This window comes from Nelumbo lutea, chromosome 2 (assembly GCF_056320005.1).
Source record: "Nelumbo lutea isolate HS-2025 chromosome 2, American lotus-T2T, whole genome shotgun sequence".
Classification (NCBI taxonomy): domain Eukaryota; kingdom Viridiplantae; phylum Streptophyta; class Magnoliopsida; order Proteales; family Nelumbonaceae; genus Nelumbo; species Nelumbo lutea.
Genome location: NC_142685.1, coordinates 60,714,431 through 60,841,889, shown reverse-complemented (window position 1 = coordinate 60,841,889; position 127,459 = coordinate 60,714,431). Strand labels below are relative to the sequence as shown.

General features: G+C 38.5%; 5 protein-coding genes and 2 non-coding genes across 23 annotated transcripts; 4 read left to right on the top strand and 3 right to left on the bottom strand.

Moving 5' to 3' along the window:
- Positions 1–56,400: 56,400 nt before the first annotated feature.
- On the top strand, positions 56,401–56,473 carry TRNAA-UGC (transfer RNA alanine (anticodon UGC)). Its single transcript has one exon. It is a non-coding gene; the product is annotated as a tRNA-Ala (tRNA).
- Positions 56,474–57,061: 588 nt separating this feature from the next.
- On the top strand, positions 57,062–58,358 carry LOC148871062 (uncharacterized protein At4g22758). The gene is made up of 2 exons (XM_088973572.1): positions 57,062–57,689; positions 57,936–58,358. The coding sequence occupies exons 1-2, from the start codon at positions 57,296–57,298 to the stop codon at positions 58,121–58,123; spliced, it is 582 nt and encodes a 193-aa protein (XP_088829698.1). The 5' UTR covers positions 57,062–57,295; the 3' UTR covers positions 58,124–58,358.
- Positions 58,359–78,136: 19,778 nt separating this feature from the next.
- On the top strand, positions 78,137–83,199 carry LOC148871061 (histone deacetylase HDT1-like). Of its 2 annotated transcripts, none has more exons than XM_088973571.1 (10): positions 78,137–78,416; positions 79,494–79,564; positions 79,704–79,918; positions 80,024–80,046; positions 80,127–80,177; positions 80,262–80,467; positions 81,717–81,803; positions 81,891–81,981; positions 82,699–82,834; positions 82,941–83,199. In XM_088973571.1, exons 1-10 carry the CDS (start codon positions 78,404–78,406, stop codon positions 83,002–83,004), a joined length of 957 nt encoding a protein of 318 aa, XP_088829697.1. In that variant the 5' UTR covers positions 78,137–78,403; the 3' UTR covers positions 83,005–83,199. The 2 variants fall into 2 exon arrangements, with proteins under 2 accessions (XP_088829697.1, XP_088829696.1); XM_088973570.1 differs by having other exon boundaries at positions 81,888–81,981.
- An 8,416-nt stretch (positions 83,200–91,615) lies between these two features.
- LOC148871060 (splicing factor U2af small subunit B-like) lies at positions 91,616–95,001 on the bottom strand. Of its 3 annotated transcripts, XR_016108133.1 has the most exons (7): positions 94,437–94,875; positions 93,913–93,999; positions 93,750–93,831; positions 93,457–93,583; positions 92,900–93,353; positions 92,739–92,773; positions 91,616–91,993 (listed from the first exon to the last, which is right to left on the bottom strand). XR_016108133.1 is itself a non-coding variant. In XM_088973569.1 (6 exons), exons 1-5 carry the CDS (start codon positions 94,671–94,673, stop codon positions 92,918–92,920), a joined length of 969 nt encoding a protein of 322 aa, XP_088829695.1. In that variant the 5' UTR covers positions 94,674–95,001; the 3' UTR covers positions 91,616–91,993; positions 92,900–92,917. The 3 variants fall into 3 exon arrangements, 2 of the variants coding, with proteins under 2 accessions (XP_088829695.1, XP_088829694.1); XM_088973569.1 differs by lacking the exon at positions 92,739–92,773 and having other exon boundaries at positions 94,437–95,001; XM_088973568.1 differs by having other exon boundaries at positions 91,616–92,773; positions 94,437–94,933.
- Positions 94,990–95,072, top strand: TRNAL-UAA (transfer RNA leucine (anticodon UAA)). Its single transcript has one exon. It is a non-coding gene; the product is annotated as a tRNA-Leu (tRNA).
- Positions 95,073–99,518: 4,446 nt separating this feature from the next.
- LOC148871058 (putative histone chaperone ASF1A) lies at positions 99,519–109,702 on the bottom strand. 14 transcript variants are annotated; one of them, XM_088973565.1, is made up of 9 exons: positions 109,563–109,637; positions 109,313–109,382; positions 104,476–104,578; positions 104,217–104,307; positions 103,973–104,089; positions 103,740–103,869; positions 103,570–103,649; positions 100,073–100,188; positions 99,519–99,990 (listed from the first exon to the last, which is right to left on the bottom strand). In XM_088973565.1, the coding sequence occupies exons 7-9, from the start codon at positions 103,583–103,585 to the stop codon at positions 99,742–99,744; spliced, it is 381 nt and encodes a 126-aa protein (XP_088829691.1). In that variant the 5' UTR covers positions 103,586–103,649; positions 103,740–103,869; positions 103,973–104,089; positions 104,217–104,307; positions 104,476–104,578; positions 109,313–109,382; positions 109,563–109,637; the 3' UTR covers positions 99,519–99,741. The 14 variants fall into 14 exon arrangements, with proteins under 14 accessions (XP_088829691.1, XP_088829685.1, XP_088829686.1 ...); XM_088973559.1 differs by lacking the exon at positions 103,570–103,649 and having other exon boundaries at positions 109,563–109,634; XM_088973560.1 differs by lacking the exons at positions 103,570–103,649; positions 109,313–109,382 and having other exon boundaries at positions 109,563–109,702.
- A 3,637-nt stretch (positions 109,703–113,339) lies between these two features.
- On the bottom strand, positions 113,340–119,461 carry LOC148871057 (enolase 1-like). The gene is made up of 15 exons (XM_088973553.1): positions 119,037–119,461; positions 118,363–118,426; positions 117,577–117,641; positions 117,276–117,323; positions 116,747–116,833; positions 116,577–116,657; positions 115,814–115,915; positions 115,644–115,724; positions 114,961–115,035; positions 114,783–114,845; positions 114,601–114,681; positions 114,321–114,515; positions 114,130–114,180; positions 113,924–114,012; positions 113,340–113,824 (listed from the first exon to the last, which is right to left on the bottom strand). Exons 1-15 carry the CDS (start codon positions 119,100–119,102, stop codon positions 113,635–113,637), a joined length of 1,338 nt encoding a protein of 445 aa, XP_088829679.1. The 5' UTR covers positions 119,103–119,461; the 3' UTR covers positions 113,340–113,634.
- Between the last annotated feature and the right edge of the window lie 7,998 nt (positions 119,462–127,459).

Here is a 127,459-nt window from a genome sequence, read left to right as displayed (position 1 = left end):
CTTTGAATGCAGGTCCCCTAGCAGCCAAGATGCCAAGCTAAGGTCCCCCTTAGTTGGAGAAAGAGTGACATTCTTGTAATTTGAAAGAAATAGAGAGAGAGAGAGAGAGAGAGAGGTTTGATAGGAGAGATAGTAGCATTTTTGTAATTTGAAAGAAAAAAAGTAAGAGAGAGAGTGGCATTCTTGTAATTCCCATGAAAAAATATTATTAGATTCCATTTCTCTCATTCTGAGGCCTTCTCAAGTACACATTTTAGCTTTATAGAGAGAGAGAGAGAAAGAGAGAGAGAGAGAGATTTAAATATGTACATTTTCGTACTTTTATCTCCCACGGTAATATCAATTTAACTAAGGCCAAGTTTGGAAGAGTATTTATTTTGGGTCGGATCAAGGGATCACACCAATAAGCAATTACTGGCATTTGGGAAATAAATTATAAATAAGTTACTATTTTCAAATCCGGATCGGACCGAATGGTCAGATCGGAAAAACTGAGAACCAGTCACCTAACCGGTTCCATTTTCCTCCAAAACCGCTTTTTCCCCCAAAATCGTTGATTTTGGTCAGCAAACTACTGAACCAGACGATTAATCATTCGAATAGTTTTGACTGTTTTCCAATTTTTTTATTTTTTCTATTAGAATGGGCCAGCTGTTCGAACCAATAACTGGACCCCTGACTAGTTCAATCACCGGTTCGTTTTTAAAAACCATGAAATAAGTGTTTATTTTGAGAATAAGTGGTTATTTGAGAAGTCCAAAATTAGGATTATTTTTAAGTTCTTATTCAATCGGGTTAGTTTATGATTCGGGAAATACATGATATGGGAAAAACTTGTAGCCAATTAACAGATATTATAAAAAAAGTGACTAATCGGGTGGTATTCATCAAATTCACAAGGTGCTTTGATTCATCAAATCTCTTTGAGTATCATGTCTTTTCCATATCATAGATTTTCCTTATTAAATAATCACTTATTTTGGGCTTGCCATGTAACTTTAAAAATATTTATGTATTTGAAATAAGACTCTAGATCTCCTACCCACAATAACTCTCTTCACGCCAACCCACAACACACTACTCCTGTGTATTGAAAATATCTTCCTGTGCATAATACTATATAGGTGGATGAGATATTCTCCATGTGTTGCTACGATGATATGTAGGTAGACATGAGCAGGAAATCCAAATTCTTGAAATAAGTGCTTTTTGACCAAATACTTATGAGCGCTTAATAGAATAAGCACTTCAATTTTGGCCTTAGTTGGACACTTGGACTTGAATGTACCATTGTTTTCAAAATCGGACTGAACCGGATGGTCAAACCTGAAAAAATGGGACCAGTTCTGTTTTCCTCCAAAACCGCTTTTTCCCCCAAAACCGTTGATTTTGGTCAGCAAACCGTTGAACCGACCGGTTAACTATTCGAACCATTCAAACGGTTTTGACCGTTTTCCAATTTTTTATTTTTTTATTTTTTTGTTAGAACAGGCCAGCCGTTCGAGTCGAATGGTTGGACCGTTCAAACCGGTAATCGGACCCCTGACTGGTTCGGTCACTGGTTTGTTTTTAAAAACCATGGAATGTACATTTATGGAAGTTCAGGTTAAAGTGACACATTTGAAAGTTAAGGTGCTAAAATGAGACTATCCCAAAATACAAGTAGGGATGTCAATGGATTGGGTTAAATGGTAAACTCAACTTGACCCAACCCTATAGGGTAGGGATGTCAATGGATTGGGTTAAATGGTAAACTCAGCTTGACCCAACCCTATAGGGTTGGGTTAGGGTCAGACATATCCAGCTTTAGGGTCGGGATAGGGTTTTGACTATTTAGCCCAGGTCATGTTCAGGTTTTTGTTGACCCACCCATCCGATCATGATACACTGTATATATACAAAGTATTTTTGTAACTTTTGACTTCTAATTGTATAGCCTTGAAGTTTTAAGATTTATTTTTCATGTTAATTTTGGTTTTTTTAGGAAAAATTACACTTTAAAATCTATAAAAGCAATTTCATAACTTAAATTAATGGGGTTTAAGTCTTCAAAATGTGTTAAGAAAATAATGTTGAAATGCTACAAGTCGGGTCATGGTGGTATTGAGTTATACCCTATAAGGTGGGGTCGTGTTTAGAAATTATGCATTCTTTAGCCATGCCAGGTCGGGTTTGGGTTGGGCCACAAGGCAAACCCATGCTAAATCTGACCTGTTGACATCCCTAAATACAAGGTATCTTTCAGCAATTTGCCCTCTTATAAGTAATGCATATTTGCATAAAATTAATATATAAGTAAGTTTTATTTAAATATATTAGTGAAAATTGGAAAATTATTGGACTAGAATTTTGAAATATTCAACTAGAGGTGAAGGTAGATATAAGTAGAGGTGTAAAGTGGGTCGTGCCGCCCTCCCCGGTGGAAATTTTGGGGGTCAGTCCGGCACGGCCCAAGATGCAAGCCCAGGTGGGCCCGTGCCATGTTGTGTCGTGCTTTGAACCTAGGCCGGGCCGGGCTGCAAGTCATGCTGTGGGCTTGGGTTGTGTCGGGCTGAGCCATAGGGTGGGCCTTGGGCCTGGGCTGAACCGAGATAGACTCATTGAATGGATTATTGTCATATCCGGGATTCAGGATCACTGGATCACGATTCATGAATCAGGACAGGAAACGAATAATAAATTAATAACAAATTTATGATTACCCAATAACCCAAAGAATAAATAAATAAAAGTATAAAACAATTCAAATAGGAATTTAAAATTTTTATTTCATTTAAATTTGAATGAATAATGATACAAATTACAAAGCATACAATTATACAAATATTGAAATTTTGAAATATACAATGGTTTGATACTTCATAAACTTCATACTTGGATGAATGAAATATGAAAATGGAAAATTTTAATAAAATATAAAAATTCAATATAGAATTATAGACTATATAGTTACAAACTAAAAATACAAAATTACATCAATAGCAAATAAATTAAATAAAATTAAAACAAAACTTATAATAATTTGACAAAAATAAAAAATTATGGGTTATTTGTTAAAACTTACAATTTAAACAAAATTTACATATAAATTATGATGAAAGCATTCAAACACACTTTCATCATTTGCTTCAGGTGAAAAACCAAATATCCAGTGCATGTAGTACTGTAATAGTCTCTAATATCATGCTCTCTTTTGTCTTGTAATTGTAAAGTTGTAATTTATATTATGCATCGTGATTCATAACTGCATCTAGCCAACCCTGGTAGGCTGGTACAGTGGTAGTGCCACAGTACCATAGTTTGTAAACACCATAGGGGTTAGTAGATCACCGATCATGTGCCATGGCAGGATTGGCAGCGAGAAATGTTCTCCGAGTCTCTGACTTCTCTCAATATTTTTAAAATTTATTTTCCATTAATATTATTTCAAAAATTCATTTAAGCCGCGGGTTATTTCTTCTTCCTTCTCATGTGTGAGAAAATGTCTAGTCAAATGGCCAGTACCACCCTTGCTACAATAACTAACGTCTTTTCTACATTTTTGGCAAACTACTCTTTTCCCCTTCCCCTTAACATCCTCTATTTTAAATATTCTCTAAATCGGGCTACTAAACTTGAGGTTTTGGGAAGATCTGGCCATTTTTTTTAAATCCTAAAAAAATAAAATTAATTTAACTGGACTTACCCCAGAATCCTGGATTACTGGTTTAGAATCCCATATTCCGAACTTGATTTCAATGGTTAAAGCCTTTCAACATGACAACGTTCAGGGCTCCAAGCCTCCCAAATTGCTAACTTGGAGAATCAGACAATCAACCAATCACACTATGAGGCTATCAGAGTTCACTCAAATTGCAGAGAATGCATGAGAGACTGAAAGAGACTAAGAGAGGAAATACTAAAGAGATTAAGAGAATAAGTAACAACTTAATAGGAGAATTGTTGAATGTTGATTCACTGATTGTTGAATTGGTGTGATGAGAATGGTGGAGGATAGCTGGATAGTGCTAATGGGCTATTTATAGGAATTGAACATAATTCAATTGCCCAAAATACCCAAAAAAACTATCTATTATTTAGTTGTTAAGAGGGGTATTTTAGTCATTATAAAGTTACTTATAACTTTACCCAAAATGCCCCCCTAAATTAGTTGTTTTATAGTTGTTGGGGGCATTTATGTCATTATTTCAATGCCATAAGCAAAATACACAAATACCCCCCTAATATGGTTGTTTATAACACCCTCCCAAAAAAAAAGCTGAAACTAGCTATTGGGCCCCTTTGGGGGGGAGGGGCCCAACCACCCAACGACTATATTCTCGAGCGAACCAGCATGACCCGTTATAGGCCTGGTGGGCCATGCCTCATGCCGGCCCATGGGCCTCAAACCCCTGGCCCAGCACGGCATAGAGGTCCATGCCGGGCCTGGCACGGCCCGTTAGCCTTCGTGTGCTGCCATGCTAGGCCGCAGGCGGCCCGGGCCAATTTACACCTCTAGGTACGAGCATTATGCAGTAAAAGTGTAAAAAAATATCAAAAGCCATTGTTATTTCATTTCATTAATAATATATGATGTTTTGATTATTTATAATTTAATTTATTAATAGTAATTTTTTTTTGTAAGTGAAGAGAAAACTATATTAAGGCTGAGTTTGGAAGCAATACAAATGCAAATATGTAGAGTGCAAAACCTCATATTTTGTATTCTTTTGTATGTATTTACGTTGTACATATTTGCATTTGTACTCTTTCCAAATTGAGCCTATGAAGGAAAAGAAATAGATACAAAAGGGTACAACCAACTCACTCAGAAGCCCCACCAAACTACCCTACTCTTGAAAACCTTAGGCTCAGTTTGGAAGGAATACAAATACAAATATATGTAGTGCAAATACATACAAAATAATAGAAAGTACAAGGTTTTGCACTCTACATATTTGCATTTGTACCACATCTAAACTCAGCTTTAGCCTTACTTGCAACAGTATGAGCACATATGGTTTGGGACCTATTTTTATAAATAAAATCTACTTTAAGTTTGGGCCAGATTTACTATTTTGCAATGTTTTAAAAAACAATCCGGAACTGTTATGGCCACTGGTTTTTGGGTCTACAGTTCGATCATTCGATCCAAACAAAGGGCCTATTCAGACAAAATAAATTAAAAATAAAATAATTAAAATTTAAAACGGCCAAAAACTATTGAATGGGTCAAACAGTTTGACCGTCCGGGTTAATGGGTTGTTGACCGATTCAATGGTTTTTGTCCAGGGACTGGATTTGGGGTAAAATGGAACCGGTTACCTGGATGGTTCTCAAGCCAAACAGTTCGATTGTTCGGGTCAACGGTGGTTCGAAGACCATGCTTTTTTGCTTATCCAAGCCAAAAAGTGTCAGTTAACACCATGAAGAAACCCGTTACGTAGTGGTCTAGATCAAGTAGGCACATACTGTGAACACATTGATTAAGTACTTAGAATTTTTTTTTTTTGGCTTCAACCTATCCATGAAAAAGATTAACATGCTTACAATGTTGTGCCTACTAAGTCGAGACTCGTTGCATCCATCCATCCATAAGAGTATGAGAGTCTGAGATTATGGTAATTAACTTCCAATTTTGAGATTTAGGCTCAGATTGAGATTTATTCAATTAAAAACTATTTTATTTATATTAAAAGACCTTAAAGCCTAAAAAAATAATGAAAGATCTCACTATTACTTGAAAAATAGAAGAATAATAAAGAAAAAATATATTTTTATTATATAATATTATCAAGTGGAGCTCAAGCCGAGGCTGAGCTTTTTTAAGAAAGCTCAAGCCCGGCCCAAAAAAAGGTTGGGCCCGGTGTTATAGGCCTGAGCCCACAGTGCTGAAATCCAGTCCAAGCCCAACTTAAATCGGGTTGGGCCGCGTTGGCCTGTCAGACTACCCGGCCCATGAACAGGTCTAATTGCTAACATCCACTCCCGTGTTTCAAGTTTTGAGTTTGAGATAATAAGGGAATGACTTCATTGTGTCTATTTTAAATGTTGTGTGGGAGATGGTTTCTCTCCAAGTCAAAGACACACAATGCCTTGGTGTGTGGGGATTTATGCAACATAGTTTATTTCATTCACCTAATTCAAATCTTTACCTACCAAAATATATATTAGAAATAATGTATAGCTCATAAGTTATAGTGTGACTAAAAATTAGTCTAGTGCATTACAAACTTGTAGGGAGAGAAAAGGCCAGTTTAGTCCATGGAAACCCCTAATTTTGAGAAAACAAGATTAGGTTGAACATGCTTTCAATGCTAATTGTCATTGAGGTGTAAATTGGGTTCTTGCCGCCCATGGCTCAGCATGGCCCGGCTCGATGGTGCACAGGTCATACCGTGGCCCAACACGATTGTATGGGCCGTGCTGGGCTTGAAGTTTCAAGTGAACGGGCTGGGTCAGCACAACCTGCATTGTCGTGTCATGCCACCCATGGCCTGTGGGTTGGCATGACCCATATATATAATATTATATAAAATATAATTATATAATAATATATAGTATATAATATATTAATCAAATAAACAAAATTTTCAATTTTATTATACTATTTTATTTAATTATTGTATATATAAGCAATTGTATACATCAAAATTCATATACAAATAAAATTTTAAGCTTTTTTTTTAATTTTTAAATAAATAACTTTGGCTTGGTCCACGGCCCTACCTAGCCCAAGGCTTGGCCCATGGACCAGCCTGGCCCAAGCTCGTGCAGGCTCAGGCCATGGGCCATGCTGGGCTGATTCCCCAAAATATCCTAGGGAAGGGAGGCACGACCCAACCCGCACTTTGCCCAAGCCACATATTTTTATCCTCTAGCCCAATGTGAATAGTTTTATTTTCTAAAACAAAAACAACCTCTAACACTAATGAACTAATCCAAATATGAAGTGTTAGTTTTTCTGTTAGACTATTAGTTTGGGGAGGGGGTGATGATTGAAATAGGCAAGGACTACATCTTTGATCTTTCTTAAAAATTTGAAGATATAATGAAGGGATTTGAGTGAAACACTCTCTAATAGGCTAGCTCCACAAAATGTGTTTTTTAGGCCAAGTCTATAGGTTGTCTAATAAACTTGGCACTACAGATAGTGATGAGGGATAATTTGGCCCGACTAGTGACATGATGACACGTGGAGCGACCCATCAACTTGGTGACATCTCAGCTAGGGGTGGATTCGAGCCGAGCTAAATAGCTAGCTATTCAAGCTCGGCTTGCCAAGGTAGTACAAGGCCCAAGCTTGGTTCGAGCTAGAACCTTGAGCTCGAGCTTGACTTGAGAAAAATGTTTTATAAAAATAAAAAAATTATATATAAAAAATATTTTTTATTTGATATTTAAAAATTTAAGAATTATAATAATTAGTTATTATTATATATAAAAAAATAAAAGTATTATATCTTTTTTTTTTTTATTATTATTACATCATCATCATCATTATTATTATTATTATTTTTTTTGTGTGTGTAGGTATGTATATATGTATGTAAAGCCTTGAGAGCTGAGATTTATTAGGCTCGAGCTTGACTCAAAGGTTGGTTGAGATCAAGCCGAGCTCGAGTAGCTCGTGAAGAGCTCAGCTCATGGCCACCCCTAATATCAGCATCCTCAGACACCTCAACAGTCCAAGTCACCTTGAGCACCTCGGGTCACTTAGCTAGCATTGGGGTCTGAGTAGCTTGCCAACACATCGACTTGCTGAGGTGCCATGTAGCCTCCTTCTAGAAGCAAGCCAGTTGTCTCCGATCTCCTCGGGATCACGTCGCGAGCCAATGGATCTTATCTCTATCTTGTACGAATCATTTAGGCCTGGATAAGCCTTATCAGCTTATGCGGAGTCCATCTTCTGGTGCGGAACGGACTTCGGATTAGACGGGTCGATAATCTCAGACACGTTTCATGAGGCCTACGACAACTCGCCTATATAAAGGCATCAACCCTAGCCTCGCAAGGTACGTGAGATTTAGCTCTTGCAATTTGTTATTCTAAACTATCAGCTCTCTCACAAATCTCCCATTCTAACTTAAGCATTGAAGTGCCCACACCAGGTAAAGTACCCTGGGACCTCTGATCTCTTTCTTGTAGTTCGACTCGACCACGTAACAGTCCGACGTTTGAACTACCTTCCAACAGGGAGCAACCAAATCGTGCTACATCAAATGGTGTCTATAGACTAGCATAGGCTAGTTCTTTATTAAAAAGATGAAGGCGTATAGTTTTCTAACTTCAAACTAATACAAAAAGTATGTGAAGTGGGGTCCAATCGCCCAAATATGTCAATCTATTTGTTAAACCATGGTCAGTTTGGTTTGATTTCGATTTGTTACCAATTATAGAGTGAAAGGTTAGCTCTATTTGCCTGATTTTTCTTATTTTCGTTTTATGATTGAAATGGCTTTAATAGGATGTAGATTGAGAAATCATGCTTTTGTTTTCAAATAAACAAGGGAAATTGTCTAAAACTCACCATGAGTTTTTAGAATTTCTCTTAAACTCACCAAAACTTTTCAAAACATCTAAAACTCACCATGTCAGTAAGTTTTTATTTTCCAAAACTCACCTTCCGTTAGTATACTTTTCAAGGTTCAAAGTATCAGAAACGCTATGCATATCAGAAAGGAAAATTTAAGTGATGTATCGGGATACACCTTGGATATGCATGGATGCGGACGAAAAATTAAGATATGCATGGAAACATATGGAAATTCTATAAATACTCTAATAAATAATAAATAAACATATGGGCTATTTATGCATAAAAATAGCACGTTTTAGTGGGTTTTATGAAAAAACATATTATAATCAATAAACAGAAAGTCGGGAACAGAAACATACTATCTAATTATGGACATAATAGATCAAGTAATTATTTTGCATGTTTTATTCTAATTTTCTAAAAACTAAAAAATTATTTATTTTTATTCAAATAATTATTTTGCATGTTTTATTATAAAAACTAAATTAAAATTAAGAAAAGTAAATATGTAACAAAAATTGAATGGATTTATGAACATAATAGATGAAATAATTATTTTGCATATTTTATTCTAAAAGTAAACTAAAATAAGAAAAATAAATAAATATCAATGATTCAATGTTTTAAAACACAGTGGTGTTCCACTAACTAGAGGCGTGAAGCATAATTCAAAACGCAAGAGGCGTAAGCTTCCTTAAGAGGAGGAAGAGGGGATTTCATTTTTTTTCTTTATCTTTAATAAAAATATTTTATATTAAAAAAATGCATAGCATTTGTTAAAAGGAGGTCTTGTCGAAAATGTAAAAAAAATTTACATTGGCTGAAAATGTAAAAAAAAAATTGAAAAAACATATTCATTTTCACTCTTTTTTACACAACTTTGAAAAACTTATTGAATCTTGGCATTGTGCAAATTTATAAACGTTTTTGGCAAATTTTTACAAGATTTGAGTCTTTAGAAAGATTAAAAGGCTTTTTGGAGGGTTTGGGAAATAAAGAGGGCTTCTGAAATGGGTTTAGAAGCCCTCTTTCGAAATCACTTCTATTTGTGTTTTAACAACAGTAAAATCATTGTGTATCGACCGATACACTACCATATCGGTTGCATATCGGCCGATACACAACCGAAACTCACTGATACAACACCGACACGGTGTCGATATGCCTTTGGCACAACGAAAAAGATTGGTATGATTGATTTTGAACCGTTCCCCATGCCGAGAGCCTTAAGATACGGTACGTATCAGCCGATACATGATGAAATTTTGAACCTTGGTACTGTTATTGTTTCTTAACAGAGGTGTCCACGTCATAAATAACAATTTTTATAACCAAATCACCCTTGAATGGCGAGTTAGAGGAAAAGTGTTTTGTTATAATTTCTAATGTTTTGTTATAATTTCTGTTTTTTTTTTTACATTTTTCTATTTTCTACCATCTATAAAATTTCCTGTATTTTTTGTTATTTATTTGCAATTTCTGTGTTTTTGTATAATTTTTTGTGTTTTTTCTACAATTTTTATTTTATGATTTTGTTTTTCAATTTCTATAGTTTCTATAATTTGAAAAAAATTTTTATTTTGTGTGCAATTTCTATTATTTTTATAAATTATAATTTTTTAATTTTTATATATTTTATATTTGAAAATATTTTATAAACTTTTTCCTTTTTTTTCATGTTTGAATATTAAAATATATGCATATACTTTATATTTTTCTATGAAGGTCAAAATGGCAATATATTAACAGTCGTTAGTCTCTTTAAACAATGATGGAGGTGTTATAAGTTTAGGAGAAATACTGAAAACCCATGGTGATTTTTTGACAATTTCCCAATAAACAATGATGGAGGTGCTTCATTTTATTTTTTGTATTTTTATAGAATTACAACGCGCAAAATCTCAATAAAAAATCAAGTGTTAATTTTATTTTGATACCATCATAGATAATTTTAAGTTCTCTCCTTGTTTGCTCTGTAATTTTCGTGACCTTTTCAATTGTTCCAATTTGAAAGATCCCAAACCTTTAGAGTCAACCCTAGTATTTGATGCTTTGATTCCCATATTGAGAATGCAATTCTAGTTTCATATATAAAATGCTACTCTCGTTTCTTATCTAAATTAACAAGAAATAGCTTTGATCTGTGACTGTAGAACGCCAATATTTGTCGTCATGAGGGATAGAAGCTTAGGCAACCTTATAATTATTAGCAATGTTTTTAAAATCGGATTAGACCAGACGGTCAGACTAGAAAACTGAGAATTTGTCATCTAATTCGTTCCGTTTTACCCTAAAACCGTTATTTAGCCAAAAACCGTTGTTTTGGTTGGTGAATCACTGACCCGACTGGTCAAACTATTCAACCTGAGAATGATTTTTGGTTGCTTTTTGGGTTTCTTAAATTTTTTATTTTTTATTTTTGTTAGAGCGATCCATCCATTCGGACTCGATAGTTGGACCGTTCAACCCAGAAACGGAACCCATAACGATTCCCTATCCGGTCCGGTTTTAAAAACATTGATCTGGAGTTGCCAAGGATAATGCAAATCCTTCTCATGGGTATGACCACTACAATGTCTTGAAAACTTTCCTAAATAGAAACTGCCAGAAAATATAGAAAGTATAAAACCTGGTAATGAAAGGATAGAGAAGGTTCTTTAGATGAGATTACTTTGTTTCAACGAGATCTAACTATCTATCTATCTATCTCTCTCTCTCTCTCTCTCTCTCTCTCTATATATATATATATATATATATATATTAAATCTGGTCCTGTCATGTCAACATAAGCTTTTCTCATGTTTAGCCAAGTGGCACCATTTTCCCCCACTTTCTCCTAAATTGTCTCTAATTCCTATTTTTCTTCTAAATTATCTCTAACTCCTATTTATCTCTTCAATTCTCTCTAATTTAGTAGAGAGATTCTCTCCTAAACTATCTCTAATTCCTATTTATCCTCTCCCCCACGTTTTATCTATATCTATCTAAAGAAAGTTTCAATTAAAAAAATTAAGAACTATTTAAATGTTATAATGAAATTATATACTAAATTTAAAATATTTATTCAAAACACGAAAAAATAATATATTTAATAATATTCATATTATTAATAATTCAACATTTTTACAAAATTCATCTTGAAATTATGTAGTAACAATATAAATTATAATTTTATGAATTATTCAAAATAAAAATTTAACATTAAAAAACAAAAAAACTATTTAAATATTTCAATAACTAAAAATATTAAATAAAACATTAAAAATAACTAAATAATATAACAAAATATTTAATATTACATAATAACATTAAAATAAATAAAATTCAAATAATGATTTTTTTTAAAATATTTTACATATTATTTAAATATTTATATAAAAAAAATTTTAACATAAAAAATTTTAAATAGTTAAAATAACGAAATTATGTAATAAATTTAAAAAAATCTTAAAAGTAGAAAAATAATTATAATAGAATTCATGATATCCATATTAATAATAATTTAATATTTTGAAAAATTAATAACGAAATATGTAATAGTAGTACAATTATAATTTTATGGATTATTAGATTCAGTAAATAATTAATATTTTAAGAATTTGAATAACAATATCATTTCAATAACTAAATAATATTGTAAATAACTAATTTAACTTATATCAATTAATAATTATAGAAAATAACTATCAAAAACTTATATTTATTAGTAATAATTTTACAATAATAGTTTACATTCATTATATATTTATATATACTATAATTATTATTTATTTTTTTTTCAATAATTATTTATTGTTTTTTTTATAAATATGCTTTGAATAGTTACTTGTAAATCTATTTTATTTTTTTTATTTAATAGAAATTTATCAATAATTATTGGAGATTAAACAACTATTATTTAACTTTTGAATTTTAATTTATCATATTTATTGTATTTTTGTTATAATTTTTTTTGTAATTATATATTTTTTATAATTTATAGATTAATACTTGACGAAGAAAGATTTGGCCCGACCTCTTCATTATGTGACATGTGGCAGAAACGACAGCTCGGCAGAAGGGGCCAAGCCTAGGCGGGGACAAGGGGACACACCGCCGAACTGACCCACCTTGTAACAGCTCAGGATAGACTTCGTCGAACTGACCTTGTAACAGCTCGGGATAGACTTCGCCGAACTGACCCTTGTAACAGCTTGGGACACTTCACCGAACTAACCCACCTTGTAACAGCTCGGGACACTTCGTCGAACTGACCCACCTTGTAACAGCTCAGGACACTTCGCCGAACTGACCCACCTTGTAACAGCTCGGGACACTTCGCCGAACTGACCCCCTTGTAACAGCTCGGGACACTTCGCCGAACTGACCCACCTTGTAACAGCTCGGGACACTTCACCGAACTGACCCACCTTTTAACAGTCCGGGATACCTCCGAGCCCAAGACCGCCTCGCTCAGCACTTCGCATCATCTTCTAGGCGCCAAAGCCAAACAAGTCGTACCATGCCTGACACCAGGGAAGTCCGTGCCCGAGGACGCCACGCCTGACTGACTTGGGATATGACGTTTGGCAGCAACACTCTAAACGGCCACCTGCCACCGCCACTGACGCCGCCATCTCCAGTTAGACGGTTAGGCAGTGACGGTTCTGTCTCAACAGAAGGGACGACGACCGAGTTGACAAGCACAAGGGTAATCATACCCGATCTGACAAGGGCCTCGGGACGAGTACACGAAGTGACTATAAGAGCCCCATGCCCCCCGACAACGGAGGTATGCAAACTTTGCGCTATCTGGTATTACCTTGCTTTTGAAGGATTCTAACTTGAGCTTCGGAACCTCTACACCGGGTTCCTCCCGGAGCTTTTCCATCTCTTTCGTTTTAGGTCCCCTGCTACCCCGAATTCAGAAGCAAGGCAGCGGACAGCTAAGACCAGCCTCCCTCCAAACTTCGATACCCCCTTTCTTCTTCAAAAAACCCAACACTCATGGCCTCCTCCAGCAACACCGGACGCGGCACGGAGACAAACGCCACTGGGGAGCAACTTCAGGTCCCCGTAGTGTGCGTTGGACAATTCACCATCCCCCTTTCGGCGGATGGGATCCCCATCCTGAACACGCACAAGCAGTGGCACCCGTAAACCCTCATACCACAAACGTCCCCTTTCCCCTCCCCATTGATACAACTTTCACTGAACCAACTGCCGTCCCCCTGGCAGCTAGCCAAGACCGATTGGAGGACCTGATGCAGTGCATGCGGGCAATGCAAGCCCAAATGCAACAGTTCCAGCAACACCAGCTTCACCAGCACCAAGTGCTGCACAACATCTCCCAGTATCACTATCAACAGCAGTTTCCCCAACTGCCACTGAACCAACCACTACTTCCACCTTGCCACCCCGCTCCGAGGCCGGTCAAGGCCTCCCCGCAGGATGGGCGCCCCCGCCAGGCGAAGGCCTCCCGGCCCCAAAACCACCCCAACAGCCAGGCCTCGTCCCCAGGACGAAGAGAGAAAAATTTCGTCCCCGCCTCGCAACCTGCGGGTGGGTCGGGAACCTCGCCCGCGAGGTCGGCACCCCGGTGCTCCAAGCCCGAGCTCCCGCTCACCGAAAATCGATTCAGCGCCCTGGCGGCGGACTACCAGCATTCCGGGCCCATCGAGCTCGGAAATACGGAGGCCAGCAGCGCCAGTACAAGGCCCACTCAACAACGAAGGCACCGGCGAAGTCGCCGAACCGCCACCCATCTCTTGTCAGAGCTCAGAGGCAAAGAAGAGACGAGCTCGAACGAGGTAGGAGCTGCCTCGATTCTCTCGGTTCCTTCCCCCCTCGCATCAGAACTCCTGGCGGTCCCCTTACCCAGAAATTTCAAGCTCCCACCTCTGGACAAGTACGACGGGTCCTTCGACCCCAACAACCACGTTGACGCTTTCCAGTCCCAAATGCACCTCACCAGGGCCAGCGAATCGTGCATGTGCGTGGCCTTCACCACCACTCTCAGGGGGGTAGCCCGCACTTGGTACAGGAACCTGGCCCCCGGGTCGATAAAGTGCTGGGCCCAGTTCGTGCAAGTCTTCACCACACACTTCGTCACCAGCCGACGGTGCCCCAGAACAGAGGAAAGCATCTTCGGAGTGGTCCAAAGAGAAGGAGAATCTATTCGGGGCTACATCAAGCGGTTCAACGAGGCATGCTTGCAAGTACCGCGGTTGGACCCCGCAGTGCAGCTCGCGGCGGCCAAAAGAGGGGTGACACACAAAGAATTCAAATGGCACATGGTGGCCAACCAGCCCGCGACCGTGGCCGAATTCCTCAAACTCGCGGATAAGTTCATGAGGACAGAGGAAGAGATCAACCAATGAACCGAAGGCGGGAACGAGAAAAGAAAGAGAGAAGGCGAGCCCTCCAACCCGGTGAGTAGAAAAAACCCGACCCGGGAGCCGAATCCGAACCAGTCCTTCCGGGCCCCCCTAGCAGTTCGGACAGACTACACGCCATTGAACACGAGGCGGACAGAGATCTTAATGACGATCAAAGACGCTCCGTACGTTAATTGGCCACCTCGCTTGAAGGGAAATCCGAACGATAGAAACAAGAGTTTGTATTGTAGTTTCCATAGAGACCATGGCCATAGCACTGAACAGTGTAATAACCTCTGGGACGAGATAGAGGGACTCATCCGTCGCGGATACTTGAGAAATTTCGTACAGCACAACAATAACAATAAAGTAGGTCGGCAAGGGGAGCAAGAAAAGGATGCACCCGAGTCTAGCGACAGACCTGCCGAACCGTTGCAGAAGCAGCCTCCGGAAGAGAGACCAGTTCGGGGAACCATCCATGTAATAGTGGGAGGATCGGTGGTAGCGGGGTGTACCTCGGCAGCAGCCCGAACTTCAGTTCGCGAAGCGGCCCTCGAAGAAAGGAACCCCCCAAAGAGGCCAAAGACCGAAGAGCCAATCTTTTTCACGGAGGACGACGCGCGAGGAGTCCACTACCCCCATGATGACGCGCTTGTCATTAAGCTAAGGATCAGCGATTTCGAGGTCAGCTGCGTACTCGTAGATTCGGGCAGCTCAGCGGACATCCTCTTCAAATCGGCATTTGACCAGCTACAGTTAAAGAGGAGCGAGCTGAAGCCCGCGAACACTCCCCTGGTAGGTTTCAGCGGAGAGGAAGTTAGGCCCCTCGGGAAAATAACTGTCCCTGTGGAAGTCGGCACATAGCCTTGTGCGGTCAGACTCAACCATGATTTCCTGGTAGTCGCGACCCCCTCCCCATGCAATGCCATAATAGGGCGGCCGATCACGCATGTCCTACGGGCGGCGGTCTCCACCTACTATTTGGCCATGAAGTTCCCAACGGACTTCGGTATAGGGGTAGCGCGGGGCGACCTGCTCGAGTCCCACAAATGCTACGTTGCCGCCCTAAAGGGAAAAACCAAGGCGGCCGATGACCTCGAGCTGGAGCAGCCGGCGGAGCAAGGTGAAGAGCGAGCTTCGCCCACGGAGGAAACAGTCGCAATCTAGACTTCAGCTACGGACCCAGCTCGCACACTAAGCATCAGAGCTTCCATCGAAGACCCCCTACGAGCTGAACTGGTAAATTTTTTACTTCAAAATTTAGATATTTTTGCCTAGTCCGCGGCTGACATGCCTGGCATTAGCCCCGGACTGATAACTCATAAACTTAATACTGACCCTGTAGTCAGACCCGTTAGACAGAAGAAATGCAACTTAGCCCCAGAACGCTAGAGAGCGGTCGACGAGGAGGTTGAGAAGCTCCACTACCCGAGCTGGGTGGCCAACCCGGTGTTGGTAAAAAAGGCAAGCGGCAAGTGGCGCATGTGCGTCGACTATACCGACCTGAACCGAGCTGCCCGAAAGATTGCTTCCCCCTCCCCAGAATTGACCACCTAGTGCACGTGACCTCGGGAAACGAGTTGTTAAGCTTCCTGGATGCCTACTCGGGCTACAACCAAGTTAGGATGGACCCATCCGATGAGGAAAAAGCCAGCTTCATAACCGAGTTCGGCCTGTATTGCTACAAAGTCATGCCCTTCAGACTAAAAAACGCCGGGGAAACTTTCCAAAGACTTGTAAATAAGCTATTTCGGCCCCTGATTGGTACGAAGATAGAATGCTATGTAGACGACATGGTCGTCATGACTCAGTTTTCACAAGAATTAATACAAGACTTGGATTCTGTTTTCCAAATCCTGCGTCACTTTAGCATGAAGTTGAATCCCAACAAGTGTGTCTTCGGCGTCACCTCGGGCAAGTTCCTAGGCTACATTGTCAATCGGCGCGGTATTGAGGCCAACCTGGACAAAATAAAAGCCATTATAGATATGACACCACCTCGGAAAGTAAAAGAGGTTCAGAGGCTAAATGGCCGCATAGCCGCTCTAAGCCGCTTCTTATCTAAGTCAGCAGACCGCTGCCTACCCTTCTTCAAGGCAGTCAAAGGCAAAGGGTTCGAATGGACCCAGGACTGCCAGTTCGCGTTCGACGAACTAAAAGGTTACCTCGCTACTATACCAACCTTAGCCCGGCCCGAGGTGGGCGAGGTCTTACAACTGTACCTCTTGGCGAGCGACGAGGCGGTCAGTTCGGTACTAACAAAGGAAACAGACTGGGTCCAATGACCCATATATTATGTCAGTAAAATTTTGCAGGGAGCAGAGGCAAGGTACCCGGAGATAGAAAAACTAGCATACGCCCTACTAATAGCAGCTTGGAAACTCCGCCCGTACTTCCAGGCTCACACCGTCATCGTCCTAACTGACAAACATCTTCGACAAGTTTTACTCAAACCCGAAGTCTCCGGTCGGTTGACGAAATGAGCCATCGAACTCAGCGAGTACGACCTCCAATACAAACCGAGAACCGCTATCAAGGCCCATGCTTTGGCAGATTTTATCACCGAGTGCACTTTCAGCCACGAAGCTCCACAGGTCAAGCTCGAGGTCCCCATTTGCGGCGAACCCGGAGCTCCTGAGCTCATAGAGTTCGAACCCCGTGAAGTAGCACCCAGTGTGGCCTCTCTCCTGATCAGGCGAAGAGCGAATTGGGATGAGGAGCCCTGGATCCTTCACGTGGATGGTTCCTCGAACCGGCAAGGCAGCGGAGCTGGAATAGTCTTGTGCAGCCCGAGCGGCACAAAAGTAGAGTACGCGCTACGCTTTGAGTTCGCGGCATCCAACAATGATGCAGAGTACGAAGCGCTAATCGCCGGGCTGGACCTAGCGCGAAAGGTTAAGGCAAAACACTTGGTCATCTGCAGCGATTCTCAGCTCGTGGTAAACCAAGTTACCGGCGAATATGAAGCACGCGATCTCTCCATGATCGCATATTTGGCCAAAGTAAAAGAAGCCCTGCTCAACTTCCGGTCACACATCATCAAGCAAATCCCGAGGTCCAAAAACACTGAGGCCGATGCCCTGCCCCGGTTAGCCAGCACGAGTCACAACAATATGAGAACTGTGTACATAGAGGACTTACCTCGGCCTAGTATTCTCGGGGGGACAGAGGAGGTCGCTCCCATCTTAGAAGTAGAGCCGAGCTGGAGTGATCCACTCGCGAGCTTCCTGATAGACGGAACCCTCCCTGTAGAACGCAATGCCGCCAAGAGGGTGCAGCGCCAGGCGCCAAATACGTCATAATAGACGAACGGTTATACCGACGGTCGTACACACTTCCCTATTTGCGGTGCCTGCGACCTACCGAAGCCGAGTTTGTACTCCGCGACACTCATGAAGGCCTGCGCGGCGGACACTTGGGGGGCAGAGCACTCGCCCAAAAGGCAGTTCGACAAGGATACTACTGGCCAACGATGAAGACAGAAGCTGTCGAGCTCGTCAGAAAATGCGACAAGTGTCAGAAGCACGCTAACATCCACCATCAACCTGCCTCCGACCTCAAATACCTCGCCAGCCCGTGGCCCTTTGCACAATGGGGCATCGACTGCCTTGGACCATTCCCACCAGCAACAGGCAGAAGAAAATTCTTAGTTGTTGCGGTAGATTATTTTACTAAGTGGATAGAAGCCGAACCTCTGGCAATTGTTACGGCCCGAAACATACAAAACTTCTTTTGGAAGAACATAGTATGTCGGTTCGGATTACCTCGGGTTCTAATTTCCGACAATGGCAAACAGTTCGAGGATATCAAGTTCCAAGAGTGGTGCCAGGACATGGGGATTCGGAAAAATTTCACGTCAATCGCGCACCCACAGGCAAACGGTCAGACAGAAGTAATGAACAGAGCCATCCTGCGCGGACTGAAAGCACGTCTGGATCGAGCTAAGGGATTGTGGGCCGAAGAGCTACCAAGTGTCTTATGGGCTCACCGAACGACCGAAAAAGTAGCCACGGGAGAAACCCCCTTCAACCTCACCTACGACACTGAAGCGGTGATCCCGGCGGAAATCGAAATACCAACGTTGCGATTAGAAACATACGACGATCGGACGAACGGAGACGAGTTACGCACCAACCTCGATCTACTGGACGAGGTAAGGGACCTCGCGCACATCCGAACAGCGGCATACCAGCAGCAGGTAGCTCGCTACTACAATAGTACAGTAAAGCGACAAAGCTTCCGAGTCGACGACCTGGTCCTCCGGAAGATTATGGTGCCCGAACCCGGCGTCGGCAAGCTTGGACCTAATTGGGAAGGGCCCTATAAAGTAAAAACAGCGCTCGGGGGTGCATACGAACTCGAAACCTTGGAAGGCAAACGAGTACCTCGAACGTGGAACATCGTGAACTTGAGGCGATACTACCTATAAACCACCTAGCGAAAATCAGTTTGCGGCATAAAAGGCCACGGAAATTTAAAAACTCGGCAAAGAAACAGCTTGGGGAAGATGAGCAAGGGGAAAAAGACTCCATTGCAAGAAACAGTACACTGGAAAAAAAAATTACATGCCGGAGCCACTTCTTCGCCATCGGAAGGCACTTCAACAACACCCGAAGGCCCTGCCTCTCCTTCAGAGTCCGGCTCGCCATCGGCAGCATTGGCCATCTCCTGAGTTATGCGCGATGTGGTTATGGCACTTACATCGAGGTCGGGGTATGTATTCCGGATCATCCACCGGCTCAACTTGAACCCCCTCCTGTAAGAGTCCACCATCAGATCGTCAAAACGCGGGGAGGCAATGTAGTCTTTAACTGCCTTCTTTTTGGCGTCTTCAATGCCTTGGGAAAAAATCTGTGTTCTCTCCCTAATGTCCTCCTGAAGATACTCGACTTGATGCTGCAAATCCAACTTCAAGTCCGCCATGTGCTTGACAACTACCCCCATGGCCTCGGCGTCATGCTGAGACCTCGCCTGTCTGGCCATCGCGACGCGAGCAGCCTTTTCAGCAGCATAAGCAGCCGCCTCAGCAGCCCGGGTATTTGTCTTTGCAGCACGGAAGGCTTCTTCAGCAGCTCGCGCCTGTCGCGAGCTCCTCTTCACTTGGGCCGCCAAGGCATGAATCGAAGAATTCACCTACCAAAAGAAACAAGTGAGCAAAAAGACAACAGAAGCAACGGAATTAAATAAGACAGAATCTTACTTACCACCATGGCATGTGTTACGGCGCGACAAGCGACCTGATTCAAGGGAAGATCGGTCCACGCCGTGACCTCCTCGGGGAAAGTAGCGTCCCTACTCTTCTGAAGAGCGTAGTTCGGCATCAACACGCTCCTAAACTCCCCTTGAGCTCCCGAGCCTGTGGGCCCAGCCCGCGTATGAGCAGACCCAGAGTGAGGAGCACTTGAGTACGCAGGAGCGCCCGTATGAGTGGTTTCAGCAAACGGCGACCCGGCAGTCTCGTGCACTGGTGGAGTCACTTCGGGCTCCCTGGGCAGATCCTCTATCGTATGGTCTGGCGCTTGGGGCTCCTCATCCAGGGGTAGCTCGTTACGAGTTCGCTTGGCGACCCACTTCCTCCTCTTCATACCTTGGAACAAACGCCCGCCGCGAGTTCTCTCCGCATCCATCACACCTACAGAAATGAGTTCGACATAACAAAAAAAAAAAGCCGCATAGCCAGAAACCTACCCGAACTCAAGCCGGCTGCAAAAAGCTTAGCCTCCGTTAAGTAGTGGTGGCACTTTAAGCCTTGCCGTGCCCACTGTCGGAGACCCTTCACCGTCTCTTTATCAAGAGTTACGCCCAAGTCGGGAGCGGCCTCACCCCACCCGGTCTGAAAGGGCCATTCTTGTGCACTTCGCACGCAGAAGTAGTCCCGCTTCCACGCCGGGACCTTGTTAGGAAGATCGTGCAGAAGCTTAAAAACCTGGCGAGGAGTAAGGTAATACGCCCGTCTCCCCCCAAGAAGAGGGCCTGCCTGTCTCTTGAGCATCAAGATAGAGGAGAATATCTCTAAGTCCAAGGGGAAGTTCTGCTCGCAAAAAAGGGATATTGTCCCCACCAGGTTCCGAATAGAGTTCGGATGAAGCTGGCCAATGGTGACACCGAAGTGGTTTATGACTTCGACGAGAAGGGGATGGAAAGGAAGTCGCAACCCTGCAGCGAGCTGCTCTCGAAAAATCACGATCTCATCGGGACCATGTTACCAAGGAAAGCTACCCGAAGGAATGAAATATGTGTACCCCCCAGGAAGATTGTAGGACAGAAGTATGGATTGAAGCCCCTCAGGCGTCATGGTCGAAGGACCAAACCTGTCTAGCATCCGACCTCGGCGGGAGGTAGACGCCAAACTGCCCGAAGCAACTCGGCCCACTGGTTCATTGTCTTCAAGCTCCACCTCAGGATCACTGAGGCAGTCTGGGGACACGGCTCGGTTGGTGGAACCTATGTCGGCCCTACTCGAAGAATCGTCTGAGCTATCAAAGCTAGACATTGGGGGAAAGATAGATTCAAGAAAGTACTCACTAGAAAGTTTGAAGAACAAGCCAAAGAACCGTGAAGACTATAGCCAGCCTTGACGCGAGCTGGAAAAGATTTGGACGTGAGCTGAAAGGTTGGACGCGAATTCAGTAGACAAACCGCAGAAGTGAAAAACCAACCGGGGTCCCCCACTATTTATAGCTACAGTAACCAAGAATCGACCGTGGAGATTGAAGACGATCCGACGGCCCACGTTCTTACCGACCGCACAACCCTTAAAGTCGAGACGTGATTGGTGCACGTCTTTCCGAAAAAAGTGAAACGTCAGCACGTCCTTTTTGAAACCGACGTCGCTTTGACACGTGTCTTTTCGAAGCTGACGCGTCGCACGTCTCCCTGACAGTCGACGGCGCACGTATAGCAGTGGCGTGCCTTTTTGAAATGACCCGCTGTCACGTCCCAGCGGCGCGAGTTGGTTTGAAATTTAAAACGCGCGGTCACAACCACCAGCGTTCTTGAGTAAGCACGTTCCCAGCCTCCTCGGAAACCGAAAGAACCCTAGCAAAAGCGTCTCGTACAGTAAAGGTTTGAAGGACAGGACAAGTCCAGCAGCTACCTTGCGAAAACTCCCCGCACCATGGCAAGACCCTCGGCGTAAGGAGTGGGGGGCAAGTGATGAAGGAAGATTTGGCCCGACCTCTTCATTATGTGACACGTGGTAGAAACGACAGCTCGACAGAAGGGGCCAAGTCTAGGCGGGGACAAGGGGACACACCGCCGAACTGACCCACCTTGTAACAGCTCGGGATAGACTTCGCCGAACTGACCTTGTAACAGCTCGGGATAGACTTCGCCGAACTGACCCTTGTAACAGCTCGGGACACTTCGTCGAACTGACCTTGTAACAGCTCGGGACACTTCGTCGAACTGACCCACCTTGTAACAGCTCGGGACACTTCGTCGAACTGACCCACCTTGTAACAGCTCGGGACACTTCGCCGAACTGACCCACCTTGTAACAGCTCGGGACACTTCGCCGAACTGACCCACCTTTTAACAGTCCGGGATACCTCCGAGCCCAAGACCGCCTCGCTCAGCACTTCGCATCATTTTCTAGGCGCCAAAGCCAAACAAGTCGTACCATGCCTGACACCAGGGAAGTCCGTGCCCGAGGACGCCACGCCTAACTGACTTGGGATCTGACGTTTGGCAGCAGCACTTTAAACGGCCACCTGCCACTGCCACTGACGCTGCCATCTCCAGTTAGACGGTTAGGCAGTGACGGTTCTGTCTCAACAGAAGGGACGACGACCGAGTTGACAAGCGCAAGGGTAATCATACCCGATCTGACAAGGGCCTCGGGACGAGTACACGAAGTGACTATAAGAGCCCTCTGCCCCCCGACAACGGAGGTATGCAAACTTTGCGCTATCTGGTATTACCTTGCTTTTGAAGGATTCTAACTTGAGCTTTGGAGCCTCTACACCGGGTTCCCCCCGGAGCTTTCCCATCTCTTTCATTTCAGGTCCCCTGCTACCCCGAATTCAGAAGCAAGGCAGCGGACTGCTAAGACCAGCCGGATCGCGCTCCATCAATACTTATTAGAGATTAAACTATTATTTGAGATTACACTATTTGTTGACTAATTTAGTATGTTTTTAGTATTTATTATATTTTTGTAATTATTGTATTTTTATTATATATCTATTATATTTTCATTATAAACTTATTTTCAATGATTGTGTACATTTGCTATAAATTTTCAATAATTATTGGAGATTAAACTATTATTGTTTATTAAATATTAGACTATAAATTTAGTTGAAATTAGGAGTGCTCAATGATTGGTTCAGATCAATTGCAGGTTGTTTTTGCCAACCAAATTGATCTGGTCAAATCTGTAGTTTGTCACTCGAAACCAATTAACCATTACTAAAAAGCCACCAACTCGGGTTGTATTGATTTGGGCCTATTTTCGGTTTAGTTAGTTTGTTAAAAAGATTTAAACTTAAAAGTTAGCTTTAAATTTAATAAATTACAATGATATTATTAAAAATTAAATCTATGATATAAAATATTTTAGACTAAGAAATATGGAAAATTTCCTACTTTCCAATATTAAGAAATTAATTTTAAAATATAAAATATTAATATATATTTATTAAACCAAAGATGATCTAAAATACTAGAAAATCGACCAACTCTGATTTAGTTTGGTCATATTGTTTATTAAAACATTAAAATATAAAACAATTATATACTCTTTTGTATTTCTATTTTTTAATTTTAGCTTAACAAAGCCCCTGCATCACACAGGTCCCCGTCACCATGTAGCTCCTTGCTCCATTATCCCCACCCTACATTCTCTTGAACCTGCCCAATACTGGGGACAGGGCAGTGAAATTCAATGATTCTCCATCCTTGATGAAGAGTGGGGTGCCTTGACCCTGAACTCGCCCAACATTGGAGATGGGGCGAGGATGGGGTAGAGTGTCTTGACTATGGGGTAGGGAAAGAGATGCGATGCCCTGCCCTGAACCCACCCCGTTGTCATTCCTATATAATTGTTAATTATTAGTGGAATTAATAAAAATGTTAGCATTTATAATTATTTTTATTTAGTTAAAGTTAATCAAAATTTCATTTAAAATAATAAAAAGAATAAAAATTATTAAAATTGCTAAAAATTATTAATAAAACTAAATTTATTAAAAATATTTGTTAATATTAAATTAATAATAATTATTTTTATAAATCAACACTAAGAGAAAAATAAAATTATTAAATCTTTCAGATTTTCCCGTGCATTGCATGGGTCCCTGCTAGTGAGAGACTTATAATCCAACCATTTAAAAATTTCAATAAGCTTAATTTTCTTCACTGCCAGATTTAAGCAAAGGGCTGGATCCCTTCTTGTAGAATGTTCAGATTTTTTGATTCTTCAAATTCAATCTTTTCAATAAAAAGTTTTTTTTTTTCATTTTTTTTCTAAAACATTGGCTACTTCTAAAAGGTTTATTGCCTTTTTCTCTACTTTTAGATGAAAGGGTAATTGATCATACTGATAATTTGGTAGTAATGTGTTTTCTAGCATTTCTACCATACATCAAAAAAAAATCTTTTGCATAAAGTGGCTGCTCTTGGACTTGAATCACATTGTCATGCCTATCAAGCTGATATTTCCCAATTTACCAAGCAATGGCCTTTGAATTTGCTGCATCACTTGCCATTTTAAAATCTAACTCAACTTCTTGTTGGTAATCCTAGACGATGATAATGATAATAATATTATATCCATCTTTCTTAAAGTATTCATATAATTTTTGTTGTTTTTATATATATTTTTTTGCTTTTTATTATTAATTGGGTGCAAATTGAACCTCATATTGAGTTGCAAAGTTTCGGGTATTAATAACAGGCCTACATGCTTAGCTGGACTCTTTTTTTCTGTAATGTAGTGTATCTCTTTTTGTTTGTTTATCGTAAAAAAAATATAAGATTTAAAGAGAGGGAATTGAATGAGGGGAGAAGTAGTACTTCAAATTACATTTTAAACCTTATAATTAAATAGGGGCTAAATTAAAAAAATGGGTATTTTAGTTAAAAAAGTTCCCAAAATAATTATAATATGTCACACTTTTTGGTATTTCTATGTGTAAAAAATGGGTATTTTATTCATATTTTTAAAATCAGTGTGAATATAAAATTATAGATGTGTAACATGTTTTTTTTTGGTATTTCTATGTGTAAAAATAATTATAATATGTCACACTTGTTATTTTTTTTAATATGATAAATATATGTTTATTTATTGTTTCATTTTTGTGTTTTTTTTTTTTTGTAAAATTTATGTATTTTTATCGATCTAGCTGTATGATTTTATCGATAGCCCATGTGTCTCTTAGAAGCCATCTGATAATAACTGAACCTAGTGGTTTATTGCTTTGTTAATAAGTTTAAGTATGAGAGTGCTTAAAAATAAACACTTATTTTGAGCCACTACTATACCAGAAGCATTTATTTGCATTTGGGAAATAAGATTGAAATAAATGCTTATTCTCAAAATAAGTACTTGTGTGAGAAGCTCAAATTTTGAGCTTATTTTTAAGTGTTTATTTCCTTTTTGGCTATCTTGGCCTGCCATGTCATTTTGAAAAAACCTATACTGTCCCTGTTTAAAATAAGTATTTTTTTACAAAACACTCAAGCGCTTATTATAATAAACACTTATTTTTAAGCATTTATTTTTCAAATAAGCATTCTCAAACTTTGCCTAAATCCGAGTTCAGCTATGGCCATTAAAGAGCTCATAACCTCGTTAAGCACAACATCTTTTGGCTTTCTAAGGTGGGCTCCACATAGGCATTATAGCCATAGCTTTGGTATCTCGTGGTATAGATAAAAATTATTGATCCTTCTTTTTTTTGACAATTTTATTGGTTGCCCTAACAATTTATAGGAGATTATAAATAATTTTTATACGTTTTAAATTATTTTCATTGCAGGAAATAACTATAAATAGGTATACTAGTGGTTTTTAATTAGTTTCACAATAATTTATACCAAAATTGTTTTTTTCTTAATTATTTTTAGGAAAAAATTAAAAATTAAAAAATCATTTATTTTATATATTCTAACTAAAGGATTACATATTAGGGAAGAACTACGATCTAACAACAATTTAACGTCTTGTAGTGAACTTTTATTAGATTGGAAGCTTAAACATTGTTTGGTGTATTAATAAAATTATTATATGATATGCATATATTCTATACCATTGATATTGTCAATTGTAATGTATTTTTAATATAAATTATAAAAGTTTGCATTTATTATAATTTATCCATAATTATTTCAACTTTAGGTTTATTATTATTGATGTATTTGTAGGATTTGTAAGAGTTTTCCCAAGTATCCAAATATATTCATTTCTTTTCACTATATCCATACCTATTTAAAGCATATTACAATATCGGCATTCAAACTTACCAATATGATACAATATTGATACTTTAAACCTTGTTATAAAGTATGTTTCATAAAAATTTGGATATCCCAAATTGATACTTCAAACTTACCAATATGATACAATATCCTACATATGGATAGCTCATAAGGCGTATTTGGTGAAAGATCGAGAGAACTCAGTCTAGGGTGGCAATTTTTACTCTACCTGGCAGTTACCGTCCTTACCTGCCTCATTGGGGTGTTTTTTCTTATTTTTTTTTTCAAAAATAGATTTTGGGGTGGGTAAGGGTTTTGGTATTTTACAATCCATACTGATCCTTTTCAACCCACATATTGTTGGAAGGCATGAGCAATATGCATTAGGTGTTGAGTTTAATTATATTTTGAATTTTATGTGAAAGATAATTGATGATTTATATATTGTTTTACATCTTTTAGTCAAATAATTAGAAAAATTGATGTTTTTTTATGTTATTTTACTTGTTATTACTTTAAATATATCGAAAAAATAATTGGAAATTAGAGGCGAGCTCTATACCCAATCTACCCACTCTTAAAGTTTTGAAAATTCAACCTGCTAGAAGTTTGGGTTTAATTAGGGAGATGGTAGGATATAGAATTTACAAAATCCTCTCCGAACCCATTCTATTGCCATCCCTAATTCAGTCTGGAATTTTATTGGGGTGGGCTTCAAGATGAATTAACTAGGGCCCAAAATTGAATAGGGTTAGGTTTGACAGAACCTGGCCTGTCATCAATGTCATATATGCATGGGCCTTGCGGCTTGGCTCTGTTCCCCAGTAATCACTTTCTGAATTAGTGCTGCTGTGCTGGTTAGAGAAGCACTTTCTGGGCGTTTGGTGAGGCACTTTTCAACTACCATCTTCTTTATAAAACCCTGCTTTCTGGAAACCCAAAAGCTATAAGCCTATGCGAAATGAGCTTCTACTGTCTTTGCTTTTGCTTTTCTTTCCTTGTTTTGGACCCAATAGGCTTGTTCATGGCTTTTCTACCAAATGCATTTTTTTTTTATGCTTTTAGCTTCCCAGACACAATAAACTGCAGAAGTGATTTTTAGAAGCCCACCCAAACGCTACCTTGATAGTTAAGCATGAAATACAGTAAATAAGTAATTGTTCTGTCATTTTCCAGACCTAGATGTAGGGTAGAAAATATATTTGACTTGTTCATCAAGAAATTAAGGTCACCATGAGCCCGGCCCCAACCCATAGAACTTTTATAAGGTTTTAAAAATCGATTTGGAATTGAAATCATTCTGACCATTGGTTTTTAGGTTGATGATTCGACCATTTGGTTTGAATAGATAGTCCGTTTCAATTTAAAATTTTAAAATATTAAAAAGAAAATAAAATAAAAAATAACTAAAACCGTTAAATAAATCAAATGAATTGACAGTTTAACCGTCTAAATCAACAGGCTACTGACCAAATCAATAGTTTTGACGTAAGGATAGGAAGAAATGGAACTGGTTGCTTCGAACCGTCCAACAGTCTAGATGGGCTCAACTAATTGGAGTGGATCATAAACCACTTTGTTTAATGAGCTCAATTAAGCGGTGTCCATCGTTTAGTGTAATAAATAATAAGTTAATAACCCTCTAAAACTGGCTAGGATGGAACGTCAAACATGTGTAAGAGACTAAAGTCTCTCTCCCTCTGGAACAACAAAGATATTCTTATTCAGTAGTTCCATATTTTACTTCAGTTTTATACTTTGAATGTGAATAATAAATGAAAGAAATATTGCGACAGTACTCTCAGTTTTATTTGTATCAGGATGGAAAAAGAAAAGCAGAACGGAAAAGCATTCCTGAAATGCCGTTATCTATTTTTTTAGGTGTGTTTAATTTGGGCCGGGATTAGGGAGATTTTCAATCCGGTCAATTGGGAACCTTAAAATGGAATCTTGGTGCAATTGAAGGGTAAACAGAGGTATTTTGGGCTGATACTTCACAGGTGGGCATTTGGGGGTGTCTGGGATCTGATGATGAGGTCTGATCAGTCTTAGAGAGTCAACATCGTAGGAATTTGGATCAATAGAATGTTTCAAAACGAAATCTTGGTTTGATAGAAGGGTGAGTGGAAGAGTTTGGGGATGAAATTTTATGAACAGGTGTTATGATGTGTTGTGAGTTTAATGATGTGGTTTGGTCGGTTCGAATGTGTTAAGATGAAGGGGATCTGGGTTCCGAGTGCTTAGGCTAATGAGAGGCGTAGGAATGGAATCTTTGCTTGATGAATGGGTGGACCGAGGAATTTTGAGTTAAAATTTTGTAGGATCGGATTTCTGAATGTCTTGGTTGAATCGATAAGATTTGATTGGTTCAAATGTGTTTAGATCGAAGGAATTTAAAGTACAGGTAGTCTGACCAATAAAAAGCCTTAAATTAGAATCTTTTCCATAGAAGGGGCAGAATGGGATTTTTAGGTCTGAAATTCGGTGAATGGTGGATCATAAGGCTAAGAAAGCTTTTGGTAAGGTTTGGGGGCCTTTGAAGAAGTGTTATGATGTAGATCTCTGATTTTGGGAGTAACGAGTGATGAAAAGGCTCAATTCAGAATCTTTTTTATGAGAAGGGTAAAATGGGGATTTTATGCCTAAAATTCAGTGGGTGGGTGATCGGGGGATTGATGGAGGTTTTGATGGATTTGGAGGTGTTGAACGATTTATGATAATGGATGTCTTGAATTTATGGCGTATCGGGCGACGATGATAGTTTATTTAGAATCTTTTTAAATGAAGGATGGTCATTTTGAGATTTGAAAATTGATGGATGATCAAACGAGAGGGGTGATGGAAGTTTTGATCATGTTTAGGGTATTTGGATTGTGGGTTTTAATTATAGTATATGGTTCGTTAAAATGAAATCTTTGATGAATGGATGATGAAATCACAGAATTTAAGGTTGAGGTTTGGATTGTGGGTTTTAGTTGTAGTGTCTAGTTCGTGAAAATGGAATGTTTGATCGGTGGATGGTGAAATCAAGGAAGGTCGTTCTGAAACTCATCAAATCGTGGATTCAATACCAAATCTCCAGCCCCATAATCCAAATAAAAACAGCCTTAAAAGAAGAGATGCATACTCAAAAAATATCAAGATTTAAAATGCCAATACCTACAATACAAAAACAAATGTGTATCATGTATTTCGAACAATGTATCATGTGTATGATGTGTTCCCAATGCACACTAAGATGTGTATGTGAAGAGTGCATTCGGTAGCGCACAAACGTGAACTCATTCAGAACCCTCAAACCCTAATACCCTATGTATTTCGAGTATTAGTGACCTTGGATGCCGATATAATATGTATGATACAATGCAATACAATACTTTAAACCTTGAATTTTCATGTTGGCTAAACTCATGTATATAAACTACATTCTGATCTCTAAAGTGTTTGGTAAGTTTTTTATGTGGGGGCTTTTGAGTTTTGGCCTTCCTTATAACGTGGGCTCCACTCAAACAGCCTATAAGAAATGTTTGATGAAAAGCATGAAAATCTAAGAGATGTTTGATAATATGGTTAGTTTTGTTTGTAAAAGTAAAATCAATTTTTATATTAATAAATACATTATAATTTTCCTGATGTGGTAGTTGTTTTTTCAAAAACAAAACAAATTATATTGTCAAACACCCTCAAAATTAGTTGTATTTCAGCCTAAAATATGGTTTTCCCATGAAGCTTCTTTGGGTTTCTCCAAAACAGTTCAACAAAAACAAAATCAACAAAAACTTGAGCCCTCTCAAAGGGGCCCTTAATTACTTACCTACCTCTAAAATAGTGTGGCTTTGAAGTTTGGACATTCACTTGTTCATATTGACTGCAATTGTGGTCATCACATCAAGTCCGAATCTGCTCTTCACACCAACCTCACAATGCGCTTTAGTTACACATACAGAAGTGTAAATGGATCGAATTTGACAAACAATATCCGGATTTGAATTCGACTAAAAAATCTGATATCCAAATTCTATTTGATATCTGATGGATATTAAAAATTAATATTCAAATTCGAATTTGATTAAATATTCAAATATTCGATTCGATTTTAATTTGATCAGTTAATTATTTTAGGTAATTAATAAATATAAAATAAATATTTTATTTATATAAAATATATAAATATATAATGTTTTATATAATTTAATTCTTATATATATATAAAGTTATATAAAACATTTAAAAATTTTATATATTTTATATAAGAATTAAATAATCAATCGAATTTAAATATTTATTGAACCGAATTAAGTCCTATCTGAATTTGAATTCTATTAGCTATTTGATATGAATAGGATACCCGAATTCGATCGATTAAATATTTAAATTATCCAAATTTAATTCAATCTTGAATTTAAAATCAAATTTTTGAGTACCATTGATACCCCTACGCACATGGAGAACATCCCCCATACTTTGAATTGTTATTTATGGAAAAATTTCCATTACATCACTCCATCATAACCCATGAAACATGGGCATGTCAGCAATAAAAATTAAAAGCAATTTGAGTCATGTCTTCCATTTATTTTCATCACTGGCCTCTTATTTCCTACTCACTAACTGTTCCCAAATCCTTACTCACAAGACACTATGCGACATCTCTGTCAAGGGAGATAATCCCGCGCGCCTGTAGAGTCCTGTGGATATGGGTGTGAGAATAATTTTTGGGAAGGAGATCCCAACCCGTTTCATTGGGGTGTAAGGCAGTTTTGTTGCAGATCCTATCTTCACTTAAAATTAATTGTGTCAGGTTTGGACCAGATACAAGACCATTTTGATCAGCCTCATGGGTTGAATAGCCCAACCATCCAGTTTGACCATTCCACTTGTTCAAATCAATAAAAAATAAATAAAAACAGTAATTAGTTACAGATCATCTATTTTATCCAAGTACTAAGTACTCGATTTATGAGGACTTCAGCTTTGGTTGTGTTGTTGTTTCACTAAGGTGTCGTATGATAAGTCTTTGTTGAAGGATTCCGTGGAAGCTTTAATAGTGAAAAGACAGTGGGTTTTTACATAAAAATTTTGTCAGTCCATAGATATACCGGAAAGCTTCAATTGGAGTTTCCCAAATTTAGCCCAAAACAGGTTTTTTGCATCATTTTGAAATGTAATATTTCAATAGCTAGATCTTCTCCTAACCAATAGGTTGTTAAGCTGTTAAACAATTGACAGTCTGCGCAGAAAGACATGCCAAACGGGATTTAAGTTACATTGAAAAAGTTACTAAAATCAGCTTTACTGGAAAATCATTTTTTTGGTTGAATGAAAACATATTTGAACATTTCAGATTTTTCATCAAAGAAGGTGGGACTTGGCTGCTTGGCTTGGCGCAACGGTTGGTTGCACGGGTAAAAATGCATAGTCCCCCCACCCCCCCACCCAAGGTTCTAAATATCGATACGTCATCTTAGTACATTTTTTTAGAATTTTATTTATTTTTTTGAAACCGGTTCAGAGGGGTCGGTTTAAGGCCCGACTATCCTCTGAACCGGTGGCTGACCCAATATAACCCCTAGAGGGGCGTATTAATAAGCCATCAACACGATACATATTGACTAATATGGACCGATACATATTGATACTTTAAACCTTGCTCACACCCTATATTGGCAAGATCCTTGTACATTGGGCTGCTTTTTTTTTTTTTTTTTAGATTTTTCATCAAATATACCTTCTAAACTATATTTGTGGGACCCACCTCATAAAGCCAAAAGAAGCCACTTCATGAAAACCCTCCCAAACGGGCACTAGGTCATAAAAGTTATTAACATGCGCACTTGAGATGGGATTGACCAAGTCAACAAACTAAACACTGTAGCGTAAAAGTGATAACATTCCTATATATACCACCAGTTGATAGATATAAATCATGAATCCAAGTTCTTTACCAAAAAAAATTAGAAATTAGAGATCGTTGGTTATAGATATAAATCATTGAATCATTTAATTTGATTTTTAATTGAAAAAACTGAATGCTCACCTTAAGCAGGAAAAATGTTTGATACGCTTCACATCGCAAATGCACAAAAGCGGTAGGCAGGATTTTTTGTATTTACAAAAGAATAGAGCTTTGTTCATTTGACTCTATTTGGAAAGAGTACAAATACAAATATCACATATTTACAGTACAAATATATATAAAATAATACAAAATACAAAAGTTTTGCACTCTATGTAAGAGTACAAATACAAATATCACATATTTCGTATATATACAGCTTCTAAGCAGAGCTTGGGAAGAGTAAAAATAGTAAAATACAAATGTATATAGTGCAAAACCTTGCATTTTGTAATATTTTATATTGTTAAACCTTGTATTTACAATGTACATCTTTGCACTATTACTCTTTCCAAATTGAGTTACAGGCTTTGTTTCTTTGTGGTTCAAATCTGAATCAGATACAAGGTTTGCACCTTGTTTAGTTTATGCATCCATTTGTTTGTAACTATGATTTGCATTTCTTAACTGATGCAAAATTTGCGCCACTTTTACTTTCTTCTTACCTTAATTTTTCTCCTAAAAAGTGGAGGCCACATCATCTTGCTTCTTACTATGCTCCCAAACAAATAATCTTTCTCCTACCTCTATTCTCTTCCATATGAAATGGGACCACCCCATTTTACTTCCCATAAACAAATAAGATAATATCATCTGAAATAGAATTAAATCGGAATTTAAGTTCTACCTATTTCTATTTGCACTTCCATTAGTGCAAACGAAATTCACACTTCTTAAGGGGGCCATGACAAGCATAGTGAACTGTGCTATTTCCTTTTATATAGACAATAAATTAATAATATATATGAGACTGTTTGGCACATCGTTTTGGGAAGATCTTCTGGTAGTTTTGATAATTAAAAGACGCATTAAGTTTTTGAATGAAGATCTGAATAGCATGAAGCACATTTGGTAGATGCATGTCTTTCCGTGTAAGAATAAAACGCGAAAGACACGAAAAACTTCATTTGGGATTTTTTAAAATCAGCGCAAAATAGGCTTTTTGTATCTTTTTGATGTCCCAGCTTTTGATGACTAAATCTTACACACACCAAACAGAAATAGACCAAAAATTAATCTACCCAACTTATAAATAGTCAAAAACCACACAGAAAGACATGCTAAACATGCCCTTAGATTAGGGATCTTTGTACGAGTTCACCACTATAACCTCTCCCAATATTTAATTAGGCCCATGTACAGTTCAATAGTAGATGGTCGTTGCAGATTAAAACGCAAGCCCAGCTGGCAGGCCTAAACTCCAAAGCATCAATCCGATTGAATGATCCCAGCAGCAGCCCCTAAAAAGATAAGATAGGTTGTCCTTGGTGGAACCAAACCGTGGGATGGCGCATCCCAACTCATTCACCACCCATGCACATAAATCATCAATTCCTTGATATTGTGGTTGTAAGCAATGGTGACGTTCCTGTAACAATAATTTTTGTGAGTACCCAGTTATCTTTATCTCTGGTAGTAGGGTGGGATTCATCTACTCAATTAGAGACATTGCTTTAGGTGTAGGGCCCCCACAGCTGCATTTGTACCTTATCAGTAAAGTAATGAAGTTCACAAATCTACCACCCCTCGTGGCTGAGAGCGAAGGGTTTGGTTTTTTCTTTCATCATTTCATGTGGGTGCCATTCAAGATGCTGACTTAAATGTTTTATTATCCTGTGAGATGTCTAAGTTTCTTTGTGGTTACATTGGTGAGGTGGGGTGGGGACTTGGGTCCATCAATGGCGAAATTAAGACACACACAAGAATAATGAAGAAGTTCATATTTGGACAGAAGTCTCAATCCCCAAGTGAACTCTTTCTGTTGCATAAGCTGGATTCAGTTCATCTGTTCATGGTTTTAATTTTGAGAGTCAGACTGGTCTTTGCCTTTTGGATGGTATTGATTGAATTTGTGGTTTTTGGAGGGTTAGGTGGGGAGTGAACCATCTAGTTCAGTGAGGCATGGATTTACTACCTTCTTTATCTACAAATTTAAAAGTTTATGTCCATTACTCAAAATCCTGTGGTTCAGTAAAATTTGTCACATATTAGGGTTTGTTTTTGACAAAGATTGCTTATTGGGTGAACTGGACTCAGATGATATCCAAGATCCATTATGATCATTTAGCAGTTTACTCTTTTTTTTTTTTTTAAATCTTTTTCTTTAGGCTGTGCTTGGTTTGATAAGAGATAAGAAAGAAAGAGAAAGGAAATTTTCTTAACAAACCCACATCTCATCTTTCTTTGTGTATTCTTCCTGTGAATGATAAACCAGGCAACTTTTGCCATGTGGCCTACATGGCTAAAACTATCCATGGGCCACTTTTGTCAGGTATCTCATCAATTACATATAAAGTTCTGACATCCTAATGAAATTTGAATTAATTATTATATCAAAGGAGAAAGTTTGGGTTTGTTGTACACAAATAACTGGCTAGTTTCCATTATTTCTTGTTTGGAGAATAGAGACCCACCATCAGAAATATCTCATTATTTCCGGTACTCTGTAAATAGGGCTGCAAATGTGTCCGATTTTGGGAATTCAAATTCAATCCCATCTTTATCCAAATTTTTTCTGTTTATAGTTGGAGCATATATGATTCCACCCCTATCTAATTCATTATAATTTAATTTGATTCAATTTAATGTTTTGTTTTTACTAAATTGTCATAGGTTATAAGGCTGTGTTTGGTTGCAATCCAAATTTGAATCAGATAAAAATTTTGCACCCGGTTTAGTTTTTATGTCTGTTTGTTTATGATTATGACTTGCATTCCTACCTAATGCAAAAATTTGATCTTTTTGTATGATTTGTACTCGCTAGCAGGATAAATTTTGAATATGGAAAACTGGTGCAAAATTTGTATCACAATATTCCACCTTCCTCCTTCATCAATTCTCTCATATGAAGTGTGACGTTATCTTGCTTCCTACCTCACTCTAAAACAAAGAACCCTCTTCCTACCTCTATTCTCTTGTATATAATTCGGGACCATACCGTTTTATTTACTTCTTATATATTTTTCATTTCACAAATAAACAAGACAAGCTCAAATATGAAACAAAAGTAAATCAGATTATACACTCGACCTATTTGCACTCTCATGCATTTACACCAGCGCAAATGGTGTAAATCCGATGAATATGCTCTGATTTGAGTTCAATTATAAATTAATCAGATTTGAATCTACCTATATTTGCAGCATTATCTGAAAATATAATGTGGCAAATTCTAGAGTTCAGAGATTGGTCTATCCATGTTATAGGCTTTAAACCAAAATATTCCCTTTTGTATAAATAAAAAGAAAACATAAACCAAATGTTTCTTTCTAGGATTAATTATTATCAATATTGAGTCGACATTGACCCTCCCATAAATCGATTGCTGAGCATCAATCCAAAAAGAAAACCCTAGATTCACCCTTAACATATATAATTGTAGGGAAGCCTTGACCAATTCTTGGAGCTAGTTTTCTCCAATTCAAATTGTTTGGGCAATCTCTTCTGACCCTCAAAAGCAGCCTAGAATTTGAGCGAGGAGACATCATCTATCAAGACCAGTTCACATACTAATAATCCAAAAACAAGCCATGACTGCACTGCAAAATGGAGAGAGAGAGAGAGAGAGAGGGAGATTCAGTCTCATCTGGCATTATTCAATAATGAATAATGGAGATGGAGCCAAGACATGAGACACCCTTTCAATTTTGTGGAAGAAGACTCCATCTTGCCTAATCTTTCAAGCATGCCATGGTCATGCTCGACTTAAACCACAAATTTGGCCTTGGAGGCCTTTCAGTGAGACAGTGATAGATAATACAACAACAAATTTGCCGCAAGTGACCATTTTACACTGTATTTGAGTCCATTCAAGTTTTCACAAAAGTCTAATCTAATTGTGTCCAAATTGAACAAATCAGGATTTGCTCCTAATATAACGCACTTCACAGAACAATCCACCATGTATTGAGAACATCCCTCCATGTTACACAAATACAAAAAATATTTCCCATATGTGGCTAGAACAACATATTGTGAGATTAGTGTGAGGAGCGATCTATGAACAGCAGATCCGACTCCAAGTTGCACCCCTACCAATTAAATGCTTTTACTGTGCACGCTGACATTAGAATTTAGAGATGGCGTGTACTGTTCTCCCAACTCCCTACTCCACAGGGGGGGAATATCATAATCTTTAATAAAAAACATAAAAATGCATAGATTATACCAATTAATGTGCCTTAAACGAAAGAAATTCTGAGAAGAGAAGCAACCAATCAAGGTTTCCAATCGGTGTGTTGCATGAGTCAACTATAGACTGCAAAAAAGAAAGAAAACCGTATCTCCTTATGGATTGAATCTTCAAATGGTAATAAGATAGTCATTCTAGAATATCATCTATTATTGATAAAATTAGAAAAACTTTTGATATTTTATATGAATTTGTTTAGCAAAACGTCTTAAAATCAACTTCCATTAGATTTGGATATATGGTGTGGAGTAGTCCACATTCAACTCTAAGCTCTCAGTGGTTAATAACCGGCTTAACTGGTGTTTGATTTTTTTTTGGTTCAGCTCATAACCTTTGGGTAAAATGCATGCATTATTTGTCCACGGCGATGGACATATCGCATTGAATAGAACAAAATGACAAAATATGATTAATGTACCCAACCCCAACCTTTATTTTAGGCACATTTATAAACGAGTCTATACGAGTTAGAAGCAAAGTGCGTTAAGCAATCTAGGAAGAGTGAAATACATGAATCCTCAGAGCTCGGATCTCTTGCCCACAAGAATCCTATCCATGTTTATTACAGTTACACATGAAGAATATTTCATCCTCTAAGAAATGTTTTCAATTCACAGGGGGTGGTGTATTATGGGTAGGCATGGGCAGAGTTCTCATGGGCAGGAGGTTTGGAGTTGAATCCTCATGGGACCTAAATCTTAAGCCTAGCACCAATGCGTTCACTTTTGGTGCCCGTTTGGGAGGGTTTTCAGGATGCATCTTCTAGCGCTCTGAGTTGGGCCCTACATGAAAATATCAAAAGTTATATATTTGGTAAAAATCCAAAAAGCCCATGTGGCTTTCTAAATTCCCAAACCACCACTCAAATATGGAATTATTCTGAAGAGAACACAGGTGCTGAACAACGGCAACTCAATTAGCACAATGCACCCCAAATGAGAAATTCTCCCAAATGCAATTAGGATCTATTCCTCACAAAGCGCTCCTACACCAACCTTACAATCACATTCCACCATGTATTAAGAATATTTTCTATTAATAATAAGGGAAAATCTATGATGCAGAAAAGATATGATATGGAAAGAATTTTGACCAATCAAAATCCACCCATGAATTTTAATAAATAACACTATATTTCCTACTACGCTTATGATTCTAATTTATTAGTCGGTTGTTTTTCAGTCCATCTCATAATCATCCCCTAATAATAATATATAAATATGGAAAATATTACCGACTGATATATGCTGTGGGTGTGAGGAGGAGATTCCTACTCTCCCAAATGGGCTCTTCATAAAAGGTGACTTTTTTAGAGAAATCGTCATTTACACTACTTCATAAGTTTTTATTATTTTATTTTATTTTCCAAAACTCACTTATCAATTTATCATGCAATAATTTATTATCTCAAATTGCCAATTGTGTAAATAAATAAATAGATAAATAAACTGTGAGATAGGGAAATATGAAATTTTGGCTTTTTTTTTTAATTTTTATGGGAAATGTGCTGATGTGCTCTAATGACTCAACGAGAAAAGTTGATGTCACCAGATTAATCATCATCTAGGTGATGTGCGCTGAAAAATGAGCAGATGGCTACTTGATGGATGCCCATTGCCCTATCTGATGAGACTGTGAAGGTAGCAACATCTCTTCCACAAGTCTGATGAAATGAAATGACATGATCACTGAAATTTCAAATTCCTTAAATATCTAACAACGGGCGGACCCAACACTACGGGTCCACAAGCAATAGATCAGACTCACGTGGAACATGGACATAATTTATAAATACCTGGGGCCTTCCTTACAAATTCTTGGCTCATCTCTTGACCCTGGGCCATGGCCAATAACATCAAATCAGCGGTCTAGCACACGTGGTGAGCTTTTTTTTCTGGGACTGCTGTGGAGCTATAAGCCACCAGCGGAAGTTGAAACCCTAAGTGTCTGTTTGCTTTATAATTAGAATTGGAATCACAATCCCATAAAATTAGAATTGGAATTGTCTAATCCCATAGTCTATTTAATTCAAATAAGAATTAGAATAGGAATTTGAATCAACTAGAATGAAATTTCGTTTTAGAGAGAGAGAAAGAAATGAACATTCCCTCAAATGGATTCCGACTTGGTCCATATTTCTGCAAATCTAATGAATCTTTAAGATTGTCAAGTCTGCATTATTAATTTTCTTTTTATTTTATTTATTGGCTGAAAAAATGGTAAAATTAAAAGTTAAGAATGTTTGGTAGAAGCCCAAAAGCATCGACCCTTTTCTTATGTTCTAAGCAGTAAGCAGGATGGGGATCCATCATTAATGGGCCACATTACATAGAGAATTCCAAAAATCAGAGAGGTATGGGTTTTTGTTGTAGCTGGCTGTTGGAATCAATATTTCTCATGGGTCCAAAGCTGCGGCCTTTATGAATCTGAAGTTCCCATTGGCTGTAGGCCAGCTCTAGTTTCTTTGGCTAGACTATTAATTTATTAGGTGGGACCGGGTCAATAATTCAGCTTAAAAAGTTTGGTTATTGGATCAAGGTTTAAAGTATCGATATAATAAACTTTATATTAACTATATTGTATTGTATTTTTGGGTATTTGATATACTTATTTATAAGTGTTTATAAAAATGAAAAATCTATAGATTGAAAGTGTTGATACACAAAGATGTATTGATACTTTAAACCATATATATGTATTTTTAGAAACCCAATTTTTAATTGAATAACACAGAAAAATTGTAAAAAATAAAAGTGGATGATTTAAAATATCAATACACCCTTGTAGATAGCAAAGTTGTACCGATACTTTGAAGTTTGAACCATGACTTCAGACGTTTTCCAGCTAAATTGTGATCAGTGAACATTGCAACAGTTAATATACACCAGTGGGACCAAGGTTCAATGTTTGATGGACTATAATTGAAGTGGGCCTAGGAAGTAATTGTATGGCCCACTTACAGAAACTTCCCCCGTTGAACCTTGCCCTTGCCTCTCCCCTCCATGAAATGGGTTTTTCCTGATCTTAAACAGGGAGAGGGCAGGAATAGAGAAAACTTTTTTGCCTCGAATTGGAGACAGGGTGGGAATGGATTCGCATATAATTCCTCAAACCCACCCCTAACCCAATGGTAAATTACTAAGATACCTCAGGTTTATTATTAACTTTTAAAATGTCTAAGTTTTTTTTAATTTTCCAAAACCAAGGATTCCATAGTCCTATTTTTAAAATATTCCAAATTCTATAATATCATTTATAAAATACCCCCTAATTTTGATGTATTCTTAGGTGATTGTCTTGATGCAAAGAAATTTCGGGGGTTCCATGTCTCTGGTAGGGAATGGCTGCCTTGCCCTAACCCTACCCCACCAATAGGGATGGGGTAGGGACGAGGTAGGGGATTTTGTATACAGGGTAGGGACAGGAAGTGGTGCCCTGCCGTGAACCCATTCCATTGCCATTCCTATTCATGTGAGGAACAGTTTGTTTTGGCCATATCATATATCCTTGTAGTTGATACTTGATAGAAATCATTTACATGACAGTTTAACCACTTTAAAAATCAAGTGGCCTTTTGGGTTGTATTTATCTTGTGGACCGGTCCATCCATGGGATGAAAGTGGTGTTTGGTTTATTGTGGATGAAACTAATCCACAATATATCATGGATCAGTCCATCCAAATCCTAATTTCTCATACACTAATTTTTCTCATGGATGGTATGAATATTTGATTTAATGCGTTTCAAACCTTTTTCACCCTATATCATATTTTAGGGTTTGACTATGATATGTGAAAAATGTCGGATCAATCAACTGGAACCATAAATGTGGTAGCCAATAAAGTCTTATTTATCAAAATTCAAGGGTGGATTTTGATTGGTCAAAACTCTTTCAATACCATGTCTTTTCTGCATCATAGATTTTCCCCATATTTTAATGTTGCAAGAGCTTATGCTTTTCTTCCACCACTCTATTCCTTTACAAGGGAAGAATACGCCCAAAATCAGAGATGAAACAATATTACTTGGAGATGATAACTAGTATATATATTTTTTGTTATGGCTTTACATTTCATTAGAATTAAATATTTTTCTTATGATTTTAAATTTAAATTTTTATGATTTATCAAATTTTCATATTTTTAGTAACTTTTATTCTTTTTATTAAATTTTAATAATTTTTATTATTCTAAGATAATATTATGCTGATTTTTTAAATGCTATAATATTTTTTAACTTTTAATTTTTAATGATTTTTATTATTAGATATATTCATATTTCTGTATCTTTATCCTCCAAAAATTGTCATATATATATATATATATCTGTTTATTAAATATAGATATTTTAATTTAATTATTGTTATTTAATATTATTTTTTATTTATAAAATATGATAATTTTTTATTCTTAATTGACTATAAAAATGATCTTATAAGTTGTATGTGAGATGTATGGAATCAACACACAAAATATAGATGAATCCATAGCACATTTGACAGAAAACCCTTTGGGTGTGAATTGTTTCAGTCCATACAGTTTATCCATAGTATAGAATGTTTACGAATAAGACAAATCGACACCACTCAATTTCTTATCCATGTTCAAGGTTCAAAATATAGATACGCCATTATGTATTGGATACACAGAGGCGTATCGGTACTAAAACCTATGTATGTATCATTTTTCTTTTCAAAACATGATTTTTGGGCATGTTTTAAATGTTTTTTAACAAAACAAAGGGGAGTTCCAAAACACCTGTATCAGGTGTATCGTATCGAAATTTTGAATCTTGTCCATGTTATAAAACACATCATAATATTAGACACTGTATTTGTTGATTGAAAAGAATAAATTAAAGGATAAATTATGAGAAAAACAAACACCAAATTTCGTCTTTTTTTAGTGCTACACATATTACACATCAGGCTGTGTTTGGAAACGATGCAAATGGAGTGTAAATCATGGTTCAAGGTAAATTTGCACTCCAATTCACTTTGGACTGTGTTTAGCAACATTACATTTTTGCATTGACAAGTGACAGATCAATGCATATTTACATTGATAATAAGATATAAAAGTATATCAATAAAAAAGAAATAAAATTGCATTCAAGTAGGTTTTGGATAAAAAAAAAAGCTTGTACTTTATTGGAATTTGTGTTTGTTCCATTACAACTAAAAGTCTCTTTGATAAAAGACAACACAAAATTAACCCAACTTTATAATTTATATGAACCGTTTTACACTGTATCAGATGGGTGTAAATCGGGTGTATCAAATTTTAAGATTATACACTGTATCAGTCCTGGGGTATTCTGTCCATGCCCATCCAAATTTTGATAGAACCCTAATCCGAGTTCATGCAAGTTGCACCCCCTAGGTCATGGACAAAATTACAAATGATCTCATCTCTCGCATCCGTAATACAAAATTACAAATCCAGTTGACATTGGTTCGTACAATGGTAAAATATTAGGCTGAGAAGCTCAGAATATGGGGTATGAGTGTGAAAGCGGCCATTTTCCACTCTACCCCGCCACCAGCTCGGAATATTCAGTGTATTCTTTCTTTAGACCGTGTTTGGTTGCAATGCAAACAAATTTGTATTCATGCAAAATCATGACAATGCAAATGATTTGAGTGTAAATTATGACTTATTTTTATTTCAAATTTTAATTTATTTTATTTGATTTCAATTTAAATAAAGTAAATTAAGACATGAAGCAGAATAAAATAAAATTAAAAAAAAAGTTGAATAAGAATTTGTATGTTTTACATTTACACTCTCATGCATTTGTATTAATGCAAATAAATTCGCACTGGAGCCAAAATTGATGAGGGTAGATTTGGCCCTCCACGGAAATTGACACGTGACACCTCGTGACAAATAGGAAAACACCCAGCCAACAAACTTACGAAGTTGGTGACCCACTCGGGCACCAGTCTGGCTGGCCTGGCGCGACCTGCGCGCGGCCTGACGCGCGGCACACGCGACCTGCGCGGCGCGCGCGCGGCCTGCGAGAACTACGCACGACCTGCGCGAGCTGCGTGCGGCATGCGGCCTGCACGATCTGGCCGACCTGGACCAGCCTAGCGCATGATCCGGCCAAGCCGCCCATAAGGCGCCCACCGACAAACCTGGCTAGACACTGACCCGCCGACTGACACAGGCGCCAGCTTGGCGACCTAGTCTAGACACTGACCCGCCGACTGACACAGGCGCCGACCTGACGACCTGGCCTAGACACTGACCCGCCGATTGGTGCAGGCGCCCCTCTGACAACCCGGCCCAAGCGCCAGCCTGATGACCTCGAGGATTCACCACCGTACCCCGGTTCTGACATGATGTGACGAGTCTTACCGTTTGGAGGCTTTTCACCCACCTAACTCACGAGGACTCCGGTATATAAAGACCTCACCCCCCAAAGAGGAGGGGAATGAAAAAAGGGAAGTAACCCCTGCTCTCTAGCTCTCTCATATTATCTTCAAGGTTCTCTACAATAAGAGTGCTAACTTAAGCGTCGAAGAGCCCCCACCGAGAAAATAACCCCAGGACCTTTGATTCAGTTCTCGCAGGTCCTTCAGCTCCCGCCGCCTACAAAGAGGAGGAAAAGATGAAGTTCTCGCAGGTCCCTCAGCTCCTGCAGCCTACAAAGGAAAGAAGGCCACCTCATGCTGAGGGCAGTCGGATTGCGCCGCACCAGGGAGTTCAAGCATTCTCTAAGTCATTAGCCGCCTAGTAGGCAGTTCACCACCAGGCAGTTCGCCACCAGGCAGCTTGCCACCAGGCAACTCGCCACCAGGTAGCTCGCCACCAGGCAGTTCACCACCAGGCAGTTTGCCACCGGGCAGTTCGCCACTAGGCAGTTCACCCCTGGGCAGTTCACCACCGAGCAGTTCGCCAGTAGACAGTTCACTACCAAGTAGCTCTTCACTGAGGCACACCACCACCAGGTCAAATAACAAGGTACTTAACCAAAAAATTTTTACATCACAAAACATTGGTACGTGGCCGAAAACGGTTACATCAATTGGCGCCGTCTGTGGGAATCACGCTACAAAAAGCTAAGTTCTTGATGATGCGCGATCCGGCCAGTCTTATCTGTCAACGACCTTGCTTCTAAACTGAATAGCAGGGAACCTGAAACGGAGGAGATGAGGAAGCTCCGGGGGGAACCCGGTGTAACGGCTCCGAAGCTTAAGTTAGAATCCTTCAAAAGCAAGATAAAACCAGATAGCGCAAAGTTTGCATACCTTGTTTGTTGGGGGTAGGGGGCTCTTATAATCACTTCGCGCACTCGCTCCGAGGCCCTTGTCAGGTCAGGTATGATTACCTTTGCGCTTGTCAATTCGGCCGTTGTCTTTTCTGCTGGGACAGAACCGTCACTGCCTAACCGTCTCTCTAAATGGAGATGGCGGTGTCAGTGGCGGTGGCAGGTGGCCGTTTAGGGTGCGGACGCCAAGCGTCAGATCCCAAGTCAGTCAGGTGCGGCGCCCTCGGGCACAGACTTCCTCAGTGTCAGGCATGGTACGACTTGTTTGGTTTTGGTGCCCAGAAGGTGATGCAGAGTGGTGAGCGAAGCGAAGTCTTGAGTTCGGAGGTATCTATAGGGCAGGTCAGTTTGGCGAGGTGTATCCCGAACTGTTACAAGGCAGGCCAGTTCAGCGAGGTATACCTCGAGCTGTTACAAGGTTGGCCAGTTTGGCGAGGTATACCCCGAGCTGTTACTAGGTTGGCCAGTTCGGCGAGGTATACCCCGAGCTGTTACAAGGTTGGCCAGTTCGCGATGTATACCCCGAGCTGTTACAAGGTTGGCCAGTTCGGTGAGGTATATACCGAACTGAAGGTAAGGCCAGTTCGGATAACTTTCTGGTTTTGGGCCAAGGGTGAGTTCGGACCCCCAGTAGGGAGTTCGGTCCGCTGGTGTCCCCTTGGTGTTCATGCCTTAGGCTTGCTTTTTTGTCGAGCTGTAGTTTTTGCCACGTGTCGCATAACTGTGAGCTCGGGCCAAATCTTCCTTCATCAATTTCCCCCCACTCCTCGCGCCAAGGGTCTTGCCCTGGTGCGGGGAGTTTAGCGAGGTGGTAGGTGGATTTGTCCCGTCCTTCGAATCTTCACTGTGTGAGTTGCTTTTGCCAGGGTTCTTCGGTTTCCGAGAAGACGAGAAACGTGCCTACTAATAAATATTGATAGTTGTGACCGCGCGTTTTGAGTTTCAAAAATTCGCGCCACTGGGACGTGACAGCGGGTCATTCAAACTTGAAAAAAGCGTGCCACTGTAGTACGTGCGCGCGCGGCTGTCACGGAGATGTGCGGCACAGTCGGCGCGACATCGGTTTCAAGAAGACGTGCGCTGACGTTTCTCTCTTTTCGGAAAGGCGTGTGCCAATCACGTCTCAACCTCATAGGATGTGCGGTCAGCGCAAATGTGGGTCGTCATATCGTCTTTGATCTGCACGGTCGGTTCTTGGTTACTGTAGCTATAAATAGTGGGGGACCCCAGTCGATTTGAAACTTGTGGTGTGCCTACTGAGCTCGCGTCCAACTTTTCAGCTCGCGTCCAAGTTTTTTCAGCTCGCGTCTAGGCTGGTTACATAGCCTCCAAGGTTTTTTTTGCTTGTTCCCATCTCTAGAGCCTTCAAAACTTTCTTCCGGTGAGTACCTTCTTGAATCCACTTCTTTTCCTCAATGTCTAGCTTTGATAGCTCAGACGACTCTTCAAGTAGGACTGACGCAGGTTCTACAAACTGAGCCATATCCCCCGACTACCTCAGTGATCCTGAGGTGGAACTCGAGGACTATGAACCAATAGGCCGAGCCGCTTCGGGCAGTTTGGCGTCTACCTCTCGCCGAGGTCGGATGCTAGACAGGTTTGGTCCCTCGACCATGACGCCTGCGGGGCTTCAATCTATACTTATGTCTTACAATCTTCCTGGGGTTATACATATTTTATTCCTTCGGGTAGTTTTCCTTGGGAACACGGTCCTGATGAGATCGTGATTTTTGAGAGCAGCTCGCTGCGGGGTTGCGACTTCTTTACCTCGATCCAGATGTGCTTTTAGTACGCACAGGATGGCTCTGTTCATTACTTCCGTCTGACCATTTGCCTGCGGGTGTGCGACTGATGTGAAGTTTTGCCGAATCCCCATGTTCTGGCACCACTCTTGGAACTTGATATCGTCGAACTGCTTGCCATTGTCGGAAATTAGTACCCAAGGTAACCCGAAGCGACATACTATGTTCTTCCAAAAGAAGGTCTGTATGTTTCGGGCCGTAACAGTTGCCAGAGGTTCGGCTTCTATCCACTTCGTAAAGTAATCTATTGCGACGACTAGGAATTTTCTTCCACTTGTTGCTGGTGGGAATGGCCCCAGGAGGTCAATGCCCCATTGTGCAAAGGGCCACGGGCTGGCGAGGCATTTGAGGTCGGAGGCAGGTTGATGGTGGATATTGGCGTGCTTCTAACACTTGTCGCATTTTCTGATGAGCTCGACAGCTTCTGCCTTTATCGTTGGCCAGTAGTATCCTTGTCAAAGTGCTTTCTGGGCGAGTGCTCTGCACCCCAAGTGTTCGCCGCATAGGCCTTCTTGAGTGTCGTGGAGTACGAACTCGGCTTCGACAGGTCGCAGACAACGCAAGTAGGGGAGCGTGTAGGACCATCGGTATAACCGTTCGTCTATTATGACGTATTTGGCTGCCTAGCGCTGCACCCTCTTGGCCGCATTGCGTTCTACAGGGAGGGTTCCGTCTATCAAGAAGCTCACGAGTGGGTCGATCCAGCTCGGCTCTGCTTCCAGGACGGGAGCGACCTCCTCTGTCCCCCCGAGAATACTATGCCGAGGTAAGTCCTCGATGTACACAGTTCTCATGTTGTTGTGACTTGTGCTGGCTAACCGGGACAGCGCATCGGCCTCAGTGTTCTCTGACCTCGGGATTTGCTTGATGAAGTGTGACTGGAAGTTGAGCAGGGCCTCTTTTACTTTCGCCAAATATGCGATCATGGAGAGCTCGCGTGCTTCATACTCGCCCTTAACTTGGTTGATCACGAGCTGGGAATCGCTACAAATGACCAAGTGCTTTGCCTTTACCTTTCACGCTAGGTCCAGCCCAGCTATCAGTGCTTCGTACTCTGCCTCGTTGTTGGATGCCGCAAACTCAAAGCGTAGTGTGTATTCTAATTTTGTGCCGCTCGGGCCACATAAGACTATTCCAGCTCCGCTGCCTTGCCGGTTTGAGGAACCATCCACGTGAAGGATCCAGGGCTCCTCATCCCAGTTCGCGTTTCACCTGACCAGGAGAGATGCCACACTGGCTGCTATTTCACGGGGTTCAGACTCTATTGGCTCGGGAGCTCCGGGTTCGCCCGAACTGGGGACCTCGGGCTCGACTTGTAGGGCTTCGTGGCTGAAAGTGCACTCGGTGATAAAATTTGCCAAAGCTTGGGCCTTAATAGCAGTTCTTGGCTTGTACTGGAGGTCGTACTCGTTGAGTTCGATGGCCCATTTCGTCAGTCGACCGGAAACCTCGGGTTTGAGTAAAACTTGTCTCAGAGGTTTGTCAGTCAGGACGATGACGGTGTGAGCCTGGAAGTATGGGCAGAGTTTCCGAGCTGCTGTCACCAGTGCATATACTAGCTTTTCTATCTGCGGGTACCTTGTCTCTGCTCCCTGCAAAATTTTACTAACATAATAGATGGGTCGCTAGACCCGGTCTGTTTCTTTTTATAGTACCGAACTGACCACCTCGTCGCTTGCCGAGAGGTACAGTTCTAAGACCTCGCCCTCCTCGGGCTGAGCTAAGGTCGACACACTAGCAAGGTAACCTTTTAGCTCATCAAACGTGAGCTGGCAGTCCTGGGTCCACTCGAACCCTTTGCCTTTGATTGTTTTGAAGAAAGGTAGGCAGCGGTCTGCTGATTTGGACATGAAGCGGCTTAGAGCGGCTATGCGATCGTTTAGCCTCTGAATTTCTTTTACTTTATGAGGAGGTCTCATGTCTAGAATGGCTTTTATCTTGTCCGGGTTGGCCTCAATACCGCACCGATTGACAATGTACCCTAGGAATTTGCCCGAGGTGATGCCGAAGACACATTTGTTGGGGTTCAATTTCATGCTAAACTGGCGCAGGATTTGGAAGACAGAATCTAAGTCTTGTATTAATTCTTGCGAAAACTGAGTCTTGACGACCATGTCGTTACATAGCACTCTATCTTCGTGTCAGGGGCCAAAACAGCCTATTTACAAGTCTTTGGAAAGTCGCCCCGACATTTTTTAATCCGAAGGGCATGACCTTGTAGCAATATAGGCCGAACACGGTGATGAAGCTGGTTTTTTCCTCATCGGATGGGTCCATCCGGATTTGGTTGTAGCCCGAGTAGGCGTCTAGGAAGCTTAGCAACTCATGTCCCGAGGTCGTGTCCACTAGGCGGTCAATTCTGGGGAGGGGGAAGCAATCTTTCGGGCACGCTCGGTTCAGGTCGGTGTAGTCGACGCACATGCGCCACTTGCCGTTTGCCTTTTTTACCAACACCGGGTTGGCCACCCAGCTCGGGTAATGGACTTCCCTTACGAAGTTTGCTGCGAGGAGCTTCTCGACCTCCTCGTCGACCGCCCTCCAGCGTTCTGGGGCTAAGTTGCGTTTCTTCTGTCTAACGGGTCTAACTACAGGGTCAGTATTAAGTTTGTGAGTTATCAGGCCAGGGCTAATGCCGGGCATGTCAGCCGCGGACCAGGCAAAAATATCTAAATTTTGAAGTAAAAACTCACCAGCTCGGTTCGTAGGGGTTCATCGACGGAAGCTCCGATCTGAAGTGTGCGAGTTGGGTCCGTAGCCGAAGTCAGGATTGCGACCGTTTCCTCTGTGGGCAAAGCTCGTTCCTCACCCTGCTCCGCAGGTCGCTCTAGTTCGAGGTCGTCGGCCGCGCTACCCCCACACCGAAGTTCGTAGGGAACTTCATGGCCAAATAGTAGGTGGAGACCACCGCTCGTAGGATATGCGTGATCGGCCGCCCTACTATGGCATTGTATGGGGAGGGTGTCGCGACCACCAGGAAATCATGGTTGAGTCTGACCGCACAAGGCCATGTGCCGACTTCCATATGTACTGTTATTTTTCTGAGTGGTCTGACTTCCTCTCCGCTGAAACCCACCAGGGGAGTGTTCGCGGGCTTCAGCTCGCTCCTCTGTAACTGTAGCTGGTCGAACGCTGATTTGAAGAGGATGTCTGCTGAGCTGCCCGAATCTACGAGTACCCGTTTGACCTTGAAGTCGCTGATCCTTAGTTTAATGACAAGCACGTCATCATGGGGGTAGCGGACCCCTCGCGCGTTGTCCTCCGTGAAGAAGATTGGTTCTTCGGTCTTTGGTCTCTTTGGGGGGTTCCATTCCTCGAGGGCCGCTTCACGAACTGAAGTCCAGGCAGCTGCCGAGGTACACCCTGCTACCACCGAGCCTCCCACAATTACATGGATGGTTCCCCGAACTGGCCTCTCTTCCGGAGGTTGTCGTTGCAACGGTTTGGCAGGTCTGCTACTAGACTCGGGGGCATCCTTTTCGTGCTCCCCTTGCCAACCTGCCTTATTGTTATTATTGTTGTGCTGTACAAAGTTTCTCAAGTATCCGCGACGGATGAGCCCCTCTATCTCGTCCCGGAGATTATTTCTCTCGTTCGGATTTCCCTTTAGGCGAGGTGGCCACTTCACGTATGGGGCGTCCTTAATCGTCATTAAGATCTCAGTCCGCCTTGTGTTTAACGGCGTGTAATCTGTCCGAACTGCTAGGGGAGCTCGGAACGACTGGTTCGGCTTCGGCTCCCAGGCTGGGTTTTTCCTGTCGATTGGGTTGGAGAGCTCGCCTTCCCTCTTTCTTTTCTCATTCCCGCCTTCGGTTCGTTGGTTGATTTCTTCCTCTGTCCTCATGAACTTGTTTGTGAGCTTGAGGAATTCGACCACGGTTGCAGGCTGGTTAGCCACCATGTGCCATTTGAATTCTTTGTGCGTTACCCCTCTTTTGGCCGCTGCGAGCTGCACTGCGGGGTCCAACCGCAGAATCTGCAAGCATGCTTCGTTGAATCGGTTGATGTAGCCCCAGATGGATTCTCCTTCCCTTTGGACTACTCCGAAGATGCTTTCCTCTGTTCTGGGGCACCATTGGCTGGTGACAAAGTGTGCAGTGAAGACCTGCATGAACTGAGCCCAGCACTTTATCGACTCAGGGGCCAGGTTCCTGTACCAAGTGTGGGCTACCCCCTTGAGGGTGGTGGTGAAGGCCATGCACATGCACGATTCGCTGGCCTTGGTGAGGTGCATTTGGGACTGGAAAGCGTCAACGTGGTTGTTGGGGTCGAAGGTCCCGTCGTACTTGTCCAGAGGTGGGAGCTTGAAATTTCTGGGTAAGGGGACCGCTAGGAGTTCTGATGCGAGGGGGGAAGGAACCGAGAGAATCGGGGCAGCTCCTACCTCGTCCGAGCTCGTCTCTTCTTTGCCATTGAGCTCTGACAAGACATGGGTGGCGGTTCGGCGACTTCGCCGGTGCCTTCGTTGTTGAGTGGGCCTTGTACTGGCGCTGCTGGCCTCCGTATTGCTGAGCTCGATGGGCCCAAAATGCTGGTAGTCTGCCGCCAGGGCACCGAATCGGTTTTCCGTGAGCGGGAACTTGGGCTTGGAGCGCCGAGGTGCCGATCTCGCGGGCGAGGTTCCCGACTCGCCTGCGAGCTGCGAGGCGGGGATGATTTTTTTCTCTCTTCGGCCTAGGGACGAGGCCTGGCTGTTAGGTGAGTTCTGGGGCCGGGAGGCCTTTCCCTAGTGGGGGCGTCCATCCTGCGGGGAGGCCTTGACCGGCCTCGGAGCGGGGTGGCGAGGTGGAAGTAGTGGTTGGTTCAGTGGTAGTTGGGGGAACTGCTGTTGATAGTGATACTGGGAGATGCTGTGCAGCACTTGGTGTTGGTGAAGCTGGTGCTGCTGGAACTGTTGCATTTGGGCTTGCATTGCCCGCACTGCATCAGGTCATCCAACTGGTTTTGGCTGGTTGCCAGGGGGACGACAGTCGGTTCAGTAAATGTTGTCTCAATAGGGGGAGGAAAGGGGATGCTTGTGGCAGGAAGGTTTACGGGCGCCATTACTTGTGGCGCGTTCAAGCTGGGGATCCCATCCATCGAAAGGGGGATGGTGAACTGTCCAATGCACACCACGGGGACTGGAAGTTGTTCCCCGGTGGTGTATGTCTCCGTGCCACGTCTGGCGTTGCTGGAGGAGGCCATGAGTGTTGGGTTTTTTGAAGAAAAGGGGTTATGGAAGTTTGGAGGGAGGCTTTTTGAAGCTTTCCCACAGACGGCGCCAATTGATGATGCACGATCCGGCCGGTCTAAACTGTCAACGACCTTGCTTTTGAACTGAATAGCAGGGAAACTGAAACGAAGGAGATGAGGAAGCTCCGGGGGAACCCGGTGTAACGGCTCCGAATCTTAAGTTAGAATCCTTCAAAAGCAAGATAAAACCAGATAGCGCAAAGTTTGCATACCTTGTTTGTTGGGGGCAGGGGGCTCTTATAATCACTTCACGCACTCGCTCCGAGGCCCTTGTCAGGTCGGGTATGATTACCCATGCGCTTGTCAATTCGGCCGTCGTCCTTTCTGTTGGGACAGAACCGTCACTGCCTAACTGTCTCTCTAACTGGAGATGGCGGTGTCAGTGGCGGTGGCAGGTGGCCGTTTAGGGTGCAGCCGCCAAGTGTCAGATCCTAAGTCAGTCAGGTGTGGCGCCCTCGGGCACGGACTTCCTCAGTGTCAGGCATGGTACGACTTGTTTGGTTTTGGTGCCCAGAAGGTGATGCAGAGTGGTGAGCGAGGCAAAGTCTTGAGTTCGGAGGTATCTATAGGGCAGGTCAGTTCGGCGAGGTGTATCCCGAACTGTTACAAGGCAGGCCAGCTCGGCGAGGTATACCCCGAGCTGTTACAAGGTTGGCCAGTTCAGCGAGGTATATCCCGAACTGAAGGTAGGCCAGTTCGGATTACATTATGGTTTTGGGCCAATGGTGAGTTCGGACCCCCAATAGGGAGTTCGGTCCGCTGGTGTCCCCTTGGTGTTCACGCCTTAGGCTTGCTTTTTTGCCGAGCTGTTGTTTTTGCCACGTGTCGCATAACTGTGAGGTCGGGCCAAATCTTCTTTCATCAGTTCTCATCCTACAAAAGCTAAGTTCTCATCTTGCCAAAACTAAGTCCTCACTTTTTAGAAATTGAAGCTATCGCTTTATAGTTTACATTTTTAATGAACTCAGAGACTATGCAGGGAGCTAACGGACTAAGTAGCTCTACCAATCTTACTTTCAATTCAGATAATGCCACATCAGTCCTCTCTGCAAGGTCCCCCCTACAAAGATGAGCTCTTCGTGGCTTTCGCGGGAGTTGGCGGCCAACTAACTACATAGGCGCCCTTACTAGTCGAGCCTTCCATGGCTCCCGTGTGAGCTGGCAACCTAAAGTTAGTAGTGTTGCCCCCGAAGGTCGAGCCCCTAGTAGCTTCTTGTAGGAGTAGGTGACTGGCATTACAAAGCTGATGCAGGTCAAGCCTACGGGCCACATTACTACTTAAGACCCGGTCGCCTCTTCGGCACGGGCAAAAGTCAAAGAAGAGTAGACTACGATTGCTCCCAAAGCCTACGGGTCACACTAGTAATTGGATCAGCACTTACTAGCTCATCGACTTATGGGCCAAAAGAAATCTACTCCCTTCGCTGAGTTAGTATCAGCTCGGGAGTGGGGGGCTATTGATGAGGGCAGATTTGGCCCTCCAGTGAAATTGTGACACGTTGTGACGGTCTGACACAGAACTACCCCCGTGACAACGTGGCACCTCATGACAACTAGGAAAACACCCAGTCAACAAACTTACGAAGTTGGTGACCCACCCAGGCACCAGTCTGGCCGGCTTGGCATGACATGTGTGCGGCACACGCGACCTGCGCGGCGCGCACGGTCTGCGTGAACTGTGCAGCGCACGCGGCCTACGCGAACTGCGCACGACCTGCGCGAGATGCGTGTGGTGTGCGGCCTGCGCGACCTGGCTGACCTGGACCAGCCTAGCGCATGATTCGGCCAAGCCGCCCATAAGGCGCCCACGGACAAACCTGGCTAGACACTGACTCGCCGACTGACACAGGCGCCAGCTTGACGACCTGGTCTAGACTCTGACCCGCCGACTGACACAGGCGCTGACCTGACGACCTAGCCTAGACACTGACCCGCCGACTGACGCAGGCGCCCCTCTTACAACCCGGCCCAGGTGCCGACCTGGCCGCCTGACACAAGCGCCAGCCTGACGACCTCGAGGAGTTCACCACCGTACCCCGGTTCTGACAGGATGCGACGAGTCTTACCGTTTGGAGGCTTTTCACCCACCTAACCCACGAGGACTCCGGTATATAAAGACCTCACCCCCCAAAGGGGAGGGGAATGAAAAAAGGGAAGTAACCCCTGCTCTCTAGCTCTCTCATATTATCTTTAAGGCTCTCTACAATAAGAGTGCTAACTTAAGCCTCGGAGAGCCCCCATCGGGAAAATACCCCTGGGACCTCTGATTCAGTTCTCGCAGGTCCTTCAGCTCCCGCCGCCTACAAAGAGGTGGAAATGATGAAGTTCTCGCAGGTCCCTCAGCTCTTGCAGCCTATAAAGGAAAGAAGACCACCTCATGCTGAGGGCAGTCGGATTGCGCCGCACCAGGGAGCTCCAACATTCTCTAAGTCATCGGCCGCCTAGTAGGCAGTTCATCACCAGGCGATTCGCCACCAGGCAGTTCGCCACCAGGGAGCTCACCACCAGGCATTTCGCCACCAGGCAGTTCACCACCAGACAGTTCACCACCGGGCAGTTCGCCACTAGGTAGTTCTCCACCGAGCAGTTCTCCACCGAGCAGTTCGCCAGTCGGCAGTTCACTACCAAGTAGCTCATCACTAAGGCATGCCACCACCAGGTCAAATAACGAAATACTTAGCCAAAAAGTTTTTACATCACAAAACATTGGTACGTGGCCGAAAACGATTACATCAAAAATCATTCCCGATCTGCTGGAAACATCTTTCATGCCTTGTAAATAGGATGTGGCCAGCATATTGTTAGTAGATCAAGCACGCATTTGAAACAAGAATGATGATTTTCATGTGAGACCAGATCACTTGACAACAAAACATGTTTCAACACCCTCCCAACATAATTTGGCACCACACATTTCATACATAGTGGATAACAGTCTCATAGTGAGATGTGCGGTATTAAATCACGATAGGAGGGTGTCGGAACATCTTTTTGTTATCCCAACTCTTTTCACGATAGCAAAGTTGTTTTGCTTTTGCAATTTTTTTTTTCTTTTCTTGGCTATCTAAATTTATATAAGGCCATTAGATTTTTAAAACATCTCAACCAATGGGTAGTGTAACTTGCATGATCTGTTCCGCATTTTTTTTTTTTGGCATAGGGGAGGAATATTTGACTCCCATCCGTGGAATATATGCATCTAAGAAGATACATTTTGCCTGTTATTTTAATGTTTAGTGTTTAGGATTTAGGGTTTAGACATGAAAATCAAGAAGTGGTGCATGGTAGCAATCAAGAAGAGTCCATTGGGGAAATTCGGTTTAGTCCCTATGGAACCGTATTCACACCATGCTCACAGCCACTTGCAACTGTGCATTAGGAATAACTCCCTATATCTATACTATTTATAAAAGAGTGAATTCCCCCTTTTTTTCTGAAATTTTCATTGGACGTTTTCTACCCTTATTGTCTAAGCACACAATGGGCATAAAAAGAGCATATATGACCTTTACTCTCATTTCAGAAACTGTCCACTCATAATTGTTCAAAAACTACAAACTTATAAGTTATAACTGTTTAGAAACTGCCCATGAATTATAAATAGTTTTGTTTCAGAGATACTCCATGTGTAAATGCATGTACAAGTTTACTAGTATGAATAAAAATATACAAATATGGAGATATTTCCGATGTATGGATGCAAAAGGCCGTGAGGACTAAATCCATACTCCCATTGTGGGGGTTCAAAATGTTTTTCTTGAGGGCTCCTTTATTTTAACTTACGAATGTAAGTGAGTTTACCCAAACAAATATTTTCTAGACAAAAGCAGGAGGGAGAGATAGTTATCCATGCATGGGCAAACAATTTACCCACCCTTCACGAGGGCATCAATTAAGTAACTGATACTCATTAAAAATATGGTGGGACCTATTATAATGTGGCATACGATCATAGGATCATGGTCAATTACCCAATTAACCAACTTATTCTCCACAAAATAATGACAAACAAATGGGGCCTTTTTTTAAATATGGGGCCATACAATGGAAAATAATTCTCTCCATGAGTCTCTATTGAGTGGAGACAAAATAATACACAATGGGCTAGGTTGGAACCTATTACGAATATACACAACACTGTTCTATATGCACAAGGTGTGAGTCCCATGTGGACACGATATACATGAAACACTAATGTGTTCATTAATGATAGATTTCCCAGCCCATTGTCAATGATTTTGTATCCAGATCATCCAGTTCCATCCCAACCTTTGATGACAACAGATTTGATCCCAATTTACCCATTCTTAATTCCCCAACTACTGTGAGATTGGTGTGAGTCACACTTTGAGGAGTAAATCCGAATCAATATTGTTGTGTTAATTTTACCTTGTTGCCGACTGATGAAGTGTATGGTCATTTCCGCGTGTTTTACAAAATCTAACAAGGTTTTTAAAACCAAACTAGATAGGGAATCGTTCTGGGTCTGATTTTGGGTTGAGCGATCCGACCATCTGATCGGAATAGACAGTCTACTCTGATAGAAAAATAAAAAAAGAAAATTTAAAAACCCAAAAATGGTCAAAACTATTCTCGGGTCGAATGGTTTGATGGTTTGATCGTCTGAGTCAATGATTTGTTGACCAAATCAATGGTTTTTTGCCAAAAAAATGATTCTGGGGTTAAACGGAACTGATGAAGTGACCAATTTCCTATTTTTCTGGTCCGACCATCCAATCTAATTCGATTTTGAAACATTAAAATTTGATCTTTTCTATTTGAAATAAAATATAGGAAGTGAAATACTTATACCCTAAAAATCTAATTGAAGCCAGAAATCTAAAAATACAAGCTTAAACAAAGCTTTCGTACCTTTTTAGCTTTTTGCACATAAAATTTTTCGTTTAATAGTTCTGTAGATACTTACCAGTTACCAAAGGGTATAAAATTTAAAAATAATACCCAAAAGCTGATTAATCCTTTAACCATCTATACTACCGGAAGATCTTCCGAAATGTGCCATAAAGTCACCTAAATTCTCCTCCCGTCAAATGAATTCTGCTTATTTGTTTTCTCTCTCTCTTTTTTCTTTGAATTCAACTTTATATAACGTCCACTCGAAAATGATAAGAAGACATTGCTTATAAGCAGCCATAACTCCTTGGCCTGGCCCCACCACAACATGGGTCCAAGAGTTTGCCGATGCCAAGGATAGAACTCTGACCATTTGATCTTTGCATTATTGCTGGATCTCTCTTCCAATTATAGAGTTCATTTTTGTCTGGTTACTGTCAAGTTTGGCTCATAAAACTTCTTGCGTGGCCACTGTTGATTGGGAAGCTTTTATCGCCCCAAAATTTGACACGTGGCATATTATAAAAGCTCCAATGAGTCTAATCAGACAATTCAACTTCGACCAGTTTCTTTGGTGTATTTCGGACAATTTGACAATAAAGATTTATATCAAATCCAAAGCAAATATTATAACTGGGGATGTAGCTCAAATGGTAGAGCGCTCGCTTTGCATGCGAGAGGTACAGGGTTCGATCCCCTGCATCTCCATAATTAAATTATAAACGGTTTTCTTTTTGTCTAAACCAAAACGAGAAGAAACAAATCCCATTGGGCCATTCTCTGACGCCAGATCGGAATCTATTGAATTACTAAACGTGCTTAGATCTAACTCACTGCCAACGTCACCCACCAGCGTACTTTAGCTAGAACTCCAAAGAAAATCTAACCCAACAAGGCAACAAATGACTGAAGTGAGCGATTGCGATTACCGGCAACAACCGGTAGACGCTTTTGACGGTTGACTGAAATTCGACGCATAGGGAGTACTAATTGCAACCGAGTAGGAGAGAGCCCTCCTGATCGGAAGTTTGAGAGAGGGAGACCACCGTCCAAGCGACCGAATCCTGAATCCCAACCCGGGCCCCTTCACGCGCGGCTGCCGGCTACTGCACATCTCCGTCTGAGGCAGGCATTTTCTAGGACCGTATTATTCCGCTTTACCGGCAATATCCGGTCACCACGCAGGAAGCTCCGAAAAAATGTTCCATCCCACTCACTTTCCACCCACGTCCGCCCTTATCTTCCATCACCCTTCGCCTCCTCCATAAATTCATCGCCATCACCACCGCTGTTTCCACGCTCCGCTCCTCCTCCCCACCATTCTTCTCTTCACCTCTCTCCCACGGATTCATAGCTCCATCGTTCTGGTTATGTTAGCTGCTGCCAACGCCGGGGAACCCCAGAGCCTAAGCTCTTCCCCTGCTCTCGGCTTTCCTCGCTTGAGGTTCTTCCGTTATCGGAGATTGAGGTAGCTTTTTTTAGTTTGATTTCGCTCTTCCTCTGCCCCTTCTGAAAATTTGTTTACAAAAGATGCCGACTTCTTCCAAAAATCACCGGCGAGGCCACGAAGACAAGGTCGTTAAGATGGGAAAGTTGACCGAAAAGTCGTCGTCGTTTCATGGCCGGAGTAATCTAATCCCCCCGCAGCTTCTCCGCCCCAAGACCGACCCAGACCTCCTCTCCGGCAGGAAGTTCACCGTAACTGCGCAGGAGACTGCGCCAGCGAAACTGACGAAGCTGCTGCTGAACGTCACGATACAGAGGAGCCTAGGTGCCATACAGGTGGTGATTTCGCCGGAATCGACGGTGGGTGATCTTATAGCAGCGGCGGTGCGGTTGTACGTGAAGGAGGGCAGGAGGCCGTTCCTACCCACGACCGACCCTTCCGCCTTCGATCTCCATTATTCGCAGTTCAGCCTAGAAAGTAAGCAATCTAATTTTAAAAGAAACCCCTTATTTCCTTCTGTCGAAATGCTAATCTATCTGTTATTATCCGCGGGATTCATCCGGAACGTCTGCTGCTTGGTTGAATCGACTCTATCTCCAGTTGGGAACCACTGTTTTCTTTTTTCGTTTTGATTGTTTAGAGGAAATGGAGATTCTTGGTCAATATCTGCAAATTGCTAGAATAGAAATGATACTCATCACTGTGGTTGGTTTGTGGGAGCAGGTCTGGGTCGAGAAGAGAAGCTAATAACGTTGGGATCAAGGAACTTTTTCCTGTGCCCAAGGAAGCAGCAAGCCGGAGATGCTACTGTGCTATCATCATCTTCCTCCTCTTCCTCCTGTTCAAACCAAGCTGAGAAGGCTTCAAAGATTGGAGTTTCTTGGCTGAGATTCATGGATTTCTTGCTGTAAAAGCAAGCTATGTCCTTTCCATTTTGTTGGGTATCTGAAAATGAGATTCGGTTGTGGAATTTATTAGCAGAATTAAACCTCTGTTGTATAGAAATTGATACAGTGTCTGAGGGGCCATGTATTGTGTTTTTATGAAGGCTAGGCTGGAGATGTAAAGCGAAGCCATTTGATTTGATCTGAGCATTTATTGTGTCTGTTTTCTAGAAAGGAATGCAAGTTCTCTCTTTCAAATTCATTCATCCTTCTTCCATTTTCTAAGTTTTTCTATGCACAATATCAACATGTAGAGATAGCTGAGAGCTTGATTTCCTTCGTGGGAACAAGCAGGAGTTGATTGAGTTCAGTCCTTTTGTCCTATTGCTTCAGAGAGGAACCTTTTTAAACTTTGCATTGGTTGGAGAGGAAAAGGTCACTTTAAAATAAGCAATTCACACTTACATCATTGCTGAAAGACTAAGCGCTTGTTTGGAAATGCTTATTTTTAAGCACTTATGAAAAAAGTGCTCATTTTAGGTTAGGGCCACACCAATAACCACTTATATGCATAAGCATTTTTTTGTAAAGTAAACCCATTTTGACTAACCTCAAATTTTAGTTTTTTTTTTTTTTTTGAGCACTTAAAGTGCTTATACACTAGGACCAAACCAATAAGCACTTACATAGTTTTATGCATCTGAGAAATAAGCATGAATAAGCACATCTTTGGGAAATAAGACCATTTTGAATAAGCTTAAAATTTTTGATTTTTTTCCAAAAGCACTTATTGAAAATACCTATATTGCTCTGTTTGAAAATTCTTTTACCAAACACTCCTAATCATTTATTTATTCAATAATCACTCCCAAACGAGGCTAGTACCAAAAATTAGATAGAGATTCTTCGTTGCACAAAGATGATGGAGAGGACAGGAGTAATTGATTAATGATATTATTATGAATATAAAAACAAAAGAGGTGTGGAGATGAGTACAAAATTTGTCCAACAGGTAGGGCCCGGGTGCAAAAATAACTGTGCAAAGAAAAATAGAAATACAAAGGAATGTCTTGAATTATAATTTTTAAATTAAAAAAAGGATATTAAACCATGTAATCTGCTACTATTGGATAATAAGATACGTCTGCATTTGCACTACTCAATCTCCAGAATCTAAGGTGAAGCTGTGAGCCTATGATATATCAATTAGGCCAAAGCTAGTGAGTGATTTTGAACAATCTTAATTAATGACCTCTCATGATAAACAATTAGACTGTCTCAATTCCCCTTAATTTTAACTTTGGGCTAAATACGGTAATTAAGAAAGATACCTTAGTCTGTCTATGTCTTGGGCTTAGGAACCCAACAACAAATAAAGAAAGAATTGAGACAGACAGCTCATCTTCTTTTTGAGGTTAAAGGATGAACAAGGATGAAACGCATCTACAATAGCATTCGTATTTAAAGTGTAGGTCCAAAGTCTTGATAGGATAAGCTAAGAATTTTATCAGCGTGGGACTGTGGATCTGAACTTGACCAAATGAGAGCGACCAAGAGAGAGGTGTTGAGTCTTCCTAAAGAACCGTTGAAAGCTTAAATTGTTAGGTGAGGTTTCTAAATATGATTTTATTATCTAACCGGTTTACCTCTCTCATAGTTCACGCCCAACCTAGCATTGCAATTCTTAATAAGGGATTATGGATCTGGTTGTGGGAATGCAAATGGATCTGATAGGAATATTCGAATCTGATCTGATAAAACTCCATATAATCTGAATTCCAATTCAAATTCTCTAATTTCATATTTGAATTCAATTTGGATGATTTTATTGGATATCTGATAAGGATCCAATCTGATTCTAAAAATCAACAAGAGAATATCCAGATCTGGTAAAATCAGAACGAATTCCAATTTGAACTGAATATCAAGAATATCTTCCTTACATGTGTGTTAGAGTTATAGGAAAGTGTATCCTATGTATGAATATATTCCTTACAAGAGACATTTTCCAATGTATGAATATAGTATCGTATGCATAGAGACGTTAGAAGAGCTTGTGGGTAGGAAATCTCAACTCATTTGATCGAGGATGGAAAGAAAACATTGTCACCAGAAAATATGCTGTCCCTCCCGAATGGCAGCAAATGTGCTATACATCCTGAGACCCCACATAACTGAGAGACATTTAGGCTGTGGTAGAGAAAGAAAAGAAAACCAATACAATGCCATTTAGTATGATCATCAATCCAAATAAAAAAAAATTGTTTGGTTCATATTATGACTATTTGAGATTATGAACTCAGCCATACTTACAAGAGGGATTTAATGGACGGTGAAAGTGAAATAACTATTTGTAAATAGTAAATGTCAACATCATATCATGTCATGCCAAATATGGGTGTGTCATGACTCAACATCATCATCATCATCATCATCATCATCATCATCATAATAATAATAATAATAATAATAATAATAATAATAATAATAATAATAATAATAAATCTATGAACACACATTTAGGGTCCCTTTGATTTGTAGTTAGAATCAGAATCGAAATCCTTTGGAATCAGAATTGGTATGGTCCATTCCCATAGTTTGTTTGGTTCAGATAGGAACGAGAATGGAAATGGGAATCAGCACGAATGAGACTTCATTCCCAAGGGAAGGGCAGGGAATGGCCATTCCCTCAAATGGGAGAATACCGTTCCAGCAGGAATGATAATGGGATTCCGATTCCACCCAACCAAACGGTTAGAATCGGAATAGCCCATTTTAATTCCAATTCCAGACCCCTATTCTCACGAACCAAATGGGGCCTTAGAATTCAACAACCCTTCGAAGCTTTGTTGAATCGGTATCTTCCTGTAACAGTAAAACTTGGCATAAACTCAACTTGAACTCAATTTTTGGGCCTCTTTTGCCGGCTGTGGTCCAAATTTAGGGGTAATCATTTTTTGCTCAGACCAACCTAGCCCGCAAATTTCTGGGCCTGGGCCCAAGTTTTTGTGTGCAAGGCCAGTCTAGCTCGGGCCTGCATTAAGACCAGACAATTTTGGGATGGGCTTGGGCCCAACACTTCAAGTCCGTCCTATAATATAATATATATTTTTAAAATATATATTACAACAGTTTACAACATTATATTATATAGGTTATATATATGCATGTATATTTTATTTTATACTAATATACAAATTTTAAGATTTAATATATAAATAAATATAAATATTAATTAGTTGACACATGTCAATCCATCTATGAACACTTAGGCAATTCAAATATGTAATTGTAAATTGTCCTCCTAGGTAAGGCTTTCATTCTCATTGCCTAAGCAATGCAGACGGAAAAACACTCAATGATAGCGCTTGTTATTTAGAGTTGTTCCAAGTCCCACATTTTCAAGAATGAGAATGGAGGCAATGCTTTCATCTATAAAATGATAGGTAAGTCAAGCCAAACCAACTCTGGCCTTGTTTGGTTCATGGGAATAGGGATCTGGAATCGAAATCGGAATGGACTATTCTAATTTTAACTGTTCGGTTGGGTGGAATCGGAATCCCATTCCCATTTCTAATGAAAAGGCATTCCCCCAGTTGAGGGAATGGCCATTCCCTGCCCCTCCCTTGAGAGTATAATCCCATTCCTGCTTATTCTAATTTCCATTCCCACTCCTGTTTGAATCAAACAGACTATGAGAATGGACCATTCCGATTCCGATTCCAATTGCAAACCAAACAGACCTTAAGAATTAAATGTGGCCCAAAGCTTAACCAATTTATCTTGGGCTTGTGCCATATTTTGTTCTATATATTATATTATATTATATTATATTTAAAATAAAAAATTTAAATAATTAAACTTTTGTTATTAGATGTCATAGACTCAGAAAGCTTGTAAGCTCAGTCCGGGCCCATATGGACTTGCAAACTAGGTCAAGCCGTCCAGTGTGCGGACCAGGCTGTGACTGGGTGTAGGTTAAAGCACTTATCATTATCCTAAACCCGGCCCAGCCCTAACCATGATCACCCGATTCACCCCTATCCAAACTGGCTTGATGCTCAACTCATTGTGAATGCTCGAATGTGCTCAACTCCAATCAAGTCATCGAATACGGCATGAAAATTATGGACAGATTAAAACGTCGATACATCTGATACTCTCAAGTTGGTGTGTATCGATTTCACTGTCTGTCAAATAGGGACACACTTGAGATATCTTCAGTATGGAGCATCTAAAAACATGGAAACACTTTGTTTTGTTTTTATTTTTTCAGTACAATAATTGGAGGACAGCTGTAAGAGGGTCTTCATTATTAGAACATCTCAAATGTTTTTATTTGGATTTTGGCGTATGAATGACCCTCAAAACAGATATGTATCACCGATATTTAAACCTTGATTGCACATAAAATTGTGGATAACCAACAGGGTCTCTCTCACTTTGTACCCTTTCTTCAATTGACTATCCTTTTAGCTTTTAATTTTTACATTTAGGTTCACCAAAATACTAAAACATCTTCTCACTTTTTAAAGTGAACTTAAACCTCCCTTCTTAATTTTTTAAACCGTTATCTCTAATAAAGAAATCAAAATAACTAATATACCCCAAGTTAATTTTGGCACTAGATTGATATGTAGTTAATTCAAACAAAAAAACCTTCACCTTTAACCTTGGAATAGTGAACTTGACTGTTGTTCATTTCACTGTTGAACCCATTTGCCACCAATGGAGCTTTGATAACACCTCATAGGAGGAGCAATTTTCTTCTCTCCGAAAATCAATGTTCATCTCGTGATCAAAATGATCAAATTAACAAATAATGTTGCTTTAATTTTCTGATAAGCAATCTTTTATTACAGAAATATTATTATTTCAAGAACCATTGGTTTAGTTCCGACAAGCGACAATCCATGGGCTTCTGTTGTATTTTCAATAGTAGATGGTGTGTCGCCGTTCTTCGGTGCATGTTAGTAGCAAGCTTCATTATAGGGTAGGGGAGGGAAGGGGAGGGAAGGGGAGGTTTAGGGGAGACAGCATCACCAATATAACGAGGACAGAATACAGAGAGCAATGGAAAGGGGGGTGGAATCGGAGCCAACTTGGATAATGTTGGCAGTGAACGAATCTTTCATCAAAGGATTGTCCACTCCAATATCTCCAGCTTCAAGCTCCTATTCCTTCATGACTTGGATAGGATTTTCAAGCAATGAAGAAACAGGAACAAGGCCAGAGGGCTTCACTTGCTACAGCAAAGCATGTAGAATGTCCTGTTGTAACAATCAAACGCAAAGCAAATGAGGCACCAGACGACGCTATTGATGATTCACCAGCTTCCAAACAGTGTAACAATCAAATGCAAAGCGGATGCCTTCAGGTTTGGTTTTTCTTTAATATCACTTTGAAACACCATTGCAGTGGTGAATTGGATACCACAACCAGAATCTGTTCAAGATTGCCTTTCCTCGGTGAAGGGATTTTTTTTTTCCGTAGAAGACATGATGTCATCTAACACACATCATTTAAGAAGGAGGTCTAAGTCCATTTTGAAAAATGAGAGATGTTTTCAGTATTTAAATGAAATACTAAGAAAGGTTTAAGTCCTTTATCATTACATTTAACATATAAATATATGTCCATAAAGGGAGGGGGGGTGTCTTTTTGAACATTAGCCAATTGTTTGTCTTCTAAATCGAAACCACTTCCACAAATAGAGGGTGGAAAGAGGAGTATGAAGACTCCTTTTGCTCCAAATTATAAGTAACTATAAGGTTGTGCAATACTCCTACCAGAAATTCGCTAAGACTGTATTTGTTTAATGTGTAAATGTGAATCGGGGTAAACTTTACACTCCGACTCAATTTTACTAACATTTGAATGAGATGTTATTTTACATCTTATATGAGTATAAAACTCTACTTTAGGTAAATTTTATATCGGTGGAAAGTTACCACCAATCAAATTAAATCAATGTAAAACTCCATCTTCTCAAAACCCAATGGATTCTCTCTCTCTCCTTTCTCCTAATCCTCCCCGATTTCACTCTCGTCTATTCGTACCAATCACTGCAACTTCTAGAAGTGGCAATTCTCCCCCTTCTCCCATTCTCCAATCAGTCTTCAACTTCCATTGAAGACTCCACCATCGCTGTTGTAGATCTGTACCTCTTCTCTGCTCAGCCCCCATGCTGTAAGCTTCTTCACCGGCATAAGAAGTTCCCATCTATTCCTTCACCTAGGTTGGTACCAAACAACAACAAATTGGAGCATGCACCTCTTCTCAGTGCTGCAATGGTAAACTGGGTTCGGTTGGCATTTCCACCATCTCAGAGCACAAAGGATCAATGGCGAAAGACAAGATAATCACAATTGTGATGAAGACGCCAATTATCAAAAGAAACCCATGAGAAATTGCCATTATCGTCATCGTGGATCAGCTCAGCTCAAGCTCTTTTTCTCTCTCTCTCTCTAACTTTTCTTGTCTTCTTTCTCTTTCACTGGCACAGTGACAAGATGCAGGGATAGGCAGGGTCATGATGGGTCTATGAAACATTTAAGTTAGGTAGGCCAAGGTAGGCAGTGAAATATTTAAATTACTTGATCCTCCAAACATGATGAGTGTAAATGGGGCCAACAACCGGTTCCCATTTCACACTCTCATCAAACCGGTTCTCATTTTACATTCGGTGTAAATTTGTTTTTACACCTCAAACAAACATAGTCTAAATGACCCAACTAGCAAACTTGCCCTTGTAAAAAAATTAATTATCTTCTTATGAATACATTGTGATCATCATCTCGGAGCCCTCTTGGGCTGGTCAGGATGGAATAAGCTTTTCACCATACATAACTTCAGGCTTTTCACGTGGGCCCACCTATAAATACAGAAGTCGCTGTGTGAAAGCCCTCCTAATCGAGCATATAACTTTTTAATCCACCTTTCTTCTCCCCAACCCCCTTCTGTCGTTTAGGGGGTGTTTTTTTTTCAGATTTTGAGAGCGGGGAAAATTAGTCAATGGGATTTTGGTTCCCATTGACTAAGAATCCCATGTTCTTTTTTCACATTTATGTGGGGGCAAGGGAAAGTTTATTTTCCTGGGTATAAGTGATACCCATCTCCTAGGTGGGTAAATAACTTTCCCACCTAGGGGGAAAGTTGTCAACACTTGAATGGGACAAAAATGTCATTTTTAATAATTGATTTTTTATGGCTAAAATGGTCATTGCTTTATTTACATGAGAAATAAAAAAACATGGCTAAATGCACTTACCCAAGTAAGTGTTTCCCAGGAAAAACTTACCCAGGTAACTGCATTTACCCGGGTAAGTAACTCACCGAAAAACAAATGGGGCCTTATAGGTAGCCCTAACCTCTCAGCTACTAAGGCCCATTAGGGACTATGGAGAGCTTTCGATTTATACATAGCTGTTTTTTTTTTTTTTTGATAGATCTAGAAGGTGCTACACAAATAAAACTCAAAGGAAAAGGAAGATCTTGCAAATTAAAGTTTAAGAAACCTGGAAGAAAGGATTGGGCTTGGTGGGCTATCCAGTCAGCTGTTCGATTTGCCTCTCCATAGACATAAGGGTACTTCAAATCAAACTCGAACCGGGTTTCCAAGGCAACACAGTCTTCAATGAAGTTCTTTATACTCCATCGTGGTTGAATTTCTCCTCGCAGACATGAGATGACAAGGTTGGAGTCCCCTTTTATAATTATGAGAAAATCTTTGAAGTTTAAAGCCAGATTATAGGCTTCCCAAACTGCCCTAGCTTCATCCATATTGGTAATATTAGTGGCCTCACCCAACAAACAAGCCTTTATATCCAAAATTTTACCACCACAATTCCATAAATGTGCTTGATGCACAATTGTAACCATAAGTTTATACGTAGCTTCTTTGAAGAAGCTACTGGAGGCCTGCACAGAGAGTTTACATGATAATCAAATTTGGCCTTCCAAATTATCATTGAACATTGCTTAAAGGCTTTCCACCAAGTGGGCCTCGCCTTATAAAGCCAAAATCCACAACCTGAAACCAAGTGATTGATCCATTTCCTTAGGTTGCATTTGTTTGCAATGTAAATGTGAATTGATGTAAAAGTCCACCACTGGTTCACATTTGTTCACGTTTGTTTTCAGTATAAATACGCAATGGTGTAAAACTCCATTCCTGGTCCTAATTTTTATATGCTTGTTTTCAATGTAAGATTAAATAAAAAAATTGATGTAAACTTCCACTTCAGTTGAGTTTTACATTGATGATCCATGTATTATTAAAACCAATTATCATGTTTTAAAAAAGTTCCAATAACGGTTCACTAATTTTAAACCCATCGGCATTAAACTCCATTGATGTACTTCTACATCAATAAAGTTTACATCGAAAACAAACGCAGCCTTTACCATAACTGATACAAGTGAAATAACAATAACAACAATAATAACAATTAGACACACTTTTTGTTTTTTCAAATGGGATCCACCTTGCAAAGCAAAAGCCACAGCGTGAAAATCCTCTCAAATGGGCATTAAAAATGCTCTCTTCTATCCAATACCACCCTTCCCCCACCCCCACTTCTCTGTTGTTATTTTAACTCCACCATACACCTATGACAATTCAAAGCTTCCAACACCCCCACATAAACATCAATACCCCCTCCCCCTCGTATTGGTATTAGACGTGTTCATGGACCAAGTAGCCCCATGGGCTGGCCCTGCTTGGCCCATTTTATTTAGGTTTGGACAAACTTTTATGCCCACGGGCTCGGTTTTGGGCTTTCCCAAATAAACCTAATCTGAACCTGGTCCCAACTTGATAATAGTATATACATTATAAAAATATTATATATTATATAATATTAGTAGCAAAAATTGTATTATATAATATTTTATATATTAAATAAATGCATAAAACATTATATAATATATAATATAATGTTAACAATATAACTAATATAATATAAAATATCTTATATCGGCTTTCGAGCTTTATATAAGGTCGGGCCTAGTCATTTTCTATTTATAAAGGGGCAAAGCCCAACCCAAATTTGGCCCATGAACAGGTCTAATTGGCATTCCCCTACAACGAAGTTAAAATTTGTTAGATGGGGGTAAGTGAAGTTTCCCCTAGTTTTTTTTCCTATAAAGGGCTCCACCTCACAAAACAAAAGCCCTATCATGAAAATCATCCCAATTGAACATTAAAAATGCTCTCTCTCTCTCTCTCTCTCCCCTAGGGGTGTCAATGGACCGGTTTTGGGGGGGACTCCATCCAAATCAAAATCTATTTGGACGGATCAATATGACATATTGGATTGGACCTGGTCCGTCCATAATGAATTTATATCGGATTGAGCCAATATCTGGTCCATTGATAGAAGATTAGAACATAGGTGTCAATGGACCAGGTTTGAGTTGAAACCAATCTAAATTAACAGGAATTTGAACATATTGAACAATCTCTGGACCGGTCCAAAATGGTCCAAAATATTCATTGGACTGGATTGGACCAGGTTCACTTGTAATGGACTCACATTGGACTGGACTGGATTGGACCAGGTCCAGTCCAATTGACACCCCTACTCTCCCCCCTTTTTGGGCTCCATGGGGCTATAGTGCTATACAATGGGGGGTAGCTAATCCCCCAAATCCAAAACCCCCCAACCCTGGTGTAAGCAAGAATTGATTCCAAGTCTCCACTACTACAAGCAAGAGACCTCACCAACTAGCCAATTGGCACCTTTCAAATGTTCTCTTCTATTTGATTAACCAAAATAGTCCCCAATCAAATAGAAAATTAACTTTTGAAACATCTGTTGCGGCACCTTTTTCTACTTGAAAGCAAAGGAAATGGTCCCCATATAGTTGGGATGACGCTTAGATGATGATGAAAGATTGTGATACCGAATAACCCCTTTGCCAAAGGGACTGTGGACAGCTTTTAGAGAATTTGTAGAACATTTATTAGGGCAACCTTCAGCTGATGTGGAATTTGGATGGCCAATGGTAAAGGTGGGTATCATTGCTTTTCTTCTTCTTCTTTGAAACTGCCTACTAGAGATGGGCATTTTGGAGATATTTTCAAAATGTGCTGCTATCTACTAGATGAATTTCATCAAAGGTTGCATTTAGCATTCCTTATTTTAAAGACTTATCTCCTTCTTACAATTAGTGGAGAGTAGGGGTGACCATAAGACGATCTTCTTACGAGCTATTCCAGTTCGGCTCGTAAAAAGCTTGGCTCGGCTCGGTTTAAGCCAAACTCGAGCCCAATGAAAATCGGCTCATGAGGCTTGTGATCCTAGTATAATAAATAAATGCTTTTTTATTATATACATACATATGCATATACATATTTATAATAAACAATGTTTATTATGTATAATAGTGAATAATTTTATAATTCTTATTTTTTGTATGTAAAATAAAAATATTTTTATATGTATATTTTTTATTTTTTACATGTATAATAATTAATTAATTTTATAATTCTTAATTTTTTGTATATAAAATAAAAAAACAATTTTACATGTAGAATTTTTATTTTTTAGAAAAAAACTATGGCTTGTAGTTGAGCTCGAGCAAGCTGAGCTCGAACTTGTGAGCTTTGAACCAAGCCGAGCTCGAGCTCAAATCTCTTACTCAAACCTACCATAGGTCAGCGAGCCAAGCTCGAATAACCAAATATTCGGCTTAGCTCGGCTCAAATCCACCCCTAGTGGAGAGAAGGGAAAGAGGGGAGGGGGGATTACCAATATCCATATTGGCGGCTGGGAATTGCTGTGAGGCACGCCCTGTGAGGAGCCAATGAGATCTGGAATAACCACAGGCCACAGCTATGGGTTTTGGTCCGAGGAGAGAGATAAGACAAGATTCACCATGATTTCAACTTTGGCTATTAGGCAGTAGAAGATTCTCTCCTACTAAGTACGTACTAACCTAGCCAAAAGGAGCCGAACCCCTGACGCCCACTAGCGAATGGTGTATATCGATAACCATGAGATCAAAAGATTCAACCCAACAAATTGAATAGAACCATCGAAGAGTCGTATTATCCCGCCATGCTTCAATGGCCATATCCTGACTAGCTTGTTTCACTTGAAGAAATAAAGAGAAAGGCAAGAGTTCTGCTCCGGTCAGTGTGCAATGCCCATTTAAACACTCTCTAGGTTCTTGTATTTGTGCTTTATTTTATGGGGAGATATTCCCAATGTAAGATTGTAAGCGACTGTTCAAATGGTGTGAAGATAGACTTGCACTGGCCGAAGCCAAACTTGAAGAGTAAAGCAAGTCAGCTTAAACGATGCTGTTGCCATTCACTCACCTCATTCCACACTCCAGCCTCATCTAAAACAAGACTTTGCTTGTCCCCTGATCCCCTCCCACATCCAACACACTTTTTCTAAAATCTTCTTCACATATTCCTCAAAAGTAAATTCCTAGGGGTGATAATGGGTTGAGCTGCGCTAAGGGCTATAGTCCTGGCCAGGTTTTTGGCCTAGGCCGGGCTGGACCTGATTCTTAGTCTATGAATTTTATCTATAAAATATTGAATACTCAGAAAAACATGAACGCCCATGTGAATTTTGTTAAATCCCACGTTATAGGTTATTACCATTTACCACTTTTGTGATACATTATTTTATACATTTTGTAATATAAAATGTGATGTATGTATTATAGGTGTCAGTTTATAATATTTATAAATGAAATATAAAATGTAACACAAAATAACGCATATAAATTCATATGGGCCTGAAATTTTAGGCCCAGGCCCGGTCCTGAAATGTTCAAGCTTGATGTGGGCCCAGGAACTTACCGGGCCTGAATGGAAAACCTAGGCCCAGCCCACAATTTCCGGGCCGGGTGAGGCTGAGCTTTGCGGGCCTAGCTGAAATTTATTACTCCTACAAATTCATCTCCAATTCTTCACTCACTTCTTGGCTCTTATACAGAAATGTGCTCATGTGAGAATGAAGCAAAGCATATTCTCCCTTTCATTATAAAAACGAGCTATACATACAATGAAAAGTAAGCATATCCAAAGGCTCAGTTTGGAAAGTGTATAACTATAAATATGCACAGTTCAAGTACATACAAAATGCAATGTTTTAGCACTGTACATATTTGTATTTGTACTCCTTCCAAACTGAGTGTAAGGCTGCATTTGGTTGTAGTGCAATTTTATTTATAAGTACAAATGTATGAGAGTGCAAATGAAAAAAAAATAAAATTTGGTTTAATTTTGTTTTAGATTTTACTTTATTCTGCTTTAGGTCTTATTTTACTTCATTTGTACTGCAACCAAACAAAGTAAGGTAGAACTTGAAACAAAAATAAATCAAAATTTATACCTAAAACATTTGCACTGCCATAGTTTTACATTAATGCAAATAAATTTGCACTAAAACCAAACACAGCATAATGGATGGTTAAATGAGACTCCAAATTACTTCCATAAGATGCAATGTGAAATATAAAAGCTAGATTTTTTCACTATAGTCAATTGCTATTCCTGCAGTTGCTGCATATGTATATGTCAATACTATAAAAGGCAAAGTGCATGGATTTGAAACACATTATCATTATCATTATCTTGAGATTGGCTTCTATTAGGGCAAATATGTGCCCACACCATTCTAACAGTCTTTTGCAACTTTATATTGAGAATATCTCCCTGTGAAATAAAGCACCCAAGTACGGAGATATTCTCAATACAAGACAGTAAAAGCTGCCCGAATGGGCTTTGCCCTGACTGAAGCTGAACTCCATTATCATCGCCTTATTCCAACTATTTGAATCAGTTATATGAATCATGTTTCACTGATGTGTTCTGTTGAAGTGCCATATACATTATTGTCAAATTATACCCACTTAAATCATTTCTTACTACTTTCTCCCTTAACCCTTCTAGCCCAGCCCCTTCAACATGCAACAAATCAATTCTTCTAATGGGTGCTGTAGATGTGCTCTATGTACCTGCCTAAACCACCTCAGTCTACTTTATCTCATCTTATCACCTAGTGAAGCTACTCCTAGGTTCCTTGGTATGACTTCATTTCTAACCCTATACTTTCTGGTTTTATGTTTCATCCATTTAAACATATGCATTTCTGTGACAGGCTCACAGCTTTTGGATATATTGCTTTTTTTAACTGTTGAGCACTCTACTCCATATAACATAACTGGCTTTACAACTATTTAACGGAATTTCATTTTAACCGGAAGTGCTATTCACCTATCACATAGGACCTTAAATGCACCCCCTCCATTTGGTTTTGGTGCATTATTCTAATTCTATGAGTAACATCCTCTTCAATTTCTCCTTTAACCAAACTAATGGAAGAGGTTGGTGATGTATGAAGCATGATTATAGCATAGAACTTTAGGATGGATAACAATGAAACCAAGGTTGACCTTCCTAGCTGTATGAGCTATCTTGAAGAGATGTAGGACTTCATCCAAAACATGCTCAAAAGAACCAGGGATTTGTGTGTTTGGAGTAAACCTGTTCATTTACCAGGCTTCATACTACTTCTAGCTCAGGCTTCAGCTCAGGCCCATTCAAATTTGGCAAAAGCTCAACCCAAACCCAATCCATTGAAACTCATGGTGGAGGAACAACAAAACATAAAGGCTGTTTGAGGCTTTGAGCTACAGCTATAGTTTGTGGACGGTGGTTTCAAATGTGAGCGATGAAAGATCTGGCTATAGAGCAGTTTTTGTTTACCAGAATATGTATCCGCAGTTCAAGATATTCTAAGATCTGCTGCTTTCTCTGAAATTTTTGCGGTTGTAATGGCGGTGAGAATGGCAAGGAATTTGAACTTTCCTTCGTTAGTTAGTCATTCTGTCCGACAGCAGCGAAGTAATCAATTCTTTCGGATTGAAGTCCAAGGATGGCACTAGAAGTTAGGACTCTGGTTCGAGTATTCCAAGCGAGATTGGGAATGATCTAAGGATTCATTGGTTTCATATTCCTAGAACTCAAAATCGAGCAGCCCACTTCTTGGCAAGTAGCCAATAACTTTTCTCTGGGTTGTGCACTAATTCTGATGCTTCTCCTTCTGAACTTTTATCCTCTCTTGAGAGAGAGAGAGAGAGAGAGCTACAGCTACGGTGGAAAGGTGAGTGCCATGTGCTATTGGATAATAGGTGTGCCATGGTAAATTGGTGCGACCCACGATGGAAAATAAAGGTCTAGGTTGAAGTTTGGTTGAATTGACAAATATGGTCCACCAATTTCTACTGCGGAAGCATTACCCACACAATTCAACAGCTATAGACTAGTGAAAATTTTTGGCTATTGCCTTTGTATTTATAAATACCAGCCATGCACTACCAACTACATATAGAGCAACCTTCATGTAGGTAGCAATAGTCATGTAACCAAGTACATTTTTACTTGCAAATAGGTAAGAGATTATTTCATAGGAAATGCAATGTTTAAAGTATATAAATTGTAAAGTGTATTAAAAAACAAATTTATATCTATATATATATTAAAAATACAATTGAGAGTGTGGAATATTTGTTTGACTATAATACCATATTTTGAATTTGATCCCTTTCCAATTGTGAGTATAGAAAATGTAATTTCAATTATTACTTTTTACTTTATTTGATTCCCTCTCATTAAATCTTATAAGATATCAACTCCCATCATCTTCACCAAATCTTATTATTATTATTATTATTATTATTATTATTATTATTATTATTATTATTACAAGAAAGAGACTCAAAATGCACACCACTTAGAAACAACTAGTAAACTTAACAACAGCACTAAAGTAAAAAAGAAGATGCAACAAATAAGACTATGTAAGCTGAGCACCAGGAGTGTCATTGAGAAGGACCTCTTCAAGTGTTGATAAAGAATCAAGCAAACGTCATGAAAACAAAGGTTAAAGAACCTCCACCAAAGATTGAAAAGTCAATGAAAACTCCCTCAACAATGAAGGATCCAAGTCTTATATACAAGGTATTAATTCTGAGGGCAAAAGATGTAATTTGAACTACTTTTTACCTCATTCATCCTTCTCATTAAGTTTTATATTTAAAGTATTAATTCTCATTTTTTTTCATTAAATATAATATTTAGGCTTATTTTTTCTCACTAATGAATTCTTTCTTTTTTTTTTTTTTGCTTCAATTAAATTATGTGAATTAGATCTATATTCAAATGCTTTTAGAAATATAAAACCCATATTTAAAAGCAACCCAAAAATTTGGTAATGTGATGTGACGTGAGGTTGGGTTAGAACATTTTACTTGAGAATTGGGCTACACAAAAGAGGATGTTGGTTCGGTTTAATTAAAACCAACTAAACCAACCCACAATTACATCCAACTATAGTTCGATTTTTAATTAATCATAGTCAATTTCATTTACGTTGGCATATAAGTCAACCTGATATGGTCAGTTCAGTTGATAATAATAGGCGAAATCGAACCGAACCAATTTGCTTACACCCCTAATTCTTCCATATTGGTGGTGTGTAACTAATTCTATCATGCAATCAAATGAATCAACGTATGATGTCATAGTTAAATAATAAAACTATAATAGAAATAAATATAGAAAACAACAAAAAAAATAAAAATGGTAAAAAATTGGACACATCAATATTATTTTATATTAATTATACTAAAGAAAAGTATGTATGATAAACAATACTTTTTTATTGGTGTAAAAAGTGAAACACAAAATTTAAAATTGCTCAAAAATGAAAAAATTTCTTATTTAGTTGCTGGTCTATAGTTCAACCTTTTGGGTCATATGTGTCAACCCTTAATGTTAAAATCTGATAATAAAATTATAAAAAATGAAAACTACAAAAATTCACTAATATTTTTTATTAACCACATTAAATAAAAATAAGTGTGATAAACAAGAAATATTTTACTAATTATGGAAATGAAATACAAAATATAAAACTGATACTAAAATTAATTTGTTTTCCTATTTGGTAGAGGGCCAACAATTTAACCTTTTGGGACAAATGTGTCATCCCTCAATATCATAATTAAATAAAAAAAAAATATATAAAGATAAAAAAGACAAAAATATGAAAATGCAGAAAATTTGGTAAAAAAACTTTTGGACACATTTCTAATACTATATATTCACCATATCAAATAAAAAAATGTTGAAATTTTGGACAATCTCTAATATCTTATTAATCATATTAAAGAAAAATGTACAATAAAAAAGAATTGCTTTTACTGATGATGGTAATGAAATACAAAGTTCAAACTAACCCAAAAGTTGTTCAGCCTTTTAGGTGAGATATGTTAACCGTTGATGCCATAATTAAATAATAAAAGTTAAAAAAAATGAACAAATTCTTTAGAAATCATTTTACACATCTTTGATATCATATATACATCATATTAAATAAAAATAAGTTTGCTAAATAAGAATTATTTTTAAACATAGAAATATAAACAATTCTTGAAATTTTGGAGCCTATCATTACTATCATCATCATTGTCTAAAACTGCCATGTGCAAAATACATGCAACTTAGTACTTTAAGTGAAGTACCAAGATACACTTTGGATATATACAACAAAAAAATTAAGATACATACTGATACAATAGGAAAAATCAAATAGATCCCAAAAATATACCAATAACACCAAATATAGGTCTCAAAATACAATACTTGGGAAACGTAAAAAATGATTAATGATTTTTTTGGTATTATAAGAAATACATGATTGATGATTTATGCATATGCATGTATATCTTAGTAATTAGCAAACCAGTATTGTTCTTGTTAATATTTATAAATATAGATTTTAATGAATATTTAATTAAGAAACTAACCTAAATGTACTAAAAACAAAAAAAAAAATTGTCTGAACATTAAAATTTAGAAATATTGAAATTAAAATGACTGTAAAATTTCGTGGTATAGTGGTGGCTTGGTGATGGGTTTGCTCGTTTTCAACTTGATAGCTAAAAAAGGGGAAAGAGATCAAATATAGAGAAAAATGGAGAGGGATATGTAATTTAATAATAAATACAACAAGCCCCTTCTTGTAAGTGTTTATACATGTTATGTTTTAACTATTAAACGTTTGAACTGTTCAACCTAGACAATCAAAACCATAACTATTAAATGTTTGAACTGTTCAACTTAGACAATCAAAACCATTAATCGGAAATCAGTGGTCAAAATGATTTTATTTTCTAGGTCGATTTTTAAAACCACGCCACCAATTATTTTCATTGTCATTTTTTTAATCATGATTTTATTTCTAGTGGTTTTCTAGGACACTGTAGTAGTGTTAGAATGGTTGCCGACAATTCCTTCACCAAAAGTTTGGGGGTGGACGATAACTAAGCTTTTTTCACAAGTTATTGGAACTTGGATCATAAAAAGGTGGTCTAAACTTAGTTCATGAAGCTTACAAGACTAATTGAACTTATATTATATATAATATTTTTAAGTTTTTATATGTACAATATACTAAATAATTCTACATGTATAATAAGAAATAATAAATTTTTTATGTATAATTGTTTTTATATATAATCTTTTATACATATGATTTTTAATTTTTCGTATGTATAGTTTTTTTAAACTTGGCACATTGTCAAGCTCGAACTTAAGAGCTTTTGAGTTGAGTCGAATTCAAGCTTGTGCTTTTAGTTTGAGTCAAGTTCAACCTTGAATTCAAGCATCATGTTTTCTATTTCGAGCCAAGCTTGAATTGTCAGACATCCAACTCGACTCATCTCAAATAATATACTGTATATTTGTATTGTAATGCTTTAGGCAACCCACAATGTCTACGATCAAAGTTTGTTTATGTTACCAAGGTTGATTGATTTTTCAGGGTTAGTTTGGTTATTAAGAAAAAAAAAGTACTTGGTTGGACAACTTTTTTTAAGGGTCACTAAGGGTGTCTAAACACAAGGTAAGTTTTAAATAATAAAACTTTTAATAGTCCAGAAAAATTTAGAGTTTGTTTGATTCGTAGTAGGAATTGGAATGGCCTATTCCCACAGTATGTTTGATTCAGACAGAAAAGAGAATGGGAATTGGAATGGCTTATTCTCATAGTCTGTTTGATTCAGACAGAAAAGAGAATGGGAATTGGAATGGCTTATTCTCATAGTCTGTTTGATTCAGACAAAAAAAAGAATGCGAATTGGAATCCGCAGGAATGGGATTTAATTCCCAAGGGAGGGGATAGGGAATAGCCAGGATTCCAATATCACCCAATTAAACAGTTGGAATTGGAATAATCCATTCCGATTTCAGACCCCTATTCCTGTAAACCAAACGGGGTCTTAAAAAATGAGAAAAAGTGTGGAAATTTTAAATAATAATTCTTTCTTTTTGAACAGGCCAAGTAGGCCCACGGGCTGTGTTGTTCTGCGTGTTGGGCTAGACCGATACGCAAGCCATGGGTGGCATGACATGCATAGTCGTGCCGTGCTGACCCACGGACTTGAAACCCCCAACCCAACACAACCCACATGATTATGATGTGCCGGGCTGATTTACACCCCTAACTTTTGAAACCAATATATCTCTGAAATAGCTTTGGTATATGCACTTGTCTTTAAGCTTTTTTGGTCTATAAGGGCGGTTGTTGCATCAAACATCAAAATTTCAATAAGATATGCCCTATATTAGGCATATCATATCATATCATATCAGCAAACCCCATACACCTTGCAAGTTATATAGGGATTTTGGGGTCTTAACCACTGTTTTCAAAACCGGATTGGACCAAGAAAATCGGGAATCGGTCACTTGACAAGTTCCGTTTTCCTCCAAAACCGCTTTTCCCCCTAAAACCGTTGATTTTGGTCAGCAAACCGTTGAATCGGTCGGTTAACCATTTTAATGGTTTTGACCATTTTTAAAATTTTTTAATTTTTTTGTCAAAACGGGCCGACCGTTTGGATCGAATGGTTGGACCATTACCGGTTCGATCACCAGTTCATTTTTAAAAACTATGGTCTTAACCAAGTTTTGGAGTGATTGGAGTTGGATAAATTGGAAACAAAATTATGCACATTGGGTTGAGCTATCTATCATGGTTGAATACACCGGTGTTCATTACAAATGGGGCCCACAATGAGCATTGGTGTGTTCATTCATGATAGGGATAGGTAACCTAGCCCGATGTGTATGATGTTGTCTCCAATTAACCCGCTCCCCAAGTTATGTGGGTTCAAAAGACCCGATACACATGTTTGTGTGTATTTGATTTGTGGATATTTTGAACATTGTGTGGCATTCAACCATTTAATGAACCCACCTATTAAGGAGTCGAATCGATCCAAGTCAAATATCTAACTATTTGAACTATGCTTGCCAATAAAATATAAGGCTTGAACTCGATTCAAATTAGAGACTTGAGTTGGAGTAAAAAATGCATAAACTCAAGCTCAACTATAAGCCAAATGTTTTATAAAATAAAATAAAAAATAAAAATATAAAAACCACCCATGTTTTTTTAACAATCATATGAACCACCCATGAAGTTGGACTTAATAAAATCCTCCCTTCACTTTTGAAGAAAACATGCAAAAAATCACTTTTGCGCATCATAAATTTATATAATTAGTTTAACAAAGAAAAGTTCCAATAAAATTAAACCTGCCAAATTTTGCGGTAAATCGAACCTCCTCTAAAACTTCATCTATCAAGTAAAGGCAGACCGCCTCTGTACCTCATCTGCTATATCCCATTCTCTGGACCTCTCTCCCCTAAGGCCCTAATCCATGTATTACCTGAGCCCTTTCACCTCATCCTCATCTACCGTAAATGGTGCGAGTCTCACGTATTTTATTACTGGCGTCGAATCTTATAATTGATTTGTAAAGCTTTCGACTAAACCTTGATCCTCTTAAACGGACACTTTTAAGCTTTACCCATGGTACATGAACCTTTATACCGTGAGGCAGGTTGAATAATTCACCAATTAAATCGGACTGGTCGACAATTCATTGACCAAGTCAACGTTTTTTTACTTTATTTGGGCTTAAGCCGAAAGAGAAGTTACAGTTACAGAAGTTGATCAAAGTCATCAAACCCATCAAACTTCTATGTGATGGGCTGAACGGTCGAACCGTTCTGATCAACGACGGTTTAAAACCCTAAACCCTGGCGCCTGGCGGCAATCCCTTTAAATTGCCCTGAAACCCTAACCATCCCATCTTCTCAACATTCATTTTGCTTCTGAGCGCCCACACTCTCAAAAACCCTTTCAAAACCCTCCTCTGCTCTTTCTCCTATTCTCTCTCTCCTTTCGATCTTTCTATTCTCGTAAAGCAATGGAGTTCTGGGGTAAGCTTATCTGCTCTCACTAGTTCATTTTTCATCAGATTCATGATAGTTTTTGCATTTTCTTCTGCTAGGCCTGTGTGCTGTTCTCCACCGTACTCTCTTATGTTCTCTAGTTTTTAATTGATTTTTTGGTTACTCTTGCTGTCTTTCATTCAATGATGTATTGTTGTTAGATTTTCATGGCTCCTCTGGCGCTATTACCATGGCGGTTGTATTGTGCGTTTGCATTTCTTATCTCCGTTTTTTTATATGGTATTTGGTATTCGATTACTGCTCTAACCTGACCGCAGACCGCCTCAGGAGAATCGTATATGCCGTTTTATGATTCTTTTTGCAGTTCTAGTAATTGATTTCTTTCATTTTCGCGTAATGCGAAGCCAATTTTTTTGGCCATTTTATGACCTTGTTTCACATTGTATCATGAGATTGAAACCACGCGCTTTATTGCTTAATTTAGCTCAAATAATCACTTTAGATGCTTAGTATGGGCATTTAGCTTGGCGACTAACTTTTGGTACTTTAATGCTCTATAATTTGCTCCTTTTCAGTCTGCAGTATATTTCTTCCATTTGCTGATTAACAAACCAGTTTTATTGCTTGGCATGACTGTTGCCATGATTAGGGAATTGTCATCGATGCTCAGATCATGGAAGAGCCACAGCCTGCAATCTGTTTTCATCTACCTTACCTAGATACAGTTAGACATACAAATTGTACACTAAAATTCAAGTATCCAATACAGTATGGCACCCTTGTCAGGTTATTTGGGTGTAATATATTTTCATCCCAATGGTGTGTTTGTGTTTTTCCATACACTGACAAAAAATGCCATATTCATTTCATGTTTTGCATACTGAATAAGTCTTTGAAGGGGCTTTTATTTTCTAAATTGTGGCTTTGATAAATATCATTGGCTATTTAGCCACAGGTTGTGCCATATTTTGCAACTGCTATATTTCTCACAACAAATTTATGCTTTTTTACTCATGTCAATTCCCTGGTCTCAAGTGCATTTTCCATCATTCTTACCTTTTTCTTTGCTATATAGTAATACCATGTGCTAATGATTGCTTTCAGGTGTTGAAGTTAAAGGTGGAGAGCCTCTAAAGGTCCAACCGGGTGATGATAAGATTTTGCATCTCTCGCAGGTATGCCAACCAAATCCTTGTTTTGGCATTGATTAATCAAAATATGGTTTTCTTGTTTATTTTTTATTTTTTATTTTTTGAGTAAAGGCTTGTGATGAAATGGAAATATGAAATAAGCCATATGTCATTCATTTTACAGGTGGCTCTTGGTGATATCAAGAATGACAAAGGAAATGCCCCTGTTCTTCTATCTGTGAAGATCGAGGGCCAGAAGATTGTTTTGGGAACACTGTCAGCAGAGAAATGCACTCATATGTCACTTGATTTGGTATTTGAGAAAGAGTTTGAACTTTCTCATAATTGGAAAAACGGAAGTGTCTATTTCTCCGGATACAAATCTATTATTAATGATGAATATCCTCCACTGCATTCCTTTTATATATAATTCAATCACTTTGCAACTATTATACAATTGTGGCATTTTGTTTCCTTGACAGTTGCCTTTTGTCTCCTATTTACTGAGTTGATGGATGATTTTACCAGTGAGTTATTGAAGCAGTCTTTCATATGGTCCTTGTTTTATATCTTTGTAGCTGCTACTAATTATATATTTATCTTCCAGATTCTGAATCTGATTTTGATGAAGAAACTCCTCTCACCACAACACAGAATGGTGAGACATATTTTTTTCCTAGTCAAAAGTAATTTAGTAGTAGGTTGATGCTATCTGTTTTCTAATATGCCCTTTAACTTTTAGGGAAACCTGGGCGCAAGGACGAACAAGCAAAGGTAGCTGCAAATAAGTCAAATGCTGCCAAACCTGACTCTGCAGCTAAGCCAAAGGTGAAGATTGTGGAACCAAATAAAGATGACAAGTCCAAGGAAGATGAATCTGATGACAGTGATGAAGATGATGATTTTGAAGATGTTGATGATGATTCTGAAGATGATGATGATGATGAGGTAGTTTCCAAATGTTGAATAGTTTCATTTAGATTTTTTACATGGCATGCATCTCAAACAAATCTGACTGTCAAATATGCATCTCAAACAAATCTGACAGTCAAATAGAGTATTATCCTCATAAGTTATGCATCAGATTTGTGGGTATTAGAGAATGAACCACTTGTTTAAAAGTACTAGCATTTCATCTATTTTGAAGTTTATTTTATTTTTGTGGGTCCTCTAAGCATTGTTGTCCTCTTGTGTAATCTTTGATTGCGCAAAAATTGCAAAGAAGTATAAACTCTGGAAAACGTTTTCTTGCTTCAACTTTCTTAGTGGTATTTGGTTGTGAAAAAGGCTTCTGGCCCCATGTGTTAGACTCTCTGAATGGGAAGATTCTTTTCTTAAATTGGTGATGGGTCTTAAATTGATAGTTTGTATCAATAGTTTATATGTTTTTTAAGTTTTCTTTTGCTTTCTCACTACTGAACCTTTGTTAAAGAAAGTGAAAATGAGGTGTAAGAAGATGGTGGAGTCTAAAAGTAAAAATCCAAAACATAGTTGTGACTTGTGAGGGTGATGTCTAGGTGACAAGGTGCCCTTTTGAGGGTTTGTTCAAGGTACTGCATAGTATTTTTTTATTTTTTATTTTATGAAATTATAATATTAAAAATATATTTTTACACTATATTACACTATATTATAATTTATTATTACACTATCTTGTACATTTTGTGAGTTTTGATATTTTTCATTATTCTTTATCTACTATTTCTTATTTGTTTAGGTCCAATATCCAATTTACACACAAGTTAGAACTGTAGTTTTGAACAGTGATTAAAAATCTCACCTATGCACACAAGTATGGTGCACTTCAAGGTTTATGATTTATATATGCCTAGAACTATGAGACTTGGACCTTGGCTCATATGTGAGCCTCAGCCCAATTGTGCTGGCCTGGAGCTCTGCCTCTGAACCACCAACTAATCCCCTTGAAGCAAGCCCAAACAAGTTGATTTCTGGGTACTCTCATCCTTCTTAATACAAGACTTTCTTCATCAAACATTTGACTCCTTGCCAATTTTTTTCTATTTTCTTGTTGAAGATTTTCTCTCTGCCAAATTTCCTGACATTTCAGGAAGCTTTTTATGCCATTTTAAATTTTTTTCTTTTGAAAGTAACTTTGTATCACTGTTCTTCACATGCCATACTTCTTTAATCTGCATCCAGATGGTTTCTGACTTTGTGCATAACAATTATTGCCTAGGAAATGCTTGATGGTGGTGATGAAAGTGATGAAGATGATGATGAAGAGGAAGGCTCTGATGAGGAAGATGAGGAGACACCAAAGAAGGTAATTATAGTTCTTGTTTCTTTATATACATTTTTGTCAACCATCACCAGATAAATAATATATATTTTTCTACTTTCTGTACAGAAGGCAGAGCTGGGCAAGAAGAGAGGCGCAGAATCAGCTTCCAAGACACCTACTCCTGGGAAGAAAGCAAAATTAGTCACGCCACAAAAGACAGGTTCTTTCCTCTGCACTTTTTAATTTGCTTTTTATATCATGTAAGCCCCACGTCCGAAAACCAGAAACCACTATGCTTCCACCCTGCCAAATGGGCACCCTTACCTCTCCTTTCCATCGTCTGTTGTCATGTATTGTGTACCACCAGTTCACCCATGAAAACATATTGTCAGGGTATAACTGTCACCTAGGCAATTTTATTCTGGGTATTGATGAGAGGAGTAAAAGGGCATCATAAAATACTAGTTAACCAGGTTGCCTTTTTACAAAAAGGTCACCTTTGACTTTGTGCCTTGCAACTATGCATGAAAAGTTGCTCGTTTTGCCAATATTTGGTGGTGTTTTGTATTTTGGTGGTGCCAATGTTTTATGGTTTTCTCAAAAACCAAACCGTCTTTTGGGGTCTCTAATCAGGAAATAGAATAAAAAAATGGGTATTATTGCACACTGATGTGGCATGCTATTTTATTTCAGACTTTTCAGTAGTCAGTACTATTGCACACAGACTTCCAGTCCTTCCATCCCTCTTTTGATGAAAATATCCCTAACTTGGTTATACTGTGGGATTTGTAGTCCTCGCAGGAGGCTCTTTATAACCATGTCATGTGTAATGTGTAACATAGAACAAGAGTGCACTTCTGGTTTTCATTTTTTTAAGTCCTGGTTTTCATTTTAAAACAATTGGAGTCACTAAACAATAAATCTTATGTATGGACAGACGGCAAGAAAAGTGGTGGTCATACAGCAACTCCATTCCCTAAACAGGGTGGCAAGACTCCTGCAAACAGTGCCGGGAAAAAGCAGCAACAGACTCCAACATCCGATGGCCAGGTTTCCTGCAAATCCTGCAGCAAGTATGTTTTTTTAACCTTTCCATTGATGAATAGTTTTATCAAATGATTACCAATTTTTCCAAATCGAAGTTGCATTCTAAATCGCTTATATAATCTCTGCTTGCAGGACATTTAAGTCAGAAACTGCTTTGCAATCCCACACAAAGGCTAAACATGCTGCTGCCAAGTGAAGTTGGGAGTGTTCTGTATTTGGATTGCTGCTTGAAATTTTGGTAGATTTTAGTTGGTTTTGAGATAGCATAGAGGGTCGAAATAGTTAAAAGAGGTGCTTGGTAATGGGGATATATTTGCTCAAACTTCAAACTATTGATTTTCTTGTCTCTCCTGTAGACAGTAAGCAATCAATTTAAATGCCTATTAATTCATATGTATGTCATTTAACTAACTATCCGTTTGTCCTAATTTGATTGACTTCGATCCATGAAGAAGGGTGATCCGAATTCAGGAATTAAACATAAATCTATGTTGATATTAAGCATAAATTAATATTTTACTTTTAATAATGTGGGCTTGAATTTCGAGTTTACTATTTAGTATATGCCCCGTTTTGGTTGGTAGTTACACTCGGGTGCTCGAATATTTATTTTTAACACTGTTGCGCCGTCGGCATCTCTCAATTTTCAACTTTTACGAGTTCATTTTCCCCGACTACTGCATCTGCAAAAATCAAAAATCAAACCCAAGTTTTAAGTTTTACTATTTTCTCTCATTTTCCCAATCAACTTGGTTTTAATCAGATCTCACAGGTGTTTTGATTGGTCAAAGCCTTTCCCGTTTCCCTTATTCCTTTATTGAAGAAAGATGACTTCATCAGGTGGTCCAAAACTCTAAAACTTGCTACTCCTAATTTATTTCATCATTTTTAAGAAATTTACATAGTATTTTTTTCAGTTCATTTTGTTCATGAATTAAAATACCTAAGTCATTTTTAATTTATGAGTTGTATATATTTAAGATCATTTTAATTTGATTTTATATTACTTTTTAATATCTGATTGCAATAGAAATCTGATTTGATATATTAAAATCATCTTATGCCAGTTGAATTGGCTAGAAGTGGTAGGGATCAACCAAAAACGACGTGGGCCAAAGTAGCAAGAAATGATTTAAGTGTTAATAATTTGATAATGGATATACTTTAAGCAAAAGGATACATGTGGCTAATATTGTAACAAAACTTGGATGATAAATTTGATAATGGATAATCTGATTTTGGTTTGAATAAAACAATCAAATTTAGATTTAACTAATTTATCACGGAATTAGATGGAAACGAAAGGAAATAATAATCTCATCGTCGCTGCTTGTGTTAATTACATGGTTTTTAAAAACGAATCGGTGACTGAACCGATTAGGAGTTTGGTTACCGGTTTGAGCGGTCCGACTGTTCGACCCGAACGGCTGGCCCATTCTGACAAAAAAATAAAAACTTGGAAAACGATTCAAACCGTTTGAATGGTTCAAACAGTTTGAATGGTTAACCGGCCAGTTCAGCGGTTTGTTGACCAAAATCAATGATTTTGGGGAAAAAGCAGTTTGGAGGAAAACGAAACTGGTTAGGTGACCGGTTCCCAGTTTTTCCTATCCGACCGTTTGGTTTTGAAAACAGTGGATAATTATTACAATTCCTTCCTCATCCTTTCTGCCCTTGTAAAAGTAATTTTATCGCTTCATCAAGCCACTCCACATATAAATACAAAAAAAAAAAAAAAAAGTCCACCCAGAGTTCCCAATTCTCATTGATTGGGGTCCCCATTTTTATGCAGCATATAATCATAGGAATGCACATGCATTTAATCAATGTTCGAAGTATTGAAAAGGTAAGGTATATTGGAAATGTAATTTTAAGAGATGCATCAAGATACACATAGATAATTTAAAAAATAAACAAAAATTCCTTAAAAAATAGAACAACAATAAAAATGAGTTTTATGTGACTATAATTAATTTATTTAAACATAAAAGCCATTCTTTAATGATTTATATAAAGTATTAGGATATCATTAGTAACCGTTGTAAAATAACAGAAAAACTAAAATATATGTATGTGTATATATACTAATATTTATTAGTTAACATTTTTTGAAGCCATTTATTAGTTAATATTTATTATATATAGATTTAGATAATATGTATTATGTATACAAGTTAATATATACTGTAATTTTTAATAAATAAATATAAATTGTCTTCATTTTATATTTATTATATAAATTTTAACAATCAAATTTTAGCATTTTTTGAAAAACATCCACCAAGGCAAGAAAAATTACTTTAAGATTAAGTATAAAAAAACGTGTTATAATAAACAATTAAGGTTGGCATAGTGGTTAATTAATTATTGTTGTAAGCAGATGATTAAATTTTGAAATTTGTTACTTTTATTTATGACTTTTAACAAGTTATTTGACTTAAATAACATTTAATGACGTATTAAATGCCTTAATTAAGGTAGCTCAAATAAATATTTAATTGAATAATATTAGCATTTAATGACGTCTCAAGTTTAAAGGCTTAATTAAAATTGATGTTAATGAGAGAGTTGATGAATTAAATTTAAATTTGAATTTAAAAAAGAGAGAGAAATTAAATTAAGCTGATACATAATGCGTATTGGCCTGTTTCGGAATTATATCGGCTGATATATTCCTGAAATGGTCCGATATGGTCGAAAAATTACGAAGCTATCTAATTATATATAGTCCATGTATTAGAACTCTTATGAAACAATACATATCGACCGATAAAAAACGATACATTGCAAAATTTAAAACCTTGCATTTATTCTAACTTAATTTTTTTTATTATTTTGCGGTGCTAATCAAATAAAGTAAAAGATTAAGCAGAGTGAAGTAAGACCCAACAAAGAGTTCTATTCAAGTGCATTCATTAATATTGGTTGCACCTGATTTCCATCAATTACATTAAAGATATATTACTCTTCATTGGTTCACGCCTTATATAAGTGTTTATTGTTCAATCTACCTCATAAATCTTTATGAGTTTGCATAGTTGTCACCAGTGACAGGTGAGGGAATCCATCACGATTTATGGGGTGGCATAGGTGGTGTTTAGAAGACCGATAAAAATTTCTGAGTGGGAATAGACCATAAAGTATCTTATAATTAATATGTATTAATTATAACATTGTCAAACTTTTTATAATTTTGAAGGTATCATGCGTATTATATTTTAATCCATATAACTGAAAAAGTTTAATTTAAAAATTAGAGCTAAGGAGATCAAATAGTGCATAAATTAATTTCGACGAGTTTTGAATATGAATACTCGATAAAAAACACAAAAAGATACTACCTCGATGAAGTGAAGGTATGCATCATATTTATTTTCGTCATAAATTTGTGATTGCATTAGGCCCATGGGAACATCAAATCATCATTATCATCTCAGCTTGACCTACTTTAGCCATGTGTTGAAAAACTTTCGATCCTTTAAATTGTTTGTACAATCGTTTTTAACGGTGGATGATCAATCCATGCCTCGTTTTCTGTCAAAAATTTTTGAATGCAGGATGAAGTGGCTTCTCTCTGTGTTGAGCCATGGTGATCAATCTAAAATGGTCATGTGATGAAGAATTCTATGAAATTGTCGCATTTGCATTAACCATCCTCCATGAGTCCATGTATTTTATTTATTTATTTAATTTTTTTCAATCCGTTCTTAGTAGATAAAAGGGTAAGTCTGGGAATACTCATCTTTTTTAAGCGATTATCTAAATAAGCACTCATTTTGGGTGAACTGAACAACACACCGATAAACACTTTTTTATTTTTTGCATTTGAGAGATAAGCTTGATATTCTTTCTTTTGGGTATCTTCTCAAGGGCTAGACAATGGGGTAGCCCATCCCCCAATCCATGTACAGGCAAGATTTCATCCCAAATCTCTGCTGCAACCACCTGAAGGAGACCTTACCAACCAGCTGGTTGGCACTTTGCCCAAATTTTGGACTTATTTTTAAGTCCTTATTCAAAAAGTATTATTTCCTTTCTGCCCTGTCATTGCCTGCCAAGTCATTATGAATGTACCTACACTACCCCTGTTTGAGATAACAAATAAGTGCCATCTCACCCAATACTCATGAGAACTTGTTAGAATAAGCATTTATTTGATGAGCACTTGTTAAAATAAGCACTCCCAAACATGGGCAAAAAACCCCCTCTTTTCTTAGATTTAATATTTATTACATAGATACACCGGAGCAATTGGGCATGCATATTTGGCCCGTGAACATAAGTGTAGGGGAGATTGAATGTTAGGAGTAGGGGGTGTCAATTGGACTGGATTTGGTCCAGTCCAATCCAATCCAATAAATATTCTGGACCATGTTGGATCTATCCAATTCAATGTCCTGACCATCCAATCTGTTCAAATTCTTTTGATTTAGATTGGTTTCAACCCAAACCTGCTCCATTGACACCTATATTCTTATCTTATATTAATGGACCAGATATTGGCTTAATCCAATTCAATCCAATATAAATTTATTATAGATGGACCATGTCCAGTCCAATCTAATAAATATTTTGGACTGAATTGGTCCAATCCAATGTATTGTTGCCTTGTTGGTCCGTCCAATCCGTACAAATTGATTTTGAATTGGATAGGACCGGTCCACCCTTAGTTAGGAGTGGTCATTGATCACCACCCATTTTCATCCAGTTAAGGTAGCTGTTTTTGCCTGCAAAGTGGAAGCGAGGGTGGCAATTGGATCAACTGATTGGAATATAGCATCCTAGACAAGAAACTTTTCAGTCCACCCTAGGGGTGGCAATCTTGACCCTGACCCTTTTGACCCACCCATACCCACCCATTTCAGCAGTGGGTTATATGGGTCAAGTCACCCATTAAGGTCAAGGAAAAGCGGGTCAAGGTGGGTTGGGTCGAGGGTATCCATTGGGTCAAAAAGGGTTAGGGTCACTTGGGTCAAGGAGAGGGTCGAGAGAGAAGCTTCTGCAATAGTCAAACTGTCAAATTGTCAAACAATGAGAGGGTTAGGGTTTCAAGCCACTCGCCATCGAAATTTTTTCGCAGTTCTCTCAACTCCTTGTTTCCACCATTGAAACAAAGTTTGTCCTTGCCGCCATTGAAGCAAGATTGTATCTCAATTCTCTACTAGTTTCGCAGTTCTCTCAATTCTCTCAACTCACTGTTTTCATCGCTGTTGTTTCTCAGAGTTCTCAAGTCGGGTGTACATCAGAGCTTTGGATAGGTACATCAGAGTTCTCAACTCTCTTAAATAGCTATTTCTTATTGAATGGTTTCTAGTTTCTACCTGGAATCATTTTTTGTAGTCTCCTTTAATTTAGAGGATATATTGATTCGTTTTCCACATGGTTCATGGGATTTTGCTTTTTGTTGTAGTCTCTTAATTTGAATTAAAGTGATATCTACAAGGCTTCTGGTAAAAGAAATCCTTGGATGCTATATTTTTCTTATATCTTCTGTATGAAATAAGGATGTATTATAGATCAAGAAATTCGAACTTAAGTCTTATTTAAGATTTCTATCCCAGTACTGATGGTCTCGGAAGTTGCAATGTTGAGATCGGAAGTTGCATGAACTGTATAACAACCTATCAAAAATTTATTAAAAATGGAAGAGTGTGGTGTTTTTAAAAAGTCAAAGCTATTCCAAGATTTGATAATATTATGTGTAGTTAAGATATGCATGAAACCCATGCATGTTTTAATTTTAAGCCTCTGTTTTGATTCCATGGTCCTGCTCTAATATATACAGAAAAGCTTATCTCCATTAGATGTTATATGGTTTCAATACTTCAAAGATATCAAGATCTAATTACAAGAAAGCCATAGATTGTTTGAATTGTCTTTTATGAGCAATAATGAACAAAAATGTGCAAAGTAGAAGAACTAGACTCCATTTTATATGAAGTTGACAACCTATGATTTACTCCCTTTACTGTGCCATCTCATTCTTATATATGCATTTTCATTCTCCATTCCCCATTAACCTTCAAAGTACGATGATATAACTTATTTAGATCTGAAATGGTTTAAACACTAATAATACATTAACAGTGGATATGGTTTTTTAATAGAAGAAATTGGCAAAGTAGGATTCATATAACTGACCCTAAATTTTACATCATTATTAGATGTCTTGTAAAAGAATGATGAGGACTAATTCCTTGAACTAGGCTTTTACCCAGCAAACACAAGGACTTCTTTTGTATTGTCACATGGATTTTTTTTTTCATGCACTATACTCATATAAGTGGATATAGGGTCTTGTCTAATGCCTATTTGTTTCTTGATATATTTGTAATATTGTCTTACTATGATCTCCAAAGATGTTAATTTAGCAAATAAATAGGTTTGTTGTCAAATTACAGGTGGTTAAAAAGTATGATTGTCAATTATATCTGGGTCAGACCCAAGAGTCCTAATGGTTCATAACTGATTCCGCACATTTACCTATCAATGAGTTTCAGATCTACCCAGAATTGGATCAGACCTGACCCATTAGGATATCCTCCATGCAAGAGATGTGTGGATACAAACTTCTTTGGGAGGAGATCCGGACTTGACCTATTGAGTTTGAGGCCTGTTTGAAAACTATATTAAATTTTTTAAGGTATATTAAGTTCTTTTGGAGGAGACCTGGCAAAACTATATTAAGATTGAAAACTAAAATAAGATTTAATTAATTGACATGTTTTCTAAGGTAAGCAAAGGGTTTGGTTGTAAGCCTACACTCTTGGATGCTATTAGATGCAAGGTGCAGAGGTTAATCAAGTCAGTATTTGAAAACAGTTCCTTGAACACCTTTAATTGAAACATGTATGATGGAAATTTAGTGATAGTGGCTCTGCAAAGCAGATGTAACAGAGCCGGTTTAGGTGTGACTCAAAAAAGGCCTTCTACTTGGTAAATTAAACCATGAAACAACATTAGCTTGTCTTTGAATGCTTTTATCATTGTTGGGTGAATGTAAAATGGAGTAAACAAGGTTGCTTTGTAAGAAGACACTCCAATTCAATTTCTGGGGTTCTATTCAATTGAATGATTTGATGTCTTTATTAGCTTCAAGGGTTATAGAAGTGTGCATATAAAAAATGGATCCAAAATAAGTAAAATCATAACCTTCTCATGGTGTTTTTAGCTTTTCTTCAAGCATTTTCAAGCAATACCACTTAGATCACCTACAACGAGTTCCCATTAACTCTTGGATGAAAACAGCTCAAAGCCTTACAGAAAGATTAAACATTGAATTATTAGGATAGCCATCACCCATCAAAAAGAAGTATTTGGTTGAAAATTCAGGCCCTGTTTGGTTTGCAGGAATAGGGATCTGGAATCGGAATTAGAATGGGCTATTTCGATTCTAACTATTTGGTTGGGTGGAATCCGAATCTCATTATTATTCCTGCTGGAATGACATTCCCCCATTTGGGAGAATACCCATTCCCTGCCCAGCTGCCCCTCCATTGGGAATGAAATATCATTCTTGCTGATATTAATCCCCATTCCTATTCCTATCTAAATCAAACTGAGAAGGATGGCTAGGACTCAGTTTCTCATACACTTACAATATGAAATATGTATTTTTTCTTTGTCATACACCTCAATTGTATGTTTGCATGTTTTTTGTAGGTTTTGTTGAAAATGTTAGAAGTTTCAAGTTCTATTAGTGGAAAAAGAGGTTTTTCAAATGGGGGGGGGGCATTTTCTGCAATTTTTTGTTATTTTCTGCAGTTTTCTATTTTTTTTTTGCATTTTCTGCAACTTTCTGTTATTTTTTAGCGTTTTCTGCAATTCCTGTAATTTTCTGCAATTTTCTTCTATTTTGTGGTATTTTTCTGCTATTTGTCTGCATAATGTTTGCAATGTTCTGCTATTTTTTTGCATTTCTGCAAATTTCTGGTATTTTCTAGTGTTTTCTGCATTTTTTGAATTTTTGATATTTTTCTGCTGTTTTCTGCAATTTTATACTATTTTGTGGTATATTCTGCATTTTCTACAAATTTTTGCTGTTTTTCGGCATAATTTTTGCATTTTCTGCTATTTTGTGATATTTTCTGCAATTTTTTGGTATTTTTCTGCAATTTTCTCGTATTTGTCATTTGTCTACATAATTTTTGCAAAATTTTGTTATTTTTCTTCATTTTCTGCATAATATTTGCAATTTTCTGTTATTTCTGTATTTTTTGTGAAATTTCTGAATTTTTCTACAAAAGTTTATCATTTTTTTGCAATTTTCTGAAATCTTTTATATATTTTTTTTCTGAATTTTTTGCAATATTACTGCCTTTTTTACATATTCTGCAAAGTTGTTTTGCTATTTTTCTCCATAATTTTTGCATTTTTGGCTACACGAGTCGACTCAATTTCCACCGCATCATCCCTGGCAGAGGTCATTCTCTCAAAATATTGTTTTTTGGGTATATGGGTCAACCCGACTCATTTCTACCACATGGTATCCTGATGGATATTATTTTCTTGGCATAATTGTTTTCGGGTATACGGGGTGACCCGACCCACTTCTGCCACAGTATCCTTAATAGAGTTTTCTTGGCATTATTACTTTTGGGTGTATGGGTCGATCCGACCCGTTTTTGTATTCATAGGTGAATGATCAATATGAATGAATCAAGATGAGTGGATTGGTATTCAACCCTTACCCAACCCACCGATTTGCCACCCCTAGTCCACCCACTCACTCGTCGAGTAACAAAATCCATACCACGGTAAAAATAAAAAAAAAGTAAAAAAAAAAGCTTGATGCAGCAGAAAGAATATAGAATAAACAATGAGCATGCCAGCCATCTTTTGATGTCAACAGGGTTCTATAGCAATGTTTTTTTTTTTTTTTTGAACATTAAAGCATTAAACGATTTAACAACATTCCCTAAATAACAAAACTCCATTCCCAAAGTACTTGTAGCTGGAACTGTCTGAAGAAATGAATCGGAGAATTCGTGACACTTGCTTCCGGAACCTGAAAGCCTGCAATCTATTAGAACAGGATGTACAATACACAGACCTCACCTTCCAAATGAGAACTTCTCTTGGTATATGTTCTTGGAGATTGACCACTCTTCTGACAAACTTTCCGCCATGCTCAATGCACGCAGTCTGTATATCCTGTAAACTCACCCCGCTGCTACGCAAACAACCTGTAAACAAATTTCATGGTAAGCTGCTGTATAAACAAGGCTCGATCCTGAGAAGCAGGGATACCTGAACCTGCAAAACTCATAAAGTATGTAAGACCACAACTTTTCTGGGAAAGAAAAAACATATGAAGATCAACCCCACATACACACACATGCAAGCAAAAGCAATAGATGCAATCTGGTACCTTTTCTAGCAACTGATACCTGAGGACTAGATTTCCGATTCATAAGCTTCTATTATTGTAAAGCAGAAAAATGATTTAAAAAAGAAATCTTGAACAGAAAAACGATTTAAAAAACTGAAATCTTGAGCATAATAAAAAAAATGCAATGCTAGTTTGAGCAAAGAAGTATACTGTTATGTACCAAGAACCTTATATTATTTATGCATGCACTTTATATGCCTCATATTTTGGTGTGTGACCCCACTTGAAGCCTTTCCTTGAGCTCCACTGTCCCAAGGGAAGCCTCGAGTTACGGTGCAATCTCTTCATAACAATGCTGTTGAATGTTGACGTTACTTCTCACTTATCATTAATCTTCTTATAGTATATACGTTAAAAGAAAGTAATTAACTATGTTGACTCTTGGTAGGGTTTTCTAATGTGGTTAAAAGAAAAAAGTAGGGTCGTGTGTGGTTAATATAAAAGAATTAAGGGTCTTTCACAACAATAAAGCATGCCTTCAAACACACAAGTCACGCACTGTTGCGGTGGTTAGGGGGAAAGGGGAAAAAGGGTTTTACATGCCATATCACAGAACTGTGAACCTGTACACCACCTGCACAGTGGAAAATGGGCCGTAAGCTATATTTAGTAAATGTGGGTGGTTTTTGTAAAAAAGAAATGCAACCTTTTTCCCCAAAAGCAGGAGGAAAGTTTCAATTGACAAGAGAAAGGGACAAACCAGAAATAGTCGACTGGCTCAGTAGCCATATCCTCCCTGCTGTGGTGGCTGCTGCTGCTCATAGTACCGTTCTCCATGTGGATCATACCCATTGCTTTCATTGTTAGAAGTACTGTAATTGTTATCCTTGTTAGCAGATTCAGTCTGTTCTCTTTCCCGGTTCCATTGCTCAATTTTAGCCCTTCTCTCAGCACTACCTTCCCTGATGGGGCTCCTATCTCTCCTCCCCCCAGGGCTTCTGCCTCTTCCCCTCTTCCTCCCAGGGCTTCGGCTCCTAGGCCTCCTTCCCCTATCATCATGGTAGTGGTGATCCCTGTCATCATACCATCTACCATAACCACGACCTCCATGAGAACGCTCCTCATAACTACGATGCCCGTAGGGACTTCGGCTTCTGCTATGACCCGGACTGTGCCTTCGCCTGTATCTCCCAAACAAATGCCTCCTCAGCTCCCTGACAATGATGAAACAAAATGCATCAGATGCCAAAGAATAAGCACCACTGGAATTATTGGTTGCAAAAGAAATGGAGGGCTTGAGTAATCACCATAATTTACCTGCTAATCTTTTTCAAATGCATAAAGTTGCAATAACCACCTCGATTGCAAGTATTCTCCTCATATTGCCTACATGTGGCTTCACGGAAATCCGTGACCGGGGAGAAATCAACAATAATTGGACGCCCTGAAATATTTCACTCTTTCAGTACCCAGCTGGTAGGGCAACGGAAATATCAATTAAACAGATCACCATGATTAGAAGTACAGATTTTGAAAGAATTTGTTAGCACATATTGAATATTATATTAGAATGTTCTGTAGACAACCGCTAGATTTAGTTAAGAAAAAACCTGCATAGTATCTCCCTGTAAGGTTTCGAAGTGCATTGGCAGCATGTTCTTCCTCTCTAAACTGAACGTAGACATTACCAACCTGTGCACGTATAATGAAATGAGATTGGCATATAATGTTCAGCAAGTAAAACGAAATTTGCAGCAATTCAAAGAAATTCACCATGTGATCAGCCAAATTGTCGCAAATATTCAGGCTTTCAATCTCCCCGTACTTGCTTAATTCCTCAAACAGATCTTCATAGAAATCCTGCAATTACAAAAAGTAATAAGAAATACTTCCAGCAGAGAAATAAATACTACACAACTCTAACGCCTATGACGGATCCTCCACATTGCACAGAGCTACAGAACATACAACTCGACAAGGGGAAAACATCCACGAAACGAATGAAGAAAACTTTTCATCTTAAAATGATTCAACAAATAATAAAATCCAGAACTCAGATAAATCTACAAACTTGGAGAAGAAACGATAAAGTACTGATTTTTTTTTGGGTATATGGCAGCTGAGTGAAGCCTTAGAGAAAGAATACAATAAGAGAAAGAATATATCATGAATAACAGGGATAGATATCGAAGAAAGCCAAACGATCCTTCAGAAAAGAAAGCCCTAAACTAAACACAAAAATTAAAAGGGAACTTTGAACAAGGAAAAGATGAATTAAGAAAGAGGAGAATAGAAACCTCAAAGTGCTCCTGGATCTTGCGAGGATCTAAGGGCTGGCCCTGCGGATCCACTCCAGGAGTGATCATATCAGGCCTCTGGTACATGTTGGAAAGCAGCAAAGTAGGGCTTATACTCGGCTTCGTGTGGAGCCTTGAACACCGGTCGCCATGCCTGCAAGCCCCGATCTTGAAGTAAAACGGGCAGTTTACCCTGTCTTTCTCTGTTCCGAAAATTGAAGCCAAGTGTTCCGCCATGGATTCTCTCTGGTTTCTTTCTCAATCCCGATCAAACCAGAGAGATTATAACAAAAGAGTAAACAGAACCAGTGGTCGAAGGATCGGAAAAGGAGCAACCTTTTACAGCGAGAGGTAGACGTAGAGGAAACAAATGGAGATCGAAGTGGAAACCGGAATTAGGATCGAAGGGAGTTTGGATTGGTTAAGCTAGGGTTCATATAACGGGCCCATGGAATTTTGTTGTATGCCGTTAACGGCTGTCTGTTTCTGGATGCTTCTTCGGTGGAGAGTAAGGTTTTACTTTTTAATATAACTTCGTAGACTTGTCAAAACAGCTGGTTTGCCCGAGAGGTTAAGGGGGAAGACTTAAGATCTTCTGCACATAAGTGCGCATGGGTTCGAACCCCATAGCCAGCAGTTTTTTTTTTTTGTTTTTTTTTTCCGGCTTTCCGCGTCAGCGAAATCGCCAATTCCGCCACTTTCCAAATTCCACTATTTTGGTTCATTTCTAGAATGGAATTCAAAAACTAAAAAGTAGGCATGCGTTTGGCATTTCAGAGAAATTTTGTAATGAATTTTGTGATTCTATAATTCACTTAAAATTGTTAGAATTAAATTTTTTGGATCCAAAAAAACCATTTGTCAAGCCAAAATTTGGCACCCCCTTTGAACCTAAGTCCAAACCTTGATCAAAAGTCAAAGCCTAGCTATATCCCACAAACTCTCATTTAATCCTTCAATTAAAAAGAATCTATTTCAAACAATTTGGTTGGCTGACTTTTTAAAATTACCTTATATTCTCAGTCACTTGATGGGAATCTTTTCATCCAAAGCTTTTTAACCAAAATATGTTCACTCACTCGCACTTGAAACCCTGAAATACCCCAGGCTCCCCAGCATTATCTACCTACCCATACCTCCACAAGTATACCAAAAGACACCTAAACCATTCCACCCTTGTCCCTATATCCTATAAAGAAAAAGATCAAAATTCCCCTCTTGCATATTCTCCCTAAATTCTCCTTGTTCCACACCAATTTGTACACTTCTATCTTTAGAATGCATTTGGATGTGATGTAAATCAAGAATGAATGTAAATTTTATATCGGTTTGGTTTTGTATGCATTTGGAAAGAAGGTGTAATTATTATCGACAAAAAACTATACTCTGGTTTAGTTTTGCATGTGTTTGGATGGAGTGTAGTTTTACATTGATAATTGATCTAAAACCTCATCAACTTTAAAGTTTTACATCGATAACTGATGTAAAAACTTCATCGATTTTATCGATAAAAAAACTTTACATTCTTCCACTCATCACTATTTTGAAAAAAATAACAATCACTTTCTAGTTTACTGTAAAACGTCATCAATGTATTTTTACACTGACAACATTTTACATTGATTCCAAACGCAGCCTTAGGGTTGTATTTGGGTTGAAGGAAAAGGTAGTAAACACAGTCTTAAGACTTACCAAAATTCCTAAAGTACTCTTGCCTATATCTTATAAATAGAGGGGTTTCCACCCATTTAGCATCTAAGAGAAATCCAAGCAAGAAGAAGACATCAATTCGAAGCCGAAAGCCCAGATCTGTGTACACACATCTATTGAGAACATCTCTTGTACTGTTTATTGTCATTCGCGGGGAGATGCTCCCAACGTGTGTTGTGGTGTTACATACACATGCAGATGTGGCTAGTTTTATTGAGGTCAATAGATCTGTGTTTGTCCATTAAGTAGGCTTGTAAATGGATTGAATTTGAATCAAATCAGGCTAGATTCGAATTCGAAACCGATCATTAACACTAATATTCGAATTTGATTTGATATTCGATGGATATCAAATATTTGAGTTCGAATTTGATTTCGATTATCAAATTGAATATTCGATTTGATTCGAATTTGACCGATAGTAATGGTGGCCAGCGAGCGGTGATGGTAGTGCAACGGCAACGAAGGAGAGAGAGAAGATGATGGTGGCTGCCATCAAAACTACTGTCACTGACGATGGTAGTGCGGCAAAGGAGAGATAGAGGAGAAGATGATGGTTGTTGTCGGCAATGGTGGTTTCCGTCAAGACTACTGTCACTTGATCGCCGTCATTGATGTTGTTATTGGTGATGGTGGTTGCTCGAGCGGTTGTGATAATGAGTCGAGATTTGAAAGATAGGAGATAGAGGAGAAGATGATTAGATGAGATACGAGAGAGAATTGAAGAAGTGAAGAGAGGCAGAGGATGAGGGGCGGTGGTCGGTGACCGGTACCCGACTGTCGAGTTGCTGGTGTAGCTGGTGTGGTTGCTCGGGCGACGACAACGACAGCGGTGGAGGGAGGATTAGGGTTAGGGTTTGCAAGGAGATGGAGACCGAAGAGAGAGAGATTAGAGATTCAGAGAGGTTCGAATGTTTCATGTTTGCTTCATTATATATATATATATATATATATATATATATATATATATATATATATTCGGTTCAGATATTTATCGGATCGGATCAATGCATATCCAAATTCGAACCGATAATTTAATTGGTAAGAAATTAATATTCAAATTCGACCGAATATCCAATTTAAATTATCCGAATTCAATTTGATTGTACCAAATCTCAAATTCGAATTTGGATTTTTGAATACCGTTTACATGCCTACCATTAGGCCCATTCTCCCTTTCTTGCCATCTCACCATGGTATATATATATATCAAAAGATGCCTTATCTAGCATCAGATTGAGCTAGGATACCTCACAAGCTCCAAAGCTCTATGGACGTCTCCTCCTAGTTCAAATCCCTTTCCATTTGTGTCTCTTTGGGTATTTAGACGAGAAGATCAATTGCCAAAACACTCCACTTATCAAAGTTAACACTAGAAGCGTTTCAGCTCCCCTTGTTTCTTTCTTTTGCAGCATTCTAGCTATGTTTTGGATTGTTTGGCGTTAAGATTGCATGGGTTGGAGTTGGACTACTGGACTTTCCCTGATTCCTACACTACACACTCTATTTCCTTTGTGGGAAGTGTCCATTCATGAGAGATTTTTCTAATGTGTGGTTGTGTTGATGTGGCCAGCAATGTCTTTTGTCTAGCAGATTAATCTGACACAATTTTGTGCAAAAAAAAAAAGCGAATTCACATCTGTGCCCCATAGAGGGTGCCCCACAAACGTCCCACAGCATCTCAACCGTGTATTAGGAATATTTTTCACTGACAACTTCGGAGATATTCCCAATGTATGCTGAGATATGCATGTGGGGCATTTGTAGGGCACCCTCTGTGGGGTGCAGATGTGATCTCCATGCTAGAGGTTAGGGATGTTCCCAGTCTACACCCACCCCAGATAGCTAGTACCAACATTGAATAATGGCATTTTCATTGTTCAGATTTGGCTCTGTTTGGTAAGAATGCATGTATGTACTCAAAGTGACGGTTTTCACAAATTTCAAGGCATTTTTGCACTCAAGGAAGTAAACATTAAACCATTGTTTTCAAAACCGAACTAGACCGGAAAAACTGGGAATTGGTCACCTGACCGGTTTTGTTTTCCTCCAAAACTATTTTTTCCCCAAAACCGTTGATTTTGGTCAACAAACCGCTGAACCGACCGATTAACCGTTCGATCCATTTTTTAATTTTTTTTGTCAAAACGGGCAGGCCATTTGGGTCAAACAGTCGGATCGTTCGAACCAGTAACCGAACACCTGACCAGTTCGATCACCGGTTCATTTTTAAAAAACATGCATGTTTAGTTGGGATAAGGCTTAGATGATGATATCCTATTATTGTAAAAAAAAAAACATATTTGAGCTTTTAAAATGTGTATGTATGAAATAATCTAATCCAGTGGTGGATCAAGAACCTTTGATTAGTGAGGGAAATCGTTGTGATATCATTAACTTAGTCATAACATTTGAGCTATCCCCAAATAGGATCCAAACTTCTAAAACATCATATCATAATGAAAGTTACTAATCAAATGTATGCTTAACTGTTGGAAGCACGATTGGTAGTAAAACAACAAGGATCAAGATGGCATGGTCTGTTACAAACAAAATCGACCATTTCACATTCTTTCAAGACTTAAAATTAAACAAGTTTTTAGATAAAGGTAGAAAATGGATATAAAAAGATAAATAAGTGAAATTAAGTATGAAGCTAGAATTTAAAGTGGAAAACACATATGAAATATCTACCTTGAATGCATCTATGAACATAAAAGGACTAATCTTTTGAAAAAAGGTGCCGTTCCCTTATTAATAGTCGATAGATTATGGAAGAGGATTAGGACTAGGGGTGTAAGCAAGCTGAGCCTACTCGTGAGCTACTCAGGCTCAGCTCCCAAGTAATTGAGTTCAAGTTCAATCAAGTAGTTGGTCAAGCTGAATTCAAGTTAATGGCTTACAAGCCTAACTGAGCTCATAAATATAAATATACACTAATTTTTGGGGCTTTTACCATTCAATCCACCCCTAGGTGGAGTTACTAATGGACTAGGGGTGGATTGACTCCTTTCCGTGGATTGATGTCAAATTTATGGGCAGGATGTGGTTTGTAGGGGGTTATTAATAAATTAGGAGGGGCTGCAAATTATATTTCTGAGGGGGATTGTAGTCCAAAAATCCCTTAATTTTTTACATTAACTTATTTATAAAATAAATAAATATACTAATAATTGATTTTAATAATATATTTTTATTTGTAGTATTTATAATTGACTTGAGTCATCTTCGAGCCCGAATCAAGTTTCTGGCTCCGTGTTTTTGAGTCAAGCTCAACTTGATAACACGTACAACCAGAAACTACCAAGGACAGAAATTGGGACACTTATCGAAATGTAAACAAGAAAAATACTATCTACTTTAGTCAGAAGCTTCATAAAGGAAAAATAAAAATAACTTTAATGTCTATTATCATGGGGGTGACTGATATTTTGAAGCTTTAAATAGATGATTGGCTGAAATATATTTACATCGGCAATTGTGCACAAGAATTGTTGAATTCCTCTGTTACTGGGTATATGAATCTTTTCACCCCTTCACCTTAATAGTAACAAAAATTGGCTAAGAGGGAGGTGGAGGTTGTTCTCTTCTCTCACTATGTTTCTGGATGGAAGTTGATGGGGAACTTGGTTACCCGGGGTTTCTCAGCAAAGATGTTTCTCTGGACCCGGTCAATAACCACCCTTGGGGGTGGTTCCTCTCTCAGATGCTCATCATCATAGTCATTGTTCAAATAGTATCCCACTCTAATGAACTCCTGTCCAAGATAAGAACAAGTCAGCAGCACCACCGTTAAACCAATGATATCCTCTTCTCTGATCTTTGAAGGATCGGGTGGATCAGCCTGGCAACAGATTGAAAGAAATGTAAAATAACTATTCCATGATTAAGGGTTAGTATAAGGAGTCACAAGGCACAACATTTGCCTGGAAGACAAAGCGGTAATTGCCAATATTAACAGGCCCCACGAATACACTTTCCAGGAGTTGATCATAGGTCTCCTCCTCTGCTGACCCAACATATATGAGTTTCCACTCCAAATCTGTACAGAAAATGGAATATGTCAATATATGAGCCCTCTATAGTTAGCATTATGCTTTGAATTGTGAAAGTTTACAAATTAAGTGCAGAACAGTCTGAAGTATTGTATAATCGGCATTTTATTTGCCAATGCTGGCATTGCTCTTAAAGATTGGAGTCTAATTTAATTTTCTTTTCTTTCTCCCTTTGGTAAATATTGATGTGCAAGGTGCCAACTGGCTGGTTGGTAAGGTCTCCAAGTGGTTGTAGCGGAGGCTTGGGATCGAATCCCGCCTGCATCAGGGTTGGAGGGGTTATGGGTTGGGGGATAGGCTACCCCCGTTGTGTAGCCCCATGGAGCAAAAAGGATAAGCATTGACGTGAACGAAGGCTTCCAAACCTTGCTTCTCTTTATCAATGGCAACTCTGAAGATAGCTATGGCAATTGACAAAAGCAAAATTCTGTAACTTAAACTTTTATAATATGATGAGTATAAGAAACATAACATGTTCTGAGAAATTAAGATTGCTAAACGCTCTCTTTTCTAGATACAACCAAATTGACTAAGTCAACACAAAGGGAAAAAATAAGTATATGCATAAAGGAGAACAGTAGTTATGGTTGCTTAGGCAGATTCATCAAATAGATCTGTAAACACTTTGGTACAAAGCCACCATGCTCTCCTCAATTGTCCTGGGTTTCAATCCCAGACATCCATTTTGTACAAGACAATGATCCTAATTTTGTCACTTTCAGACCCTATATAAAGTACAAGGGGCTATGGTGCTAACATCACTAGTGCCCATTAAATAAAGTTCAAACTCTTCCATTGTCATGGATGTTGTCATCAATGTATTGACAAGGGGAATACAATTGGAAGGAGCAAGCATCGGGAGGACAAGAAAGTAAATTTCAGTACAACGAGTTAATGAATAAATGGTTTCTTAATATAACAATCGAGCATTTAAGTCCCAAGGTTACGTAATAGAAGGCCTTTGTTATGTTTTAAAAGAATAGAGCACTAAATCACTGCCAAAAAAGTGTCAGGTTAATGCCTTGACAAAAGGCTTAAGGAAACACTTTGATGATCTATCCAGAGGCCCACGCCAATGTTGTCAGATTGGCAGGAACTAGTTAAAGAATATAAATTCCAGTGTTGTCTGATTCTGACCATACCAGACTGTTGGACTGTTAGAACTGGGAACCAGCAGTCAAACCAGTTTTTATGCTGACTAGTTCTTAGAAATGTTGACCTGGTGAAACCTACTTGAAATACATGTTAACATATTCTACAATCTATAATATTATTTTGAGCTTATTCTGACAGTTGGGGGATTCTTAGATGATGATGATTTTCCAAGAAATCTGGTAAAAAACAAAGTTGAGCTGAAATGAAAATAATCATCACCATTTAATGACTATTGGAGGTCATCACCTCTCCAAAATTCTCAGTTCTTGTAAATGGTCAATCGGCTGACTTCTTCAAGAGTTCTGGAGGTCTTTGGCAAGGGGACCCCCCTTCCCCCTCCTATTTATTTGTGTAATGGAAATCCTACCAGCTTTTGTGAACCGGGTGGGAGAGATCTGTGGCAAGGCTTTGAAACCATCCCGGCGGGAGAAAAGGTTCAAATGCATGCTCTGATTTGAAGATGACACCCTTTGCTTCATTGATGTTGATGTGGAGCAGTTGGGAGTGCTTCTTGGGGTGCTGTGTTGGTTTGACGTTGTGTCAGGTTTGAAAGTCAACTGGGCCAAGAGTAGATTAATTCCAGTTAGAAGAATAGAGAATTTAGAAGCCCTAGTTGAGGTCCTAGCTTGCCAAATTGGTTTTCTGCCAACTATCTACCTAGGTCTTCGTCTGGAAGCTAAATGCACTTCCTCCTTAGTGTGGGAGCCTGTGGTGGAAAGATTAGAAGGGAAGCTGGCCTCCTGGAAAACCAAATACTTATCTTTGGGAGGTAGGATTACCCTTCTCAAGAATTCTTTATCAAATCTAGCCTCCTACTTTCTCTCCCTTTTCCCAATTCCAATGAAAGTGGCCCAAAGAGTGGAAAATTTGCAGAGGGAGTTCTTACGGAAAGAGTGGGAAGAGAAAAGAAGATCCACCTGGTCAGCTGGGATCAAGTTTGTGCTCCACAACAAAAAGGAGGTCTGGGGGTTAGGAAGATGAAAAATTTCAACACGGCTCTTTTGGGTAAGTGGATCTGGAGATTTGGTAAAGAAAGGGAAAGTTGGTGGAGGAACCTAGTGGCAGCCAAACATAATACAGACAGATGTGATTGGGTAACTACTTCTTCTGTCCCCTCTCTGGGATGCTCTCTTTAGAAGAAAATAATGGAATTGTTTCTACTGCTAAGTAGAGGTTTATCATTAAAACTGGGGAGTGGTCAAAGAGTATGTTTTTGGAAGGACAACTAGTGTAGCAACAGGCCATTAGCAGAGTTATTTCAAATTGCAGAGAACCAGGAAGCTTTGGTGGCTGACTGCTGTCAAGTAAGAGGTAATATCTGCTCCTGGTGCCCTTCCTTCAAAAGACATTTTCAGGACTGGGAAGTTGATCAAGTGGCAGAGCTGCTGGAGATGTTGTCCAACCAGACTCTCAATCTGTTAGAAGAGGACTCCTGGAGTTGGATCTGGGGCACAGATTGGTTGTTCTCAGTGAAGTCTTTTGCCAGGAATTTAACAGCTGCCCCCTTCTAAAATAAATGCCTTGGTCTGGGCTGTAGCATTGGATAAGTGCCTCTCCAAAAAGAATCTGGAGAGAAGAGGGATTCAGCTCCAGGACATGTTATGTGTTCTCTGTGATCAAGTGGAAGAAGACAGCAACCACTTATTTCTGCATTGCCCTGTTTCTATTGCAGTCTGGGAGCACTTTTTTTCTTCTTTGGGTCTTTCTTGGGTCATGCCAGCTACTGTACTAGATCCAATGTGGTGCTGAGAACTGCAAGGCCTGTCCAAGATGGAAAAAAGTGTATGGTCCTCTCTTCCTGAAGCAGTGATCAGTACCATATGGACAGAAAGAAACAGAAGAACTTTCCAAAATAGATCCAAGGATGTAGACTATCTCCTGTTCCTTTGGAAAATAAGTCTCTTGGACTGCAGCTGTGAAAGGTCTCCAGTCTAGGGTATTGGGAGCCCAGCTTAGTGCTGGTAGTTTGTTAAATTTGTAATGTAATTCTGGGTTCTTGGCCTCCAGGTTTCTTGTTTGGGGGCCTTTCCGTATTCTGGTTCTGTTTCTAATAAAGTTGCTTTACCTTTAAAAAAATAACAAAAAAGATTGTTTAGATGAAATGAAGCCATTTGGTTCAAGAATATGCAAACATTAAGTGGAGCTATATGGACTGTAAACAATAACAAAAATTCCTAAAACAGGAAAACTCATAAGTTATGATTTACCCTTACCATGAACGTTGATCATGTCAGTACTTCAAATAAAGATTCAATGGCCAATGGCAAAAGCTCAAGCTTAATTAATGCTTAATCTGGTTGAACATTATTAAGTAATGCAAGTTATTATTGGGACTAAGCATGATCATGCAGAATGTATGCAATGATAGACGAAAATGTGGTACCATCTTTTAGAGGACTCAAGCACTCGTAAGAAATCTCAAACTGGAAAGGGTTGAGAAATGCCGCTGGATTGTTTAGAACAGTTACGTTTGTTATATTCACTGCACTCATGGCTTGGATCAAACATCCACACTGCAAATAGATTGATGACAAGTTATATCAGAAAAACTTGTTAAAACTAAATTCCTCATGTCAGCAAAGATTTTATTTAAAAGTGGCTCAATTTTAAACATGCCTTTCCATTGATGATATGAGCTTCAAGCACCAAAAGTAGAAACCCTTGAATAAAATTTTAGTTGCTCCTTCCCATTTCAAGTAGCACAAAACTAGTTCAATCAATAGGTATGCAAAACTGGCAAAGGAATAGAAAACTTCAGGATAAAGAAACTTCATTAAACTAAACCCTTGTTAAAACTAAACTCTTTGTGTCAAAAAAGGAGAATATTTAATAAAAAAATATGGCTCAGATTAAAACATGCCTTCCTGTTTATGTTACAAGCTTTGAGTACCAAAAGTAGAAGAACCTCACAAAAAGGTTAATTTCTACTTTTCGCTTCACATGGTACAGTACTGGCACAAATCAACAGGGATGTAAAAAATGGCATGAAAATACATAAGTTTATTTATCAAACTAAATCTTGCTAAATTAATACAATGATAGGAAGCAAGATGGGGGTGGGATGGACAACAGGTACTATGTAAGTATAGGCAAAAGAGAAAAGATAAGAAGCAGGAAACCTATAACTTTTGATTAATGTGGCTTCTTATAGACTTTTCATATCTAAAGTTCCTTCAGCATTGCCAGTAGTCAAACAGTATTTGTCCTTTGAGAGATTTAAATCTGCATTTAAAAAGAGAAAACATGCAACCATTTTGAAAGAGTGAATTCATGAACTCTGATGATAATCAATGTATTGTCTTTAAAATTAAAGACCAAATGTGACATAGGATGAATAGGAGACAAATCATACAATCCTGGCATGATGGTATGAAAACGTAATCTGAGTTATTAAAAAAAGGATATTCAAATCTGAGTGGAGGAGAAAGAGAATTTTGCACCTTTACAGATAAAGAGACAAAAAAGAGAGAGAAGATCAGACTTGCTTGCAACTTCAAACAATTTCATCCATTGGATCAATTCCAAAATTTCGATTGTAATGACCATTTATAGAATAAAAATAAGGGCATATATATCCCTTCATAGACTCCAAATTCAATTATTAAACTGACCCCAAACTTCTATCTACCTTCATAAACTCTAGCATGCAAAAGATTGCATACATGCAACATGTGTATTTTATCACCTAGCTGAAATGCTGTGACCTAGAGAAAATGATTCACATATTGTTCCACATACCATGGTCCAGATTATTTGATGAGTATTAGGAGGTTTAGCGATGTGTAAATTTTAAATATCATTATCAAAGAACCCACCCAAGTCTGTGAAAATCTACGCTATCAAGGAACAATTTTTTTTTTTTTTTTCTGAGCTGCAGCTTTCAGATAGAAATCACTGGATTCTTGAAAGAAAATGCCTAACAACTACCACAAATCAATAACCTACAGCACTAACCATATTAAGAAAGGAAAATGTAATATCAAGCATAAATATATAGCATATATGAAACCTTTAAGCTACACCACATAGGTAAGACTAATACAGGGGCAATTAGAAGATATATAACATGAATACATAACAAACTGTTCCAGATAGGATGAACATGCTATTCCATACTTTATATGCATACTTATATGCCAGTCTATTGTATGGGCACTTAAGGTAAACAAATAAGAGTAACTGGAATAACCCACAATAGAACCTGTGTCAATATTGGAACCCAGCATGTTTCAATTTATCGACATAGAAAATGTGCAGTGTAGTGGATATGCAGAAACGCTTGTGAACATAAACCAGAAATAAGAAGAATTTGAGGTATAAGTACCATATTTTTCGTAGGTATTTGAACCTGACATGTTTCATCAAGGGTTCTTTGACATTTAACTTTAGACACATCTGTGCAACATAGCGGTTTTGCAGAAAAACTTACCAATGGTCCTCCTAAGCCATTCCATAACCTTTCTCTACATCATTCTAAAAAGTTGAACTAGGATTCTGGAAATGGAAAAAAAAAGAGAATATTCTAGTAACATAAAAGGAAGAACACCACATGAAGTTGAGGCCTAGACTGCAACTTGAGCAGAACAGATCTGGGAAAAGAACTGTCATAACATGATGGCAAAGTCAAACCTATGACAGTTTTCCCAGGCTTATCTAAATCCTGTAGTTGGAATTTTTGTAAAAATTTAGTTCCATTATTCCATTTATAACATTTTTAGTATACTTTATTACTGAATATTGTCCATATAACTACAACAAAATGACATGGGCATAGGAGTGGCTTTGTTGTCTTTGTAACACTTTTGTTAGAAGATGATTGAGGGAATTTCTTGCTGTAGGTGGTGGTACCTTTTATTTTTTCTTTGGGCTTAGATTTTTAGAGTGTTCTTTGTTGTTCTTTATTTGGAAGGAGCTGGCATTACCTTTTACTCTGTTTTCTTTTCTATGATTCATTATTGCCTGATACTGTATCCTTTTTTTCATTTTAATGTAAATTTTCTTTATTATCAAAAAAATTAACCACAATGAAGTTAAAATAATTAGATACCCACCAAGAACTTGTGTATATCATACATGGATATGTGAACTTTTGATTTAACAATCAATTGTTCAGCATTGGAGTGAAACCCTCCTTGTTCAGTACTTTAGTCAACAATCTATACTTTTATATAAGTACGAATGAGGGTGTGGATTTTTTCTCGACTAACCCACATTTGTTATTTAGTCCATCTCTAATTATGAAGGTTGAAAATGTAATTTTAATTAATGCCTTTCACCTCATTTAATAGCCTCTCGTTAACCCTTGTATTTAAGGTATTAACTCTCATTCTCTCTTATTAAATCTCATATTTAAGTTATTTTTTCACTAATAAATGCTACTAATTAGATCCATGTCCAATACTTTTAACAATATAAACCCTTATATTTTAAAACTTACTCAATAACAAAACCATTATTTATCCAAGTGATGACTAAGCAATTTAACCATCTGAATCAAATTGGCCAACCCATGAAATCATAGTTATATAATAAAATTTTTAAATAGAAATAAATATAGAAAATTACAAAAATATAGAAAAAAATAGACACATTTGTGATATTTTTATTAATACAATTAAAAAAAAAACAAGTGTAATAAAAAAGAATTATTTTTATTGATGATGAAAATGAAATACATATTCTAAACCTAACAAAAAATGAAATTATTTTCCTGTTTAGCGGAGATCAATAGTTCAACTGTTGGGTCAAATCTGTCAACCTTTAGTGTCATAATTAAATAATAAAAATTAATAAAATATAAAACACAAAAAATAAAAAATACATATAATTTACAAAAAACATTTGGGCACATGTATTATATTGTATACTTATCATGTTAAATAAAAATGAGTGTATATAACAATATTATTTTTACACACAGAGAAATAAAAAAATATATATATATATAGAAAAATTTGAATACATCTATAACTCTATACTTACATTACTATTAAAAATACGAATAAGATTGTGGAACTTTCTTTTGACTAAAATACCCATTTCTTGAATTTAATCACTATTTAATTGTGAGGTTTAAAATGTAGTTTGAATTACAAATTTCATCCCATTCAATTCCCTCTCTTTAAATCTTACATTTATTTTTGATAAATGAACAAAAAAAAATATACACTAAGAAGGTGAAACATTACAAAAAGAAGAGTCCAGCCAAGTGGATAGGCCTGTCAATGAAATCCGAAACTTTGCAGCCCAATTTGAGGTGCTTATGTAATCAGATTCAGGTTTTGCAATTTGCATCCGATTAATAGTGAAAAATAAAAATGCATGATTTTTTTTAGAAAATTTTGGATACATTATTCCTATCATTATCATCATCAAGAATTGCCACGTGCAAAACACATGCGCACTTACTAGTAATAAGAAAGGAAGAAAAAGCAGCATTTTGCATTAAGTACGTTGTATCAAAATGGGTTTTGATTTGTAAATTCCAATTAGTTGAACATTCTCATACACAACCAACTACTTTTCTAGTTTTTTAGATGATTCAGTAGTGCAAGTACGCATTTTTTTTAAGATTTTCATTTAGGTTACAATATGTTGTTCAAAGAACTTTGTGAGAATTTCCAAATGTTAGGTCTGTATCCAACCAGCCCCTCCCAAGATGCTGGAGAGCCTGGACCATCATTGCATTATGACCCTTTTAGAGCATTGAATAATTAGGTATTGATATCTGCAATGAACAGCTATTATGTTGAAGTGGAAAATAAGTCATGGGACAATGGCCATTCTTTTCACCTTCTTCTATTCTTTTCTTATTTATTTTTTTCTTTGGAAGTTAACGTTGATACTTAAGAATCATAAAAACTAAGGGACGAAAAAGAGAATAGGATTGACTATAGGGGTTAGGTCATCAGCAGAGAATTATCCAAGCCAGACTTTATGTGGAAAGCTACAAACAAAAGAGGAAAATGCTTGTTGAATGATGAGAGTGCTTCAACCAAGCTATACAAATCTCTCTAACCAAATACAAAGGAAGTTCAGAAGCAAAATAGTCTTACCAGGGGGATGGAGATAGTGGGACTATGAGCTGAAATAGAACTGGAGGAAGGCCCTAAGACTTAAAGAAACCTCAAGTTCAGAAGAAAGCAACAATGCAGGTCATAAGAATAGCTGCTTAAGATCACAACATCAAGAACTGAAACCTTCTGACAGATCTTAACTCCAATTTTTAAAATCAACTTTTGGATATCAAATTGTTAAAACATATCTACACAGGTTTAACCATTTAAGCTCCTTAAAGAACATTAGAGGTAGCCCTAATTACTGGCTTACATGAGCAGCTTGCACCATCCAGACAAACTTTTTTTGATCACAACATTGTGATCCCACCATTTTGGAAGTTGGGTCTGAAATTTGTGTTTTGACAATGGTAATTTTAAAATTGAATTGCCACAAGATTAAAAATATGAACATAGATATTATTTTATCGTTATTGAATTGCAGCATCACACTTTCTATATAATCACAACTATATGATCCTTCCTATTTGATACTAGGGTTTTACCAGTGTCTTTTGAAAATGCAAGGTTTCCAATTGATCATATAGCAAGACAGAGCACATGAGTGTGTTTTCTTTTAGCATATCTTGATAGAACTGACTGATCAATTTGCATTTTGTCAAGAATTTGAAAATCTAGCAAAACTGAAGTCCAATTTCTTGGTTCATGCCTTTATACAGTAATGGTTTCTCAAAAACCAATTTCACAATCTTGAAGGCCCTTACATCCATGACAAGTAACAAAAGAAAAAGTTAAATCGCCAAAACATGCAAGATATTAACCTGGTTTTTTCTACTCAGAGAAGGCTAAAACCTTAAAGGAAAAGAAACAACTTGAACAAATTTACGAATCCTCAACATTTGAAAAACCAAAAACATTATAAAAAAGAAAATAAGCAAACCTGGAATTGCTTAGAGAAAATGACTGTCCCTGCACTTTGCACCAGTAGAAATTTCTTTTTACAGTGAAAACTTAGGTCAAAAGACACACAGATAATGGGTCAGAGCAAGCAAATTAGCGTGAGAAACGGAAGCCCAAATTTTACATATTATGCTTACTCTTTATGGATTAAACAAAAATGGAATTACTAATTAGAGTGTAAAGTTTAGTAGCAAAGGATAAGAAGAAAATTCCGTTGCTGCAACACTTACAACGAGAGAGTGAGGCCAGTTTACAGCCCTACGCCAGAATTATACAGCAAATGAAGAGATTTCTCGGAGAGAATCTCTCCTTTATTACTGTTGAATCTTGAGTGAATCTTTTTTCTTGTAAAGTCCAAAGTGGGCCAGGTCTCATGTTTGGAGTATCAGAACCCTCCATTGAATGGGTCCCTGCGTCCCTGGAGTCAGAAGATGACAGGGATTAGGGAACTCTTTGATTTTTACTGCAGTTAATTTGTAGGTGGAGTAGAGTAAGGTTTCCCTCAATTATAAAAAAACTACAAAAGCAGTTACAGAAATTACGCCTAAATCAAAGTCAGTTATCCGATTAAAACTGCTTTGCTTGGATCTAAATCCAACCATTGTAGCATGCAATAGTGACAAGTAATGGGTACCCTGGATCTTGCCTGGCTCATAATTCTAAGACCATAATCTATCTATACTGGACCTATATCTACAGATTTTTTTCTCCCTCCAAAATGGGGCCGGCCCATGAATATATGAGAGAGAGAGAGGTTTCATATTCAATATTGAATCACCTATTGCTGGTCTAACTACTCAGCAATATAACAAGTTGATGGGCCTTTTGAGCACAGAGAACAATGAATTAGCTGAACATGTGAATCTTTCTGATAAGAATTCCGTTGTCTCTCTTGGATGGATTCTAGATAGTTGTGCCTTTGATCATATGGTTTCCACTATATCATTTCTATCTAGTTGCACCCAATTGTATTCATCCAAACCAATTCATCTTCTAAATGGGAACATCACAACGGCATCCCATTACGGAATCATGTATCTTGGACCAAATCTGATCATTAATCATTTTTTACATGTCCCAAAATTCCATTGCAACTTACTCTCTGTTAGCAAACTTACAAAGGAGTTGCAATGTGTTGTTCTGTTCTTTCCTTCGTTCTGTGTTGTCTAAGACCTTGTCTTTCGGACCGTGATTGGGATGGGTAGACTCGTGGATGGATTGTATTACTTTACCACTATCGGGTCTGTAGATAGTTCTACTGTATTTATTACAACTTCGAACAAAGGCCAAGATCTTTTGGCAAAGATGACTTGGACATGCCTCATCATAATGCCTTTCTCTCATTCTAGAAATACCAACCCTTCCTCAAAACAACTGCTGCGATACATGCCACAAGGCCAAGCAATCCCAGTTACCATTTCTTGCTCAACAATTTCGAGCAGATCAGCCCTTTGACTTGATACATTGTGATCTATGGGGAGGGTACAAGACTCCATTGCATATGGGCACACATTACTTTCTTACCATTGTTGATGATCATACGAGATGTACTTGGACTTATCTTTTGAAATTTAAATCTAAAGCAGTTCGTCATCTTATGTCCTTTTGTGCTATGGTTAAAAGGCAATATGGTCACTTTGTTCAACAAATTCAATCAGATAATGGCAAGGAATTCTTCTTTATTCCCCTTCTCAATTACTTTGCTGAACAAAGCATAACTCAACAACACTCTTGCATAGCAAGCCCTCAGCAAAATGGTGTTGCAAAGCACAAGCACCATCACCTGCTGGAAGTTGCCCGTGCGCTACGCTTCCAAACTTCACTTTCTGAGGGAATGCCTCCTTACGGCCACATACATCATTAATCGGTTTCCAACACCATTCCTTTCAGGAAAATCTCCATCAAAAGTTCTACTGAAGCAGACCCCAAGTTACAACCATATGTGAGTGTTTGATTGTCTCTGTTATCCACAAGTACAACCCAAACCTCAAGACATTTTCTAACAGGCCAACACGCTATGCATTTGTTGGGTACCCCTTTGGTAAAAAAGGGTATGTGTATTTGATATGGCTACTGGGCATATCTTTACATCCCGAGATGTCATATTTTATGAATATTAGTTTCCATTTTAGACTTCACACTCAACATCAACCACTCTTGTCATCCCATTGCCTATGTCCAACCATGGTTTGATCATATCATCAGACCCATTGGTCCATGGCGAGCATGGAACACCACCACCAATCACAAGTACACATGCTAGAAGCCCGGAAACATACGTGGAACCACCCGGACATTTGTTTTTTGATGATATACCAGACAATGGAAGCTTACCTGAAACTGCCATTGAAGAAAATAACTAAGATTCAACCCAGCCTGGCCTACGACCGCATAGACCTCAGCAAGTCTCCACCCGCTTGGGCCCATATGACTACCAACTCCCACCTCTTGCCAATGCGGTCATCAGCCCGGGTGCTTGTCTAGCTACAATTTCCTCAGAAATAGAACCATCTTCCTTTGCTGAGGCTATAAATGATCCTAAATGGCAATAGGCAATGGCAACCGAAATCGAAGCACTTGAGCACAACAACACATGGATACTTGTAGACTTACCACTTGGAAAGAAGGCTATAGGTTCAAAATGAGTCTACAAGATCAAGTTGAGAGCTGATGGTAGCATTGAGAGATACAAGGCCAGTTTGGTGGCAAAATGTTACAATCAAGTAGAAGGACTTGACTACCATGATACCTTTACACTTGTAGCAAAGATTGTTACTGTTCGTTGCTTACTCGAAGTGGGCATTGCAAAGTGTTGGGAACTCCACCAACTCGATGTAAACAATGCATTTCTACATGGTGAACTTCAAGAAGATGTTTACATGCTCATCCCTCTTAGATTTTCCAAAGATGACGATCAACGAATATGCAAATTCCAAAAATCCTTATATGGCCTCAAACAAGCCTCGTGGATGTGATTCTAAAAGTTCACTCACACGCTCTTGTATGCCAATTTTACCCAATTAGTGGTAGGCTATTCACCTTTTACAAGCAAACAAGACAATTCCTTTGTTGCAATCCTTGTGTATATAGATAACCTCATCATCACAGGAAATGACCCAAGCCACATTGCCTCCCTTAAATCATACCTCAATGATTGTTTCAGCATTAAGGATCTTGGACCCTTAACATAATTTTTAGACATCGAGGTAACTCGTTCAAACTCAAGCATCTTCTTAAGTCAACATAAACATATCATTGACATTTTGAATGAAACCGGGATGCACAAATGTAAACCATATTCAACTCCTATGAAACAACGACACTTCAATGATGATGCCCAGTCCAGCCCTTTCAGATCCAGTTCAATACAAGCATTTGGTGGGACGCCTCCTCTACCTTATAACCACAAGGCCTGAGCACCACCAAGCGGCTTTACGGGTGGTCAGATATCTCAAGTCCACCCCTCATCATGGCATCTTCATCCCATTTCACCAATGACTCCGATTGGGTCAGTTGTCCACTATCCTCAGTAGAAGCCAAGTATCGAACCGTGACAGTCACAACCTGAGAACTTATTTGGCTTAAACGAGTCTCCTCATTCTCCAATTGGAGGGAGGGTGTTAGAATAAATATTTAGTTATGAGATAGCTGGCTAACCACAACAGCTGGCCAACCACCACGTGTCACCACTTGTGTAAATTAGTTGCAAGTCAGTAAGACCAACACAAATTGTATTTACATCACACCTGATTACTCATTTCAATACAAGAAAATTTGCGATAAGGTTCTACCCATTTGCGATGAACCTGCGTTCTCAGCCGTCCCTGTTCTGAGTTTTTACATTGGATAACCCATGATTTTAATTAAATGTGGTTTTTGAATTGAGCAATGCGCATGGATTCACGGAACAATTGATTACAGCACAAGCCTGTGTTTCATTTCTGTGATTTTCCAGCTCTAAACAAAGTCTAAATCCGAGAGAGAGAGAGAGAGAGAGATTTTCAGAATTGCCAAGTCAAGATACAAAACCACCTTCCATTTAATGTTTTAAACCATTACTTATAGAAAAGTAAAAGCAGCATGAGATAGTTGAGCTATATGGCATATCAAAAAGAAGTATAATCTACCCACAACACCAGACTTCTTTTTTTCAACCGATGAACAGCTATTACTCTCAAAACATGAACTAAACTAGAGATATTAACGCTGGGTTTCCACTCAGAAACACGTTCCAACTACAAAACTTATTCTCACCAAGCAGAACTCCAGTGATGCCGCATTGGCACTTAGCATAGTAAAAATTTAGTAGGGCTCAACAGGCCTGCGGAAGTTTGCACCAGCATAAATTGCCTCCGAACCAAGCTCCTCCTCAATTCGCAACAGCTGATTGTATTTCGCAAGACGTTCTGACCTGCATGGAGCTCCCGTCTTAATTTGGCCCGTGGCGAGACCAACAGAGAGATCAGCAATGAAGGTGTCCTCTGTCTCTCCACTGCAACAACATATAAACACAACAGAGAGATCAGTCATCCTACTGAAATTAAACCAGATGGATAAATTTTTCATAATCAAACAAGGTTGAAAGTGAAACCTGCGGTGGCTGGCCATGACACCCCATCCAGCACGCTTTGCCATCTTAACAGCTTCAATGCTCTCAGTCACAGAACCAATTTGGTTAACCTGTTGCCACACAGGTGCATAGGATGTTACACGTTTGGCTTATGATTCAAGTTAAGACGTAAGAACCCCACAAATCCAAACGAGATCTCATGAAAAACACAAAGCAATGAATGGTACCTTAAGAAGAAGAGCATTGCATGCTTTCTCATTGATTGCCTTCTCAACCCTCTGCAAGCATAAAACAAATACACAGGGATCAAAAATTGCATAAAGCCAAGGGAAACCGGTGCAGTAAAAGCATTCATTTTTTCCTTGTTATCTTGACGATTGAACATATGATCACCACAGACCAAATTGTGGATACAAACCTTCGGATTGGTAACCAAAAGATCATCTCCTACAATCTGTACTTTTTCACCAATTTCACTTGTAAGTTTGTTGTAATGAGTCCAGTCATCTTGGTCAAATGGATCTTCAATGGATACAATTGGGTATTCAGAGGAAAATGATTTGTAGACATCCTTAAGGGCATCTCCCGAGATCTTTTGTGACCCATCATTGTTCTGTACCAACTCAAATGGTTAAAACCAAGGAAAATCACACACACACACACAAAACAAGAGAGAAAGAGAGAGAGAGAGAGAGTACCTCCTCCTTGAAGTTCAGGTCATAGGTTTTGTCTGAGGACCCATAAAATTCAGAAGCAGCAACATCCATACCAATGACAACCTGAAGGAAAAGAAAGGGATTTTCTTAGACAGCTGCATCAATTACAGCCTCAAGTATATCTTGCAAAACCTGCGATAAAACCATAGTAGAAAGGGACATACTCGGCCTGTGTAACCAGCTTTAGCAATGGCTGTCTTGAGCAACTCAAGTCCTTCCTTGTTCTCCTGAAAAAGCAAAATCAGAGTAAATAAATGAGCGAGGGCGAATGAGAAATGGAAAAAGAAAAAGTACAAAGCTGCATGGGTAAATTGACAATAACTTGATGAAACCATGGCAAACCTGAATGTTGGGAGCAAAGCCTCCTTCATCACCAACATTTGTTGCATCCTGACCATACTTCTTCTTTATCACAGCCTGGAGAAGATGGGAGTAATTAGCATACAAACCAAGTGCAGAAATCCAGTTATCAAAGCCCTAAATTATCAAATTCTTCATATTGTCTAGAAGAGATGGTAAGATAAACCTGTCCCTGTAGTCGTTATTCAAGGGCACTGTTAAATAATTGAACATAGAAACAGGTTTGTCGTATAAAAGGCATCACCCCTACTGGGGTTTTGAAGGTCCAAAAATTATTAAAATCAAGTGTTTAACATACTTGTCAAGTTTTTTTGGCATTTATCTAAAAAAATTAGAGCTAGGCAAATCTGATGCATCCAGTAAAGGCATCAAAAAAGGAACCCCATATATTCGAATAATAAGAAACCTGATTAAGAATAAGCCTAGGTTATCTTCTTACAATCTAAAAAAGTGGACCTTATCACCCCCACCCTCCTAGATGCATGCTTTTACAACTCAATGTAAAAATTCCGCTGCCAAAATTCTGATCATGTTTTCAGAATGCATCTCAACATATGAAGAGTTATGATTAGTAATCTTTAGCAACCAAACAATGAAACCATAGAATGATTATTGTATTGATTAAATTGTCTAATTAACAAAACAGCATTTGGTAGGATATATACCTTCAAATGGTGATATACTTCTGCACCCATCTTCATTGCTTCTTTGAATGAAGAAGCACCCACAGGTAGGATCATGAATTCCTGCAATCAAAAGCCAATCAGAAACCAGAGGAGGCAGATACGGTGCGTGCCTACTGTGAAATGGATAAAAAAGGATAGAGAAGCATTGCCTGCATTGCGAGTTTATTTCCTGCATGTGATCCTCCATTAATGACATTGAAAGCAGGAACTGGAAGGACCAATTTCTTGTTACCAGCAAGGTTGGCAATGTGCTGCATCACCGAGCACATAGAATCATTAGAACCATGAGCAAATATTAGATAGTGTTGCTTCCTTTTTTGGAGGGGGAAGTTGCTAGAGATTTTGAGGAATTGGCTGCCAAAAATAAAAAAGTCATCGAATCTGAGAAAAGGTCACCTCTCGAGTCGGGGTCCTTCTACATCCATATACAGACCCATTATAAACTCCTGATCCAGGTACAGGGAATTCGTGACCTTTCACTAAATTGTCAATACCCCACTGGGTATCTATTAAATCGTTAACCTTAACTTCTAGTAAAAAGAACTAAAATTTGGACTCATGCAAACAAAATAGAAAGGAACGCAGATAACCTTAACTTCCAGCAAAAGTACTTGTACTAACTAAATAAGTTGGAAAAAATGAGATGGGTGGTAGTTTGCTAATTGTGGGGTACACAATTCCTAATCTGGCAAAATTTGAATACTTAAGTGATCGACTGGTCCAAGAAGTTGGACCTAGACCCTACTAATTGAGCAAGCTACATTGAGCAATGGTATATTAATTGACAACCCTGACAATGAATATTTTCTCAAAAATTGTTAGTCTAGTTTGATTAGTAGGATCAGGCTACCTCGGCAATAGATGAAGAAAAGTAATGGATCAAGTGATGACAAAATTAATAAGGTTATATACCTTGTAGAGGGGGATCTTATTAACACTAGCCCCTGCCTTGCAAACAGCAAGAGACACTGCGAGAATGGCATTTGCTCCAAGCTGGAAACATAATAAACAGAAATGTGAATGGTAATGCTTTAACCAAGATTTAAAAAAAAAAGTTAATAATGGGAATTTGAGTTAAATACCTTCTGCTTGCACCATCCCCATTCATTTACGGTTCCATCAAGTTGTTGTACCATGTAGTTATCGACGCTAACCTGTTCCGTTGGGTCCTGTGTAGAACAAAAAGAGAGCAATTAAGGAGGGAGAATCCCAAGAAAATTCCAAATGCGACTTGTAAAAGCAAAACTGTTTCAATTCTCGAACAGTGAAATGCACACAACTGTGCCCTTTTAAATTGTAATAAGCTTAAACAAGTGCAGCTTGGTTAGGCTCCAAGTGTCTCTTATCCTTTCTTGCTTTTTTGTTTTTTGTTTTTTTTTTTTTTCTGGGATTGGGAAGGGGGCCTTTATTTATCTTGGGAGAGGAATGAGAGGTGAAGCAGTCACTGGCTTGGCAGAAAGCAAACTTAACTGAGCATAAAATTGGCCACGTTTTCAATCGTTATGTGACCTTCCCTTCTTCAGAAATGGAAATTTGTTCCAGTCTGAATTTGTTCGTTATAGATAGTAATAAAACTAGCCTTTTGAAAGATATTAAATAATTGTAACAAACCTTGCCAACCAATGCAGGTGCAATGATTGTGTTGACATTCTCAACAGCCTACATTTACAAAGAATTTATGTCAGCAAACAGTGCTTGATTTTGAGAAAATAATCCTAGGAATTGATGATGTGTTCCACAATTTTTTTCGAAAATTAAAAAAAACATTGAACAAATACTAACTTGAATTACACATGGAGAACTTTCAGACCTCCAAAGTAAGCAACCAAAATAACTGATTTACCATTTTCAGTGAAATGGTTAAAGTTAATTCTATCAAATCTTTGAGGAACAAAGTAGCAAAAGAACTAACCTTTAAAACACCTTTTCCGAGGTAGTCAGAACCTCCATCTCGTAGTTCAAGTGCTTCATAAATACCTGAAAATAAACAAGTGATAGAATCAGTCATCTCTTGTCGCCTGGTAAACAAATCCCAAGAAAAATTCTCAAGTAGCCATATACAACATGTGCCACTAGTTGCCGATGTGGTTGTTTTTGTTATGAGAAAATACATATTGGCATTTGGAACAATAGCTAACAGATGCCAGAACAGGTTTCTGGGATTGTAAGAGTGGTTATATACCCACACACCATGTTATGAAATCAATAAGATCTGCAAGGGGACGTTGATTTGATCATAAAAAGTTAAAAACAGAACAAACAAGGTTCTAGTCCCACTCCCAAAAGTACCTAATAAAGAATATAGATGACAAAAAATTCAAGTTCGGCGAACGCCAATGCTGGTAGATATCGTTGAAATGGGGAAACATTAGGGGATGCACATTTTTCTTAACTAACCAGAATTCATCCTATCATTTTTCTTAAACTGACCAGAGATCATGATCCACAGCTCCCAATTGAAAAAACAACCAAAATAATAATAGGTAAGGCTTTCAATCGCTGAATAGACAAATGAATCATATCTAGATATGATTAACAATGAATAGAAGGAACAAATCTAGAAACCTTTAGGCAAGGAAGCTGAAAATTCTCTGAATAGACAAATGTATCAATTATCTAGATACGATTGACGATGAAAAAGAAAACTGAAAAAAAGATAGAAACTTTAGTCTTTAGGCAAAGGAACCGAAAATCTCACCAGTGGATGCACCGCTAGGAACTGCAGCTCTTGCCATGGTACCATCTGATAATATAACATCGGCCTGCAAATAAAATTCAAATAAGACCAAATAGAAAAATACAAGGGACCCAAAAATACAGAGAGGAAAAACTGAAAAGGTAGAGCTTTTCTGCATGCACTCTCAAATTGAGACTTAAAGCCCTGTTCCTGAGTTTTTCTTATATATTTTCTTAAGTGAACTAAATCGTCCTTCCTTACGAACAATTGACTCATTTTCAGGAGGATTTGATTATACATAAGCCACACTGCAAGTAACAGCCGGGGGCTGGGGCATCTCCTTGGCTCACAAAAAGATTATAGAGATCGAGACTCAAATTAACGCCATGTTAGTGAGTTTTCATATATAAGTACTTTATCGTTATATTCATAAATCATAACTAAACTAAAGCATCATTCATCGGACTTGTTTTCAGGAGGATTTGACTTTTCAGTCACTCCCAACCGGTTTATAACTCAGAAATTACAAAAAAACAAAAAACAAAAAACAAAAAACTCGTGGCTTCAGCAACGAAGTCACGATGTAACCACTAACATGGGAAGATTACAGAGATCGAGATTCAGAAGTGAAAGAAAAACTAAGAAAAAATTGAGAAGCAAACAGAAGGGAGAGGAGATGGGAGATCTGATCGAACCTCGACAGTGGGATTGCCACGGCTATCGAAGATCTGTCTCGCCTTGACGCACTTGATTGCTGCCATAACTGACTAGATCTAGCCCCGAAAGATAGAGAACAGAGGAAGAGAAAGCAATGCTCTTGGGAAAGAAATCTCAGAACGAACGAACACTGTGAAGTGTGAAAGGAGAACCCTGGTATACTTGTAGGAAAATTGGGGAGCACGTGGCCGTCCGATGAAGGTTCTAGAGAGATAATCGGCGGCTATTCGCCGCTGGAATTTCTTCGCCTCTTGTTTTTGAATGGAGACATGTCTTTGGTTTCTCTCGAGGGTCGATGCCGTAAATCAACCCAAAATGTGTCCCACCACATGTATCAATCTGGGCCATTAGATTGTTTGACTCGACTCGGATATCAATGATGGCGATACTTTCGGTTTCGGATGATCCACGGGCACGAGTCTGAATATGGTATATGGACATCGCTCTCATTTGGAGTGGGACCCTGATAATGATAGGTCGCACTTGCACATAAAAGAAATGTCTTATTCAGTACAGTTCGTCAATGTCATATTATGCTTGTGCGCACCGTTCCAGATTTTCCTATGATGTATGCATGTATGTATTCATCTAATCCCAACATGCGACCCACTTTTTCTTTCCTAATTCCTAATGCAATAACACGTGTTATACACGTGTATGCCCTAGAGATGTTCCCAATGCATAATAGATATACGTGTGAGAGGCGCCCATTTGTGACGAGCTTATCCAGTCACTATAACCTGAACCTCGTTCGTGTTCCATTCGTGGGGTAAGTGGATAGGTTTTATTGGCAGCCATCAGTGACGAGCTTATCCAGTCACTATAACCTGAACCTCCCTCTTCTCCTAAATACTAAAAGACCTCCCCTTGATCAGCCATCAGTGAGGGGAGGTTTTAAGGTTTGGGTGTTGGGTAAAAATTCGACTGGTTTCTAAGGTATTGAAGTATTGATCAACCATGCCCAAACACTTCTAGCAGCTGAACAGAAAATTGTCCAGCAAGCATTAAACCATTTGCTGTAACAACTACTGATACAGTGAATGAAAGAAATTGGCAGAAAACTTGCAACATCATAAAGCGATGAAGGAGGGGTGGGTCCACTGGTTTTTTAGGTAATGATTAATCGATGCCAAAAACCTTGAAGGTAGTAGTTGAAAGAGATGAGCAAACAAGAACCCAATCGTAGTCATAAATATTGCAGTAGAAATAAGGGTAAGAGGTTGATCTGCAATGTTGCATCCTTCAATACATTAGTAGATAAAGAGACGTCTATGATTTGCAGCTAGCCGTGTTTTTGAAAAGGTTGGTTTACTTTATAGAGTTTTTGAGAAGAGACTTGAACAATCAGTGACAGAACCACAATGTGGAGCGGAGACGTGGAGATTATGTTAGGGAGTGGTGGAGACTAGAGACGTCGATCAATGGAACAAACCAGTAAATTGACAAGAAAACTTGAGTTTGATAGAGCGTAGGCAAACATAGAAGATAATAAAATGTACAAGAAACTATTCCAATGTTTTGAAATTTTGTAAAAATAACAAGGTTAAAAAGAGTCCTTTTGATGACTCCTTAGAATCATGGTTTTTGAATCACCGTTGACCCAGATGGTTAGACCATTCAATCTAGGAACCGTCCAAGCAATTGGTTCCATTTTACCCCAAATCCTAAATCCGGTCCCTATTAGAAAATCGTCGAATTAGTCAATGATCTGTTGACTCCGGCGGTCGAACCATTCAACGGTTTTTTATTTTTTAATTTTTTGTCATAACGGGTCATTAGTTCAAATCGGACGGTTGAACCATCAACCTAAAAATTGATGGCCAGAACGGTTCTATGTCTAGGTCATTTTTTAAAACCATGCTTAGAACCGAGTTCGAATCTCCTACCCATAGCAACTCTACCCACACCTACCCACATGAGATTGCAGTCACATATGGGGAACATCTCATACTCTTACATGTTATTATGCATGGAAAGATGTTTCCAATGCACGTAGGTAGTGCTTTCATGCTTTGTGGGTAGGTGTGGGTAGAGTTCTTGTGGGTAGGGGATCCAAAGTCATTAAAACTTTGAACTAACTTTAATAGGGGAGGTCCTAGTCTTTTTTAAAAAGAGGGGGGATGCTTTAGTATTTAAGAGAATTTTCAGGGGAGGTTTAAGTCTTTTACTCTTAAATATAATATGAGGTGACTAACATTTAAAATTAGGTTGCAAGTTAGTTTAGAAACCAACAAAATTAAAACTCAGAGTCTTATGTAGATGTTGCCGACATGGGACTCTTAATTCATGTTAGACACAACAAATTAAAAGCCTATACCGAGATTGCCCTTAATGTTGAGTGATTTGAAAATAAACAAAAAGGGTTTTCAGTTTTTCTCCCACTCTGTCTCTCGATCTCCCTCCCCCTCTCATTCTCATTGTTGCCTCTCGTTGATCAACGACTATGTGATTTGAAAAACAAAAATGGTTTTTCATTTCTATATTTACATTATCTCTGTCAATCTATCGTTCTCCCTCAATCTCTCTCTCTCTCTCTCTCTCTCTCTCTCTCTCTCTATTCTCCCTCAAGGGACCAACTACTTGTACAATCAAGTTATACATTTCCATCAAGTTGGTGTAAATTTTGTAGTCAAGAGTTTCTTGTGAATTTTTATTAAATTGGTGTAATGATTTTAGAACCATACCAAGTTGGTTTTATGTTCTTTTATATGTATGGTCTAACTAATATCGTATGTGTGTAAGAAAAATAAAAAAAGAATGAGAGAGAGAGAGAGAGAGATTGAGGGAGGAGTGATTAACTAAGAGAGAGAATGAGGAAGAAGGATAAATTGAACGAGAAAGAGAATGAGAAAGATTGAGGGAGAACGATAGATTGGCATGGAGAGAGAGAGGGGGGGGGAGAATGGGAGAGATTTATAGAGAAAATGTAAATATAGAAACCAAAAACCATTTTTGTTATTTTCAAATTACATAGTCATTGAGCAGAGAAAGACAACTATGAGAGTAAGAGAGTGGGAGGGAGATCAAGAGATAAAGGGAGCATGAGAGAAACTGAAAAATCTTTCTATTTATTTTCAAATCACCCAACATTAAGAATAATTTTGGTATAGGCTTTTTACTGTGTCTAACATGGACTAAGAGTCTTATGTTGGCAACAACCACATAAGCATCCAATGACATGGCAGAGGTTTTTATAATTTGAAATGTAGAGCTGATTGTTAGACTTTTGTTGGTTTCTAAGCCAACTTGTAGCTTAATTTTAAATGTTGAACCGGCTCAGACTATAAGTTTCCCAAACTCAAATTGCATGGATTCTTGCACTTTATCTAAATAACATTTCGCTAGGCCGAACGTTGTATTTGTGAGTATTTGAACATTATTTCCTTAAGAATCACTTGTCCAAGGAAATGTGTTACCCGGATAACACAAAATGAATGAAGCCATGATTATCCAAGTAATATTTCCTCCGGTAAATATATTTATCTATATTCTTTTATTAAAAAACTTATTTAGGTAAATGAGACAATTTCTTTTGTAATGTTTGTTTTAGGGGAGGTTAGCTCTATACGCTTATTATGCTTGCACCTTGTATAACACTTAGGGTTTCTTTTCAAGGAGGGGGAGTGGGTGGGGGAGGGAACATATTATTTGAGTGTAAAAAGTTGGACTTTGAATGGGAGAAAATGTGAAAGGCACATATGCACCATGTGTATATTAAGTTTTGTGTACTGTTAGGAGTATTTTAGTGAGTTTGGATCTCCTCTTGTGTACCGGTAGCTTTATAATGGGGGAAAATGTGGAAGGCTCATGTGTTGTGTATTAAGTTTTGTGTACCGGTAGGAGCATTTTAGGAGCTTGGATCTCTTACAAGCAAAAACTCTTTAGCTTGTTATAATAGAGATTTGGAATCAAATTCCACCTTCACCAAAGTTGAGGTCTAAGGATTTGGGGGAGGGAAACTTTGTTATGTAGAAAAAATAAAGTTTGATGCTGATAGGCATAACAATCGGGAGTCAAGAAGTGAACAAAGATTGTGAGAGAGGGGATAGATAAATGAAAAGGGAAATAAATCAAGAATGAATGAAATATGAATCTCTTTTTTTTTTTATAAATTACGAGTATCATATTTAGGAGTTTGTGACACTTTTAGCCTAGGGCTACAAATGGTATGTGATTGTTCAAATCCAAATTTGAATTCGATCCCATTAAGGATGATCTGAATTTGATTATATCAAATAGCAATCAACCACCCATATCTGATATGATATAATCAGATATATATAATTGGTTTTATGTTGCACTTTGGTTTGACTTTGTAGACATTTGGTAGAGATGTAAATTAACTTTACCAATGGATGCAAAGTTACAACCATGTCAACTTTTACATCGAAAATCAATGGAAAGTTTACATCGATTTTATTGATGTAAAACTTTCCTCTATTTTCCATTGAAAATCGATAACACTCCCCTTCCACAACTTCAAAAACTTATTTAGGCTGGCTACCACGGTTCCCATTTATACATCACCACCACTGGCTCTTCTACCGGAGTATAGTTCTTTGAGATAAAAAACGATCTCAAATAAGTATAACAGAAGTGCTCCACTAGCATCTCCTAGGAATCTCCTAAGGAAGAAGTTGGAGAGCTTCAATACATTGAGGGAGAAGATTGCCAAGGAATACAAGGAAACCAGGGAACATAAATACTTCACGAAGAGTTGTAAATCATGTCAAGAACGACATAGAGGTATGGGTTATTTTGGGCTTGGGTTTTCAGGCCCACATGTTGGCACAGAACGGAACGACAAGGAAAGTGTCTTGGCATGGGCCCATAACCCAACATAGCATGAACCGCAACACGGCCAAGCATGGCCTGCATCACAGCCCATATATATATATATATTCCAATTTTATTATACTATTTTATTCAAATTGTATTGTAATTTTTTAATTTCATTTTATTATTTCATATATAAACAATTGCATACATCAAAATTCATAGAAAATAAAATTTTAAGATTTTTTTTTTTAATTTTTGTCTGTTTTGTTAATTTATTTTAAAATTTTCATTATTTTCCATTTTTCTTTTAGATTTACCTCTCATGGTTTGGTCCAACTTGCAACCTAATTTACACCTCTAACTTCATGATTACAAGAGAGAAGCCTAACAAGCAAATGGTGGATGTCTTGAAGTCAATGGAGCAGAGTGATAATCTATTTCAGAAGATGATATAAAGGCAAGGGAGGGTGACAGTGATAGACATAATATCAAAGATAGAGGAGAAGCATGACACAATAAAGGAGATAAAGAAGAATGTAGAGGAGTTGCATTTGATGTTCTTTGACACGACAATATTGTTATAGAGCTAGGGAGAATAGTTGGATGACATTGAGAGACGAGTGGCATGGTTTACTTCATTCATTAGGGGTACTGGGATAGAGTAGCTTCAAGAGCCCAGAACACTTGGAAATAAGCTTACTTTGGGTTCACCATCCTCATCATCGTTGTTATCGTGCAGAGCTAGTGTTTATGTTGTTTTGTTCTAAATGAAAAGAGTGTAAAATAATTTCAACACTCGGTCCCATAATGCATTCAACTAAACTGGAGGAGTCATCAGTTCCATTGTGTAAATGTGTATTTAATTACATCATTACCAAAACCTAGCCTTAATAGATATGTATGGGGTGTCTTTCCTTAGGTATCATCATTGTTGGTGTAGTTAAATAAAATCTTGAATGGGAAATTTTATAGTTTCGCTTTCATGTCAATCCCATTAATAACTTCATATTACTAGTAGTTAAATAAAAGGTGTCTTTTTTACCAAACAAAGTTTGAGGGGTTAAGTGTTACAAATTACAATTTCATAACCATTAAGTACATGATGAATGCCTGTAATTTACCATTTTTTATAACAAAGAGTAGTATGAAACTATGAATTTAAAACTTCCTCTTTATTTATTTAATAAAGGTATGTGCATGTATATACGTTTTTTTAGTCAAAAGGAAGAACCACTAAAAACATCAGGGATACATCAGATGCCCCTTTACATATTCAAAAGTTAAATTACTTAGATGGGGGGGGGTCTTTCAAAAGAGATAAAAATAGTTCCTTATTCTAGCTTTAATGGCTAGGACATGCGCTAGAACTGTATTACATCTACTTACATAAACTAGAGTTATATTATCAAAAAAAGGCAAAAGGCCCTTGATGTGTTCTATAAGGTGTTGTTCATTCCATGGGATGTTTCTTTCGATTCCTCCAATGCCTCTAAAACTGCCTTTGCATTTGTCAAAAGGGTTGCTAAAGTGATGTTCTATGAAATCAGCTTTCTTAAGCCTCGAATGATTGCCCACTGTTCAGCTTCACCTGAGGAGATGGCCATGTAGAGTTCTTCTACAATCACAGTGATTTTATTATAAGAAGACAGATAGAGACCTGTATCTGCTTTGTGTGTTTGTGTCCCAAGATCCATCCACTATTATATAATTTAGAGATGACCGGTTAAAAGACATCCACTGTGTTGTGTTTAGAGAGTCTTCCTTCACATTTGTATCTATATTGTTTGTATTCAGAGGAAAGTAAACATTTGCTCGGTTATAGACATCCAACAAACGTAGAATTTTACCTTTGAAAGCAACTTAATTACACTCATTTCATATGCTTCTTAGGAGTGCCAGAATTTCGGTTAAATAAATTTTCCTTGAGGACTTGTTCCCTCCAATTATTTGAGACCACCATGACAAGAAGTCGTTTTATTTGCTTGTAGAAAGCTTTCTAGGTTAAAACCCACATGAACTTGTAGCCACACTACTTTTGTAAAAGAACATTCATAAAACAAATGATTTTGAATTTCTTCTGTTGAGTTACAAAAGAGCATAAGACATCACCTTTTTGTCTACAACTCCAGGCCAGACTTTTCATTTTTACTATTTTTGTTAGTACCTTCCATCCAAAGATCTTACATATGTATGAAGCTTGTAGTCTTCACTGGATTTCATTTTGGGAACCATGTATTAGATTAGCAGTGAAAGTTTTATAGGCTGATTGGACAGAGAAGTTCCCATCTGATGTTCCTTTCCATAAGAGGCAGTCCTCTAAACTGTCAAGATTTAGAGGGATATGTTGAATGGCTTCTACTATGACATCTTTAAATAGTTGTCTTAGAATCTCTTCATTCCATGTACTATATTGTGATAAAAGACCATTGATCTGGATAGTAGAGTTTTGCCTTTGTTGGAGCATATCATCTTTCGGAATGGGTTTATTGTTTTCACTCCAAGGAAGCCATTGATCATTTAAGCATCCGTTTTCTCTCCTGTCCTGATCTTCCAACATAGTTGTTTTTCTAGGTCCTTCCTTAGGGATAGTACACATTTCTACTACAATGAAATTAAATTTTTCTTCTTACAAGTGAAAAAACATTACTTTTTAAATATTTTGTTTTGATTTTTTCATCCCAAAGTTCTTCACTCCCTTTTAGCAGCTTCCAAATTTGTTTGACAAAGAGGGATTTATTCATTTCTTTCACTTTCCACAAACCCAACCCTCCCTCATTCTTCATTTTACAAAATTCTCCCCAAGCAATGTTGTGGCCATAACTTTTCTCTTTATTTCCCTTCCACCAAAAATTCCTATAAAGCTGGTCAAGTTTTGTTAGGACTTTTTTTTTGGTAGGAGGTTTGTTAACATAATATAGGTTGGAATGCTTTGTGTTGTAGCCGTAATTAGGGTTGCTCTTACCACTTTTGAGAGAACCTTTGCTTGCCAAGAGTTCATTTTTTTTCTCAATTTTGTCAATCATCTCTTTATAAGCATTGCTCTTTTTAATTTCATCCACCAGCTAGGAGCCTAAATATTTTGAGTGGTAACTCATGATCTTCATATTGAGCATCTTGCACATGAACTTTTTGTGGACTTTGTGAGTATTCTTATTAAAGACTATACTAGATTTCTGATAGTTTATTTATTGCCTCGAGATCTATTCAAACTTTTTCAATGCTTCTTTTAGGTAAAGGAGAGAGGTTGGGTCCACTTCTCTAAAGACTAAACAATCATCAGCAAACATGAGATGAGATATTTTTCTTATACCTCTAGTCACCGTGATGCCTTCAATTTTACCCAACTATTCTTCTTTTAAGAGAACATATGAGGGCACATGCATTCCAATGATGAAGAGAAAAAGGGAGAGAGGGTCGCCTTGTCAGAGTCCTCACTTTGTGGTGAAGAGATCACAAGGACTACCATTTAATTTAATTGAGAAAGAGACTGTTGAGAGGAATTGGTAAATCAAGTTACTCCATTTTATCTAAGAATCCTATTCATTTCATAGCTTCAATGATGAACCCCCACCCCATTCAATCAAAAGCCTTGGCCAAATCTAATTTTAATGCAGCCCACCTT

What these genes read in the sequence shown, in the direction of transcription:
- LOC148871062 (XM_088973572.1), top strand. Translation starts at nt 57,296, where the DNA reads ATGCCGACTTCTTCCAAAAATCACCGGCGAGGCCACGAAGACAAGGTC. An exon ending in TTCGCAGTTCAGCCTAGAAA is followed by an intron (nt 57,690 to 57,935) that starts GTAAGCAATCTA and finishes TTGTGGGAGCAG; the next exon opens with GTCTGGGTCGAGAAGAGAAG.
- LOC148871061 (XM_088973570.1), top strand. An exon ending in AGATTTTGCATCTCTCGCAG is followed by an intron (nt 79,565 to 79,703) that starts GTATGCCAACCA and finishes TTCATTTTACAG; the next exon opens with GTGGCTCTTGGTGATATCAA. An exon ending in TCTCACCACAACACAGAATG is followed by an intron (nt 80,178 to 80,261) that starts GTGAGACATATT and finishes TTTAACTTTTAG; the next exon opens with GGAAACCTGGGCGCAAGGAC.
- LOC148871060 (XM_088973569.1), bottom strand. Translation starts at nt 94,673, where the DNA reads ATGGCGGAACACTTGGCTTCAATTTTCGGAACAGAGAAAGACAGGGTA. An exon ending in AGATCCAGGAGCACTTTGAG is followed by an intron (nt 94,000 to 94,436) that starts GTTTCTATTCTC and finishes TTGTAATTGCAG; the next exon opens with GATTTCTATGAAGATCTGTT. An exon ending in ACAATTTGGCTGATCACATG is followed by an intron (nt 93,832 to 93,912) that starts GTGAATTTCTTT and finishes ATACGTGCACAG; the next exon opens with GTTGGTAATGTCTACGTTCA.
- LOC148871058 (XM_088973555.1), bottom strand. Translation starts at nt 103,848, where the DNA reads ATGAGTGCAGTGAATATAACAAACGTAACTGTTCTAAACAATCCAGCG. An exon ending in CTTGAGTCCTCTAAAAGATG is followed by an intron (nt 100,189 to 103,739) that starts GTACCACATTTT and finishes TTTTCTGTACAG; the next exon opens with ATTTGGAGTGGAAACTCATA. An exon ending in GCTTTGTCTTCCAGGCAAAT is followed by an intron (nt 99,991 to 100,066) that starts GTTGTGCCTTGT and finishes ATCTGTTGCCAG; the next exon opens with GCTGATCCACCCGATCCTTC.
- LOC148871057 (XM_088973553.1), bottom strand. Translation starts at nt 119,102, where the DNA reads ATGGCAGCAATCAAGTGCGTCAAGGCGAGACAGATCTTCGATAGCCGT. An exon ending in GAAATAAACTCGCAATGCAG is followed by an intron (nt 115,725 to 115,813) that starts GCAATGCTTCTC and finishes TTTTGATTGCAG; the next exon opens with GAATTCATGATCCTACCTGT. An exon ending in GCTTTGCTCCCAACATTCAG is followed by an intron (nt 114,846 to 114,960) that starts GTTTGCCATGGT and finishes TTGCTTTTTCAG; the next exon opens with GAGAACAAGGAAGGACTTGA.